The sequence below is a fragment of the Engystomops pustulosus genome, chromosome 8 (assembly GCF_040894005.1).
Source record: "Engystomops pustulosus chromosome 8, aEngPut4.maternal, whole genome shotgun sequence".
NCBI lineage: Eukaryota > Metazoa > Chordata > Amphibia > Anura > Leptodactylidae > Engystomops > Engystomops pustulosus.
The window spans coordinates 32,879,453-32,990,071 of record NC_092418.1 but is presented as its reverse complement, the minus strand read 5'-3'; the positions used below and the strand labels follow the sequence as shown (position 1 = coordinate 32,990,071).

At 42.0% G+C, this 110,619-nt stretch overlaps 1 protein-coding gene and 1 long non-coding RNA gene across 2 annotated transcripts; one reads left to right on the top strand and one right to left on the bottom strand.

Moving 5' to 3' along the window:
- Positions 1–13,787: 13,787 nt before the first annotated feature.
- On the bottom strand, positions 13,788–14,837 carry LOC140076056 (uncharacterized). The gene is made up of 3 exons (XR_011849507.1): positions 14,675–14,837; positions 14,486–14,558; positions 13,788–13,888 (listed from the first exon to the last, which is right to left on the bottom strand). It is a non-coding gene; the product is annotated as an uncharacterized lncRNA (long non-coding RNA).
- A 25,064-nt stretch (positions 14,838–39,901) lies between these two features.
- Positions 39,902–92,064, top strand: GPR139 (G protein-coupled receptor 139). Its single transcript, XM_072120606.1, has 2 exons — positions 39,902–40,378; positions 89,383–92,064. Exons 1-2 carry the CDS (start codon positions 40,267–40,269, stop codon positions 90,315–90,317), a joined length of 1,047 nt encoding a protein of 348 aa, XP_071976707.1. The 5' UTR covers positions 39,902–40,266; the 3' UTR covers positions 90,318–92,064.
- Positions 92,065–110,619: the final 18,555 nt, after the last annotated feature.

Genomic DNA, 110,619 nt, shown 5'->3' with positions numbered 1-110,619 from the left:
TCTTTAGCTACCCCTGCCCTGGTCTCCAGTGGGTCTTCCAGGATTCCTGAAGAGCTTTCTGCTCAGTGCTCCCATGCAATCTCAGTGACAGCTGTGACAGTCTTCCAGTTGAATCCTACAGTTTTCACCAATAAGTGTTGCAACTCTTGAGACTCTTCCAGCCAATCCTGGGACCCAGAGATCACATGTGCAGTCCCCAAAAATGACCTTCCAGGTTTCTACCATTTTAACGGCAAAATTAAATCATATGCATGTAGTTACTGTAAAATGGAAAATAAACCCTAATGGAGAATCTTTACACAGCGGTAAACTTAGTCCCAAGTTCTGTTTCACAGTTATTTTTCTTAAAAGACAATGGGGCACATTTACTTACTCGGAATGTCCGACGAGGATTCGGAGCTGCCACGATTCACTTGCAGCATGCACTCGATTTCTTGAATGTGTCGCTTCCCCGCTGAGGTCCGCCGCAGTTCACCTTCTTCTTCCCGGTGCATGTGAGTGCTGATCTTGCGACACAATTTGAATTTTAAATTCTGCGGTTTGTCCTAATCAGTTGGGTTGTCTGACGGCCCCACCCCCAGATTTGTGTCACATTAACCCCTTAACGACTTGGCCTTTTTTAGTTTTTTCACTTCCATTTTTCACTCCCCACCTTCAAAAATCTATAACTTTTTTATTTTTCCACATAAAGAGCTCTGTTATGGCTTATTTTCTGCGTAAAAAATTGCACTTCGTAGTGACGGGATTCAATATTCCATGGCGCGTACTGGGAAGCGGGAAAAAAATTCCAAATGCAGTCAAAATGGTGAAAAAACACATTTGCGACGTTTTCTTGTGGGCTTGGATTTAACAGCTTTCACTGTGTGCCCCAAATGACATGTCTACTTTATTATTTGGGTCGTTACGATTAAGGGGATGCCAAATTTGTGTAGGTTTTATAATGTTTTCATATATTTAAAAAAATTAAAACCTCCTGTACAAAATTTTTTTTTTTTTTTGCCATCTTCTGGCGGCAATAACTTTTTCATACTTTGGTGTATGGAGCTGTGGGTGGTGTCATTTTTTGTGACTTTTGATGGCATTTTCATTGCTATCATTTTTAGGACTGTGCGACCTTTTGATCACTTTTTATTAATTTTTTTATATTTTCCAAAATGGCAAAAAAAATTTCATTTTTGACTTTGGACGCTATTTTCCGTTACGGGGTTAAACGCAGTGAAAAACCGTTATTATATTTTGATAGATCGGACATTTTCGGACGCGGCGATACCTAATGTGTTTATGATTTTTACTGTTTATTAATATTAATATAATTTCTAGGGAAAGGGGGGTGATTTGAATTTTTAGGTTTTTTTATTATAATTTTTTTTTTTAAATTTTTTTAACTTTTATTATTTTTCAGACTCCCTAGGGTACTTTAACCCTAGGTTGTCTGATCGATCCTACCAAATACTGCCATACTGCAATATGGCAGTATATGGGGATTTTACTCCTCATTCATTACAATGTGCTGATAGCACATTGTAATGAATGGGTTAAAACGAGACAGCTTCGGGCCTTCGTGAGACCCGAAGCTGTCATGGCAACGGATCACCGCTCCCCGCGACGTCATGGGGGAGCGGCGAGCCTCCGGCAGCATTGCCGGCGGCGATCGCCGTGAAAGCGTCCACGATCGGTGCTAGCACCGATAGCGAGTGTTACCGGTAAGCCTTTGCTGCAATGCGCAGCAAAGACTTACCGGCTATGGAGAGGGCTCGGACCCGACGTGTTAAGGTGTTAAAGCCGGCGCCGATGCGCCACAATTCAATCGGGTGCGCCAAAAAACGCTGTGCAATTCAGGGCAATATTTGGGAAACCCGATGGAAATGCGCCCGACGGACCCTTATTAAATGAGCCCCAATGTTTTTGTAGATCAAACCAATTAACTTTTAGAAAACAAATAATTTCAAGTTGTACATCTCGATAGTTTTAGACGCATTTATTCTTTAAGTCTTAAAATGTTCCATTAAAGTAACAGAATGTACTTTCCACTTGAGATTGTCCTTCGCATTGATCCACATTAGGTCTCGGAGCTGTGTGCCTGTGTCTCGGTAGGTTACAGGTGCACTAATCTTCTACCCGCAGCCGAGGGGAACATTATTGTAATTGAAATCCATCTTAAATACACTGCGCTTTATTCGTCATGTCTGTTAAAGAGCACATCACAAATTATTGCTGGGAAACAATTACGCCTCAATGTGTTCTTTCACAAATCCAGTGATAATTAGGGAGCCGTAGCATGAGGTGTGACCAAGTCTTTTGTCTAGCAAAACATACTATGTCTCCTAAAACTCCTAGGTACCATGGCAACACTTACAGTATACTATGTCCGCAATCTAATTTAGTAAATATAATAGCCTGGGGCGAGTTCTACTCCCACTTCTTGTTATCCATCACAAAGATCTACGCTGTGCACCATGAGCACAGCAAAAGAACATTTAGTGGTGTTCGTAAAATCATATCCTTTATTGTGTCCGTGGAATGTGATGAGAATGATTCAATGCCGTATTATCATAAACTTCCTACTTTACTTAGTCCTAACTTCTCAACTAGTGGTATCTGTGCTGTATGGGGAACACATAATCTACAGACTATGCAACTCAACTAGTGGTATCTGTACTGTATGGGGAACACATAATCTACAGACTATGCAACTCAACTAGTGGTATCTGTACTGTATGGGGCACACATAATATACAGACTATGCAACTCAACTAGTGGTATCTGTGCTGTATGGGGGACACATAATCTACAGACTATGCAACTCAACTAGTGGTATCTGTGCTGTATCGGGAACACATAATCTACAGACTATGCAACTCAACTAGTGGTATCTGTGCTGTATGGGCACACATAATCTACAGACTATTCAACTCAACTAGTGGTATCTGTGCTGTATGGGGCACACATAATCTAGAGACTATGCAACTCAACTAGTGGTATCTGCGCTGTATGGGGAACACATAATCTACAGACTATGCAACTCAACTAGTGGTATCTGTGCTGTATCTGGAACACATAATCTACAGACTATTCAACTCAACTAGTGGTATCTGTGCTGTATGGGGCACACATAATATACAGACTATGCAACTCAACTAGTGGTATCTGTGCTGTATCGGGAACACATAATATACAGACTATGCAACTCAACTAGTGGTATCTGTGCTGTATGGGGAACACATAATCTACAGACTATGCAACTCAACTAGTGGTATCTGTGCTGTATGGGGGACACATAATCTACAGACTATGCAACTCAACTAGTGGTATCTGTGCTGTATCGGGAACACATAATATACAGACTATGCAACTCAACTAGTGGTATCTGTGCTGTATGGGGGACACATAATCTACAGACTATGCAACTCAACTAGTGGTATCTGTGCTGTATGGGGGACACATAATCTACAGACTATGCAACTCAACTAGTGGTATCTGTGCTGTATGGGGCACACATAATATACAGACTATGCAACTCAACTAGTGGTATCTGTGCTGTATGGGGGACACATAATCTACAGACTATGCAACTCAACTAGTGGTATCTGTGCTGTATCGGGAACACATAATCCACAGACTATGCAACTCAACTAGTGGTATCTGTGCTGTATGGGCACACATAATCTACAGACTATTCAACTCAACTAGTGGTATCTGTGCTGTATGGGGCACACATAATCTAGAGACTATGCAACTCAACTAGTGGTATCTGCGCTGTATGGGGAACACATAATCTACAGACTATGCAACTCAACTAGTGGTATCTGTACTGTATGGGGCACACATAATCTACAGACTATGCAACTCAACTAGTGGTATCTGTACTGTATGGGGAACACATAATCTACAGACTATGCAACTCAACTAGTAGTATCTGTGCTGTATGGGGAACACATAATCTACAGACTATGCAACTCAACTAGTGGTATCTGTACTGTATGGGGCACACATAATCTACAGACTATGCAACTCAACTAGTGGTATCTGTGCTGTATGGGGCACACATAATCTACAGACTATGCAACTCAACTAGTGGTATCTGTGCTGTATGGGGCACACATAATCTACAGACTATGCAACTCAACTAGTGGTATCTGTACTGTATGGGGAACACATAATCTACAGACTATGCAACTCAACTAGTAGTATCTGTGCTGTATCTGAAACACATAATCTACAGACTATGCAACTCAACTAGTGGTATCTGTGCTGTATGGGGGACACATAATCTACAGACTATGCAACTCAACTAGTGGTATCTGTGCTGTATGGGGCACACATAATATACAGACTATGCAACTCAACTAGTGGTATCTGTGCTGTATGGGGGACACATAATCTACAGACTATGCAACTCAACTAGTGGTATCTGTGCTGTATGGGGCACACATAATCTAGAGACTATGCAACTCAACTAGTGGTATCTGTGCTGTATGGGGCACACATAATCTACAGACTATGCAACTCAACTAGTGGTATCTGTACTGTATGGGGAACACATAATCTACAGACTATGCAACTCAACTAGTAGTATCTGTGCTGTATCTGGAACACATAATCTACAGACTATGCAACTCAACTAGTGGTATCTGTGCTGTATGGGGGACACATAATCTACAGACTATGCAACTCAACTAGTGGTATCTGTGCTGTATGGGGCACACATAATATACAGACTATGCAACTCAACTAGTGGTATCTGTGCTGTATGGGGGACACATAATCTACAGACTATGCAACTCAACTAGTGGTATCTGTGCTGTATGGGGCACACATAATCTAGAGACTATGCAACTCAACTAGTGGTATCTGTGCTGTATGGGGAACACATAATCTACAGACTGTGCAACTCAACTAGTGGTATCTGTGCTGTATGGGGGACACATAATCTACAGACTATGCAACTCAACTAGTGGTATCTGTGCTGTATGGGGGACACATAATCTACAGACTGTGCAACTCAACTAGTGGTATCTGTGCTGTATGGGGCACACATAATATACAGACTGTGCAACTCAACTAGTGGTATCTGTGCTGTATGGGGCACACATAATATACAGGCGCTGCTTCTCAACTAGTGGTATCTGTGCTGTATGGGGAACACATAGGAGCACATTTACTTACCCGGTCCATTCGCGTTCCAGTGGCGGCTTCTCGGACGAGCGTTCGGGTCTTCCGGCGATTCATGAAAGTCCTGCGCCCGATGTCCACCAGCTGTCGCGGGTGCGCCGAGGTCCGCCGATGTGTGTCGAAGTTCACTGATCTCTTCCTGGTGCATGTAAGCATGGCGCGTTTTTTTTTTAAATGCGGCGGTTTTTCTGAATCCGTCGGGTTTTCGTTCAGCCACGCCCCCTGATTTCCGTTGCGTGCATGCCTGCGCCGATGCGACACAATCCGATCGCGTGCGCCAAAATCCTGGGGCAACTCAGGGAGAATCGGTGCAACTCGGAAATATTCGGGTAACACGTTGGGAAAATGCGAATCGGGCCCTTAGTAAATGACCCCCATAATCTACAGACTATGCAACTCAACTAGTGGTATCTGTGCTGTATGGGGAACACATAATCTACAGACTATGCAACTCAACTAGTGGTATCTGTGCTGTATGGGGAACATATAATATACAGACTATGCAACTCAACTAGTGGTATCTGTACTGTATGGGGCACACATAATCTACAGACTATGCAACTCAACTAGTGGTATCTGTACTGTATGGGGCACACATAATATACAGACGCTGCTTCTTAACTAGTGGTATCTGTGCTGTATGGGGAACATATAATATACAGACGCTGCTTCTTAACTAGTGGTATCTGTGCTGTATGGGGAACACATAATCTACAGACTATGCAACTCAACTAGTGGTATCTGTGCTGTATGGGGGACACATGATATACAGACTATGCAACTCAACTAGTGGTATCTGTGCTGTATGGGGCACACATAATATACAGACTATGCAACTCAACTAGTGGTATCTGTGCTGTATGGGGGACACATAATCTACAGACTATGCAACTCAACTAGTGGTATCTGTGCTGTATGGGGCACACATAATCTAGAGACTATGCAACTCAACTAGTGGTATCTGTGCTGTATGGGGAACACATAATCTACAGACTGTGCAACTCAACTAGTGGTATCTGTGCTGTATGGGGGACACATAATCTACAGACTATGCAACTCAACTAGTGGTATCTGTGCTGTATGGGGGACACATAATCTACAGACTGTGCAACTCAACTAGTGGTATCTGTGCTGTATGGGGCACACATAATATACAGACTGTGCAACTCAACTAGTGGTATCTGTGCTGTATGGGGCACACATAATATACAGGCGCTGCTTCTCAACTAGTGGTATCTGTGCTGTATGGGGAACACATAGGAGCACATTTACTTACCCGGTCCATTCGCGTTCCAGTGGCGGCTTCTCGGACGAGCGTTCGGGTCTTCCGGCGATTCATGAAAGTCCTGCGCCCGATGTCCACCAGCTGTCGCGGCTGCGCCGAGGTCCGCCGATGTGTGTCGAAGTTCACTGATCTCTTCCTGGTGCATGTAAGCATGGCGCGTTTTTTTTTTAAATGCGGCGGTTTTTCTGAATCCGTCGGGTTTTCGTTCAGCCACGCCCCCCGATTTCCGTTGCGTGCATGCCTGCGCCGATGCGACACAATCCGATCGCGTGCGCCAAAATCCTGGGGCAACTCAGGGAGAATCGGTGCAACTCGGAAATATTCGGGTAACACGTTGGGAAAATGCGAATCGGGCCCTTAGTAAATGACCCCCATAATCTACAGACTATGCAAATCAACTAGTGGTATCTGTGCTGTATGGGGAACACATAATCTACAGACTATGCAACTCAACTAGTGGTATCTGTGCTGTATGGGGACACATAATCTACAGACTATGCAACTCAACTAGTGGTATCTGTGCTGTATGGGGAACATATAATATACAGACTATGCAACTCAACTAGTGGTATCTGTACTGTATGGGGCACACATAATATACAGACTATGCAACTCAACTAGTGGTATCTGTACTGTATGGGGAACACATAATCTACAGACTATGCAACTCAACTAGTGGTATCTGTACTGTATGGGGCACACATAATATACAGACGCTGCTTCTTAACTAGTGGTATCTGTGCTGTATGGGGAACATATAATATACAGACGCTGCTTCTTAACTAGTGGTATCTGTGCTGTATGGGGAACACATAATCTACAGACTATGCAACTCAACTAGTGGTATCTGTGCTGTATGGGGGACACATGATATACAGACTATGCAACTCAACTAGTGGTATCTGTGCTGTATGGGGCACACATAATATACAGACTATGCAACTCAACTAGTGGTATCTGTGCTGTATGGGGGACACATAATCTACAGACTATGCAACTCAACTAGTGGTATCTGTGCTGTATGGGGCACACATAATCTAGAGACTATGCAACTCAACTAGTGGTATCTGTGCTGTATGGGGAACACATAATCTACAGACTATGCAACTCAACTAGTGGTATCTGTGCTGTATGGGGGACACATAATATACAGACTATGCAACTCAACTAGTGGTATCTGTGCTGTATGGGGCACACATAATATACAGACTATGCAACTCAACTAGTGGTATCTGTGCTGTATGGGGAACACATAATCTACAGACTATGCAACTCAACTAGTGGTATCTGTGCTGTATGGGGGACACATAATATACAGACTATGCAACTCAACTAGTGGTATCTGTGCTGTATGGGGAACACATAATCTACAGACTATGCAACTCAACTAGTGGTATCTGTGCTGTATGGGGCACACATAATCTACAGACTATGCAACTCAACTAGTGGTATCTGTGCTGTATGGGGGACACATAATATACAGACTATGCAACTCAACTAGTGGTATCTGTGCTGTATGGGGAACACATAATCTACAGACTATGCAACTCAACTAGTGGTATCTGTGCTGTATGGGGGACACATAATCTACAGACTATGCAACTCAACTAGTGGTATCAGTGCTGTATGAGGAACACATAATCTACAGATGATGCTCTTTCTGATCCCCGTACTCTCTCTCAACATTATACAGGTAATAATGAGAGCTCCGTTCTACCTTCTACAGTAGATAGTTGCCCTTTGCCCATCCAAGGGACCCATTTTAGCAAATCAACATCTTCCCGGACCGCGGGACATCAGTTCAATTTTAAGTTTATTTGCTTATGGGTGAAAGCACCCATGAATGCCCCACTACTTTTTCGTTTATTTTGTATTGCACTCAATTTCTCTTTCATGTTAATTTTTGGATTTAGTATTGTGACCACTGGCACATCTGACTAATCCACAAGATGCTAATAACTTGCTGATCCATGGGGATTCAGTGATGGGACCATACAGATAATGAAAACAGAGGTCCATTGTACCCCTGTTGCACAGTTAATAATGGAGCTGCCAGTCACACATGCACATGTATTAAATTAATTGTCTATGGAACTGACAGAGATAGCCATGCATGGCGCTCGGCTATTTTAGCTGCCATCATAGAGATGAATACAGCAGCAGGACTCATATGCAACCAGTCACCCTATTGATATGGGGTAGAACGGGAGCACTGTGGCCCTCCATTTTTATGATCCATGGGGGTCACCTAACTGAAACAGCCATCCTTTACCAAGTTCCAGGCCTGCCAGGAGCTTTTGGGTACAGAAGACCACCGGAATGCGAGAGCTGGGAGCCAGAGCAAATTGAAACCTGGAAAATACATTTAGAAACTTCATGAAACTAGAAACCTTAGGTGATTCCAAATACAATAATTTTCCTTAAAAATTCTAGAAATAAATGCTATCTGAATTCTGACCCAGTAGGCGCCCAGCTTTTATTTGTTAGAGTTGACCAGACCAGCTCTATTAAGGACTACCAGTGGCTTCACAAGTTCACCAATATGATGACTTTATCCCATTCATCAAAGTTGATCTGTTTCTGGAGTCCTTTTTCAAGTAGCCCGATCAGACAATAAAGCCACAAATAAGTTAGAATAGAAACATTGATTAGAGCAAGTCAATCATACACCTTGTTAAAGCACAACAGATGGGACTAGTCTATGTACAATGTGAGAAGGTGAGATATTTCTAAGCAGAAATTCAACATTTACCGGAGCATTTCTCTATTTCTATATCAGCGCTCAATAAGTAGCGGACATAATGTTCATCGGGATGACAGAGGTGAAATAATGCTAAATCATTTGATATTTTCAAATACCAATCTCTAGGCTAAAAAGTCTTTAGAACCTAAAAATCTAATTGTGTGCGAGAGGCTGCACCGGTGGAACACAAGTTTGTTCAAAACTCAAGTTCAAAAGAACAGAGCGCAGGGTAGTCATGTCGGATGCATCAAAGATATTGTCCCATGAAAGCAATGCTTCATGAGATAAAGCCTTGGTAATATGGATTTCTATGCAGAATGGTAAGTAATATGATGTGGTCTTGATCATTGGCATACCACAGCGCATTACCTTTTCAGTCTTGTAAGCTCTTTTCCAGGGTCATGCACATCCTCTGTCGTGCTCCTTCACCTGGACTAGCTTGGCCGTAAAATACTTAAATTGCCTGTACACATCCTTACTAAATGTCTCTTACCAATCCTGTTTCATTTCTTCCCACACGTGAATGTGGCTAAGCATTAAAGTTCTAGTTGGGTAGTGTCCTGCAAAGGTCTCCTGCTTCCTAACTCCCCTGTTCTGGAGCTCTGCTTGTCCCTTGACCATAAATACAATTTTTCATGATCTGCTATTGAATTGTGAATATCCCATCTACTTAATTTGACTTACTGATTGTCCCTTGGTACTTGACCTAACTGGAAGAGTCTTCACTTGACCTGACCTCAGCTTGCTCCAGACTACTGTCAGCCTGATCCCCGGTGCTTCACCCTAGTATCCTTTGACTCTTTCAGGTCAGGTTCTATTCCATGATTATTCTAAAGGGAATCAACTTTCTGTCTCTAAGAGATTTCAGATGACAAGACAAGTTCCCAGATGATGAACCTTAAAGGGTGAAAACTGGGGTACTTTACAATTGTGTAACTGGTGGCCATATACTATTGGGCAGATTTATTACTAGACATGTTTTGTGAGTCATTTTTCCCTTATGAGAGTTTGTTGTTGGCGAGGAATCTCCACCACATTAATAAAAATGTTTCATGTCTCTAAAACAATGTGGTGAACAACACAAGCTAAGGATTGTTTCACGTTATTCCGTGATCAGACCGTGATGAGTGCTGTGCCACGGACTGATCACGGAATAATGTTAAATAGCCCTCACTCACAAAGTGAGTCAACATTCAGGCTTCCCTTGCAGTGTGCGACGCTATGATGTTTTCAAGGTAACTGCAAAATTTTGTTAAAAATTTTACACAAAATTTTACATGAGTTGATGTTGAGAAGTTTTTGGTTTCTCAGGACGCGGGTGCTGGTGAGCTTGTTATTTGAGTTGCGAAATATAAAATGTTGTTCTCCTCGAATGTAGAGCACCTAAGTGCACCACAAAATCTTCACCAATCTACATACAAAATGACATTCATTAGGAGCAGCTACACTCCAAATATTTGCATGACGACTCCCAAACGTTGCCCAAAAATGTGCCAGAAAATGTAAAACCTACAATCCACAATTGTAGTACACAACTACTAATTTACGTTCCACTCTTAGTGTAAAATGTCTTTGAAATATTGTATTTTGATACTAAGTTACTGTAGATGTATTATTCAGTGCACCCAGATCGGTTGTTGACCATGTTACACAATTTCATCATGTTTGTTATGTGTGAAATTAGCAATTAAGTCGGATGATCTAATGCAATGATTCTCTCTGACTGAATCAATGCAAACTGTGACTTAGATGGTCACTAACTATTTAACACAATTTGCATAAATCGATAATGCAATCAAATATAAGAAACTTAGTCATTTATCTTATTAGAGACAATGCTTTTTTATCCACTTATCTGGATTTTTTCCTTCCCCCAAACCCACCACACAGAAGAGTCAGATAAGAAATAATGATATGGTGCCTAAAGTAAAGCCACCCATATACGTTAGATAAAATTATCAGAACGTTCTGATTTTGATGGATTGGGCTGACCTTTTATAGGGATAGGAGCATCCAATCAGTAAGGGGGGAAATATTGGATGATATAACTGTTAGAATTCTTTTGTTTTTGGGACTAAGGTTTATGAATAAAGATTGTATTCACACATCCTATTTTTCCCCCATATTGGCTTAAAGGGAACCTATCACCACATTTTCTCATATACAGCTATGTTCCTAAAGACCCCTATTAACTAACTGATACCCTTCTTTAGTTAAAAACTTTATATTATATTCCCTGACATTAGAGAATGCTTGTCCTGCTCAGCCAGCATTTTCCCTCTACACCTCCCCATTCCTCTTCTCAGCATGTTATATGACCAGTGTGACTTCATTACAGGTCCTTTAGCCCCCTAACATTAGCAAACTGTATACCATGCATACATCTGATCACATGAAATCACAGCATGCCTGCATGGACTTCTACTTCTTCCCATCCTCCATGGATTTTTACTTCTCCCCATTCCCCATGGAAGCATGCTGTTTCATGTGATCAGATACATACATTGGTTAGACGTTGAAGATGTAACATGACCTTTGATGATATCATCCTGGTCACAAGAGCTCTCCATTCAGCAGAATATTATAGGACTCATGAATGCAATGCAAGTAACTCAAGAATATGCAGGACTTCATTGGACACAAGTAGTGTCAGGTGAGTTGCATATAAGTTTATAAAACTGTTCTTGTAACATTGCAACTATGGAAATGAACCATGTAGGGTTAAGGGCAATGCTTTTTAACCATAGTAAAGCTTCTACCTCGATTCAAATGGATCTCGATTCTTCAGAGGTAAGTAAATCAACAGTACTTCTAAGTGCTTCAAATAAACAATAAAGAGGTATTTTTGACCAAACTCCTCTATAATTTCCATTCATTCCGTTGATCATCGTACACAAAAACATGGTGGAAAGACGGTTGTGGTTTTCCCTTTCGTTGTTCTTATCTTTTAGGAAATTGTGCTGGAGAACAGATCTTATAATGCAGATTAATAAAACTAGAGATTAAAAGTATTTATTATTTATTATAAAAGTACATAAAAAAGCGATTTGTATATATAATAATTTGACATGATAGCCAGAAACATAATCGCCCAACCCTGGGGCATGTTCCAGGCTAGTTACACATATCTATTTGTATTCTTTATACATTTGACAAAAAAAATTATTCTACATTCACATTTTTACTATTAAAACATCCATTGTTTCAAAACAGATTAAAAACAAGTTTTCTTAGTTTGTCTTGTATTTTTAAAAAAAACACTGGGGGTCATTTACTAAGGGCCCGATTCGCGTTTTCCCAACGTGTTACCCGAATATTTCCGATTTGTGACGATTGTACCTGAATTGCCCCGGGATTTTGCCGCACGCGATCAGATTGTGGCGCATCGGTGCTGGCATGCACGCGGCGGAAATCGGGGGCGTGGCCAAACAAAAACCCGACGTATTCGGAAAAACCGCCGCATTTAAAAACCGAAAATGTGTCGCTTGGGAAGCGCTTACCTTCACCTGGTCAGCTCGGTGTATTCCGGCACGTTCAGATGATTTTCAGCGCAGCAGCGCCACCTGGTGGACGGCGGAGGAACAACCTTCATAAATCCCGTCCGGACCCGAATCCTGTTCGGAGAACGCGCCGCTGGATCGCGAATGGACCGGGTAAGTAAATCTGCCCCACTGTGTTTTTCTACAGGAAAAACTAACCAATCTCCCAAACTATGTATTAAAAATTCCTGCCAGTATAAATAACCAATCCTAAAAGCTGTAGCATTAACCAGTAAGGTATTGTCCTTTGACCAATCACAACAATAAATCCGTAAAGAGGTTGTAAAGACACAAATAAAGACCTTATTGGATGAAGAGGTATGTCCTCTTATGGGTCCTCTGATCGGATCATAGTTTGTTTTTTCACTGATGCTGGTGCGGAACCAGGTATTTTGCCCTCTAACTAATGGTAAACCTTTAGTTTCTTTTTAGGTACTTGAAAAATAAATAGAACAATGAAAGTATAATGGACATGAAGAAAAGCTAATGAAGGAAACAAAATGGAAGAAAAGGTATCCGAACACGGAAACGCAACAAACACATTGGGGCTAATTTACTAAGGGTCCGAATCGCGCACTTTCGTTGGGTTTTCCAATGATTTCTGATTTGCGCCAATTGCCCCGGGATTGTGGTACATGTGATCGGATTTTGGCGCATCGGTGCCGGCTTTCACGTGACAGAAATCGGGGGGCGTGGCTGTCGGACAACTTGGCGGATTCGGAAAAACCGCAGAATTAATTAAAAAAATTGTGTCACAAGATCAGCACTCATATGCACCAGGAAGAAGCAGGTGAACTCCGGCGGACCTCGGCGCAGCGGCGACACATGCAGGAACTCGGACGCACGATCTTAGTGAATCGTGCCGGACCCAAATCCTCATTAGACAACGCACCAACGCGGGAACCTGACGGGACCGGGTAATTAAATCTGCCCCATTGTGTGTGAATCTTCCCTAAAAGGGAGGCATGATAAACAGTGTTTAGGCGATTTAGGACTTTATGGACTTATGGTTTAATTTCTCAAATCTCTGGAAAAAACAAATAAAACAAAAAGCTAAAAACTCACCTTTGCGCCTGCATCGTTAGTTATTGAAGCCTTTACAGCACTTCCCCGTTTCACTGCGCATGAGCCATTAGTCCATATTCTTCACTATGTAGGAAATTATTTAGAGCAATTATGGTTTTATCAGCTTCACTCAAACAGAACATATAAAAATTATGTTTTTAAATGTGTGATGAAGTCATCATGGAAACCTTTACTATATATTTAATAAAAGCAAAAAAGGGTTAGTACTACAGCCTTCAAGTCCCATCCCGGTCAACATCTGCAAAGAGTTTGTATGTTCTCTCTGTGTTTGGGTGGGTTTCCGCTGGATCCTCCGGTTTCCTCCCACACTCGAAAACATACTGGTAGGTTGATAAGATTGTGAGCCCCATTGGGGACAGGGACGGATTTGGCAAACTCTGTGCAGCATTGTGTAATCTGGGGAATGGTTATTATCATAACTTTCCAAACCCAGAATTACATTGTGACTCTTTTACCTTTAGAATCGTTGGACCCAATTTTTCATGTCTAGCAATGGTCCAGTGTGGTCTTATACACTTATGGAGGCTTATTTTATAAGGAACATTTGATGACAGGTTCTCTCTCACTTCTGCTCAGTAGTCATCATGGCTTCTCCAACATTTTTAAACCATCAGAACAATGGAGTAATTGAAAGCATAAAACAGATACATGATACTCAACCTCAGCGATAACGCAAGTGTTTTTCTAAAGGAAGCCACTCGGCAATCATGTTCCTACAATTCCCAGACAGCGTCTGAATTCAGAACAGAAGTAATTAACACGGAAGACAGAAACAGAAAAAATCTCCAAACAAAACATCAACATGAATAATCAGACGAGCTTAAATTCATTAAAATAATGAAAGATTACCATGACAAGGTGAACTAGCATGCAGATATCTATCGCTCATGAATATTCACTTCCAGATTTGTGTTCTAAGAAGCCATCGCTGTGTCGGATTATATTCCTGCCGCTGCCTTTTTTGTATGCAGAATTAAACTAGAATACAATCTTTTTTTTTTCAAATCTTTTCAAATTCCTGTAATAAAACATTGGTTTGGAAAAGCAAGAGTTGCCGTTTTTTTACAATCCCTTTTTGTAAAAGGTGTCCTGAAAAAATGTGATTAGCAGTAATTTGTGATATGGCATGGAAACAGATATTAAACTCTACTACAGCGCCGCCACTGGCAAAATGATAACTAATGTCAATGGGATGTCCATGTATGGCATGGATATGCTGAGGCCTGCAAAGAGGACTAAACCATTCCGACCCTAAACAATTATGGAACTATCCATTGCTTAGGAGAAACACCTGACTGTCCAACTTGGGCCTGAATGGCTCTTTGGGGGTCATTTACTAAGGGCCCGATTCGCGTTTTCCCGACGTGTTACCCAAATATTTCCGATTTGCGCCGATTTCCCCTGAATTGCCCCGGGATTTTGGCGCACGTGATCTGATTGTGGCGCAACGGCGCTGGCATTCACGCAACAGAAATCGGGGGGCGTGGCCGAACGAAAACCCGAAGGATTCGGAAAAACCGCCGCATAGCTTGCACTTACCTTCAATCAACCCGAGCCGGTGAACTCCAGTGCGTTCCGATGCTTTTCAGCGCAGCAGCGCCACCTGGTGGACGGAGAGGAACTACCTTAATAAATCCCGGCCGGACCCGAATCCAGTGCAGGGAACACGCTGCTGGATCGTGAATGGACCGGGTAAGTAAATCTGCCCCTTTGTGTCCATGTGGATTGAGACATTTGCAACAAAAAGTGTTAAAAAAAAGCCAAAACTTGCACGTGCCAGGAAAGGAAAAACTGAACATCTATCACAAGTAAAAAGACAGAATCATACATAAGGTGCAGAAAAGAGCTGCCAAATGTCTCAATTATACACCAAAAGAAAAAGCACTAAGCTACATGTCCCCCTATAAGTCTTGAAGGCTTCTAGACAAGGAGCTGTCCTCTGTCTCAGGTGCTGAAAGTAATGAAATACAGAGGCAGATTTACTTACCGCGATCCAGCGGCGCGTTCTCTGCGGTGGATTCGGGTCCGGACAGGATTCACTAAGGCAGTTCCTCCGCCGTCCACCAGGTGTCGCTGCTGCGCTGAAGAGCATCGGAACGCACTGGAATTCACCGGGCCATCCTGGATGAAGGTAAGCACGTGTCGAGCGACACTTTTTTTTTGTAAATGCGGCGGTTTTTCCGAATCCGTCTGGTTTTTTTACGACCACGCCCCCTGATTTCCATCGTGTGCATGCCGACGCCGATGTGCCACAATCCGATCGCGTGCGCCGAAATCCCGGGACAATACAGGGAAAATCGGCGCAAAACTGAAAAATTTGGTTAACCCGTCACAAAAACGCGAATCAGGCCCTTAGTAAATGACCCCCACAGAAACACTTGGATTCTATTGTACTTTTTAGCCACGACAACTTCTACCCACTAAAGCAATGGTGGCGAACCTATGGCACTGGTGCCAGAGGTGGCACTCAGAGCCCTTTCTGTGGGCACCCAGGCCTTCATGCCAACAGAGAGTTTGCCAGACAGGACTCAAAGCTTCCTCCTGTGGTCCAAGACAGCCCAGGATGTGCCATGCTCAGCGCCATTTTAAAGCAATATCCTTGGCTGCCAGCACTACAGTAGGAGAAAGAAGGTGTGGATAGATATGGGTTATCGTTGGAGCTCCTGCTCTTGGTCCCCTGGAGGGCAGCTACAATCCAAATTTCTCCATCATCTTTCTATTGTATTGGTGAACTCAGGACACCAATACGATTGAAACCTGTGATACAGCATGAATCAATAAATTACTACTTAAATTGTCATGTTGGCACTTTGCGACATGTAAATGAGTATTGGTTGTAGTTTGGGCACTCTGTTTCCAAAAGGTTCGCCATCATTGCACTAAAGCAACAAAATGGATAAATATTTACAAATCTCCAGCAAGAAATATTTATGAATGGAGCTATTATATAACATATTTAATAGGACAAGTTACCGAGATAATGGAAACAACATTATGATAAAACACCTAAAGTTAACAGTATGAAATGTCAGATTCTAAACACAAAATTCTTCATTGCCTCCTATTTTATTTTTTATATAGAAAAGATAGAGTACATCAGCTACAGATATTCCTGATTTCTACAGCTAAAATCTCCCTTGCCAACCATCTCCATGGTAAAGTAAGCACCATGGCGATAGTAGCCATGCCATCGGTTTATTTGGGAGGCACTTTCCTTTAAGTAGAAATTTTGAAGGCCCCTGATGTAATGAAGGTTGTGATTTCTCCTCCATATATAGTGATCTTCAGTTAGGATAGATGAGGGAGACATTCCCTTGTCCTTTGGTGTAGCTTTCTATAATAATACTACTCTTTGATAATCACATTGGCATTTCGGATGGTGCGGCTGTGTGGTCACTACATGAGTCACGCAGTGTTTGCTTCAGAGCTCAGGTTTACGATGTCTTTCTACTCCGTATTTCAGCCCCTTTATGTATCAGAACATATGCACCCAATTACATCCATCATCTCAGACGTGTCCATGGGCACCTACTGTATTTCCCATAATGAGGCATCTACACGAATATATACGGGAGAAGGGATCAGAAGTGCAAACTGTTTCAGGAGCTCAAAGGGGCCATAAATATTCTTATAGGTGGGACATTCTGCTTGTATCTACATATATAAATGCAAAATACAAGTATGGTGAGATTGGACAAGGAATTTAATGAAAGATTTACATTGTATCTTTCCGGCTGAGCCTGATCTATAACATACTAACAGGAGATAGAACACTATGCGCAAGCTCCTCTGCTCCCCTTGCTCTATAGCATCCTGTCTGCATATGGGACACAATGTAAAATCTGATCTTCTTCTCCTGCTCTATAACATACTAACTGCAGATAGGACACCATTTACAATGTGCTTTTCTCTCGCTCTATACCATGCTGAAAATATTACATTCTATAACATTTGCATAACCCCCTCCTGCTCTAAGACATGTTATCTGCAAATAGGAGACTATGTACACTCTGTTCAGCTCCATTCTGCTCTATAACATGCAGCCTGCAAATAGCAATTTGTTAATTTCCTTCTGTTCTATAAGATGTTTCCTGCAGAAAGGACACTATTTACAATCTTCTAAGATTCTCCTGCTCTATAACATACTGTCTGCCGATATGACACAATGTAATATCAGCTCCTCCTGCACTATAATATGCTGACTACAGAAGGGGCACTATGTAGAATCTACTCAACTCCTGCTGCTCTATAACATGATGTCTGCAAATAGCAAACTAGATACAATTTGCTCAGCCCTCCTGCTCTGAAACATGCTGCCTGCACATAGGACACTATGGGGCACATTTACTAAGGGTCCATCGTACGCATTTCTGTCTCCCAAATATTTCCGATTTGCCCTGAATTGCATCGGGGTTTTTGGCGCATGCGACACAAAACGGGCGGCGTAGCCATCGGACAATCCGACTGATTCGGACAAACTGCTGAATTTACAATTCAAATTGTGTCGCAAGATCAACACTCACATACACCGGGAAGAAGAAGGTGAACTCCGGCGGACCTCGGCGGGGAAGCCACACATTCAAGGAATCAGGCGCACGCTGTAAGTGAATCGCGGCAGCTCCGACTCTTCGTTTGACATTCTGGATCGGTGGACTCAATGGGCAGGCAAGTAAATGTGCCCCAATGTATAATCTTCTCAGCTCCTTCCGCTCTATATCATGCTCTATAACATGCCTGCAGACAGAACACTATAGGGGATATGTATCTTTATTTCTCCAAATATTCACCAAAGAAAAAAAAAACTATGATACATGTCCCCCAATGTATATTCTGCTCATCTCCTTCTGCTCTATAACATGCTGCCTGCAGATAGCACACTATGTACATTTTGCTCAGCTCCTCCTGCTCTATAATATGCAGCCTGCCAATAGGACACTATGTACAATCTGCTTAGCTTCTCCTGCTCTATAACATATGGCCTGCAGATAGGACACTATGTACAATCTGCTCAGCTCCTCTTGCTCTATAACATGCTACCTGCAGATAGGACACTTTGTACAATCTGCTCAGCTCCTCCTGCTCTATAACATACTGCCTGCAGATAGGATACAATGTACAATCTGCTCAGCTCCCCCTGCTCTATAACATACTGCCTGCAGATAGGACACTATGTACAATTTGCTCAGCTCCTCCTGCTCTATAACATGCTGCCTGCAGATAGGACACATGTTTAATCTGTTCATCTGCTCCTGCTTTACAACAGATTACATTGCATCTTCATGGTGACAAGCACACCTTAAGCAAGCAATCACAAAATAAAAAAAAGAATACAGTTGAAGCCATGAGGAATAGCCATTGCAAATGTAAATATGCAGTGTATGACATAAAAAGGTGTAATTTCCTCCATTAGGAGGCATATCTGTGACGCCTATTCTCAAGTTCAAGCTGCAGCGTGTGGTATAGGTCATGAGGTGACTACAACTGGGTGCTACATCCTCCAACAAAGACTATGAGGGGGAGATTTATCAGAAGTGTCTGAGAGCAGAACTGCTCTAGTTGCCCATGGAAACCAATTAGAGCTCAGCTTTCATTTTCCCACAGCTGTTTATAGAATGTAAGCAGGGCTCTGATTGGTTTCCATGGGCAATTAAAACAGTTTTACCTCAGACACTTCTGATAAATCTTTCCCAATGACTTGGCGCATAGATTTCAAAGAACAGGACCACAGACAAGTGCGACCATCTCTCAAAGTTACAACATAAGTGTCTCAGAAGCAGTTATTTGGCTTCTATAGCACATGCCTGTAAAATACACCAAAAATGTCTACGTTGGGAATTCCCCTTTAATTTTTAACATCTTGATTGGCCACGACCTCAGTTCCCTTTCCCTCCCTCGGTTACAGATTGCTTGTACTCCGCTGATGACTTACCCTTCATCTTATATCATCATGTTTCGGAGAAGCATTGATTCTGGGCCGCAGCGCGACGCCTGCATCGTGGTATATATGCAGGAGATATACGCCACATCCAGGAACGCAGCAGTACAGTCTTGTGTTATTGAAATTGTGGTGACAATCGGCTTCTAGGAAATATGAGAGAAATCTCTGCAAAGCTGAAACCACTGAAATTGTTCTCGCAAATTGTGTTACCTCAGTCCAGATCAAAGCAATGTGAGGCGGCTGGGATATTTCTTACTTTGCTCCTTTGGTAGGAGAATAAGAAATCTGCTAAATTTATCATAGATTATCGTTACCTGTTTCTGCTGCACATACTCAATCAAACCTTTTACTATAGATCAGAGTATAAAAACTGAACTCCCCAAATCTCCATGTACAATGTTTAGACCAATTTAGTAGTTATCTGATACATCTACTATTTTCAATGACAACTAATATCCTAACTAGAGATGAGCGAACATGCTCGTCCGAGCTTGATGCTCGGTCGAGCATTAGGGTACTCGAAACTGCTCGTTGCTCGGACGAATACTTTGCCCGCTCGAGAAAATGGCAGCTCCCGCCGTTTTGCTTTTTGGCGGCCAGAAACAGAGCCAATCACAAGCCAGGAGACTCTGCACTCCACCCAGCATGACGTGGTACCCTTACACGTCGATAGCAGTGGTTGGCTGGCCAGATCAGGTGACCCTGGGATAGACTAGCCGCTGGCCGCGCTGCTCGGATCATTCTGTCTCTGGATGCCGCTAGGGAGAGAGCTGCTGCTGGTCAGGGAAAGCGTTAGGGTGTTCTATTAGCTTACTGTTAGGCAGGAGTGATTCTCAAAGAACCCAACAGCCCTTCTTAGGGCTACAATAACGTTCTACTTTTTTTATTTTAATTTGCATCTTTTACCATTTTGTGAGGAATTAGCAGGGGGACTTGCTACCGTTGTGTTTAGCTCTTAGTGGCACACATATCCATAGCAAAGGCTGAAGTGGCAAAATTCAGTAGGGGTTGGATTTCTATTAGGCAATAACTCAGTGTCATCTCATCTGGCATAGTAGTGTGCTTCCTTTGATACTTGGCTAGAAAATAGCCATAGGAGAATACAAATAGCTTCTTGAAGCCTACAGTAGCGTTCTATATATTTGATTTCTGGTTGATCTGCTGGTGGCTGTAGTTTCTGCAGTGCATGTACTTGCCAATTCTGAGCAATTTGTAGTGAGACTTGCGACCGCTGTGTTCTGCGCTTAGTGGCGCACATATCCATAGCAAAGGCTGAAGTGGGAAAATTCAGTAGGGGTTGGATTTCTATTAGGCAATAACTCAGTGTCATCTCATCTGGCATAGTAGTGTGCTTCCTTTGATACTTGGCTAGAAAATAGCCATAGGAGAATACAAATAGCTTCTTGAAGCCTACAGTAGCGTTCTATATATTTGATTTCTGGTTGATCTGCTGGTGGCTGTAGTTTCTGCAGTGCATGTACTTGCCAATTCTGAGCAATTTGTAGTGAGACTTGCGACCGCTGTGTTCTGCGCTTAGTGGCGCACATATCCATAGCAAAGGCTGAAGTGGGAAAATTCAGTAGGGGTTGGATTTCTATTAGGCAATAACTCAGTGTCATCTCATCTGGCATAGTAGTGTGCTTCCTTTGATACTTGGCTAGAAAATAGCCATAGGAGAATACAAATAGCTTCTTGAAGCCTACAGTAGCGTTCTATATATTTGATTTCTGGTTGATCTGCTGGTGGCTGTAGTTTCTGCAGTGCATGTACTTGCCAATTCTGAGCAATTTGTAGTGAGACTTGCGACCGCTGTGTTCTGCGCTTAGTGGCGCACATATCCATAGCAAAGGCTGAAGTGGCAAAATTCAGTAGGGGTTGGATTTCTATTAGGCAATAACTCAGTGTCATCTCATCTGGCATAGTAGTGTGCTTCCTTTGATACTTGGCTAGAAAATAGCCATAGGAGAATACAAATAGCTTCTTGAAGCCTACAGTAGCGTTCTATATATTTGATTTCTGGTTGATCTGCTGGTGGCTGTAGTTTCTGCAGTGCATGTACTTGCCAATTCTGAGCAATTTGTAGTGAGACTTGCGACCGCTGTGTTCTGCGCTTAGTGGCGCACATATCCATAGCAAAGGCTGAAGTGGCAAAATTCAGTAGGGGTTGGATTTCTATTAGGCAATAACTCAGTGTCATCTCATCTGGCATAGTAGTGTGCTTCCTTTGATACTTGGCTAGAAAATAGCCATAGCAATAGGATAGGATTGTTTGGTTCTAAAAACTCAAAAAAAAACAAAAAACACAAAAAAAAACAAAAAACACAAAAAAACACACAAAAAAAAAAAAAAAAAGTAAAAAAAAAAAAAAGTTATAACTCTCATTTTAAAAATGTTTAACCCCAGGGCTAGGGGTAGAGGACGAGGGCGGGGACGTGGGCGTCCAACTACTGCAGGGGTCAGAGGCCGTGGTCCTGGGCGGGGTGAGACACCACCTGCTGATGAGGGAGCAGGGGAACGCCGCAGAGCTACACTCCCTAGGTTCATGTCTGAAGTTACTGGGACTCGTGGTAGAGCACTGTTGAGGCCAGAACAGTGCGAACAGGTGATGTCGTGGATTGCTGACAATGCTTCGAGCAATTTGTCCACCACCAGTCAGTCTTCCACGCAGTCCACCCATGTCACCGAAATCCCCACTCCTCCAGCTCCTGCACCTCAGCCTCCTCCCCCCCAGTCTGCCCCCTCCCAGGAAAATTTGCCATTTGAACCGGCATACTCTGAGGAACTGTTTTCTGGACCCTTCCCACAGTCACAAACCACTTGTCCGGTTGCTGCTGAGCAATTTTCCGATGCCCAGGTTTTCCACCAGTCACAGTCTGTGGGTGATGATGACCTTCTTGACGTAGTGGAAGTGTGTAAAGAGGTGTCCGACGATGAGGAGACACGGTTGTCAGACAGTGGGGAAGTTGTTGTCAGGGCAGGAAGTCCGAGGGGGGAGCAGACTGAGGGATCGGAGGATGATGAGGTGACAGACCCAAGCTGGGTTGAGAGGCCGGGTGAACACAGTGCTTCTGAGACGGAGGAGAGTCCTCGACCTGAACAGGTTGGAAGAGGCAGTGGTGGGGCCAGACGGAGAGGCAGGGCCAGAGCTGGTGCATCAGCGCCACTGTCAACTAGTGAAGCTCCCGTGGTGAGGGCTCTTGCGGCGAGGGCTAGATCTTCAGAAGTGTGGAGGTTCTTTAAGGAAACACCGGATGACCGACGGACTGTGGTGTGCAACATTTGCCAAACCAGGCTCAGCAGGGGTTCCACCACTACTAGCTTAACTACCACCAGTATGCGCAGGCATATGAATGCTAAGCACCCCACTCAGTGGCAACAAGCCCGTTCACCTCCGGCCGTGCACACCACTGCTCCTTCCCCTGTGTCAGCTGCTAGTCAGCCCCCTGCCCAGGACCCTGGCCCAAAAACCCCATCGTCGCCTCCACGATCCTCCACAGCATCCACCAGCGTTCAGCTCTCCATACCCCAGACGCTGGAGCGGAAACGCAAATATAGTGCAACCCACCCGCACGCCCAAGCCCTTAATGTGCACATCTCCAGATTGCTTAGCCTGGAGATGCTGCCCTATAGGCTAGTAGAGACCGAGGCCTTTCGCAACCTCATGGCGGCGGCCGCCCCTCGGTATTCGGTCCCCAGCCGCCACTACTTTTCCCGATGTGCCGTCCCAGCCCTGCACCAGCACGTGTCAGACAACATCATCCGTGCCCTGACCAACGCCGTTTCTGACAAGGTCCACCTGACCACGGACACGTGGACGAGTGCTGCCGGGCAGGGCCACTATATATCGCTGACGGCACATTGGGTTAACTTGGTGGAGGCTGGGACCGAGACTGACCCTGGGGCTGCTCATATACTGCCGACGCCGAGGATTGCGGGGCCTACCTCGGTCCAGGTGTTTCAGGCCTACTATGCCTCCTCCTCCTCCCACCCCTCCTCCACCTCCTCCTCCGAACTACCATCCGTGGGCACGGCGCCATCAGTCGGTAGCTCTAGGCACAGCAGCAGTGCCGTCGCTAAGCGACAGCAGGCGGTGCTCAAACTGCTGAGCCTAGGCGACAAAAGGCACACCGCCCAAGAGCTATTACAGGGCATCACGGCGCAGACTGATCTGTGGCTGGCACCGCTGAACCTCAAGCCGGGAATGGTTGTGTGTGACAACGGCCGTAACCTGGTGGCGGCTCTGCAACTCGGCAGACTGACACATGTGCCATGCCTGGCCCATGTGTTAAATCTGATAGTGCAGCGTTTCCTCAAGACATACCCCAATCTGTCTGATTTGCTCACGAAGGTGCGCCGCATCTGTGCGCATTTCAGGAAGTCCAGCCCAGATGCTGCCACTCTCAGGGCAGCGCAGCGCCGCCTCCAACTGCCCGCTCACCGACTGTTGTGCGACGTGCCCACGAGGTGGAATTCAACACTGACCATGTTATCCAGAGTTTACCAGCAGCGCAGAGCGATTGTAGACTGCCAGATGTCAACTTCCACCAGAACTGGTAGTCAGGTCAGTCAGCTTCCTCAAGTCTACAATGAGGAGTGGACGTGGATGTCTGATATCTGTCAGGTGCTGAGTAACTTTGAGGAGTCAACACAGATGGTCAGTGGCGATGCCGCCATCATCAGCCTCACCATCCCGCTGCTTGGCCTGTTGAAAAACTCTCTGGTCAGCATGAAGTCGGAAGCTTTGCGCTCGTCACAAGAGACGGGAGAAGAATATTCCCTTGTTGATAGCCAAAGCACCCTGAGGTCTGTTTCTCAGCGCATATCGGAGGAGGTGGAGGTGGAGGAGGATGAGGAGGAAGAGGAGGAGAATGTTGGCGAGACACAAGAGGGGACCATTGTTGAGTCCTTCACTGTTCAGCGTGTATGGGCAGAAGAAGAGGAGTTGGAGGAGTTGGAGGAGGAGGAAATGGACAGTCAGGCCAGTGAGGGGAGTGAATTCTTACGCGTTGGTACTCTGGCGCATATGGCAGATTTCATGCTAGGCTGCCTATCCCGTGACCCTCGCGTTCAAAGAATTTATTCCAGCACCGATTACTGGGTGTTCACTCTCCTGGACCCACGGTACAAGCAAAATCTTGCCACTCTCATCCCTGCAGAGGAAAGGAGTGTGAGAATGCATGAATACCAGCAGGCCCTGGTGCACAAGCTGAAACAGTATTTCCCTTCTGACAGCGCTAGCGGCAGAGTGCGTAGTTCTGCGGGACAAGTAGCGAGGGAGAGTAGGCGAGCAGGCAGCTTGTCCAGCACTGGCAAGGGTACGCTTTACAAGGCTTTTGCCAGCTTTATGTCACCCCAGCAAGACACTGTCACCTGTCCCCAGTCTCGGCAGAGTAGGGCTGATCTTTACAGAAAGATGGTGAGGGAGTACGTAGCTGACCATACCATCGTCCTAAATGATCACACAGCTCCCTACAACTACTGGGTTTCAAAGCTGGACATGTGGCACGAACTGGCGCTGTACGCCTTGGAGGTTCTTGCCTGCCCTGCCGCTAGCGTCTTGTCCGAGCGGGTTTTCAGTGCAGCTGGTGGCATCATCACCGATAAGCGTACACGCCTGTCGACTGACAGCGCTGACAGGCTGACGCTTATTAAAATGAATAAAGGCTGGATTTCTCAGAATTTCCAATCTCCACCAGGTGAAGGAAGCTCAACCTGAATAATTGATCCACTCCTCCTCCTCCTCCTCATTTTCCTCCTTCTCCTCCTCTTTGTACAGTAAAGCAGAGGAAAATGGCTATTTTTTGACAGGGCCCACTGGCTCTTGCTATACTTCATGCATTTAATTTTTCTGGAGGGCCACCTACCCGGTCCTCTGTTTGAAACAATTTTTGTGAGTGCCACATACAGGCACTCAATCTATTCCATTTTTCTGGAGGGCCACCTACCCGGTCCTCTGGTTTGAACAATTTTTGGGACTGCCACATACAGGCACTCAATCTATTCCATTTTACTGGAGGGCCACCTACCTGCTCCTCTGGTTTGAAGAATTTTTGGGACTGCCACATACAGGCACTCAATCTATTCCATTTTACTGGAGGGCCACCTACCTGCTCCTCTGGTTTGAAACATTTTTGGGACTGCCACATACAGGCACTCAATCTATTCCATTTTACTGCAGGGCCACCTACCTGCTCCTCTGGTTTGAAGAATTTTTGGGACTGCCACATACAGGCACTCAATCTATTCCATTTTACTGGAGGGCCACCTACCTGCTCCTCTGGTTTGAAGAATTTTTGGGACTGCCACATACAGGCACTCAATCTATTCCATTTTACTGCAGGGCCACCTACCTGCTCCTCTGGTTTGAAAAATGTTTGGGACTGCCACATACAGGCACTATCCAAATTAAATTGTCTCCATAGCAGCCTCCACACGTTGTCTCCATTGCTACCTCCAAAAGTCGTCCATATAGCTGCCTCCATACATCGTCCCTTTATCAAACGAGGTGTGTCAGGCAGAAATTTGGGTTGTTTTCATGGATTCCACATCAAAGTTGTTAACTTTGTCGCCACCCTGCTGTGTAATCCACAAAATATACTTGCAAACTTTTACCATTTAGGGATATTATTTCAGCGCTTCTTGCGCATCTGTTTACATTCCCCTCACCCGCCATATCCTAAACTTATAAGAACGCTACTACACTTGATCTTATACAAAAGTGCTGTTTGGGGAGTAGCCTAGAGACAGGGGCTTGGATTTGCGAAAGCTCGCCTGGCAGCGGAGCGCCAGCTCCATGCGCATCATGCGCTTCTTGCGCATCTGTTTACATTCCCCTCACCCGGCATATCCTAAACTTATAAGAACGCTACTACACTTGATCTTATACAAAAGTGCTGTTTGGGGAGTAGCCTAGAGACAGGGGCTTGGATTTGCGAAAGCTCGCCTGGCAGCGGAGCGCCAGCTCCATGCGCATCATGCGCTTCTTGCGCATCTGTTTACATTCCCCTCACCCGGCATATCCTAAACTTATAAGAACGCTACTACACTTGATCTTATACAAAAGTGCTGTTTGGGGAGTAGCCTAGAGACAGGGGCTTGGATTGGCGAAAGCTCGCCTGGCAGCGGAGCGCCAGCTCCATGCGCATCATGCGCTTCTTGCGTATCTGTTTACATTCCCCTCACCCGGCATATCCTAAACTTATAAGAACGCTACTACACTTGATCTTATACAAAAGTGCTGTTTGGGGAGTAGCCTAGAGACAGGGGCTTGGATTGGCGAAAGCTCGCCTGGCAGCGGAGCGCCAGCTCCATGCCAAGATCCAACTAACATAGTTTTAACTGCAGCACCTTTAATCTACTACTAGTTCACTGCCTCCATACATGGTCCCCTTATCAAACGAGCTGTGTCAGGCAGAATTTTGGGTTGTTTTCATGGCTTCCATGTTAACTTTGTCGCCACCCTGCTGTGTAATCCACAAAATATACTGGCAAACTTTTATCATGTACCGATATTATTTGAGCACTTCTTGCTCACCTCCTTTGGTTCCTCTCTGCCACCCATTGGTTTGAAGCCTGAGTCCATTTAGGGTATGTCGCCATGACACTCTCTAGCCTGCTGCCGCTGCCTCTGCATGCCGTCCCCTATAGTGTCAGGGTCAATTATTGCATGTTTTAGATGCTATCTAGCTTCATTCTGTCACTCTGTCATGGCCATGCTGTTGCCCATAATTTTGGCATAATGGTGCGTTTAAGCAGCCTCAGAGGCATCCATGCATGCTGCCCCTGCTGTTTCCTGTCCATTTCCGTGGTGTTTCCATCCTTTTCTGAGGTTCCCAGGTGTTTGGCCAAGCTTCCCTGTGCAGAGCCTTGGTCCCCTTGAAAAATGCTCGAGTCTCCCATTGACTTCAATGGGGTTCGTTATTCGAGACGAGCACTCGAGCATCGGGAAAAGTTCGTCTCGAATAACGAGTACCCGAGCATTTTAGTGTTCGCTCATCTCTAATCCTAACATTTGGTGTGAGAATCTCTGAGACGGAACTTTGTAGTGCTATGGTTACAGGCTACAAATAAACTTTGGGGGTGTTGATCACCACATTGGGGGTCATTTCTCAGGACTTGACTCGTATGCCAGTTTTCTTGTGTACGATTATCTCCCCATTTGCGATACTAGGAAACCAAGGGAACGTGGGGTGGCGCAAGGCGCTAATGATATATCCAGCTAGCTGGAGGGATAAAGATTACACATGGACCATACAAGCCATGGCTTAACACTGAGCTGGGAATTGCGACTTATTCCCCCTCCAGCCACTTAAATAGGGAGGGGGCTGTGCCGCACCGTGGAGTCTTCCCTGCTGTCGTCTGTGCATTATCTATACATTGCACCAGTCAACAAGATACTGTATTTTTCGGACTATAAGGCGCACCGGATTATAAGGTGCACCATCAATAAATGCCTGCTAAAATGTCTAGGTTCACATATATGAGGCGCACCGGATTACAAGGCGCACCTGATTATAAGGATGAATGACCAGCAGGTGACAGACCTGTGCACAGTTCATGGCAGCTGTTGTCTGTAAGTACGGTTCATATATAAGGTGCAGTGAATTTCTGAGAAAATCAAAGGATTTTTTTGTGTGCCTTATAGTCCGAAAAATATGGTAGTTGTATTCACGTAGAAAACCACAAGCATGTGGTCAGTTCACCTTATAGCTGAAATAGTTCGGTAAAGCCATGTGAGAAGTCCTTCATACCGGTGCACGGAGGAAGTAAGGGAGGAAACTGCAACAGCCAACAGTGTAGGTATAATTCGAAAAAGGTGTTGAATCCTCTAGAACTCAAAGAATATCATAAAAACGGTTCCTCAGTAGGCCAGCGAATCATGTGAGAAGTGGTGGGATATGCCACCGTATGATAAATCCCCCCTTTGTGTCTCGGTTGAGACAAAGAAGTCCCAAAAAGTAGCGCAGATGCTGTGATTGTCTCGGGTTGTCCTTCGTCACTCACAGCCTTGGCTAGAAGCCAAATTTTTGGGGGTCTTTACCTTTGTTGTATTGTGTTGCCTTATGTATAGTTACGTGTTGGTAAGCAACGGCTAAGGGGTGACGTCTAAATGAGTGTAAGTTATACCATCGTTTAAATCCACCCAAGATTCTATCTGGTGTTTTGTACACCGGAGTTGCGCCAAATTCATCAAGAGGCAGATATCTCTTCAAGACTGGCAAAGCTCCAGTCATAATAAATCTTCCCTAGCTGAAGAAAGTGGTAGAATTTTTGGGAAAAATTTTCCAACGAAGTTGCATTATTGTTCATATTAAAAAAAATTGTAAACTGTATACACCCTTTAATTTATTTGAGGTTTTGTCTGGGTGCAAGAACTTGAAATGAAGCATAAAAATGCTAATTTTCTAGTATTATTAGAAGCCGGATGAGTGATGTCTGAGCTGTCCGCCATTACACTATGACATCAATAAAGGGTCTTTGTGCAGTTTGAGGTGCATGAGACAATAAAAGGGCCGGGGATCACATTTATTTTGTTGAATTCTATTAGAAGAGATATTGCTTCGTGCAGCCGCTTGACAGGTGGTTTATTTTAGAGCAAGAAAATGGAAAATGTCAGACGGCTTTTTACCAGGCATAATCGGCTGTGGCCAGAAACTATGATGAGTGGCTATAGTAGCGCCGTGTCTGTGATCAATACTCTCTAATGTATTAGTAGCCAAGGGGGCTGATGCTGGAAGACAAGAAAGTACTCAACTTATAAACTGTAAAACTTTCCAACAACCTGTTAATGTTGATGAAGTAGTGAGCCAAGGCATCTGCGCTTTTTAAGGCAGGTACAGGGAATGTTAAAGGGGTTGTACAGAGATTGGTTATTATCCCCAGTCCCAATTTGGAACTCTAAATGATCATTAGAAAGGAGACCCGTTGGACTAAATAGATTGAGCAAGTGTATTGTCACTCCATTCAATATTATTGGAGTATTGGAAATTGCAGAGCACAGCGCTTGGGTACTTCTGCAAGATATACCCAAGTGCTGTGTTTGGAAATTTCCAACATTATCAAAAAAGTGAACGGAGCAGCAGAATGCATCCTCGACCTACAATTCCATCAATAAATAAGAGAAGGACGCTCATCCTTGTGATTGGTTGTGATTGGTGGGGTCCTAGCAGCTGGATCTCCTATAAATCTTGTGTTTAGAGAACATTCAACCTTGGTACAACCCCTTTAACCCTGATCTAAAACTAAACTCCTAATACTTTTATTTTAAGGGATTTTCGGGAACTATGGATGACTTTATCCTTATAGCTGCAATATCAACCACGGCCACTAAACAGTGTACGGAATTTGTTTGGTGAGAGGTTGAGCTACTGTACAAATCACTTGAGTATTGAAGGTGTTAAAGTCCCATTGATTTGACATTATTGACATATTTTAAATATTAGCCATGGCACAGCCACAAGGCTTAGTTTTGTCTTTCTGCTGTGCAGGGACGGAGCCAGTACTGGGGATACCTGGGCAAGTTCCGGGGCCCAGGGCTGCTGGGGGGCCCACATAAGGCTGTACATAAGGAATCCATAGAGTTGAGGGGGGCTTTATATAAAATAACCATGAGGGGGATGTTCGGTATATTAGAATATTTTAGGGAACAGTTTTAGTTTCTGAATTTTTGCCACCACTTCTGTTCACTGCAAAGGGGCCCACTGCGGCTCTGTCGCCCAGGGGCCTACTGAAACCTGGAGCTGACACTGCTGCTGTGGGTTCAGGGAAGTTTTTGGACATATCGCAGCTAAACAAAGTGTGAACATCTACCCATATCTTCGCTTTGGTGAGCGCTTTTGAGCTTGGTATGATGCCACAGGCTACAGACTTGAGTATTTTTCCACTTTTTGTAAACTCACCCATGATTATTGTGTCCTTTATTTGTGGCAGGAATAATTCAGGCACGGGAAGATCGCCCCAATGAATGAATTGTTCCCGGGTTTCAACCAGTGCAAAACTAAGGAAAGTCCCTAAATTCATCATCTAAACATGAACTGATTCTGTCACACGTTAGAAACCACTTACCTTTCCGTATTATTCACCATTCCCCAGCATTCCTACAAAGGTCATGTCTCCTTCTCCTCCATAAAACATTATCTTTGGGATCACTGAAGTGATCTATATTTCAAATTCCCTTTTTTTTCCACCCGTTTCATGCAAGACCGGTTAGTGGCTGTGTTACACTGCGCTAGGAGCGATGATATATTACTATAATTACTGCATACATTGAAACTCAATACTCGGCCTAATTCTTTGGTGTTGCACACAGCAATGTTTCACTCAACAAATTGTAACACAGATGGAAATCAGATGAAAAGTTATTAGATTTTAGATATATCATTATTTTTTGTTTGCTCCGGCCTTATGTAGCCCCTGAGCGAAACTATTGAAATGTGGAGTATAATTCTATTAAAAATTCATGTTAAAAAGATTCGAGAATAAAATATTACTTTGCTGAACTCTTGAATATGAAGTACCGTATTTTTCGGACTATCAGGCACACAAAAAATCCTTTGATTTTCTCAGAAATCAAAGGTGCGCCTTATAGTCCAGTGCTCCTTATATATGAACCATACTTACAGACAACAGCTGCCTTGAACTGTGCACAGGTCTGCCACCTGCTGGTCATTCATCCTTATAATCAGGTGCGCCATCTAATCCACTGCGCCTTATATACAAACCAAGATGTTTTAGCAGACATTTATTGATGGTGCGCCTTATAATCTGCTGTGCCTTATATATAAACCGTAATGACAGATAACAGCTGCCTTGAACTGTGCACAGGTCTGCCACCTGCTGCTCATTCATCCTTATAATCAGGTGCGCCTTATACTCCAGCGCGCCTTATATATGAACCCAGATGTTTTATCAGGCATTTATTGATAGTGCGCCTTATAATCCGGTGCCCCTTATAGTCCGAAAAATACGGTAAAATTTAATAGAACTATATCCTTTAAAGGGGTTTTCCCCAAAATCAAAGATAGGCCTATCCACAGGATGGGGCCTAACTTGCTGATCGGTGAAAACAAGGGGTCTGATGGGGTCAAAGTTACCTCAGTCTGACCCCTCGTCGCTTCATGAGAGTAATGGAGCAGACAGCCACGCATGACCTTTCTACTCCATACACCTCAATGGAGCCGACGGAAATTGCTGATCGCCGAATTCAATAAATTGAATTTGTGGTAAAACCCCTTTAATTTCTACATCTCACTATGTGTGTATGTACTGTATCTCCTATATCCAACTGCATACAAAACCCTTGATAGCGCACTGGCCCCTGATACACATGGGATGACCTTGATGGACAATTCTGTTTTTCTAAAAAAAAAATTCTACACAATTAACACAAATGAAAAGCAATTAACACAATTTCAAACATAATTAATAGAATTTCTCTGCAGCGCCATCACAGGAGAACTGAAGCATTGCACAGTGATCATTCAAATCAATGAGCTGCCTGTAAAGTATTGGACAGGACAGGTCCTCCAGATGTGAAAGACTTTCTTTGTGATTGATTTTTCCACAGTAAAAAGTAATAAAAGTAACTATATGTGAATTATAAAATAATCATTCCTCTCGAAAGCTGCCACAATTAGGACCAGTGGCGTAAATTGAAGCTGATAAGCCCTAATGCAAAGTCGGTGGAAAGTGGCACTATATGAAGCAGTGCCATTCCCTTGGTGGTGGCAGAGCAAAAGCACTGCAACTTAGTAACAATTCATCCAGAACTGGCCACTATACAGAGAGTGGTGCTGTCTGCTTCCTGTTGGACCTCTACTAATCTTATATTGAGGACTTTTTCTATGGTTGTATGTTATTATGGTCCAGAAAACCAATCCTATCCAGTAGGCTGCAGTTGCAGATCTCAACAGGTTTAGGAGCCGGTGAATTCACAGCAGCTACTTTGTCTTTCCTCGTCAAAATGTATAATATATTCAAAAGGAGAAAGAAGTATGCTATAAGACCCAAATTCAAAGTATAAACAAATTTATTTGTACCGCGGTACACCACAACACAAAAACACATATAAAAACATTTAAAAAGTGTGAAAAACACACAAAAACAATACAGTAGGAAGACCTAGCATATGGTGATGCTGGTCCTCCCGGCAGCCACCAGCTCCCCCTACTCTCAGCGACCTCTCCCCAGCCCCAGCTTCCCCTAACCTCTCCTTGGTTTGGATCCTTCACATGACAGGTAGATACCCTTATTGACCTATCAGATAGCGATTTGGCTCTATTGTCAATTGAGTACTCCATACCTTCATATAGTTGTTTGTTTGGGTTTTGCCATCTTGGTTTTATGTATTGCCATCATTTTTCAGTTTATACTTTTATGATATACATGTAGTTAGGAGAGGTCGCTGAGAGTAGGGGGAGCAGGCTGCTGTCAGGAGGACCAGCATCACCATATGCTAGGTCTTCCTACTGTATTGTGTTTGTGTGTTTTCCACACTTTTTAAATGTTTTTATATGTGTTTTTGTGTTGTGGTGTACCATAGTACAAATAAATGTGTTTATACTTTGAATTTGGGTCTTATAGCATACTTCTTTCTCCTTTTTGAATATATTATTGGTTTGTTTGTGTATGACTTTTGACCCTGACCATATATATTTAAGGAGTGCTAGTCTCGCCCCTTTTGTTTCTCGGATTTCCTTGTCAAAATGTAGCATGGCTCTGGCCAGATCCCATATTGAACGTGGAATTTTACAAAAAATAATTTACATTAGCTGCAGCTTGTGTGTGCCTGTGTCAGGCCTGTGTCAGTCTCCTTTTCTCCACACTCATCCAGCTCCCTCCCCCATCCCTACTTCCTGTCAGGTGCATGGAGCAGGCAGAGGAGGGGGATGGTGTGGAGGAGAGGGCGATTGGGTGAGAAGACACAGACACACAAATGCTGCAGCTGTCCCTTCCCTGGGACTCACCATTCGCTGCTGGCAGGGAGCCAGGTAATGTAAAATATACCTAAATAAACTACTGAAATGATTCAGAATTCTGATTTTTTTTTTTAAATCAGCACAGTATTAGGAACCTTGGAACCTGACACCAGCTAAAAAAGACATTCCCGGTGACAGATTCGCTTTAAAGATGTTTTTGGAAGCTAAAATTATTAAAGTTCTATCAATCATTAATATTAGATTGGTGGGTGTCAGCAGGAGGAGTCAGAAGCCGAATTGGGTATTCAGGTGAGTCAGTCTACCCTGGCTAAATTAATCCTATATCCTGCAGTTCTCATGTACTATAAACTGACTTTTGAGTTTCCTTGGAAACTACAGACAACTGATTGTACCTCATTTCTATCCATTTAAATCAATATTTTGTAGATTGTGAATGGAGCGCCCAGGGTGTATTGAGGGTATAGGGTAATGTTCTTTTTTCAGTGGTGGGAGTAATCACTAATACAATGTATTTGTTGCACTGGTAAGTAGCAATGTCTACATGGCATTATTACATGCATACATTATGTAATTACTCTTATTTTAATATGGGGGAAGTGAAAATCAGTAGCACATAAGGATATGACAATTTGAGGTGGTACTTTATTTCAAAAATTTCAAGACAAAACATGCCTCAGCATCCAAAAAACGACTTAAAGTAAGCCCTAGCTTGTCCCTTGTGCAACCAAAGGTTACCCATGGCTACACAAGAAAAAAGCTGAGGCTTCAGTCGTCTCTACTTAAGAGAGGAGATTTTGGACCCTGAAACATGTTGTATTTACTGACTTATGAAAATAAAGAATCACCTGTTCCTCAAGTTCCCATATCCACGGAGTACATCTTAATTTCATGACTCTCACTATATGTAGGAGGGGTAATCAGGACTCTCACTGTGTATGACTGTGTGTGTGTTGGGGAGCTATTCAGGACTCTCAGTGCCAATCACTGCATTTGAGTGGAGCCATCAGTACTCTCACTATGTGGGTGGATTAATCAGAACTTTCACTGTCAATCAATGTGTGTTGGCGGGGTAAGAAGGACCCTCATTGTTTTCCTGTTGGAAATTTTCTAGAGGAAACTACTCTGATGCCTAATGTATCACTATAACAACCAGATTCTACTTTTGACAGCAGAGTGGGGATTCCTTTTCATAAATGATTTACCTTTGTAATAAATCTTAATAGAGATATGCTTGTCCCTACGAACTGTGCCAGTACACAACTGTCACAATCACAGAGGGTACCAGGAGGAAGAGTCTGTGGACCACTGCGGGAGATGAAGATGGTACTAGCCGACACCGGGGCAGGAGTCTAAGTGGCACCTGGTCTTCACCAGAGCCCGCCGGAAAGTGGGATGGTCTTGCTGCGGCGGGGTGCCACCAGGTCGTTCCACGGGTGCGACTAGGCCTGCGGTGGCAGCAAGGGAAACAGGGATGCAGGACAAGATGCAGGCCACAGTCTGAGCCTGGGGTGACAGCAGGAGTACAGCTTGGAAGCAGGAGCTGGCACACGACACAGGCAGACAGGCCCACTGAGAAGAGCTGGTGGCCTGGAGGAGTCTGGGAACGCTGAGAACAGAGAAGCCACCAGGAGCACCTGCTAACACTGGAGACACACAGGAGCGTCTGGAAAGGCTGGAGACACAGGACACAGGAACGTCTGGAAAGGCTGGAGACACAGGACACAGGAGTGTTTGGAAAGGCTGGAGACACAGGACACAGGAGTGTTTGGAAAGGCTGGAGACACAGGACACAGGAGTGTCTGGAAACGCTGGGAATACAGGAACGTCTGGCTCACACCTCTTCTGGAACAACTTAGGGAAGCTTGGTACGGAAACCATGGAAGTTCACTTGTTTTATTCTAGAATGTGGATGTTCCAAGAGGAAGAAGATGGACTCCGTTCTCTCCGGACGATAGAAGGTAAAAGGCGGACTTCACTTTGGCACAACCTGATTTGAAGTTAAGGCATCTATGATGCCATTTTTACTAAGTAAAAATATACTAAAATAATATAATAATGCATAAAAGACAACGCGTTTCGCATCACGATTGTTTTATTCTACAAAGTCTGTGAAGAAGGGAGTGGAAAAGAGGGAGATAGAACACAATTGACCTAAAAACTTATAGAAAATGAAAATCGTACACCGAACCTGCAGGGGGGGAAAAATGCAGGATACATGTCCATCAAAAATGTAACTTATCATATACACAGACTGTGCTACAGATGAATGCAGTCCAAAGTTCCAAAGTATAGTACAATGTAAGAAGTAGCTTTTATAGATAGCGTTTTGGGAATTTATAATTTTTTTAGTAGCTAACCAAGAAGAATGAGGCTATTAGTAAATGACTCAGACCTAGGATTGTTTTGTAGGAGCTGCCTCCGTCCCCCTTCTAATGGGGTCTTTAGCCGCAGCATTACTTGCCGACCTCTGCGGACAGCACCAAACATTTGGACTAAAAGCAGTGAAGGATTTTACCATTTTCTATCAGGACCCATAGATCATATTTATTCTCCCCCTCTCAGGGGCTCTCACAGTCAGAGAAACAAATATGGAGTCAACTCTAAATCCAAACTAAGACAAATGTTGCTTTGCGTTTCTCCGTGTATTAATGTTCTAGTAGGAATTCAAGGCTGTAAGATGGGTAAAAAATATGTGCGGCAGATAACTGCTTGGTGAAGAGCCAGGATTTTATCAGTAATGCATATTAATTTAGATATTTGTTACTGGAGCCTCAGCAGTTTGCACATCGTGTTACACAAACATGCTATCTCAGGGGTATATTACCACCAAAAACAATACGCTTGCCAACATGGCATGAGACATGGTCGTAATACATTTCTACCGCGTCTTATTAAGAGATGCCACGTTGTGAAAAATATTATGTGATATTTTCCATCCACAACATAGAAGAACTGATAGTATTAGTTCTGACAGAAAGTTGACTATACCCAAAGCTATAATGAGAATCCGAAACAGGGGGTTTCCATTTTTTATTCCCCATAAGTTTTTTTTATTTTTCCATGTACAGAGCTGTGTGAGGGCTTATTTTTTGCATAACAAAGTGTACTTCCTAGTGGTGGTATTTAAACCCTTTCCAACGTGTGATGTATTAGTACATTACACATCGGCTGCAGATGTATGGAGAGGGCTCACAGGCTAATCCCCCTCCATACAGGATGAGAATTTGCTGCATATTACAGCAAACATCCACTGGTAAAACCCATGATCGATATACTAACCCTTCGATCGTTAGAGGCGGAAAAAGGAAACGGTGCATGGGCGCTACCATTTTGGCTTAGATCAGGAAGCAGCAATCTGTTGCTATGTCAGCCTCAGTTCTTTGAAAGACACGAGGCTGTATATTTTCTGATCATTTGTTACCATGTGCCAGTGGCCCATAGTAATACGTGATCAGTAAAGTCCCCATATATAGTACCATACTGTAGTATGACAGTATATGGTAGGATCAATCAGGCAACCTAGGGTTAAAGTACCCTAATTGGTCTGAAAAAAAGTAGAAAAAAAATACATTAAAAAAATGAATTAAAAAACCTAAAAATTAAATTAACCCCCCTTAACCCCTGGTGTTGGAGAGATATGTCGGATCTGTCCTGTAGACACTGTTGCACAATCACTATTACATTCCCCCAATTGTCCATTTTTCCTTGCGTTATTCCCAGCACCATCCTTTTTCCTTGCGTTATGCCCCCCATTGTCCATTTTCCCTTCCCCCAACCGCACTTATAAGTGTGTTGTGAAAGTAGAAGTAATGCACACGATTTGTGGAGGAGGTAGTAGTGCACAATGCATGCAGAGGATGTAGTAGTGCATGCGGTGTGCAGGGGATGCAGTAGTGCACACTGTGTGTGGAGGATGCAGTAGTCCACGACGTATGCGGAGGATGTAGTCATGCATGATTTTTACCCCCAAAAAAACCCAACCAATCAGTAAAATGATACTACTAATATAAACTACAGCATGTCACGAGAAAACAATCTCAAAATCAGTTAGAAAAGGTGTTAAAAGGTTATTATGATACGAAGAGACACTGGTCAGACTTTGAAAATATGGCTGACCATTAACGTGCAAACTGGCTGCATCCTTAACCCCTTAATGCAAAAAGACGTTCCTGAACGTTTTGTAGTGGAGGGGGAAGTATGAAGCGGGCTCACGGTCTGAGCCCTCTTCATACTTACCGGGTGTTTGCTGCACAAGGAGCAAACACCCGTCATCTTTGCTAGCCCATCCTGGCTTGTATCGACGGTCTCTGTGGCGTCACTGTGGAGTGGCAAACCATTGCCATGACAGCCTCGGGTCATACAAAAACCTGAGGCTGTCATGTCTTAGGCTATCTATTATAATGTGAGATTTGCACATTGTAATAGATGATGTGCAAAATACCCATAAACGGCCATACTGTAGTATGGCAGAAAATGGTAGGATCAATCAGAAAACCTAGGGTTAAAGTACCATAAGGGGTCTGAAAAATAGTAAAAAAATAGTGAAAAATAAATAAATAAAAAATTAAACCTAAAAACACAGTTAAAATCATAAACATGTTATATAATGCTGCTTCCCAAAATGTCCGATCTATCAAAATATAATAACATTTTTTCCCGGGGTTAAACCGTGTAACGGAAAATAGCACTCAAAGTCAAAATGTTACTTTTTTGCAATTTTGCTAAACATATGAAATTCAATAAAAAGTGATCCAAAGATTGTACAGTAGCATTGAAAAAGTCATCAAAAGTTGCAAAAAATGATACCACACACAGCTCCATACACAAAAGTATGAAAAAGTTAGAAAAAGTTGCAAAAAATGATACCACACACAGCTCCATACACAAAAGTATGAAAAAGTTAGAAAAAGCCAGAAGATGGCAAAATGAAGATTTTTTTTTTGTACAGGAGGTTTTATTTTTTTTACAAGTATGAAAAAATTATAAAACCTATACCAATATGGTATCTTTGTGATCATACTGACCCATGTACACATGTGATTTGGGGCTCTCAGTGAAAGCCATAAAAGCCAAGCCCACAAAAAAATGGCTCAAATGCATTTTTTCATCATTACGTACAGTATACACACACACACACAACGCAGGGGTGTAAATAAGAAAAGTAGGGCCCCATAGCAGAGTTCTAAATGGAGCCCCCCTTCCTGCTTAAAAATATACATACTACACTCATTTATACACACACATGTATATACCTTATGCACACATACACTATGTGTACACATATAAAGCATATATACATTACATGTATGTTATAATCATATTATGGTGTACAATGTGCTGCATAATATGTATATAATGGGGACATCCCCCTTTCTTTTTTTGTCAGGTCGGATTATGGGGCCCCCTGACACTGCAGGCCTCATAGCAACCACCACTGTAGTTACGGCCCTGACACCACGTATACATAGATACATCACATACACGCATACAGTACCATATACACACACATACAGCAAATATACACATACATACAATTCCATGTACAGACATACAGCATATGAACACCCAATACCTCAGATACAGGGCCCCCTGATACTGTAGGCCCCAAAGTGGGTGCTATGGCTGCTACCCCTGTTTTTACTCCCCTGGGTACAGCATGGACCAATTTTCTCTCTTTTTTGGGGCCCAAAAGTCAAATCCCCCGCTGTAAATATGACAAAACTGCCAGACCATCAAGCGGATTCAGAAATGAATAAACTCTGATTACCTTTACAATAGACAAAAAAAAGAAACACGTAGAACAAAATTCATTTTTAATTTCAATTTGTTCAATCAATTCACTGTTTATTCCATTGTTCATTTTTATCGTAAAAAAAATTCCAGATGCTAAATTAGTAGAATTTATTGTATTTGTAAAAAAAGCAACATCTTTCATTTACCTAAAAATGACCAAGATAATAGAAACATTATTCCCACCCTCGTTCCAGTATCGATAATGTAAATCCATAATTAGAAAAATGAATTATTGATATGTAATATATTATTAAAACAAGGTTGTATTCTTTTCAAATTAATTTGATTTTTCCCGGCCGGGGGAATATTATAATAATTACAGACATAAATTTCTGGGTAGCGAGTGAGTAACAGATGAGTGGGGGATGGTGGCATGAAAATTCATTATCACCACTTGAACCTAGTTGTTGGTGCAGAGGTGGCTTCTTCCCAGCCTTTCTTCTGACAGCGCACATACACACGCAGCCTTCTCCCCCACTGATGTTCACATCCACCGCACAGAACTGCTCGCTCATCCACAATTCACAATATAAATTGGTCTTCCTAAGGACAGCTCAGCTCTTTCCTCCTGAGTGTGAAGCATGCAGCTCGCAGCGGCACCGCACTTTCTCTTAATTATTCCAGTGAGCAGCAGGTGGAGGGAGTCCTGGGATACAGGGATGCTCTGAAGGACAAAGCCTCCTGCTCTCTGAAGAGGGGGAACAGCATCTTTCTGATTCTTTCACTTATGCTCTGAAAGAACAGAATCTAAGAAACCTTAAAAAAGCAAGTAAATGGAGCACAATCACATCTACAACACCTCGCTCCTGTCTCACAAGTATGGCTGTGGATTGGGATATGTACCTGTTATTTACTACAGTCTCTTGCTTTGTCTAGGATTACCAGGTAAGGACACATTTTATATATTTAATTTTAGTTAAAAAAAAATTTCTCTACGCCGGCTCCGGTGTGTACGGATCAGAGCCATAGTAACTGAGTAACTCTTTGTGCTGTGACAGATGATATCTGCAAAGGAACATCTGCATCTACAGAAGGCATCAAAATACGCAAAAGAGGTTATTCATGACATTGTATCCTTGGAGTAGATGCATCAATATAATCAATGTAGCATTCTGTGGCATGGATGAAGATGTATCGGTGTTGATTGTATGTTCTTATCTGTGCATACCAAGGAATCTAAGCCTTAAAGGGGTTTTCTGAACATATCAAGCTGCAACCAAGTCAAAGACAAGGGAATCCCATTCCCTAGTTTTGGGGAAGATCTTGTCAATCTCCATTTTGGTAGAAAACTTAATGATTAATCCCATACATTGATGCCTGGACTAATAAACCCAACTACCAGGTCATGAAAGTTTGTCAGTAGTCAAAAACTGTGGTTCCTTCACGATCTCCAGGAACATCTACTTATACTTAGTTTGAAGTTGACTAGTATTCCTTTTCAGCTTCATGATTTTGACCATTGTACCAGGTTTTGGTAACACTATTATATCTCTTCTGCAGAAGATGTTTAGAACTTCCACCATCTCGGGTACCACATGCAGAGGGCCCGAGTGTCCCACGTGGCTACTGAGCCAGTGAATGGGTGGGGAACCCCTTCTCAAGAGCATCATCCATGATAATCTCTATTAAAATAGTTCTATTAATTAGATGTATCTCTAGCTCTAGGCTGAATTTAGAATATGTTCCTCTAATAACCTCATGTTACAGTGGGTTAAAATCATTTTTGCCACGACCATGACACAAAGATTAAAAAAAATCAAGCCCTACGCTTTACTCTGTTCAATTTTCTGCTTCCTTGCTCCGTAAGAGATTATAGAGATGAATCAAGGAAACACTTACCTTGATATGTTTTGCAAGGATCCTATAGAGAAGTCATTTAAGCAATCTCATGGTGGATCCACATCGAGCGTGTTCTTCATTGCCTTGTGCTTGCTCATGTTTTACAGTTTATTGATCAGGTCACACACAATGCCTGAAGTTTATCCGCATCTCAGTCATCTACTTAGCTATGGATTGCTTACGGATTCAGTCAGTAAACTGTAAAATCCAGAGGAAATTAGATGAATCATGTCAGGTCAATGATGTCTATCACATAAGTTGGCACCTTGGCTTCTGTTCTGTTCTCCGGTTTAGAGGTTCACCAGTCGAAAATGGTTGACCTCAGAACCAGGTCAAGTTAAGGTCATCTATGATTCACAGCTACTTTAGGGGATTTTGTACCATAACGTCTGGTCTCAAGGAACAGGACCCTTTTTCTACGGTCTTCAGGGTGTAAGACATGCTATCTTTACACAGGCCTAGTGTGATTGGGATACATGATTGACTAAAGGCAAAGGTAAAAGAGTTTTTCAACCTCTATAAGTGACATTTTCATAGTAGGAAATACTGTGTATCCTCATAGACATGCTGCTTTCAACTCTCCTAAGCATTGAGGCCAGGGTCCTTCTCCCTCAGAGATGTTGTAACCCCCAGACCCTTTATTCATGGTTTCCTTTTCTACATGGAAGATAGAACTTACCTTAGTGGTTGCAGAGGATGAAAGAAGGCCTCATAGCAAAGATCAAAATGGGCCTTTACCACAGAGATCTGATTGTACCTTCACATAATTTCCACTCTTGGGTCAAATTGCCAAACCACAAATAATAAAGATCCTCTAAAGAAAAGGTCCTCTAAAGATGAAGGTCAGATCATCAAGGACAGTACTTTCTATATCCAAGGATTGACTGTCAGTGCCATGTGAAATGCAAAAGTGTTTCAAACTAAAAACACATATAAAGATACTGCATAGAACCGGAACACCTATCCCATGACTTCTCAGCTTGGAGCAGAGATTTACGTGTCTAAAATACATGTAACACATAGGGGCTCATTTACTTACCCGGTCCAGTCACGATCCCGTGGCGCGTTGTCCGACGTGGATTCGGGTTCTGCCGGGACTCACTAAGGTTGTGCGCCCGATATCCAGTAGGTGTCGCTGCTGCGCCGAGGTCCGCCAGAGTTCACCTGCTTCTTAGTGCTTGTAGTCGCACATTTTGCAACACATTTAGTTTTTTAAAATTCCGCAGTTTTTCTGAATCCATCAGGTTGTCCGAAGGCCACGGCCCCATATTTCTGTCGCGTGAAAGTCGGCGGCAAAATCCGATCACGAGCACCAAAATCCAGGCGGAATTCGGCGCAAAATGGAAAAATTCGGGAAACCCGACGAAAGTGCAGCCGCGGAGCCCTTAGTAAATGAGCCCCAGTGTCTTTTCTCACTTAAGAACATATCAATCTCCTCAGCTTATCCTGCTCTTTAACATGCTACCTGCCTATAGGACATTATCTGCTCAGCATTTTCTGCTCTATAACATGCGGCCTGCAGATAGGACACTATTTACAATCTGCTCAGCTCCTGCTCTATAACATGCTGCCTGCAGATAGGACGCTATGTAAAATTTCTAAGCTCCTCCTGCTGTATAACATGCTGTCTGCACATAGGACACTATTTGCAATCTGCTCAGCTCCTCCTGCTCTATAACATGTTACCTGCAGATAGGACGCTAGGTACAATCAGCTCAGCTCCTCCTGCTCTATAACATACCGCCTGCAGATAGGACACTATGTACAATGTGCTCAGCTTCTCCTGCTCTATAACATGCTGCCTGCAGATAGGACATTATGTACAATCTTCTTAGCTTCTCCTGCTCTATAAGATGTTTGATGAAGATAAGACACTGTACAGTCTGCCCTGTACAGCTATTATGTGTCCTTTTTCCATGTGACAAATGAGGTCTATGGCTGACCATTGCAGCCAATCACTGGCATCAGTAGAGCGCAGAACGGGTTTTAGGTTGAAATTCTATTGTATTTCCCATAGTGCTTTCTTATTTATGGGTACGATACAATACAACTTCATTGATCCCTGGGGGAAAATTACTTTGTACACAGGGCTCAGGCTTAGCGGTAACCACAGTGAGGGGTACAGTTGCAGAGAATACGGTTACAAATGGTGCAAGCATACATACAATACATACACACATACATAGCACAGTTCAGGGTCACTGTCCAGTGGTGCCAGTGCTATGAGCTGCCACGTGTGACAAGCACCTGGGTACAGCATACAGAGTTTCTCCCAATCCCAGCACTAATACACTGGTGGCTAGAAACATAACATTAGCAGTTGCCCATAACATGGGGAATTGGGGTATGAAGATGAGGGTAGGGTGTTGCGGTTGTTTTTTTCATTGGTACCAGAACTTAGATCTCAGCCTCTGGTTCAGTTGCAGTGTCCAGCCGGTGTCGAAGGCTTGGATGCAGGTCTCATCATGGCTACCTCTTCCGGCGGTGGCGATCATCTCCTCAGGTGTAAGTGCTGAAGAGGTGCTTTAGGAGCGTTGCTACCTATGGGGTGGTCAGCATGCAGGGGTAACTTAGGCGGCAGCAAGCAGCGGGGTGTACAGAAAAAAGGCCCAAGCAGGTGGTGCACTGTGCACGAGGCCCGAGGTGTGTCCACTGTGGTCCAATCTGGATGAGCGGGCAGTGGAGGCAGTCTAGCATCACCAGAAATGGATGGAGAGGTACGGCACTTGGTACTCTGGTGGTCTCCGGGTCAGGCTGTAATCTCCAGGCTCAACACCACATGAGTGCCACTGGTGGGGCGTTGCTGGGGGGAGTCCTACACCTCAATGACCTTTTTTCTCCGGCGCATGTCGGTTGGAACATGAGTGGGGTCTGCATAAGGTGCCATAGGATCTGTCACTGTGGGTCAGCATTGCATCACATGCACTCCAGTGCCAGTCATGCCATGTGGTCACTGGGCTTCTTGGTCTCATGTTTGGTGGGTACTGCTGGCATGGTCGTTTGGCTCCTACCAGGAGAGGGGGGTTGAGCATTGGTCAGCAAACTGCCAAAAGGATATTAGTGAAAACTGGTGGAGAGAGAGAGAAGGAGAGGGGAAATAGGGAAGGAAACCCGAAGTGGGGTGCACAGGCAGCCACCTACCCTGCTACCATCTGAATATGGCGCCATGGTAGCATTGACGTTGGACATTTGAAATCCGTCCATAGCATAGAACCATATCTTGGTTCTCATCTCCCTTTTGACCTCTCCTAAAGATAACCTCTCCTAAAGATACCCTCTAATTTATGACCAAAATTCAACTTTTAGTATACAGACAGTGCAGTAAAGGTAAACTCGACATTTTGCAAGTTAACTAACCAGTTGGAGGTCACTTCAGCTCTCCTTTCAATTACTATTTTTGTGCTCTGGAGCATCTGTATGTACAGTACTGTGTTGGGTTTTTGGCTTGGACAGCACATCTTGAAACCCTATTCTGCTTTGAAATAATTGCCTGGAAGAGACTTTGGTAAAGTATAAGTATGGAATCTTGTGTGTTGTTATTGTAGTGGAGCTTTGTAGTGGAGCTTTGCTGCTCCTCACCTATTCTTACTCCTACACAGCCGCTTCTGTTTCAACTATTTTCAGGAGCTGAGAGAAAGGAACAGGAAGCAGACAGCTCCATTCTTTGCATAGTGGTTGAATTAAGTCACTGCAGCTTAGCTTCCTATTTAAAGGGAAGGGACCTGATGTGCAGTTACCTGATCTGACCAGTACTCAGAGAACAGAGCTATAAGCTACTGAGAACAGCTGAACTATGGGACTCTGGTTTTTGGACCACTACAAATTTGATAATGAGGAACAATCCTTAAGACAAGTTTGTCAAGATTTGTAACCTTTAGGTAAAAATTAAAGTCCAGTAGCACTATTTTAGAGTGGGTGAAGTAACCTTCCTTTCAATGGTCTTAGTGAAAAAAGGATTTTTTGGTATTTACATAAATGCAGATATTTCCATGCACATAGACGGATGCTTCATATGTCTAATGCCACCAAACGTCCTATCTATGTCTTCCAGAACATTAGATGCCAGAGAGTGATCAAATGTCCAGAGGAATCATTTTACACTATGAAGCAATATGTACAATGCCAAGATTACATGTGTAGAATTCTGCTGAACCGTACAAAATAAAATCCTGAGAGCTTTTTAATCTGGGGCTAAAAGTAGGACATGTAAGCGATAAAATGAGAGTGTCCAAGGGCAGGCAAACGCTGTAACGCCAGTAGTGTTATTGATACACATTCTGGATGTACACCGACATTCCCTGTAGTAGATCGAAAGGTAATACAATACAATTAACTGATTGGGATATATTACTGTACACTTGTAGAATGGGGTTTCCAAGGCAATAGCACAGGAGGCTTTATGTAGGGAAATGTTCATGTAGCTCAGTGTAATGATGACAGTTTGGAAGGTTCTCATTAGGTGCCTTCAGCATCGGGGATCTTCTTTAATGAGATATGGAGTTTAATTCTGCTCCCTGGTTGCCATTGATCAGTGATGTGGAATAAGCCTGGTGACCACAGTCTACATTCCCTCATCTCATTGGATTTGTGAAAGTGACAGAAAGTGTTCTAATATGAAGGAACATAGTTGGTAAGTGGTGAAGCCAAACCAGGACTTGGAGAGATGGGGGATGGAGAGATCTTTTTCTGCACCACGTATTTTTGAGCACAAGCTTTATATAAGGTCTTTGTCTGAAGATCAACAGTATTTTACGCTAAACAGTATCCTATACACTAGTGGTTATTTTGTGGGCAACAATGGACTTACAAGACCATAGGGGGAATGCACAATTTATGTATAAAATACTAAAAATCGTCTACAAAAAATTGAAGTGTCCCCTTTTCTTCCTCCCCATGAATCAACAACTCGTACAACCACCGTTACAGCAATAAGGTAAAGTTATCCCACCATAGTATTTTGGGTTGGTTTGCAGCACATACAGTATATTGGTTTCTCTTCCAGCTATTCTTCGTGGTGTACCTCTGCTGATGTGCTTGAGATCATTGCTCGGTTGCATGACCCAGTTCCAGAGAAGCTTTAGATGTTGGATATGGTCTCACATCTGATCCTAGAAAACTATACAGAGGGGTTTGTGAATGATTCAAAGACTGCAAAGTCATAAAGGCTGCAAAACAAGTCAGAACCATCACCCCTCCACCACCATGCTGGACACTTGGTATAAGGTGTTGGTGCTGATATACTTTGTTTGTTTTGTTCAAGACATTGGATATTATTCCAAACGTCTTGAGGTTTGTTCAGATGGAAACATAAGCCATGTCACCAGCATGTTCCTTTTAGAAAGAAGAAGTTTTCTTCTGGTAATTCTTCCACATACACCAAACTTGTTTAGTCTTTTTCTCATTGTGTCCTGTCATGAACTTGAGCATTTAACATGCTAACTGAGGCCTGTAGGTTGTGAAATGCGTGGATGTGGGTTTTGCTCTGTGGACTTTCAATCTGGATGGAATCAACTCTGGTTGTTATAATTTATTGGATCCCTGGTTGCTGGAGTCTACCTTTTTTCACATACATGTAGCTCTGTAGTATTTTGCACATATCTGCCCAAAGGGGGAATTTTCTAGGACATTCGCTGTGTTGGAAAAATGTCAACTATTTTAAAAGTTTTTGATTTGTGAATAATTGTCCTCACTGTAGAACCAAGGACTTAAAATTGCTTGGAAATTGTTTTATAACCCTTCCCAGTTTGATGGTTTGTACCAATTGATCATCTAATATTATCACTGATGCATGCTGTTTTCACATGCTAGAAGGCCGCATCCAGCAAACCACCCAAACTTCTGCTTCTTCAGAGCTGGCCCCACTTGCAGATGATTAATCTGTTGTTTGTTGTTATTCATTTAAGTCTGTATTACCCTATTTAAAGAAATTCTAAGCAACATAGTTTTTTTCTATTATTATTATTATATCCTGAGAAGTAAAATCATTTAAAAAAGATGTATTCAATTTTTTTTAACGATTAAATATAGTAAAGGCTTAAAAAGAGTCTCGTGTTGTTACTGTTGGGAAATCCATTTTTTTTTACCAAAGAGTACAATACTTATTAGATAATTAGTTGTGACTTTTGATGGCTTTGGACAAATCTATAATGTGAATAGAGACCCCATGACTCCCCTTCCCTATCTCATGACTGTGGAAGCATCTACTAGTACCAGTGCTGCTAATAACATATTATATCTATACTTCATTTTTCTGGCAATGTGATATGCATGAATGTTCTGATGTCACAACCCCAATATTCATTAGGGACACCTGAATGTGGGATAATGCTCACCAACTGTCTACTGTCACAGATATTAATAGTCTGCTCTATATTCTTTGACCTGCAAAAAGCAATCTGCCTCCAGCCCCTTGCTGTGATATGGTCATTATGGGGTGACATTTTCACATATTTACAGTATTATTGTAAATGTACCATACGTTCTAAACTTAACTCTGCTGTAGAGCATACAATTCTTACGCAGTGATGACCAATAAGTAAACATTTCAACCTGATCAAAAGTAAAGCTATCCAAAGCTTAAGTAAGGGCATTGAAGTGGCCTAGGTAGCCAACACCCCACATAGAATCAACCTCAAAATGTTAATGATTGGATCATTGGTAGTAATGGAAATATTGGTAGCAACCTTAAAGGGAACAGAAATCCTCCTCCTCCTCTGTAATTGATGGTCCTGCACACAGAGAAATCACTAACCAGATGTCCTGAAGTCTGGTGTGTGATGTAACTCATGGGAGGAGGTGTTCAGAGGCGGAGAGAACTTGACTTCAGTGTTGAACTCTCCACCTCCCTGACTTTATACAACCAAATTACATTTCACTTCAAAGCTGATTTTCTGGATGATGGAACCATGCTGGGCTATGAAAGAAACATGATCTGGAAGGTGTTCAGCTGCTAGACAACACACCGGTAGTAGTTTATTAGGCTAGTTTTGATGACAGGTTCCATTTAATGTGTCATGGTTTCCTTTTAACACTCAATTGTTGCCACTCTATTTCTGGTTTTATTGGGTTTATTAGATACCATTGTGGCTTCTTTTATTGTTGGGTACACAAGACAAGAACTCTTTGTGTGGCCCCTGTCATTGGTTCTTAACTAGGCCGGCAGGGGCTAAACATGCCGCAACCCTTTTTGTAGAGTAAAATTTGAAATTAATGTGGACCCTAGACCAAACCTGGAAAATGAAGAGATTAGACCCTAGAATAGAAACAATTCATAGACCAATTATGGAATTCTACAAAATATATACTTCAAACTATACCCCTTAAAAAACTATCTTAAATCTGACCCAGAAAACACAAACCCTAAATAGACCCCCCTGTACAATACAAACAAAGAGCTGTCTGGTGCCCTGATCAATAGTCTATTACTAGGCTACTATTACTACACAGAAGACCATCAATAAACTTAACAAAAAAGTATAGATCTCAAAACCACAACACAATTACATAATGTGAACTAAAGACCGACCCCAGACCAAACCCTAGAAATACAACATAAATACAGACCCCCAGACCTAAAGCCAAATTTAAATGGGATCCCAGACCATGCCCCGTTAATACAGACATCTGTAAGTATAGAGTTCAAACCAGGCTAGGAAAATTGATACCACGACTAGACCAACGGTGACAGATACAAATCCCCAGACTCCTTGAACTTTCCCCATTGAGACTGGGACTGTTTTCATTGAATGCTGTGGGAATTCACCAGCCCAGGAATAATTAACTTGGACCACAAGTGTAAATAAAAGATGCTCAACCCAAATTCTATGACAGAGCCCAAACCCTACCATGACCTATAGTGCCATGGTGACTACTGATGTTGCAGAAGATCCCTTGGGTCCCTTTTAACACTGGGTCCTGGGGCTGACTGTAAGCTTTTCACCACTTTAAAAATGACCCCCTCTCAATGCTGTTGTAGAGACATTGAATAAAAAGAATCTAAGCTAATGGATTCTACACTTATTTGAACATGGAGGGCATAGCTCTCTTTCAATAGTTAAGGTTCTCCTCCTTACCAGGCCAATCATAATAGTCTATTAACACTAACCTGTTCCCAGGAATGTCATGCCAGCAGCGTGTGGTGAGTCCCGGGGGGGGGGGGGGGGGGAGGCGGAAGAGGGGGTAAAACAGCAGCAGCCTATGTCAGTCTTCTCTCCTCCACACTTATCGCTTACCACTCCATAGCTTCTAGTACACTTAGGACAGGGGGATGGTGTTGAGGAGAGGAAGAATGCCTGAGAAGATACAGGCACACACAGGCTGCAGCTGCCCCTCCCCGGGACTCAGCACATGCTGCTGGGAGGGAGCCAGCTAACATGAATTATATAAACTTCTGAAATGATCCAGAATGATGCTGACAAAGGCTTTTTTAAAATCAGCATAGCCTAGGCTATTAGAACCTGTCACCAGCTAAAAATGACATTACTGGTGACAGGTTCGCTCCACGGCAGATTTAATAATACCACAAGACCAAACTTAAAATGCACCAGAATGGACCCAATGACAGATCTACTGTATTACCGTAATTGGGTCACTTTGTGGGGTATCAAAACTAAAAGGGGCTTCCACCCCCCCTGTCATTGGCTGACTGATGACTTATCCATCAGTATGTGATAAGTAAGGGTCTCAAAGATGGACCCCCACAAATGGACACTGAATGAATCGGAAGTAGAAGGCCTTCCTCCACTGCATAGTCCACATAGTACTTACTTCTATTCACTTGCAAAAAAAATGTCACAAAAAAAGGGATAACAGCAAGTAAAGAGTTAGATAAAAATTTGGATAAAAATAGTGTGAATGTTCCCCAACATAGACATAAGTTTGTCCCGGTATATATAGTGTAGCACTGTTGTATTACATTATGTTTTTTTTTTTTTTTCATTTTTGTGCTTCATTCTGAACCTAAAGATCAATAGTTTCCATGGAGCTTGTAGTCTTAATTGTACATATAATAGTCCCATCTCCAGATGTTTGTGATGTCATCACACCATATTAACACCATTCATGGGAATAACCAGCAAGAAGAGTATTTCTCTGCCGTACATAAAGCAAACATAATTAAAAAGAATACAAATGTACATAATTGATGCAATTACATTTCCCACAATGTACATAATGCATTCGGTATTCCCCAGGCACAACATATAGCGAAACCCAACACATTAATCACAATGTCTATGCTATATCTTCTATTCACTGACTCTATACACAACAACTTGTTTTATCAGCAAAAGGGCAATCACATACTACAAACATATACAGTGCTATAGCTAGAGACTCAAAACTGAAAAAACTATCAGAGAAATACTATAGAAATCCGGGTCATGCTATTCGCTGACCCAGGCACCCATGGAACAATAACATGTATGGGCCCTGGCTCTACTAGGATACCTCCAAATGCATGATCACATATATCACCAAAATACTTCACGCTACAAAACAGAAGGTATCAACATACCATGTACTAAAGGCTTTTATTGGTAATATTTCTTATGGTCTAGAGTAGTGAAGGAATTTTTGAGACATATCCTTGTGGTGTAGGGAAGTGAAGGGAGTCACGTCCTTGTGGTCTAGGATAGTGAAGGGAATCACATCCTTGTTGTCTATGATAGTGAAGAGAGTCATATCCTTGCGGTCTAGAGTACTGAAGGGAATCACATCCCTGTGGTCTAGGATAGTGAAGGGAGTCACCTCCTTGTGGTCTATGGTAGAAGAGGGATTTTTGAGTCAAATCCTTGTGGTCTAGGATAGTGAACAAAGTCATGTACTTGTGGTCTAGGGTAGTGAAGGGAGTCATATCTTTGTGGTCTACCGTAGTGAAAGGAGTCACATCCTTGTGGTCTCGAGTACTAAAGGGAGTCATATCCTTGTGGTTTAGGGTAGTGAATGGAATCACATACTTGTGGTCTAGGGCAGTGAAGGGAGTCACATCCTTGTGGTCTAGGGTAGTGATTGGTGTCACATCCTTGTGGTCTAGGGTACTGAAGGGAGTCAGATCCTTGTGGTCTAGGGTAGTGAAGGGAGTCACATCCTTGTGGTTTAGGGTAGTGATTGGTGTCACATCCTTGTGGTCTAGAGTACTGATTGGTGTCACATACTTGTTGTCTAGAGTACTGAAGGGAGTCACATCCTTGTGGTCTAGGGTAGTGATTGGTGTCACATCCTTGTGGTCTAGGGTACTGAAGGGAGTCACATCCTTGTGGCCTAGGGTACCGAAGGGAGTCACTTCCTTGTGGTTTAGGGTAGTGATTGGTGTCACATAATTGTTGTCTAGAGTACTGAAGGGAGTCACATCCTTGTGGTCTAGGGTAGTGATTGGTGTCACATCCTTGTGGTCTAGAGTACTGAAGGGAGTCATATCCTTGTGGTTTAGGGTAGTGAATGGAATCACATACTTGTGGTCTAGGGCAGTGAAGGGAGTCACATCCTTCTGGTCTAGGGCAGTGATTGGTGTCACATCCTTGTGGTCTACGGTACTGAAGGGAGTCACATCCTTGTGGTCTAGGGTAGTGATTGGTGTCACATTCTTGTGGTCTAGGGTACTGAAGGGAGTCACATCCTTGTGGTCTAGGGCAGTGATTTTCAACCTGTGTGCCACGACACATGGTTGAGTGTGCCACGGGGAAAGTTCCCCGAACCATGGTGCCCCTGTGTAGTGCTGCCACAGCGCCCCCCGTGTTTCTGCCCCATACTTACCTACAAGCCCCGCGTCGGCGATCCGCCCATCTTCTGTAGCTCCTGCACCGCGCGGCCCATGTCACGTGACTGACGCGACCTGACGTCAGGTCGCGTAAGTCACGTGACCAGAGACGCGCTGTGCAGGAGCTACAGAAGGTGGGCTGATCACCGTTAGGAGTGAAGGTACGCGGAAGAAGACATCAAGGGTAAGTATATAAGGTTATTATTTGTATAGGGAAGGCAGCTAGGGTCTTTTTTTTATTAGTAAAGGGAGGCTGGGGCTTTTTATTAGTTAAGGGGGGCCTGGCGGGCCTTTTAATTAGTAAAGGGGGGCTCTAGGGGCTTTTAATTAGTAAAGGGGGGCCTCTATGGCCTTTTAACTAGTAAAGGGAGGCCGCTAGGGCCTTTTAATTAGTAAAGGGAGGCCGCTAGGGCCTTTTAATTAGTAAAGGGAGGCCTCTAGGGCCTTTTAATTAGTAAAGGGGGGCCTCTAGGGCCTTTTAATTAGTAAAGGGGGGTCTCTAGGGTCTTTTAATTAGTAAAGGGAGGCCGCTAGGGTCTTTAAATTAGTAAAGGGAGGCCGCTAGGGGCTCTTAATTAGTAAAGGGAGGCCGCTAGGGGCTCTTAATTAGTAAAGGGGGGCCTCTAGGGCCTTTTAATTAGTAAAGGGAGGCCGCTAGGGTCTTTTAATTAGTAAAGGGAGGCCCCTAGGGTCTTTTAATTAGTAAAGGGAGGCCGCTAGGGTCTTTTAATTAGTAAAGGGAGGCCGCTAGGGCCTTTTAATTAGTAAAGGGGCGCTCTAGGGCCTTTTAATTAGTAAAGGGAGGCCGCTAGGGGCTCTTAATTAGTAAAGGGAGGCCGCTAGGGGCTCTTAATTAGTAAAGGGAGGCCGCTAGGGCCTTTTAATTAGTAAAGGGAGGCCGCTAGGGGCTCTTAATTAGTAAAGGGAGGCCGCTAGGGTCTTTTAATTAGTAAAGGGAGGCCGCTAGGGGCTCTTAATTAGTAAAGGGAGGCCGCTAGAGGCTCTTAATTAGTAAAGGGAGGCCGCTAGGGTCTTTTAATTAGTAAAGGGATGGCGCTAGAGGTTTTTATTAGTAAAGGGAGGCCGTTAGAGGTTTTTATTAGTAAAGGGAGGGCGCTAGGGGTTTTTTATTAGTAAAGGGAGGGCGCTAGGGGTTTTTTATTAGTAAAGGGAGGCCGCTAGGGGTTTTTTTTTTAGTAAAGGGAGGCCGCTAGGGGTTTTTTATTAGTAAAGGGAGGGCGCTAGGGGTTTTTTATTAGTAAAGGGAGGCCGCTAGGGGTTTTTTTATTAGTAAAGGGAGGCCTTTTATGACTGTTTTAGTGTCATTTTGTGCTATTTTGGTTGGTGGTGTGCCCCAGGATTTTCTAAGTATAAAAAGTGTGCCGCGGCTCAAAAAAGGTTGAAAGTCACATCCTTGTGGTCTAGGGTAAAAAAAGGAGTCATATCCTTGTGCTCTAGGGTAGTGAAGGGAGTCACATAATTGGTTGTCTAGGGTAGTGGGGAGATAAGGTGCAATATTCCTGGTTTCCTAACTTTTTTCTGTCTGCAGTCACCATTGAATTTTTGTTGCTTTGTTGAAAATAAATGCAGATGTGTGTTTTCCGTAACAGCAGCTGTGTTGTACATGTTTAATCAATGATGATCAGAATTTTTCAGTAAAATGCTAAACACGACACTATAAAAATGCACAGTAAGATCCCAGCTCGAGTGATTGTCAGTCATGGGTGCTGTGTACCTGATTGATTGGTAGAACATCAATGTTATTTCTAACCTATTTTTAATATACTGTAAGTAAAAGTTGAGCAATGGCATATATTACATTGTAAAGAACTAAAAGGTCCATTTCCTTTCAAATGTGTCTCATTGCCACAGATCCTGTCCCCTTTAAAATGAAAGTTCAATGGAGCTTTTTGACTTTTTGACCACTGTAGCCAGTGAATAGTAAGATGACCCAGTCTGCTTGGCAAATTACTTTATTACAAGGATCCACAGTAAGATGCTCTTGGAATAAGTGATCAATCCTGTCCGTAAGTATGGTTCATATATAAGGCGCATTGGACTATAAGGCGCACCTGATTATAAGGATGAATGACCAGCAGGTGGCAGACCTGTGCACAGTTAAAGGCAGTTGTTTTTTGTAAGTATGGTTCATATATAAGGCGCATTGGACTATAAGGCGCACTTTAGATTTCTGATAAAATCAAAGGATTTTTTTGTGCGCCTTATAGTCCGAAAAATATGGTAGACATGTTTGTCAAACTCCGGACAACCCCCATTCATTTAAATTAACCCTACACAGGATTATGAAATAACAGCCTCATTGCTTTTATTGCGGCACATCTAGATAAGAATGCTAATTATAAATATAAGCTGGGTATGACTATGTATAGTCATTGGTCTTATTACTAGATATGACTTGTCTTTGTCACATTTATGAGTTCCTCGTAAGAAATACAAAATTGTTGATGCTCCTCCTCTATGACTACATACCCAACTCCAATATATATGACCAACCTTCTGGATGAATACTACAGTTCCTCATCTCAATGAACAGAGTCTTCTCCTCCCGACATTGGAGTCTAGAGGATTCTGTAGTAACTGATTTAGGACCTTGCTGTCTGTAACCCTATTCAAAGGATACTCAAGGCCCAGACTCCATTTTAGAAGTGAATGGAGCTCTAGGCCCACATGCACATTGGCTTGTATTAATGGATCAACTCTCTGTCTCTGTTTTTCCTCCACTGTTTGTCCCATAGAAGGTTCTTCTATGAACAGATGAATAATGATAGCTGAACAATTATTTGGTACGTCCACAGGAATTGCCATAGATAAATTGCAATTCCATGTCTTTGCATCAGTTGAGGAAAGGTTTAGGCTTTGGAGATTTTATAGCAACTTATGACTAGTGAAATGTTGCTATGGGGCCTTATACATGATGGTAGCATAGGATGGAAGGAAGGTAGGGTATAAAACACTTAAGGAAATTTGGTTTGTACTTCCTGACACTTGAAGAGATATATTTCTTAAAATTTTGATAAAGGCCCATTATTAACACTTATAGCAATATATAAGCATGAAGAAGTGGCCGTCTTTGGGTGACTCATTCTACGCTAGAAACCGTGTTGTGATAGAAGAAAGTAAATTACCGAATGACTGAAATATCCAAAGGTCAGAGACATTTTCGAAGAGTTACCGAGTAGAAGAACAAAGTCTTTTGTACTTTGATCCTCTGGATACAAACATCACTTACTATTAAATCTTATAAATATCAGCTTATCCTGAGCGGAGTTTTCCCGAATCACAGCGCACATCTGACAGAGCCATCTGATCCTAAATATCAGGTTTCATTTCAATCTCTGTTTGAGGAAATGTAATAATTAGGCAGAAAATACTCCTGGGGGGGGGGGTTATTTATCATTGGTTTTCCTGGTTTTTTTTGGCGTAAAAAAGTCTGAAAGTAGTCACATTGAGGATTTTTGAGACTTTTACATACACCTCTTCATTAATCTGGCTTAAACATAGAACTACTGCTAGTGCAATGCCGTGCAAAGCCACATGCAGGACTTGAGAGTTCTGCAAAAAGTCTCATAAAAAGTCTCATAGTCACTTCAGTCCTCTGCTGGTCTATGAGCTGATACTTTTTATGCATTTTGAGACTTTTTGAAAAAAAAATCCAAAACAGAAAATAGACCATAAGAACATTTATAAAAGCCACTTTAATGAATCTGATGGGCTGCGGAACTCCAAAAATAGACATAGAACTGTCCCAAGGAGATGCCTAATGATAAATAACCCCCCTAGAATCTATGCTACCAGACCTCTGCTAGTGATCAACTCATGCCAACCTAGAACTGCAGGTTTTACTACCTATACATGAACATCATGAATAATGCCACTAAGCATCGATAAGTGTTGGCAGGGCTTGCACCAGCCGGTATACCTGGGGCCCAGAGCTGCTGGGGGGGGGGCCCACATTCTGAATCCATAGGAGCTTTATAGAAAATAACCATGATGGGGATGTTTGAGATGATAAGCTAGGGAATATTTTAGGGAACAGGAGACTGTTTTAGCTTCACCACTACTGCCCACAGACTTTGCCTGGATATGCAGCTCATTCCAATTGTGGTCAAGAAGCCTGTAGAAACGGCAGTATCAAAAACTTCAAACGACAAGTTGCTGTTTCTGTGAAATAGGCAAGTCCTTTTATCTTGACTGATAACATTAGGATAGCAGATAAAAGAGTAAGTCCTTTAAGGGATTTTCTCACAGGATCGGGCCTAACTTGCTGATTGGTGATGAAATGCATGTTGATATAATAGATAATATAATCTATACATAGATAGATAGAAAATCTTTTTGTTAACTCATTCTATAATTTTAACACATGTTAAGACATTCTATAATTTAGTGATTTACATACATATTCAACTTAAGAAAAAAACTTACGTTCTGCGGGGATGGCCTTTACTCAACCCTCCCCCCCCCCCCTACTCTTCGTTCTTCAAAGAATGCCATTGGTTCCTCTATGTTTACACGCCCATGTCTCATTCATGGCAGTTGGCTAATCATGATTGGCAGATCACAGATCCTGGATTTGCACAGGTCATTCATTACTAATAACCTCATAGCTGTATCGGAGCTATTGGCACAATGGGTTTGAGACGCCCCCTATCAGACCAGATCCACAATCCAGGCCATGGAACGTCTGGACAATATTGTCCATGTCTCATTACATGCTTCAGGCATTTTCACAATGATTTACTTTAAATCATCACTGCCAACATTTTACAGCATCATCTGAGACATTCAGAGTTTCATTTTAAGCAATATACCAATTTCATATCTCTTTCCCGTTATCAGCAGCCACGGGGTGAAAGTTACAGCGCTTTCACTGACAGTAAAGGAAACTTAACAGCGAAACTCTGATAAGTTTCTTTCCAGCTGATAAGACATATTGAAGTTTTTCATTGCATTTTTTTTTTCTTTTTTTTTATAGTTTTTGAAAGCATTGCTGAAGGTAAAGTATCTTACATTGGATACACACTGTACAGACTATGCAACAAGTGCAGTAAATCAAACAAATACAATCATGTAATGTAATCACCACATAATCAGAGACCTCATCATTGGGCCGCTCTAATATTACAGGCACGTATCTACCTCAGAGACATTTACTATATTTGTAGACCATGGAAATACAGAAGTAACTACTATCACTAGATTATTATAATGCTACATATGGAACATAATGGGGCAGATTTACTTACCCAATCCTGTCGTGATCCCGCGGAGCATTGTCCGACAAGGATTCGCATCTCCCGCCATTCACTGAGGTCGTGCGCCCCAGTTCCTGCATCTGACGCTTCTGCGCCGAGGTCCGCCGGAGTTCACCTGCTTCTTCCCAGTGCTGGTAAGTGTGTGTCTTGCGACACATTTCTAAATCTTAAATCCAGCGCGTTGTCCGAATCCATTGGGTTGTCCAACGGCCCACCCCCCGATTTCTGTTGCATGCAAGCCAGCGCCAATGCGCCAAAATCCAATCAAATGCGCCAAAATCCCGGGGCAATTCGGCGCAAAACGGATACTGTCAGGAAAGTATTGATATTTCCATTTGGTGGGCTACATGTGGGTCCCCTAGGCCTCCTGGGTTTGCCCTACCTCAAGCTATGCTCTTTCACAGATTTTGCATTTAGAAAGATCCACGGGTTACAATAATTTAACTAGGAGAAGCTGGGACTTAAGCATGCCACCCCCACCCCTTAAAAAATATATACATATTCCTACATATACATGTTTATACTATCACATATATACACACAGAACGCACCTCTCATAGTGTATGTATGTAACTGTAACGTTAAACCTGTCTCCATGTGTAACAACTGGCTGAACCCCATGTACAAAACTATTCCCCCCAGGGAATCAGTAAAGTACTATTGTATCATGTTGTATATATTCACACATACATACAATTATACATATTTATAAGCACATACTTATACACTTTTATATACATACATACATTCATACATACAGCATGTACACATAAATACACTCTCATACAATATATACACACCTTTTACACATAGCATATACACACTATACACACATACAGCATAAACACACATACATACAGTATATACATACAGTACAAATATATACACATACAAATATACACACCATCGACAAACTACATATACAGCATATACACACATACAGTAGATAAACTTCATGTATACCAGATATACACACAGCATATACATAGAATATAAACAGCATATACACACATATAACATATACACACAAATACAGCATATACACGCACATACATGTATACACAGGTCCTCAATAAACAATATACACACTAGTGATGCATCTTGCTACTTAGCCCCAAACACCTCACTAACTGTAAGATTATGGTATAGGTCCCCACCTTACATAATACACTGCAGTGCATTCCTGTCCTTACTATTCAGGCTTCTGGCACACGTCGTACTATTACTATTCTCCTTTGAGATTGGAGTTTTCTCAGTGCACTCCAGCCAGACACACATAGTAAAATTATTATTAACATATTCCTACTGATAAAATATTCAGATTCCCCAGCTACACTCCTTACCCAATGACATTCATTCTTGATAAAAAAAATAATTGACTAAGCAGACAGCTAACTGTATTATACTGCTAATATACTGTGATTTTCAAATATAAGGGATCCTGCCAGCTTAAATTCTCCTCCAAACTGGAGGCAGTACTTAGATAACGCCAGCACATGGCTACCACTTCCCAAAAAGTTCTTACATTCCGAATGTGATTTACTTTTTTGCAGTCACAAGATGAGTAAGAAGAGTAACTAAGAAAAAGAAAGACAGAAAGATTATAGTAAATTTGGTAACTTAACAAAGTATTTTATTTATATCAATTCTTCAGTACGATATTATACTTATAAAAGTGGCAAAAATCTCTTCTGGATTTTATTGTCTTTTACTGAACTTCTCCCAATCTCCCTCCCTACTTCATAGACTAGGCCATCCCATACTGGCTCTCTTCTTTATAGTCTGGAGTCCAATCCTTTCCATCCTTTTCTCCCCATTCCATCGCCCCTCTTCATAGACTGCGCTCTTCCCCATTCCATCACCCATCTCGATAGACTGTAGACTTGGCTCTTCCCCATTCTATCGCCCCTCTTCATCAACTGAACTCCTCCCCATTCTCCCTCCTCTCTTCATAGACTGGGCTACTCCTCATTCCATGACCCCTCTTTATAGTATGGGCTCTTCCACATTCCATCAATGCTCTTTATCAACTAAGTTCCTCCCCATTTTCCCTCCTCTCTTCATAGACTGGCATCCTGTTAATTCAATCAACCCTCTCCATAGACTCAGCTACTCCCCATTCCATCACTACCCTTAATAGTATGGGCTCTTCCTCATCCCATCACCCCTCTTCATAGGCTTGGCTCCTCCCCATTCCATCACCCCTCTTTATAGTATGGGCTCCTCCCCATTCCATCGCCCTTCTTTATAGTTTGGGCCCCTCCCCATTCTGCCTCCCCTCTTCATAGACTTGGCTCCTCCACATTCCATCCCCTCTCTTCATAGACTGGGCTCCTATCCATTTTCCTTCCCCTCTCCATAGACATCAACATTTGCTAAGCAGATTTATGCAAGGGAAGTAGAATACAGATAAGCAAGAAAAAAGCATTTTACTATGATAAGGATTTATGAAAATACATTAAAACCAAATATTGGCTCAACATCTACTCTAAAACGTATTAGGAGTGTGTGCTGGAAGGCGAAATAATAAAATATCCTAACCATATCTGCTGTAAGTAGGATAATTACAGAGCCTCAGCATCAAGTAACATGGTAATACTAGTAGTATGAAATTGCTACAGGTCCTTCCCTTCAAGCATCTCATTAGTAGGAGCCGCTTATAATTAACCAATTACTCCAAGATCATTGATGACTGCTAATAGCCTTGGGGAAATCACACTATGGCCTCAGGGTTTACCAGGAGAGAGGAGGAAAATTTCTTGATGGGAGTTTTATATTGGTAATAAGATCTAAAAGTGGATTTAGGTCTCAAAATTGTGATACATTTGATACATTTTGATACATTTTCATAGAGTTTGTTACTCAGTATTCACATGGTTCATTTTACAGTTCTACAAAAAAAATTGAGAATGATAGACAGTAAAGCAGTATTAGAGATTTTTTTTTTGTTTCAACAGTTTATCGCCTTTTTGGGGTTTTCCTTTTTTGTTTTTTGTTCCTCTCATTCCCAAAGCAAAAACTTCTTTATTTATCCATCAACAAAGATGTTTATAGGCTTGTTATCTGCAGGACAAATTGTACAAAACTACTGATCCCCAGTAATCGGACCCCCACCAGATAACAATCAGAGTTGGTACAACCCCTGTAAGTCAGCTTTTCGACTTTTTCTGAATAGCAGGACAAAAGGGGTGCGCAGAAAAAAGACTGTGCGCCAATTATCATGCAAATCCAATTATTCTTTATTATTAGAATCAAATCAATTCTAGCAGATGACTCAACAGTACAAGGAGTTGTACAATAATGTATAGGGATTAGGGAAGCATAAGAGGTCCTTTCACTAACAATAATGTTATGTTATGAGTATGATGAGTACATGTGAATCAGGGATGCTCCTCTGACCTTAGTCATCTCTTGTATGTGACACATAAAGTACATTTCTGGTAGATGTCAGCCATGTAGTAAGGAGAAATGGGTCAGGGGATGTTATAGTAAACTATGTGATAGGACTCCCGGCTATCTAACCAGGACAAGGACCCATCGGTCATAACAAGTAGTGAATAAACATGTGAAATGCCTGATTGAAAACTACTACACATAAGCCCCATTAAGCCTAACATTAAGTAACAATATATAACAATGTACTAGTGAGACTCCCACCGATCACGAGCACGGATCCCCTGCACGAGTACAAGGGTCCCTTCAGGGTCATTTCCAGGTTTCAGTGGGCCCCTGGGTGACAGAGCCTCAGTGGGCCCCTTTACAATGAACTCATATGGCGGCATTAAAAGTTCAGAAACTTAAACAGTCTCCTGTTCCCTAAAATATCCCTTAGTTTATTATACCAAGCAGCCCCCTCATGGTTATTTTGTATACAGCCCCTCATGGTTATTTTGTATACAGCCCCTCATGGTTATTTTGTATACAGCCCCCCATGATTATTTTGTATACAGCCCCCATGGCTATTTTGTATAAAGCCCCCCATGGCTATTTTGTGTACAATGGATTCATTTGAAACAACTCCCCCTTACCCTTATAGATTCATTATGTACAGCCTTATGTGGGGCCCCCAGCAGCTCTTGGGCCCTGGGACCCTATCATGGGAGTCAGGTTAAGCACATATCATTCCACTTTGTATCCTTCCTCTGTCCTCTCTTGCTTTATTCAATTAGTGACATGGGACCCCCATTTTCCTGTTCGGTGTAGTATCTGGTTAGTATGTCAGTAGTATCAAAATAGAAAGTGGATTCAGGCTGCCTCTATTGTATGGAAACCCTTGTCAGTAATCAGGTACAATTACACCTGTGGTGTGAAAAAGGAGATATGTCAATGATAAACTAGTTTCAACACTGACCAAGAGGTGCCTCTACACAGTAGCCGCGTGCCTTTAGTTTCTAATAGAGAAGCCAGGCCTGACATCTACACAGGTTTCTTTGCATAAATGTCTCAAAGTGTATATTATCCCAAGGACCATGTATACAGATCTCACTTGCAATGTTAAATGATCCTTGCAATGTTAAAAGTCTATTGAAGAACTCTGCTGGAAACAGAACATAATGGCGTAAACTGTTCTGCTGTTTGCTGGTACAGACTCTACATATACATTAGGGAGACACAACTTTTGATACGGGATCAGCCAGCATCTGTGTTTTGTGACCCTTCATACCGTTGTTACGAGACGGAGATGGAATCTCATTTCATAAAGTGGTTTCATCTCACATAAAACACTGGTTTTCTTAAACATGCAGCGTCGGATCTTGGAGAAGCTTTACAGTCAAATATATATTGACTCATGTTAGGATCAATAGGATGACGAATCCTACAGCAAAACCTTCTGTTCACATTATAAACTGTCTTTCTCTTCTTGTCTTCTCTCAAACTTATCTTCTCATCTTCTCTCATAATGGGGGACATTTACATACCCGTCCCTGGCGTGATCTCCGATCCGGAATGTCCGATGATAATGAACTCTGACGCGATTCACTTAAATCGTGCGCCTGATATCCTGCATGTGTCGCTTCCCTGCTCAGGTCCGACAGAGTTTACCTTCTTCTTCCTGGTGCATGTAAGTGCATGGCTTGTAACACAATTTTAAAGTTCAATCCTGCACTGAGTCCAAATCCGTCAGATCGTCCGACGGCACGGCGCCACTGCGCCTAAATCCACTCGCGTGCGACACAATCCCCTTTTAAATACCTGTTCCAGCCACGAGAAACCCGTAAACGTCGGAATATCCGACGAAAGTGCGTCACCGGACCCTTCAGTTTCCTCCTTTTTTTCACTCTTTCCTTACTTTACTTCCTCTTTCTCACTATGTCCTTAATATACTTTTTCTCTTCTTTCGCACTGTGTCCCTCCTCTTCTTCCTCTCTTGCACTGCGTCACTTCTTACATTTTTTCTCTTCTCTTTACTTGATAAATCCTATGATGACCAGCTGAAGAAAAAAAATAGATGGAGCTTTTTCCAGACTTGACGCCCTAATTTCTGGAATCTTGAGCTAAAGGAATGGTGTGGAAAAAAAGGCTGGGTGAGAAAGAACAAGTTCTGAGCCCCAAACAACTACCTGCAAACAACTATTGCTCCCCATTATATCATACAAATCATACAATGCAAAGGCTCAGCTTTGCTAAACGTAAGTGGGTTTTCAAAGGGAAGTAGGGAGTGATACTTTGCCATACACCTTAGTTGGCTTTGAGAAGAAAGAACCCAATACATTGCATTTCAACCTTATTTCCCCTGACAGATAGTTATCTGGTCCTTTCATAATTGACAGGATTGGACAACTCCCCAATCAGTTTACATTGATTGATTGATTGGCTGTGGAGCAGTGACCTTCAAATACCAGGACCTTGAGCTGAGGACTTTAGATGTGAGGTCATGGACATTCAGTTCCATCTCAGTCATATGGATGTGCCGCTTGTCAGTAGGGTCTGAAGACATATGGATATAATATGCTCCACTGCAAATCACCATACAAATCAGGAGAACAGGACCAAACATTGCTTGCTCCAAATAGGAAAGATGAAGATCCATATAGACACCATCAAGCATTTGTCTCCAAGTACATTTGTCTCCTGGATGGAACAAATCTGTCTATGTACCTCAATGTTGGCTGATTGGTAGAAGAACATGAGGTTTCTTCTCAAATCTCTATAGAATTATGCCTGAAATGTATATGTCTCTGATTAACTTTGATTGTTATATACTAAATTAGCAATAATGGAGCCACCAAAAAGCATGGGTTACTCATAAGGAGTTCCTAGGGCCTCGAAACCCAGACTAGTCCGCTTGAGATCTTCCAGCATCAAGGTCAATATGACAAGTTGACTACATTAATAGGGCAATCTGTCCGGTTGCTCTAAACCAAAGACTTAATTCACAACCAATTTTCCCTGGCACAGTGGCCTCTATATATATCATAACTGTAGACAACCCCCACCCATATTTAGTACAAAAATCTGAAGATCCCACCTGAAGGGAGTTGAAATGACCCAAGACACTGAACCTGCAGACCCGTGACACAGAATGCCAAGCTGTGAAGCATATACTGTAAAGAAAACCTCTCTCCGACCGGATGGGCAGAGATTATAAGAGCCGCATTTTATCAGAGGTCGTTCTTGAGACCTTTTGACTAAACATCATGCATTTATATAGAAAGTATAGAGCATTTAGGAAATACTTTTTTAAAAAGAGAGAGTTTTTCTCTGATGACCTTGCCTAGGTATTATACTTATATTATATATTATACTTTAATGCAGGGTCGGCTCCAGGTTTCAGTAGGCCCCTGGGCGACAGAGCCTTAGTGGGCCCCTATGACACTGGCAGTGTCAGCTATCTGCAGCTTCATAGGCTCTGGATCTGAATTCATGAAGAGAATATCAGAGTAACAATGCAGACTGACACTTTTTAGATGATTTTCAAATCTGATATAAACTAGAAAAGGGAGCGACAATATGAGTCAGGGGACTCCCAACCCCAGCTCCTTGGGATTTTCCTATATTCATGGTAAACACTTTTAAGGTAGATGCAGTTCACAAAGGTGGGATATTCTCTTATTATTCTTTTATAAAAAATACTAAAGATGAGAATACAGGCAGTTCCTGGGTTATGCATAAGATAGGCTCTGTAGGTTTGTTCTTAAGTTGAGTATGTATACAAGTTGGAACTGTAGATTTTATCATTGTAACCCCAACCAAATTTCTTTGGTCTCTGTGACAATTGGATTTTAAAAATGTTGGATTGTAATAAGAACCAGGATTAACAATAAATCTTAACTACAGACACATTTAATAATGGTTATAGCTGTTTATTGTAGCCTCGGACTAAAATACAGTCAATTACCAACATCCAGAGGTCCGTTTGTAACTAGGGGTTGTCTGTAAGTCGTGAGCTCTTAAGTAGGGGACCGTCTGTATCCCATTAAAGGGGTTTGCCCAAGAAAACAAGTCCTCAAATTTGAATCCCCTACTAATGTTTACACAAGATAATTTTTAACCCCTTACTTTACCATTTTGCTCAATTTTGAACATTGCAGTGTGCAGAAAAGAGAAGCTATTCATGAGAAGAATTATAGTCGCAAAATTGTATACACCAGGACTGATAGATAGGTTGGAATCATAACTGTGAAATGCTGTATTTTTGTTAATAACAGAGAATTACAGAATGTGTTATTTTGTTATCTTGAGTATATTTAAGAATCTTGTCTTCATGGGAAGACCCCTTTAAGTCTGGCTACGTATGTATATTTTTCAAGAAATATGTTTATTTTCATATTTCTCCCTTATTATCAACTACCTGTTGCAATGTGTTTGTAGCGCCTAGTAAACTACATTAACGGAATAAATCTGCTCAGAGACGTGACCATCTGTAAATCTGCATAATGAATGCATATGTGAAAACTTCAAACAGATGCTTCCATATGGTCCCGGGCACCGTGATGATGTAAGGAGTTAATTACACAATGTTAAAATTGGAAATGAACCAGCAATTTTCGTTATTTTGGCAACATTTAGATCCCAGGACTCAGAGCCAGACATCAAATAGCGATTGTACTACAGGTAGGACGTCTTATTAAGCAGATTTGCAAACTTGGCAGCAATACATGTATCATTGAAAAGGTGAAGCTCTGAGATAGGATACGGTTCTATATAAAGTACAGCATACAGACAGGTCAATATATAGTTTAGCACAATGAACATGAAGACAATTGAATCTATAATCAAAGTATCATACACTTTAATGGGATTGGTCACTTTTCAGTAAATCTGATCCATTAGACATGTCTCTGTATGTTCCTGTATATTTGCCTCCTTTGAGAGCTTAAACCCTTCCACGTTCTCACCATGCTGCCCTCTGACACTCCCTATGGAGCCTCTTGTATCTATTGTGTGTAATATGGCAACTTTGCCCAGTGATCCATACATTTTTCTTCAACTATCTTAAAGGGGTTTTCCAGCGAATCAAGTTAGGCCCTATCCACAGGATAGCGCCTAACTTGCTGATTGGTGGGGTATCAGTGATGAGAACCTCACAGATCACAAAAACGAGTGGTCCGATGAGGTCCCAGTTACCTCAGTCGGACCCTTCGTAGCTCCAGGGGAGTAATGGAGCAGACGGCTCCATTCTGTGGATAGGCCCTAACTTTGATTCGTTTGAAAACCCCTTTAAGGTAATTGGCCATGGGCACTGACTACTGGAAAAAACCCTTAGTTACTACTAGAATCCCAAAGGGAGGTTAGTGTGCAACCAGTCATTGGCCACTACCATCTATTTCTTGTGGGTCGTTAAAAGGTCTAATGGTGGCTTTATACTAGCAGTAGCTGAAGGCCATCGGTTCGACCCAACAGAGAATCCAGACAGTAATCTGATGGTGACATATAAGTTAGAAGAAAGGATAAAGCTCATTGAAATTAGCCACAACAAATATTGCTTTATTACTGATATAGGCCAAACAAATATTGGGTAAACATCCAATAAACATTCGATGATCGGTCCAATTTTTCTATTTCCTCTGACCATGGTCTCAGTCACCATTACCAATGATGTGTTATTTCACAACTTTCCAAAGCCATTCAGTTTGGATGTGTGCATGTTCCATCTAGATCAGGGGTGGCCGACTTTAGTTCCACAGGGTAACAAGTTGAGGCCAAAATCTTCCTGCAAGGCAGTGGCAGTAAAGGTGACCATAAGTAAGTAGGAGAGACACCATGAAGCTGTGAGTACTTGTCAGATGTAGCCTCAGGCACATATGCTGGTTGTATCAGGACCCAAAGCAGAGTGACACGCAAATCCTTAGAACATTTACTGTGACACAGGGAGCAGAAGAAGAGTGTTGAGAGGCGTTTTTTTTTATTATTATTTTAATTTGTCTGGTGTTGGATCTGAATCATCTATAACTGCTTCAACTGATTTGGGGTGTGGGGACCTGCATAATTAATTTTTTTCTAATCTGGGGTAATAATGATTATATTTATCTGTCTGGGGTCTCTTTTTTCCTTCTTTATTATTTTCTGCTTCTTGGTCTGCATTATTATTGTCTGGTCTGGGAGTTTACATTAATATTTATTGTCTGGCCTGGGAGTTTACATTAATATTTATTGTCTGGTCTTGGGGTGTACATTACTATTAACTGTCTAGTCTGGGGTCTACATTATTATTGTTTGGTCTGGGGCATAGGTTATTGTTATTTATTTGGTCTGGGGCCTGTTTTATTTATTGTCTTGTCTAAAGGTATTATTATTTATTGGCTGATATGAAGTCTGTATTATTATTTCTTTCTCTCTCTCTTCTCTATGCGATATTATTAATTATATAGTATTGGTCTGTATTATTATTCATTATTGGCGGGGGGTCTGTATTGGTTTGATTTCAGAATTTTTTTGTGTTTATGGGATGATATTTTCTGCTATAATGTGGTATTTATCAGGTTGTATTTTGGGTTGTATGTGGTACTTGCTTCTATTGTAGTTGTGATATATTAGTGTGTCCCCTTGGCTGTTAGGCCAAAAAAGATTGTACTCCCCTGATCTAAATGGAATATTGTGGGTCGCCCTCCCCTGTTGAGAACTAGGCCATCCCTGCCGTCTGAGTAGCTATGGCCCCATTCGGATGAGTTTCAATAGTTTTGCTCTGTCTATATTGTTATACTCACAGTAGAACATATATTACATGTATCTTTTATCCTACACACCAGTGTTGTCAGAAAGACATGATAAAGGGGGTCATCACTTATGAAATGAGCCATATTAATGTCAAATCAGTTTGTAGGGAAAGATACATCATACTACATTTAAGTCTGCTGTCTCTATGAGGATGTGCCATAAATAGACTAATAAAATGAAACTGCTAAGGTTTCATATCCCTCCATAGGACCTAGTTATCTGGCTCCCGTTCTGTAATGTACAATTTATGGTTTCCAGATTCTAACAAAGACATCATTCCGCTCTGCCTGAGTTATATATTTGCCCTTGAAAAGGTCATTCATCTGTCTTTATTACAAGCAGTAGTCTAAAAATCTTTTTAAGCCTCGTGAATCTTAACTTGATCTTAATCTGAAAAAGACTTGATCTTGCTTTACCGCCTAGAAATAAATCATAGCGGGACTGGAAGATAAAACAGGTTTATTAGATATGTAAAAACTTGGGAAAATTACTGGGAAGTTGCTCAGTACTAGGAGTCTTTATGGGATCATATATTTTACATTAGCATATTTTTATATTTACATTAGAATCATTGCCCTGTTTCAGGATGGAGTCATGACTGCTAGAATAGAACATTTATGAACGATTCCCCATGGATTCCAGATTCCCTGACTAGGACCTTTGAAAATCCAGTGTTTACGATGGCAAGAACCGATTGTGGCTTTCTTGTCTTAAACTCTGAAAAAAATTTTACTTTCAGACAAGCATATAAAAAGTAATTCTTTAGATTTCCTGTTTACTGCACTGGTTTCTGATTTGTGGGTTCTTGAATACATCAATAGCCTACATTTATCTGATAGACAATACTGGTTGAGTCATGAAATAGAGATACGTAATTCAGGTATCTATTTGGGGCTTCTAAGTATTTATGAATGTTGCATTATGGTATAAAAAGCAAAAATGAAAAGAGCCGTTTATAGGCCGGTGTACATATAAGGGTATAGGGGATGCAAAACATCTGCCACCAAAAGGCCTCCACCAAAAGTTCTTATTCCATTAAGCGACATACACACCTACCATGTGCAAAAACAGGTGACAAACTAGGTAGAGTTTGCGCCACGTTTTGGCTGGTTGGTGATGGGAGCGGTGAGTGCTCTTCACCCCTCCCACGTCCATAGGAAGCTGTGCGACCGCATGGACAATCAGGGCCGGAATATAACCTGCTGTATCTATTGCGGTATGGCCACCCGGCTTGGTCATGGTGCAGTGCAAAATAGACCTCAATGGAGGCTGTAAAGTAGCTACCATTTTTGTGACCTACTTATTTGCAGGGGTGTGTATGAGGCCAACCATTATAATCTATTGGAAGCATATTTTAAAGGAATGCAAGGGTCTTTAAAAATTAGGGACACAGGCTTAGATATATGTTCAGTCTACCCCCCTCCACCGTATTTGTTACAGATAACATTTCTAAAACACAACTTTTCCAATATGGCAGCTTAGATGCAACAGCTCAGCTCAATGCATAGTAAATACCTCTATAATATGGATTAGATCCACTTGTACCCAGTGAGAAGTCTTTGCGGCACAGTTACAGTGGGTATGGAAAGTATTCAGACTATTTTAAATTTTGTACTCTTTGTTTTTCTTGTAGCCAGGGATATAAAGAAAAAATTCTTGCTCATTAATGTACACTCTGCATCCCATTTAGACAGGAAAAAAAATTGAAATGTAGATATTTTTGTAAGAAAAACAGAAATATCACATGGTCATAAGTATTCAGCCCCTTTGCTCAGTGTTGAGTAGAAGCAGCTTTGGAGCTAGTATGGCCAGGAGTCTTGGGAAGATGCAACAAGTTTTTCACACCTGGATTTGGGGATTCTCTGCCTCTTCCTTGCAGATTCTCCTTAGTTTCCTCAGTTGGATGGTCAACATTGGTGGAAAACGTTTTCAATTCTCTCCAGAGATGCTCCATTGGGTTTAGATCAGGGTTTTGGCTGGGCCCGGTCAGTAATGGTCACAGAGTTGTACTGAAGCCTCTGCTATATTTATTTTAGCTGTGTGCTTAGGGCCATTGTTTTGTTGGAATGTGAACCTTCAGTCCAGTCTGAGGTGCAAAGCACTGGAAGAGGCTTTTTTATCCAGGATGTACTTGGCCGCATTCATCTTTCCTTTAATTCCCACCAGTCCTCATGTCCCTGCAGCTGAAAACATCCCTTTTACATGATGCTGTCTGATATTTCACTGTTGGGATTGTATTTGGCAGGTGATGAGCAGTGTCTGGTTTTCTCCACACATACTACTTAGACCAAAACATTCAATCTTCATCAGACCAGAGAATCTTATTTTTAATAGTCATGGAGTCCTTCATGTGTTTTCTTGAACATACAGGCTTTTATATGTCTTGCACTAAGGATAGGCTTCCGTCGGCACTATCTGCCATAAAGCCCTGACTGGTGGAGGCTGTGGTGATAGTTGACTTTGTGGAAATTTCTCACATCTCCCTACTGCATCTCTGGAGCTCAGCCACTGTGATCTTGGGATTCTTCTCCCACAATTGCTTATTTTGGCTGGATGGCCAGGTTGAGGAAGAGTTGTGGCAATCCTAAACTTCTTTCATTTAAGAATTAGGGAGACCACTGTGCTCTTAGGAACCATGCGTGCTGCAGAAATTCTTTTGTAACCTTGGCTAGATCTGTGCCTTTCAACAATTCTGTCTCTAAACTCCTTTGGCAGTTCCTTAGACATCATGATCCTCATGTGCTCTGACATACACTGTGTGGTGTGAGGTATTGTATAGGCAGGTGTCCAACTTTCTTAATTGAGACCAACCAGTTTACTTAAACACAGGTGGACTCCAGTGAAGTAGTAGAACAATCTCACAGAGGGTCTTTCACAATGTCACAGGGATTGCGCTGGGGTTTGTGTCACACGCGATCGGATTGTGTCGCAATCACGGCAGCTTTCACGCAACACAAATCGGTGGGGCGGACCGTCGGATTCGGACAAATGTGCCCCATCATTGTGAGTTATCCTGACTTTTGGGATGCTGTTACCTATACTTACCTTACCTATATGCACCTACAAACACCAAACTAAGCCATTTTTAGCCAAAAGTATACAAAAATCTTTATTTCATTTCATTAAAAAATTACATATTCCACAAAGGAAAAAAGGGGGGGTTGGGGGATACAAGCGGATAGTGAGGATGTCACACAGGGACACTTAAAAACATGGGCATCTGGGAGAGTAGTGAATGTTAGAACATCATGTCACATGGGTAAAAAATTATCGTATAGTTCATACACAAATATATGACAACAGCCATGCACGAGATACTGATAAATATTCAGACTGATAATACAGCTTTTTAAATACATAAAGTGCTCAGTGCATGTGCAAATAATACATTGTAAGCATACCCATGTTTAAATTATGCCTCCCGTCTGCTATGGATGGATTACCTTACCTATACTGTGGGATACATCAGAGGTATATGCCTGGGAACACCTCCAAAGTACACTGCAAATAAACAATGGATGGACCCTAAGGGTTCGTGTTCCATTTGTTAATTTTGGCAATATTCATACATTAATAGTCGTGTAAGAAACTCCTCTCTTGGTTTTGCAGAACCTGATATGACAAGTTCTTTAACCCTAGAAAGATCTGCTTCTTGAAAAATTGTATGTTGTCCTTTTTGCTTTCCGATCCTTAGCGAAAATTTCAACCTCAATTCCAGTGATAAAACAATACATTAGGAAAGTTGGAAGGTACATGCTTCATTCATAGTTCAATAAGTCTCTGTGATGGAATTTGCTCTGTAATGATTCTTTATTGCAGTTCGGCTCCTCTAAATAGCGCATGACAGCCCATTTTATCTGCTTATATAGACTGGGTGACCTTCCCTGTGTCCTCCTCATTTCACTATCGCTGCATATTTATGCGCTTGCAGGATGCATTAACCGCAGTTCCTGAAAGTAATGGACAAAGATAGAGGCTGCCGGGTTCTATACTGCTGAAACATTGCATTATGTCCACAAATATTGATTGTGCCTATAAAAGCATACAAACACCCATCTATATGAATAACTCCGATGTTTATTGCGTAAGTCATGTCTACTTCTTGAATGGGGTAGGCTATCGAAGTGAATAGTTGAAAGGTCGAGCCAGGCTAAACATATAAACTGCGTCTCAATCTCATGATCATTTAGCAAGAGTCAGAAGTAGTCATCAGTGGGGTCTGGGATAATTGCTTAATATGTATAATTATGATATATTAAACCTATAGAGGGTGAAAGCATAAATACTATCATAAGGTACCATCCAGAAGCTTAGGGCTGTATTTATGAATACAAGCTTAAAGGGGGGTTCCCATTCAAACAAATAAATGTTATTGCTTGAATATTGAAAAGTTAGACAATTTTCCAATGTCAGTATCAGTGGTAGTGGATCCTCTGGACCACCATGGACGATGACGTAAGCCGATACCTGGGACCGTGGGTTGGACTTGCTGTGGCGTGGTACCACCAGGTCACTCCACAGGCATGGCTTTGTCTGCGGTGGTGGCCAAGGCGTAGTACAGAATTGTAAGGCAAGATCGTTGTCTGGGACGGGCAGCACAGGAGCGAGGTCAGGAACGGAATTGAGGTCATAACAGGAAATCAGGGTAATTGCACAGGGCATCAGGAACAAGCTTTCTCTAAGGCTATGAGGCACAAGGATCCAGCAGGGGACACAGGAAGGGGCTGGAATTTATCAGGGCAGACGGCAGGCCAGCACCAATTATCAGCGAACTTGCCCTTTAAACTTTACAGAGCCGGCTCGTGCACTAGGAGACAGGAGCATGCACACCGGAGCGCAGGCATCACAGAAACTGCCACTGGAGCCGGGAAAGGTGAGTCCCTCGCTGGGGCACACAGAGGTACACGGGTGCGCCTTCGAGCCAGGATATCAAATATACTTTCTGTATCAATTTCTAGATCTCTGCTTGCTGTCTTTCTAAAGGAAGCTTCATTGTTTATATCCAGGGAACAGAATTCTGACCATGGTCACACAGGTACTAGGGTCTTTATGACATTCAGCTCTGAATACTCTGTGTGATACTAACGAGCCTTGCACCTGTGTGACCATGGTCAGATTTCTGTCTACTGGAAGCAAAAATATATGAAAACACCCACCACTTGGCTTAGCAACGCCCCCTGCTCCTCTACAGCCAATTCCGCGTGTGGGGAGTTATTCACATGGAGAAGCTATTTCCCAAGGCTGGGGGAAAACTGCTCCTTTCCAGCCACTCCCAGGGGACGAGTGCCTAGTCACACAGCAGATGCTAATGAAAGGTACAATATAACATATCTTTTTTTTCTGTAAAACCAATTTTTCATTAAAAAAACACTTTGGCAGTGTACGTACTATGCTCTGTGGGGACTGGGGGAGTGCTAAAAATGGGTCTCCTGGTGACAGGTTCCCCTTAAACTGACTGTTACATCATATGAATGTAATCACTAAGCTAACGTGCCTTCTACAAGTAATGAATGTATAGGTTTTTCCCAAGCAAAGTTTCAAGTTCTCAGTCCAAAGTAAAGATATAGATCTTAATAAGATCTGTACGATGTTCAGTCAAACGATTCGGATAAGTTTACATTTAGAAAGGGATCAGGTGAATCAGATCCTCTGGAGTTTATTTCACTCGCTGTGAAGCTGTTAATGGCAATAAGAAAATAACATCCATCTTCCACTCCAAGAATCAAAGCGAAATATCACTCAGCTTTTATGGAAGCAAAAAAAAAAACATATTGGTAGAAATCAGGAATGTACCGGTAGATGAGAGTCCGTTTACTGGAAATGCCATATAAATGATGTCTGCTTTACACTGAAAAGTTCAGCAGATATCAAAAAAGTTATCAGAGGAAACTTTTCAATACCATAAATTTATATAAATCTGGAAGATTAATCTACGTAGGTGAATATATGAAATCCAAATAAAGACAATAGGGGAATTGGGTTCAGAGAGCAGAATTGTTCCTGTTGCCCATGTCAACCAATCAGAGCTCAGCTTTCATTTTACCACAGCTGTGTATAAAATTAAAGCTAAGCTCTGATTGGTTTCCATGGGCACCTAGAATAGTTTTACCTCAGACACTTCTGATAAATCTCCAATAATGGAAAAAATAATTCACTTTAAAGGAAATCAACCACTGAAAAAAAACAAAAAAGGCTAGAAATACTCACCTCCGCTCCCCTTCATCTTCATCGCAGTGCTTGTCCTCGCTAATCTTGAGACACACCGGGATCTCCTAGAAAGAGTGACGTAATTTAAAGCTGATGGGCCCCAGTGCAAAGTCTGTGCCAGGCCCCCTGACTATAATGTATGGTTGATAGCACTAGTCTTCTCAGATGGGAAAGTGACACCTTATGGGCCCCCTAAGCCTCCTGGGCCCGGTTGCAATCGCAACCCCTCAAGTTACGCCCCTTCCTAGAAAACAAACTTATAATTAGCAGCATGAAGAGTGGCGACATGACATCCGCCTCTCGTGTGACGTCCCCTCGCTCTCCCAGCAGGGGTGTGGATAATTAGCAGCCAGGAGAACCGAACATCTTGTCCCCGCACTCTGTGCTGTTAATTATAAGTTTCTTTTCTACGTAATCCCGGTGTGTCAAGGTTAGCGGAGACAAGCGCTGGAATGAAGATGAAGAGGAGCGGAGGTGAGTATTTCTAGCCTATTTTTTTGTATTTTCAGTGGTTTTTATTCCTTCTTCTGGACCAATACTGTAGAATTGGAGGTTGGATTTGAAGCAGGACCAACCTATGTAATACTACGATGAATGTAATAAAAAGCCTTTTAACTGAGGGTGTATGTGGGTCATAGGTCGTCTCCTTTCTACTTCTCCTTCGCAATAATTTAAAGAGGACCTGTCACTCTAAAAAATGCACTAGGAACTGCTAACTAAAGTAAGCAGCTCCTAGCGCTACCTCAGATGTAGCAGTTTTATAGGAAACCCTCCGATACAGCTAGCATACAATGCAGCACCATAGCCTTGGAATGCCGGACCAAGCTCACAGTGGTCCGATGTATTCATGAGGGGCCACCCCTCCCACACTACAAGCCGGTGGTGACTGCCAGGCTTCATGCGGTAGACACCGCCTCCTAATCCCGCCCCCTCATGTATACGCCGGACCGCTCTGAGCTTGGTCCGGCGTTCCTATTTTACGGCGCTGCAGTGTCTGCTAGCTTTATTGGAGGTTTCGATAGAGCTAGCAGTTTATCACTGCTAATAATTGGGTAGCGCTAGGAGCTGCTTACTTTAGTAAGCAGATCCTAATGTGATTTTTTAGGGTGACAGGTCCTCTTTAAAGTTATTCTCCCAGAGATTCATAGAGTCCAGAAGGCCCTGATACAGAAGGTTATGGCCACTTCTAACAACATGGAACTCCATGTATTGCTTTACTATTGACAGAATACGTTATAGAAAATCCTTGCCATGCAGGAAAAGCAATTACTTATAGCCAGCGGAGTCATACAGGTGATGATGTATATTTATTTCTACAAGCACCAGGGGGGTAACATGAACCCAGAGTCACTTCTCCACATTCCCTGCATTTACATTACACTCCAGAGAAGATGCGCCTAGATCTTCTACTGTATATCTCGTGGCTTACAATTTCCAGTATATCCTGTAAATTTCAGCTCCAACAACCATAAATTATTGGGAGTAAGAAGGTCAATCCACTTTCTAGAAATGCTCCCAGTCATTTTCTCCAAGTCTTAGTTTAATTACCCTCCTGAGATTGTAAAAGTTTACAGGAGCCTCTCACAATAAATGACAGGGCTACAGATGCTTTTATATTTTCATCTTGTCACCTATGACAGGTTGGCCAGAAATTGACTATCCAATGATTCCTTGAGTATCGGAAAAAATGTCTTAAGGGATAAAACTGTCAGCCGTATTTTGCTGTTGTGAGACTTGGAGGGTTAAGCAATAAGTTATCCACTATAAATGCACTATGGAGCTCAACCTCATGGAACACCATGGAGAAGGGTTGTGATCGGAAGCAGGCTTGTTAGAAGGGCTGCCTTCTGATGTTTCCTGCAGCCCCCTTATATACCTCCTTTCCTGTACCCCCATTATATATGGCCTCCATTCCTGTAGCCCCCTTATATATGGCCTCCATTCCTGTAGCCCCCTTATATATGGCCTCCATTCTTGTAGCCCCCTTATATACCTCCTTTCCTGTAGCCCCCTTATATATGGCCTCCATTCCTGTAGCCCCCTTATATATGGCCTCCATTCTTGTAGCCCCCTTATATACCTCCTTTCCTGTAGCCCCCTTATATATGGCCTCCATTCCTGTAGCCCCCTTATATAATACCTCCTTTCCTGTAGCCCCCTTATATATGACCTCCTATCCTGCAGCCCCCTTATATAATACCTCCTTTCCTGCCCCCCTTATATATGGCCTCCATTCCTGCAGCCCCTTATATAATGCCTCCTTTCCTGTAGCCCCCTTATATAATACCTCCTTTCCTGTAGCCCCCTTATATAATACCTCCTATCCTGCAGTCCCCTTATGTAATACCAACTATCCTGCAGCCCCCTTATATAAAACCTCCTTTCCTGTAGCCCCCTTATATATGGCCTCCATTCCTGCAACCCCTTATATAATGCCCCCTATCCTGCAGCCCGCTTATATAATACCTCCTATTCTGAAGCCCCTTACATAATACCAACAATACTGCAGTCCCCTTATATAATACCTCCTATCCTGCAGCCCCCTTATATAATACCTCCTTTCCTGTAGCCCCCTTATATATGACCTCCTATCCTGAAGCCCCCTTATATAATACATCCTTTCCTGTAGCCCCCTTATATATGGCCTCCATTCCTGTAGCCCCCTTATATAATACCTCCTTTCCTGTAGCCCCCTTATATATGACCTCCTATCCTGAAGCCCCCTTATATAATACATCCTTTCCTGTAGCCCCCTTATATGTGGCCTCCATTCCTGTAGCCCCCTTATATAATACCTCCTTCCCTGCAGCCCCCTTATATAATACCTCTTTCCCTGCAGCCCCCTTATAAAATACCTCCTTCCCTGCAGCCCCCTTATCTAATGCCCCCTTTTCTGTACCCCTATAATACCCCTTTATGAGTGCCACCATTGCATCCATAGGAGAGAAGAGGACTGCCTGTTGCTGCCTGGGAACAGGGAAAGTTCAGTATCAGAATTGTTTTTCCAATTTATTTAAATGGTTCCAACCAATTTAGTTGTGGCCTAAAATCAGGTGACAGCCCGGTCCTAGGCTGTGGCCAGGACGCTGGGGACCCCTGTCCTAAAAGATATAAAAAGGCTAAAGCATAAAAAACAAACTGTGTTAAAAATTCTCTTTAGCTGAACGCGATTACCAACTTGAGATGAGATAATAATGTCAGAACAGAAATATAACGTGTTTATTTGATGCGGACTGTACTATAAAGTGTATAATAAAATCACAGAGAGGTAAAGCCGGAGCTATAATATACGTAGGACGTGGATTATGGCTTCTAAATTGGTCAAACACAATACACAAAATGTGCAGCAACAGTAGGAAAAAAAACATGAATCTTAAAAATTGTGCGGGATAACAAGAGAACCCAAAACATGACATTTATTTTATAGACTGGTTTTATCGCAAAATAGCACAATGACATATAATGATGTTATTCATCTTATTTTTAGTCATTTATTTTTATAATTATGAGAGATTTATTTTTCTACGATTTTACTCCTTAAATCAGATGCACTGGGGAAATATTGGGGCTTTATATTATCTCCAGTGCTGTAGGCGGCTGGAGGTAGTCTAAGACACACCTCTTGTCTCGCCATTGGTTGAATGGCAGCCTCAGACACAGTAGCTAATCTGTAGTTCTGTAGTCACAGATCTTTGCAATAAAGAAGGCAAACTTAAAAACTGTCAAGGTGTAAAATCTATGAAAAAAATTTAATTAATTAGATTAAAATGTTGCACGGGGATAGGACATTGTGCACAAACTGATCAGTTCCCTATGCTCTATAATATGCTGCCTGCATATAGGGCACTACATAAAATCTGTTCAGCTCCCCCTGCTCTATAACAGGCTGCCTGTAGATACCACTCCATGTACAATTGTGTTGCATGCTTTTCAGGAATCTGGCGCAGTAATAGAATAATAAAATTAAATCCCAAAAATAAACGTGTGTCCCCCAAAACCAAACTGAGATTACAACAATCAACAACTGCCTGTGTTGAGGATCACTTAAAACATCTATATTTTATTAAGGTATTTTTTTAAAATAATTTAGGCGCCCCATTTGTATAGGACTGGCCATTCTTGCATGAAAATAAATTTAGAATCTGTATTCAGTAGATAGCCCACCGCAGATTCTACAAAATAGATGTTACATATGCATTCAGAGGCCAGCTATGTGCAGTTTTCACAAGAAGGGTACTGCACCTAAGACCACTAAAGTGCAAAATCATGAACCATGGGGCAGATTTACTTACCTGGTCCAGTAGCGATCCAGCGCCGCGTTCTCCGACGCTGATTCGGGTTCTGCTGGGATTCACTAATGTCGTGCGCCCGATATCCACTAGGTGACACTGCTACGCTGAAGCCATAATTCACCTTCTTCGTCTCGGTGTATGTGAAGTGCTATTTTTGCGACCCAATTTTTTTTTTAATTCCACGGTCTTTCCGAATCCGTCGAGTTTTTCCGACGGCCACGGCCCCCTATTTCTGTCGCGTTATTCGGTGCAATTCGGTGCAAATCGGAAAAATTCGGGAAACCCGGCTGAAAACCACGATTCGGTCCCTTAGTAAATGTGCCCCATTATGTCCATATAAACAGGTTGTATGTCAAACCACAACTCCAGCTGTTATATTTAATATTTTATTAGAATCTACATTACGTTGGTTAGGACATAATCTACACCTAACGCGTTTCCCTGTTGCGATTATAGGCGACAGTTCATCAGAGGTGTTTAAAACATAGTAGGAGTCAAGCGTAATAGTCAGAGCTTATTGTGAGTAATCACACCTAGCTTCACCTCTCTGACTGATGTACAACATCTAACTGCGCTAAATGAGTTAGTAACCCCGTATATTAGTGTGTAACTCATTCAGGAATACTTCCCAATGGCTGGGGCTCAGAGCATCTGGCTTATACGGTTCAATGCTGTATTAGCCCTCTATGAGACCATAGGCTATAACCAGTTACGACGGCTATCTGAGTCCACTATTATCAACACTGTCCATACTCATCCTACAGTGTCTCCGTTTATTGTTAGCCAATTACTATTTAACCACACATTTCTACACTGCTATCTCATTCTTCACTGTTCTAAGCCAGTATCTGTCAACATATTTAATGTGTGCTAAGTAACTCCCTATTACACACTCAACTAACTCGTATCGGCAAAATGCCGGCTCTTGTATGGTCGTGTGTCCTACGTGCACAACAAGGCTATTTAAAACCTAAACTCCGCCCATCGTGGAGAGGTGTGACCAATGGGGTATCGCTTCAGAGACCAATATCTCTCCCACCAATCAAATGCAGAGCAGGGCGTTACCGCAAACGGTGCGCCCAGTACATCGGATCAAGGAAGCCGTGTCAACAGCTCCACCCATCTGTTTACATGCACTACCCTCACCCATTCATTAACCTAGAGCGGATATATAACAAAAGAATGAGAAATCAAATTGCGGTATGGCTGGTAAGTATACTAATACATTTTAGTGAAAACACAAGAGGTGGCTAGATATTATGAACAGGAGGATTACTCCAAGGAGGAGGAAACTGTCGCACATGGCCAACGCAAGTCTAGCATCCACAGGATATAGTCCAGATAACCTAATAACAATCATACAGGAGAGTGCACATTGGAGACAACTATATAAAGGGAAAAGACAGATAACACTTCACACTGGTGAACTAGCCTGAAAGGCTCATTGTCATGCCCCTGGTTCTCTCTGCTATAAGGGAGAAATCTCCAAATCACAGAAGATCTATCCAATATCAGGCAAAGAGTGGCGTAACTAGGAGAGACAGGGCCCCCTAGCAGGCTACTGCATGGGGCCCCCCTTCCCACTTAAAAAATATACATATGAGTATACTCACACATATAAATACACTCATGTGCATATACACATACATACAGTGCCATATGCAACATACTCACAGTGTATACAGACACCATATATACATCACAGATACTGCATATATACATCACAGTATATGTTACATACATATAATGTTGGACATGTGCAGTACAATATAGATATAATGTTACACATCCTCCATTCTTTATTGTGCCTCGTCGGATGACAAGGCCCCCTGACACTGTGGGCCCCATAGCTATGCTATGCTATGGCTGCTACCGCTGTAGTTACCCCCCTGGGCAAAGAGACAGTCAGAGCCCTATTATAGGTATCCGGACAGTCAAAGCCCTATCATAAGTATTCTGTAGTTATCAGAAATATTATTTCTCAGAAGAGAAAACCCAGATGATGCATTTAGGTACCAATAGTTGTCCAGAAAAAAAGCTAAATGAAGCAGTTCATTTAGACCATCCGGTTGTAGGTTCTCAACGAGAATATGCATCTCGATTCTCGTTGCATCATTTTACGTGTGAAATCACCTCCTCTTGGGGAGGGTTCAACTATTTCTATGATCTGAAACTGTAGAACCCTATGATCCCCGGCATGGTGTTCCCATACATGCCTGGAGATAGCAGTGTCTTCTCTGTTTTTGGTGTTATTAATCTATTAACTTAACCAACTTCTAAATTCCTGGATCGTCTGGCCGACATGTTGCATGCCACAGGCACACGGCATTAGATAAATGACTCCAGTTGTCTTACAATTGGCAAACTGTCTTATCCAAAAGACTCTTCCTGTTTTTGAACTCTGGAAGGATTTACCTAACAAAACGTATTTACAGGTTTTGCAGCCCCTGCATCTAAATGTCCCTTTCGGTTTTGCTGGGAGCCAGGTTCCTCTTCCTGTTAGGGGTTTTAAATGGCTATGGACAACAAGGTCTTTGATGTTACGACCTCTTTTAAAAGTGATCAATGGAAAGTCATCAATCATCTCAGCGATGTCCATGTCCATTTTAAGAATCTCCCGGTTGTCCTTGAGAATTTTCCGTATCTCCCAGTGACTATTATCAAATGTCCCAATGAAGCGTAATTTTTGATCATAATTAGTTCTTACTCTGGGAATCAATAAATCATTTCTTTGGGGCTCATTTACTTTCCCAGTCCAGTAGCGATCCAGCGGCGCGTTCTCCAACGAGGATTCGGGTTCTGCCGGGATTCACTAAGGTCCGAGTTCACCTTCTTCTCCTCGGTGCATGTAAGGGCTGATCTTGCGACACAAATTATTTTTTTAATTCCATGTTTTTCTGAATCCCTTGGGTCGCCCGACAGCCATGCCCCCCCCCCTTTTCGCGTGAAAGCCGGGGCCGATGCGCCAAATCCGATCATGTGCGCCAAAATCCTGGGGCAATTCAGGGCAAATCAGAAATCCTTGGGAAACCCGACGAAAGTGCGCAATTCGGACCCTTAGTAAATGAGCCCCTTTGTCTGGTGAGCGCATGATGGTGTGCTTCTTTTAGGATACGAGACAGGTATCCCCTGTCTCTAAATCTTCTTTGCAGGTCCTTAGCAGCTGACAAATAGTCCCCATTTGAGGAGCAATTGTGACGCAAAAAAAGACCCAATTGATTGACATTCAGCCTTGATACGTAGTCCATAAATGACTCCTTTGTCCCATTCCATAGAATGAGGACATCGTCAATGAACCTCAACCACAACAATATGGCCGAGGTCCATTGTTCCAGGTCCTCCTGGGAAACAACCTTCTTTTGCGGTCCAATTCTGCAATGGAATGCCCTTTTATGTGCAGAAATATGTGTTCTTCTTTAATAAATGTGCAGGCAGTTTCTTTCTAAAGCACAGTCAGACAGAAAACTGGTGCAAACACTTCAATAAATATGATAAATATGGGCCAATGTGTAATCTGCTCAGTCTCTCCTGCTATATAACTTACATACAAATAAGAGGCTGTACACCAACTACTTAGCTCCCTGTGCTCTAAAACATCTGTTTGCAAATAGCAAACATGTACAATCTCCACAACCCCTACTGCATTAAAACATGCTACCTGCAAATAGGAAACCATGTACAATATTCCCAGCTTCTCCTGCTCTATAACATGCTGCGTCCAATCTGCACAGCTGCTCTTGTTTTATAACATGCCGTCTGCAGATAGGGCACTATGTTCAATCTGCTCAACTCCTTCTGTTCTATAACATGCTGCCAGCAGATAGGACACTATGTACAATCTGCACAGCTGCTCCTGCTCTATAACATGCAGATAGGATACCTTCTTATCATCATAGCTCCCCCTACTCTATAACCTGCCGACATGTAGATGATCATGGGACCCTACTAACTGCTTTGTTCTCCTTGCTGTATTACATGCTGCATGCAGATGGGACACTGCACTCACCACAACCTCTACTGCTCTATAACATGCTGCAGCAGACTGCATTTGCATTAAAAGAGCATATAATTACACAAGAAACCTTCTGTTTTACTGCCATTACTGTGGGTGTTTTTCCACTGTGTGCTTGGTACTGTATCAGGTAACACCTTTGTGAGAAATAACATGGCACTGGCATTTTTATATAACATCCTGAGCCCCATCTGTCCTCCAACGCCACATTCTGACACTGGTTATTGCTTTCCCTGGTCATCCTCCATATGTCATCCTACAAGGAGAGCAATAGGGATCACGTCTATCAGTGAATCATCACAAAGACTCTTAATCAACAGCAAGAATCCACCTTCACCGAGCACAACGTGTGATTAATGCCAGCGGAGTGCAACGTGCTGTTATGACACAATATGTCAAACGTGAAAGTGATCTTACTATTTAGCAGAAAGCCCCCGCACTGGAGTAAATGCAAGCAGCAGGCTCTTTTGGCTCCACATATACATTCAATTATTCCCTATGTTTTGTTCCTTAATGCAAGTTACAAACAGAGTATTTGTTTAACGCTCTGTGACACTTATTAGTCTCCTGGGGGGCAAAATTTGGCCCGTTGTGCACAAAGGTCTTACGAGGGGTGAACTACAATTTATTTCAGTAGGATTCCTTTTATTTCATGCCTTCGCTTCGGCTTCGCGCAATGATTTGGGTTTTTAGTCTTTGTTTTTTTTTTTGCTCTCCTGCAAAACGTTAGTAGATCGACCCCTGAGTCAACTGAGTCATTCTTGACCACGTTCCCTCCCGCCGATTCCTTTAAGCGCGGAGAATGTCTGGCTGCTACAAGCTTGTGCCTACAATCCTAAATGGACCATTTAAGTCATTTCGTAGAGAAATGGCAGCTCTCCGCCAGAATACTGAAAATGTCCAAAAGGCATTAGAGAACCTCTACTAGCGTAAAAGTGACATGAACTAGTGCACTTCAATTCATTCCCCCCCAGCTAGGGCAATAAAAAGGGCACTGCCGAGTACTTCTTACAAGTTATTTGAAAAGTGTATAGAAAGGAAACAAAAATCATTTCTTTAAAGGAAACATGGATCCTAGTGTTTTCATCTGTTACATGTTGGTTAAATTACATTGTAGTAAAAAAAGTTGCAATCTTATTCTATCTACTACATTAGGACACATATTATAGACAGTTTTGGGAAGCCATAATGAGTACTGCCCACAGAGGATCCAGCCCATCTATATATAAGAGCTAGTTCACATAATCGTCTTCAGTTATTTCCTTCAGTAGTGGTAAGCCCAAACCAGAAGTGAAGGACCAGACAGAACAGATACAAGTCTTTCCATTATACCTTACCTCTGTTTAGTCGATGGAAGGACGTGCACCTGTTCTGTGTAGTTGCCTCCCGTCGTTTTTGGCTCATAACTTGTGATGAGAAGACCCGTTAAGATTGGCCAGATCCAAATTTTAAAAAATCTGTTTGGGTCCCTAACCCTAACCGGCGATCACGGGTGTTAAATGTTGAAATGCCTTTGACTTTTAAATTACTCTCTCTGTTGTTCGGATGATGTCATTGGTGAGCGACGATCCTGCCCAAAATGGCAGTACGGTGCTCCGCATCCATGCCGGTGCGGGCACGTGGACACAGCAATTTAAATGCCACTATATTGCCAGTCCGATATGCAAGGGGGAAGGGGTAGGTTGAGCCGAACCCAGTCCTGAACCCCAAAATCTAATGAAGGTCAGGGTTGGGTCCAAGGGATACGCACCCGCATGGTTTGGTGAAGGAAGGACAGACACTAACAGTGAGCCCTAAAGCTAGACCCACCTAGCTGTCCCTACCTACTTGCCTATCCTACCCTAAATGGTTGGTGTCAATTGGTCAACATTCCCTTTCTGTGGCAAAGTGAAAACAGAGTGACAAAAAAATAGGATAAACACAGTAGAATGGTCATGCAAATTTAGGTCAAAACCAAGAGGACAATGCAGCACAGAATCAAGAAACAATCAAATTGATAGGAAGACAAGCAAGGGTCAAAAGATAAAAGTACACCGAAGGCTAGAAAATGCAGGAAAGAAGACTTATGGCAAACACTGGAAAGTGGGCATACAATCCTTTTATGAGATCACAGAATCCTGGTCCAAAGGGTGAATGGGAGAGTTTTCTGACATCCAGACAAACCCAACAAGCAGGGGAGGATGTGATTGGTGGACAGAATTGAAACAAAAAACAAAAAAGTCAGCAGCGCATTTTCTAATTTACGGGCAGAGGATGGCGCTGCAGCACAGATGTTATACCATCATTACGTGTTAGAAGAGTGTCTTGTCAACGTCTTAGAGTTCAGTAAATAATGATAATATCTGATTATTTTATAGGCTAGTTATATTTATGACAGATTTGCAGTTGAGTAGCAGGAATTGCAAATTTTCAATAAATGTGTCAGCAAATTATTCATTGGCTTGTAAAGATGATTATCTCTGTATAGCGAACAAAGGAAAACATAAAATTTGAAGTATATTGTGGAAATGCTATTAAAGACCTGTTTATGATTATAGTTAATTTTATATACATATTAACCAAATTTTACAACTAACACAAGCCACAGTTTCAAAATGTTGACCATTAAGCTTTACACTTTTTACACTGTTCCCTGTCTCAATTTCATACCGGCTTTATATTGTTTCCCTCAAGCTCTTCTATTAACTGATAAGATAACTAATACATACAGATGGCTCTTTGAAAATGTAGATTTTCTGCATTTTTTTTTATTTCTGCTTTGTTTAATATTAAGGCAAACCTAGTTACACTGCAGACAACATCAAGCCAAATGTTGATATTTAAGTGCTGATTGTAGTGATAAGACTCAACTATTCCTAAATTATCTTGTTCTTACAGTGTCTTACACCAAACCACCCCACCCCCACTTTAATCACAATGGTTAGGGAGCTCTAGTTGGGCCAGTTAATGTGTGGGTCCAAACACGGCCTGGAGCAGGAGCTCCAAAGAAGATCCAGCCATGACTGTTATGGCACACACATGGTACATGCCAGAGAACTTGTGCACCACATATGATAAGGTGGCAGGCCAGATTGGGCATGAAGACCATGGGGGTCATTTACTAAGGGCCCGATTCGTGTTTTCCCGACGTGTTACTCGAATATTTCCGATTTGCAACGATTTTCCCTGAATTGCCCCGGGATTTTGGCGCACGCGATCGAATTGTGGCGCATCGGCGCCGGCATGCACACGACGGAAATCGGGGGGCATGGCCGAACGAAAACCCGACAGATTTGGAAAAAACCGCTGCATTTAAAACAAAAAATGTGTTGCGAAAATTACACTTACCTTCACCAGGTATTGGCCGGTGAATTTCAGGGCATTCCAGTGCGCCTCCGGGGAACTTCAGCGCAGCAGCGCCACCTGGTGGACGGCAGAGGAACTGCCTTATTGAATCCCGGCCGGACCCAAATCCACCGCAGAGAACGCGCCGCTGGATCGCGAACGGACCGGGTAAGTAAATCTGCCCCCTTGTGTTTCACATGAGTACTATATGAATAAAAGTTGAATGAATAACAGTTTCTTGATACCTTTACATCTCTTTTATTTGGCCAACCATTGACCAGCGCTATAGTTTCCCCTTTGCCTACTTCTCTTGCACTTGTCCTAGAAGGGATATTTATTTCTCCAAGTTGAGTTAAAACCAGAGGTGAGTAATGGCAGCGGAGTTAATACAGGAACAGACTTGGAAAGGAAGACTGGATCTTGTTCAAAAGAGGCATTAGATTTAAAAGGCTGAACAGAAGCCGATATACGTAAAGACAGCAATACACTTAACTTGTCAGCTGGGCATCGCTGACATTTTAATTTGGTAAGGTTTGCTGCGAGGCTTATACTCAGGGTCAACTACTTTAAGGAAATACTGCACAGCGATCAATAAATCATGATGAGCTTCAATAATTATTCTTCACATGGTATTTGCTTCATTTTTTTTTGTATTGTATGACTTTAATATTTCAAATTCCAAGGGCAATAAGTGGAGATGGGCGAAATAGAAGAAATTTCCCAGAAAAATCCATCATGAGAATGGAACTAGTTACCCTGAGGACATCTCAAGAACTTATATTACCAGAGCATTGTATTATTCTTACTCTATCACTGATATTACTATGTGTGTGTGGCCAAAGCTAATAGAAAGGCTATCTGTTCTGGAGTGTTGCCCAATCAATCAAAGGGGCCAGCGCCAGCACTGGGCTTACCTGGTCAAGTGCTGAGGCCCAGAGCTGCTGGAGGGGCCTACATACGGCTGTACACAAGGAATTTATAGGGGTGTGGGAGGCTGTATCGAATGAATCCATAGGGGGTGAGGAGGGCTTTATATAAAATTACCTTGAGGGGGCTGTATATATAATTACCATGGCTATTTGGAATAATACATTAGGGAATATTTTAGGGAATAGGAGACTGTTTTAGTTTCTGAACTTTTAATGCCGCCATGTGAGATTACTGCAAAGGGGCCCACTGAGGCTCTGCCGCCCAGGGGTCTACTGAACCCTGGAGTCTTCCCTGAAAGGGATCTTTGGGTACTAGGATTTGGTACCACAGAAATTTCTACAACTCCTATAGTACTAAAATATAATTAATATATTTAGTAATGTGTAAAGCGAAGTCTTCAATCTTTTAACCTGCCCTTCCAGGACAAATTCACTTTACATATCAAGAAAGTGGCGCAGAACTTTTAATAGATGTATATCGGTAAATTACCTAATATCCCCCACACACACACACGCACACACACTTACACAAACATTACAAAAAAATTAGGTAAAGTGTCAAGCCCTTTTAAACAAATGACACCATTTTGTATAGTAAAAAAAATTAGTGTCCACTAAACCTAGAAGACTACTTTTAAGAAATTAAGCAATCATCTCAAATAGGTTTTAGTTGATATACTATAATACCTGGTAGGCCCCTCATGATACAACCAGCTACTGGCAGATTTGGTATCTATGGAGCTCCATGCAACATAATTTCCAGGAAGCCCCCTAATGAACAGCTCCATACTGCTCTGCCATAGAATCCACTGCATAGGCCTCCTGTGAGGGCTAACTGATCGCTGGGGCCTAAGACATTGCTTATTGTTTATGGGAAAATCTGCAGATCCATTGACACAATGGGAAGCTCAGTTGATTTACTGTACATGGTGCAAGAAAAATTGCCATATGTTGGACTATATTTTTAATTTTCTCTTCTTGGCAGACAAGAGAAGATCCGGGTGTGGTTGTTTGATCCAAAAGCCTATACACTATATTGTGTTCTGCATACTCAGAGAAACTCTTCTAGAGTTGCCACTTTTGTAGAACATGGACATGGTTACTTGAGTGTAGGCTTCTTACCAGCTTGACCAAGTTTGTCCTTTCTCCATGGACTTTCAAGACCATTTTTACATCCTACTAGAGCCAATCCCGACCCAGAAGGCACGGTGGATGCCAGGGCCCATTGATGCGAACCCCATTTCCCAACATCTACTCAAGCCTCAACTTACAGGTTTTAGCATGATCACAACCAAGGAAGGTTAAGAATAGGTCATAATTGAATTTCTTTCGAAATGTTCACTTTCATCAAGCAGGTGCCTACAGTTGGACCCACCAAGTGTAAACCAAAAATATGTATCCCATACATGAATGCTTTTTACTGAAATGTAATATCTGGCTGTGTTGTTTTTATGGAAAGCAGTATACATCACACTGTTGGTCAGTAATTAAAACCATTAATAGAATCTAACGAATATACGACTTAAGAAGCTCAACTAATGAGATGTTTATAAATGTTATTAGTATTTGCCATCCTGGATTAATGAGTCAGAAGAGAAGCAGCGAGTGGTTCATCCATAACAAGCAAAAAACAAGCAAATCATTAAGGGAAATTTAAAAAAAAAACACCAATTACATCGGATACTTATGTGCTTTGGAAATATTTATGTCATATTTTCAATATCTGAAATATTTCTGTAACCTACTGTGTATCCGTACATTACCAATAAGGAGATAGTAAAAGTCTACAGGGACTGCTTATTCGCTATATAATAGATACATAAACCACAGTGTCGAAAACTAATTAAGAAGATTTATAAAAATCAGTGGTGTGGAAGTGTTTCCCATATTAATCGAGATGCTTTGTGAATTCCCACTTGCATTATGAAAGCTTTTTTTTCAAGTACCAAAGAAAAAGGTTAAGTCATCCATGGTTCAGTGATCCCACTGAGTGCTTAGATATAGAATTTCTTAAAAGCTGCAGTTACTAGGGCCCACAAAAGGCGCTGGTACCACTACAACGTGGGGGGTTTGTGAAAAGGTGTTTTCCAAAAATCCTGGAAAACCCATTGGGGTGCCAAACAAATAAAAGATGTTCTGCTCCAGGATCTTGCTTTGTGCCAGTCTTTTGGTCTCCACTGGACACTCTTTGGCCAATCAGTGGCCTCCTTCGACCATATGAAGTCACTTCCTTGTGACACCCCTGGTCCAAGGTAGTCTATGGTTGGGTCATGTGACCCTCAGCACTTTCAGTTGAGCTGTGAGTACCAAAGCCTGGGAGACCATCAGGAACTGGAGAGTTGGAGCAGGGTAAGTACAGTTTCTTTTGTTTGGCAACACTGGCTTAGCCACCGTTGTATTTTCCAGGATTGCAGATTTTAAGAGATTAAATGTCTTGGATCAAATGTGTATTGCATTTAAATGAACTTATGACCTACTAAAGATTGACCTCTGCTCGTCCAATAGAAATCAAAATAGTTGACAGCCTAGGATATGACTGCATCGAAACAAGGATCCAACAATAATTGCAGATTCTAATACTTTCATGTAGCACACATTAAAATCCAAGATTTTATGTTCACGTGGTTGGTAAACTGAAAAATTTTGATTAATGGAAAATATAAAAAATATTAAAAAAGTGATGTTTGAAAATACTGAAGCTACAGATCTTAAAGGGGTTATCCGGGTGTTAAAAAATACTTAGGGCCGTATACAGGGGCCAGAAGCTCCCATCTGACACCATCTCCCAGCGCTTACAACGCTGAGAGATAGGGATGGATGGGAGGAGCCGACCACATCCCGGACCGGAAGCTCCCTGTGTGCGGCTTCTGTGCCCCTGTAAACAAACAGGGGCATGGATCAAACGGACCGCGGCGCGGGACATCAGCGGTGCCAGAGGAGATAAGTACATGTTTATTGTGTTTAACGAACCCACCCCAGCCCGGCCCTCAGTAGTTTTTAACAGCCTGATAACCCCTTTAATCCTATAGGATGAGAATGACAAAACCTTGGCAATAACCTAAAAAAAAGTCATATTCTCCCATTTTGTCTCCACAGCAAACATACTGACTGTGATCATCCTGTCTCAGCTTGTGGCCAGAAGACAGAAGTCCTCTTACAACTATCTCTTGGCCTTGGCCGCCGCAGACATCATGGTTCTATTCTTCATTGTGTTTGTGGACTTTCTTTTAGAGGACTTCATCCTCAACAAGCAGATGCCTCAAATACTGAACAAGGTGATAGAAGTCCTGGAGTTTTCTTCCATACACACGTCCATTTGGATTACAGTTCCATTAACCATCGATAGATATATAGCCGTTTGCCACCCCTTGAAATATCATACTGTTTCGTTCCCTGCTCGTACAAGGAAAGTCATTGTAAGTGTATACATCACTTGCTTTTTGACTAGCATCCCATACTATTGGTGGCCCAACATATGGACGGAGGATTACACAAGCACATCTCTACATCATATCCTTATCTGGATACATTGCTTTACCGTCTACTTGGTTCCGTGTTCTATTTTCTTTGTTCTAAATTCTATCATTGTCTACAAGCTCCGTAGGAAAAGCAATTTCCGACTTCGAGGATACTCCACCGGCAAAACCACTGCAATTTTGTTTACAATAACTTCAATTTTTGCCATCCTTTGGGCACCAAGAATAATTATGATACTTTACCACCTCTATGTATCTCCTATAGACAATAGTTGGCTGGTACATATAGTAACAGACATTGCCAATATGTTAGCCCTCCTAAACACTGCAATTAATTTCTTCCTCTATTGCTTTATAAGTAAAAGATTTCGCACAATGGCCGCCGGGACACTCAAGGCATTTTTCAAGTGCCAGAAGCAACCAGTTCAGTTTTATACAAATTATAACTTCTCCATAACCAGTAGTCCTTGGATTTCTCCTGCCAATTCTCACTGTATTAAAATGTTCGTCTATCAGTACGACAAGAATGGTAAACCGGTGAAAATCTCGCCATGATGCCGCGGTGTAATTGGTGGTTTGAGAATACAGCAGATTGAAAAAGCTTGTTACCATTGATTTTTTGCACTCAAGTGTGCAGGCGCTTTCCAAAGGCCATATCATTTGACGTCACCGGTGACGGAGAGCACAGGAGTGACGGTTGAAGTGATCTTGAGTTCTGAGATGAGGCTGAGGGCCGAATAAATGTTGAAGCCTGGTATTACTCCAGTACATAATGTGACCGGAGTTTGACGGCTTAACTTTTCTCGCTATATTACTTAGATATATTCAATTTTCGGGCAGTAGCGCAATACGACTTTTTTTTTTCGAGACATCTCGTAAAGACACTTTATGGTGCTCAGTTTTACCAATAAATTTAGAATTAACAACTTATGTCATTTCTACTATCTCACCAGGTGAATATTTGAGATTTGACATATTAGTTTGCTATGTGATCTTGCATTTTCCAAGATGTTATACTAATATAGCAACTAGTCCGAGTGTTTGTGTAGAATAATTAACGTTTTTCGTAACTCGCTTTTCGCAGCTTTTTGATGATATGTCAGATGTAACAGTGTATATTGTGAATGCCTTGACCTGCTACTTCTGCTGTATATCTAATGTAAGCTCTGTGTGCGTACGACCTGCAGAAATATTCCGCGGTGCAATCATCTGTACATTTTATCGACTTGAATTATTCATGAAGGTATTATTTAAAATGTAGGGGGGGAAGGACATTTACTTTGGTGCAATCCATTAATGTTGCGGCACTTTTCATTACTTCCTCTGGTGCATACACAGGACTATTTCGACTGGTGGTTACATTTGCCTTAGTAAGGTCAAAATCAATCTCTTTCTCTTTAACAGTGATTGCAAAAATACAAGCACAAAGAGCAAAAACAACAGTCTCCACTGAGAACAATCTGCAATATCCTATCCTAGGTGAACGTCTACAATGCCTTTGCTTTTGCTATCCTTACTATTTTTAAGTGGAAGCATAGGGGGTCGACTTTCATTTTAACCCTTCAGGTGGCCCAGCCACCATAGATTTGTACGGTTCCATTTGTTTGAGAAATTCTTTTGACTTCTTATTTCTGTACATGGACATTTTCCTTTACAGTGTGGAATGTGCATACTGTATAGTAATTTTATCTTGAGTATAGACAAATTGCGGACCAGTGTTGCCCCACCAGGGTTTTGTGCAACCAGTGTTGGACTAGGGTTCCTTGGGCCCATCAGATTAAAAATAATTCTTTTGAGTGCCCTATCCCCATAAATTCCTAGTAAATAGACCCTTAGTTGGGTTGTCTTGTCCTGGTTCTCTGGGGTCTAGTATGGGCTGTGAGCATGGGCCCTCCAGTTGATCTTCTGATGATCTGGTGGGACAGTTCAACACTGTGTGGAACCTTGGTGGAAACTGGTTGCAAGAGCTGTCAATTCTACTCAAAGGATTAGGGTACTAATAGGGGTTCCCAAGGACTGTATTAACGTTTGGGGTATCCCAATAGTACAAAGGTTGGGAATTACTGCTTTATCTTATAGCTATATTTTTTGGCCTTATTTTATGTTATAGGCCTTACTTTATGTGCAATTGATGGGTCTTACCATGTAGGCCTTACACTACTCTACTGGCATACTCTGCCTCATTTTACATTTTTTATGATTGAATTGAACTCTTTTCGCCTCTATGTCTAGGACTATGCTTAACACATAATTTTACATATATATCAAAGCTTTGGGAATGGTTTTAGGACAACACCATAAAACTGGCACAGATATATATATATATATATATATATATATATATATATATATATATATATATACATATATATATATATATATATATATATATTTATAGCTTTCAGTTACAGTATGTATATATTTTGGCCCACTTGAAAAAGCAAAGAGATGTTGTATTTGCTAATAGTTATTCATATCTGCTCCATATTATATGTGCTGTAAACCAAAATAGTGAAAAATGCACTTTGAAAACTATAGCTACAAGATCCACTAATACTGTATTCATTGTGGGTGTCAAACAATTTAACAATAACTTAAAGTGACTGTCCAGTCATAAACATAAATGTGAAACATTAAGAGATATCTATAGGTGATGCTTTCTTGCTATTGCATATTTTCCTTAGCTGCTACTTAGCTCTGTTCAGTAGGTCTGATCTGCAATTCATGACTACAGCTTGGTTACAGTGCCTACAGGGAGTGTGATGTAGTCTAGGTCACGCCCTAGGACACGCCCCCTGTCTCAAAATTAGTTTTCTGCCTTCCCACTCTCAGTTCTGTCTCCCCTGATTGGCTGATGCGTGTTAACAAGTTCCATTACAAGGTTGTGACTACTAATACAGCAAGGGCAAAAGAATAATAAATTACCATACATTGATTGCCACCTATTACATGAAGAAGGGAGAGTCACTGTGAAGGAAACCTACCATCAGAAATGTACTTATTAAGGTAGATCTGATGGTAGGTTCCTATTAACCTACTAAACTCTAATCAATATTAAGTTAACCCTATAACGCTTCCTATACTAAGCTAAACTATATGTAGATAATATGTAAATTTTTAGAGAGGCTACTGGGGCGTTGAGTAGTTTCACCGGTTAGCACCCCAGTAGCCTCTGCAATCCCTTCCTTCCTGGGCGTCCTCGGCGCACTCCTCCTACTGCTCCAGTTGTTAAGCACTCAATTGGAGCACTGTGCATGCGCAGTAGCTCCAGCATTAGTGCCAATGCACATATATATAGCAGTGTTCCGATCGGGACTGATGCCGGAGCTACTGCGCATTAGTAGGAGTGCATCAGGGGGGAGCAGGTGGAAGGGATCGCAGAGGAGACTAGGGCGTGGAGTGACCTTTGCACCCACTCCCAGGAGAAGCTACTTCACATCCCTCTATCTCCTTTACAACATTTTCATATTACCTAAATAAAGTTTTGCATAGTATAGTAAAGAAAACATTATAGGGCTAGCTAAAGATAGGTTAGGGTTTACTAGATTAATAGGAACCTACCTTCAGATCTACCTTAATTGGTAGATTTCTGATGGTATGTTTCCTTTAACATCTAACATTTCAACACATTTGCAAAAATCAGTAGTAATTGCCTGTGAGTGGTCATTATGTGACTTGCATCTTCATCTTCTGACCGTTTTCTCTTTTCCTGCATATGTAAAGTAGCTTCTGGTTTATAGCTGCTGAGAGGAGACATAGCTGCTGTGACTCACTGCTCCCCCACCAGACTGCATAGAACATCTATGTGATCATTGCTTCTGTCCTTCTTTCTAGAAAGACGGAATTCAGTGAGTGAAAAGCAGATTAGGAGGGAATGTAAGTAGAGAAAGAATCATTTTCCTTTGATATGAATTATTAATAAGTTTTCTGATTTGCAAAGTTTGTTGAAAAGTTAGTGACCATTTAGTAATTTCCCATCAACTTCACCCAATAGCGGCAGTCATGTTGTAGATGGTATGTACTTATATCACCAAAGCATGTACTAACCCTGCCTAAACAATGGCTGCTACCAATGAGCATAGGTTCAATGAAAGCAAACTCTACTTACTGTTGCTTTCTTACGGTGGCGTTGGAATCCTGGCAATAATACATTGTGCAAAACTATACACACCCAAAATGTCACCTATAGCTCTTCATCAATGTATAATGTCACCTTCAGCAGCGAACAATTGTATGTAAAATTTTCTTTCCTGAGTATGAGTGGCGGACTACCAAGACCCATGTTAATTTCTTGTTTACCGATGGGATATAAGCTATTAGACGACATGTTTTATGGGCAATGTTATCTAGATGTAAATACTTATTACCTTGGGTGCAATGTATCTGCACTGCTGCCGACTTTTGTAAACCCTATAACCTAGTACTTATAAATGATGTATCTATACTTTTATTTGATGCTGTATAAAATAGGAATGTAATAAATTCATATATGATGTGCAATTTTACCGAGACGGAATGCAATCTTATAAAAACCTTCTTAAGTCTCTTTTGTTCTTCTTACAGATTTCATAGATAACATTTTTTGTATTGAAGATATTTAAGTGTTTTCAACTGATTTTTTTTTCTCCAATAATTCTAGCTTGAAGACCTTCTCCTTAGAGACACTTTGATTAATTTCAGGGAATTTAGGGCTTAAGTATGTTGGCTGTTTTCACTTGTGTGAGCTTAGTAGAATGTCTGGAATTACAATTAAAATCTACTTTTCTAATAGACATGGAGTAATGGCTGTCTTATTATAATCCTCTGGTGGTACAGCATAAAAATTCATAAAGTGGTTTATTTGTAAATCTTTACAAGAGAGTCGCCTGCTTTGGAGGGTACAGAATGAAACGGAATTACAAGAGAAAAATCTATGAGAATGGTGTAATACTTCCTGTCTCCTGTAGAAATGCTCTTGGTAAATTTAACAGTTACTAAGAGATTCTCCCAGATATGATCATGGGCATCCCAGGATGAAAAATTTTAAGAATGAAAGTTTAAATGATTTTTACCAAAGTGTCATGTGTCATGTGTCAAAGTGTCATGTCATGATGCATTTTTTTTGTTGCTCACCCAGTTTTTTTCATTTTTCTGTTCTGAGGCTACTTGTCAGAAATCTCCCTCAGCAAAGACTAACCTTGGAGACTAACCACTTTCTATCTTCCTGTTAACTACAACCTGCCCATAGTTCCCATGACACCTTATGTTCTCTCATGAAGCAGGATATCAGCAAATCCAAAGAGATTGCAATGAGTAAGTCTATTGAACAATCCATAGTGGTTACATACAGGATTATACAGTAACCTTCCTGGTATATTTCTTCACATGGAGAAGCATGAAGCATGGGATAAATAGTACAAACAAGCAGTGAAATAAATATAGGGGGGGATTTATCAGGACTTGAAGGACAATTTCCTGGTGTACAAGCCCTGAAGTAACTGCAATGCCTGGCAACCGGCACCAACTTCCGAAAAGACCTGGATGCTGGAGTCTCCTGATGTATCTGGGAGGCATTGGAGGGGAAGGGTTTACTCATATGATGGTGGACAAAACACCAAGGACTGGTAAATTCCCCCCTAAGAAGCATATAGTTTAAGAGGTAAGAGGCAAAACTGAGGAGAACAGCAGGAACTGCTGGACATAAGTAGTTAACATAATATAACAAGTTGTTCTACATGAGAAAAGCCGGTTCACGGCAAATGTTGTAAAATGAGGTCAAAAAGCGGTAAGGACAGACCTTGGGAATAAAATTTGAGGGATATCTTAGATGCTACCCTTGAATATTGCAAATATAACAACACAACATCAGCATGTGTGTAGGAGGGATCGGTCCTGCTTTTAATCTAACCAACTGCTATGAGGAGGTAAGTTCTAGTCTGGACTTGGCTGTGGTGCGTGAACAGAGATGTGCTTCCAATTTTATTCGTTGTGCTGAACTCAACCCTGGAGGCCATCAAAGCCAGCAGGTTGGTCATTGGTCCAAAATGTCTGGCGATACAGGTTATCAAAAAGTTAAGCTGGAAAACTCCTTTAATAAACATATACTGAATGCACTAACATATTTACTATAAGGTACAAGAGAATCCTCAGGAGGTAAGAACATAGAAGCCTTAGATATCAAGCCCTTGTTCCCTACAGCAGTCAATTCATTTTCCTTCTTATTTTCATTAACTGTAACTTATTTTTTTTAACATATAAATTCTCCAAGGCAATTTTCATACATGACGTCCAAAGTCTATTATAGACATGGTATATGCATGTACACATCCTGGTGCTCGGGGACGTTGCAATATGTTCAGCAATTTAATTACATTAATACAAAGAAGAAATAAATCACTCAAGGAGTCGCAGTTCAACTGCAGCGTTTTGTAACATTTTCATTCCCTCCCTCTAGGGACACTCCGTGACTACGTTCCCGAATCTTCACTGTCATCCTGTTTCTGAAAAGCAGTTATTCAATGTATGTCTTATTCTAGGGTAAGTATCCTCAAGTGATGGTGACATCTTTGTATTCCGGTACCAAGCATGTAATTTTATTATTTCTGTTTTTGTGGAGATTGGGGCATATTTACTTACCCGGTCCATTCGCGATCCAGCGGCGCTTTCTCTGCGGTGGATTCGGGGCCGGCCGGGATTCATTAAGGCAGTTCCTCCGATGTCCACCAGGTGTCGCTGCTACGCTGACACATCGGAACGCACTGGAGTTCACAGAGCCATCGTGGGTGAAGGTAAGCGCGTGTCCCGCAACACTTTTTTTTTTCTCAATGCGGTAGTTTCTCCGAATCCGTCGGGTTATTGTTCGGCCACGCCCCCCCATTTCCGTCGTGTGCATGCCAGTGACATCACTGTGTGTATTATCCCTGTACTGTGACATCACTGTGTGTATTATCCCTGTACTGTGACATCACTGTGTGTATTATCCCTGTACTGTGACAACACTGTGTGTATTATCCCTGTACTGCGATCTCACTGTGTGTATTATCCCTGTACTGTGACATCACTGTGTGTATTATCCCTGTACTGTGATATCACTGTGTGTATTATCCCTGTACTGTGATATCACTGTGTGTATTATCCCTGTACTGTGACATCACTGTGTATATTATCCCTGTACTGTGACATCACTGTGTGTATTATCCCTGTACTGTGATATCACTGTGTATCTCTGTGTACTGTGACATCCTGTGTGTATTATCCCTGTACTGTGACCTCATTGTGTGTATTATCCCTGTACTGTGACATCACTGTCTGTATTATCTCTGTACTGTGACATCACTGTGTGTATTATCCCTGTACTGTGACATTACTGTGTGTATTATCCATGTACTGTGACATCACTGTGTGTATTATCCCTGTACTGTGACATCACTGTGTGTATTATCCCTGTACTGTGACAACACTGTGTGTATTATCCCTGTACTGCGATCTCACTGTGTGTATTATCCCTGTACTGCGATCTCACTGTGTGTATTATCCCTGTACTGTGACATCACTGTGTATCTCTGTGTACTGTGACATCCTGTGTGTATTATCCCTGTACTGTGACCTCATTGTGAGTATTATCCCTGTACTGTGACATCACTGTCTGTATTATCTCTGTACTGTGACATCACTGTGTGTATTATCCCTGTACTGTGACATTACTGTGTGTATTATCCATGTACTGTGACATCACTGTGTGTATTATCCATGTACTGTGACATCACTGTCTGTATTATCTCTGTACTGTGACATCACTGTGTGTATTATATCTGTACTGTGACATCACTGTCTGTATTATCTTTGTACTTTGACATCACTGTCTGTATTATCCCTGTACTGTGACATCACTGTGTGTATTATCCCTGTACTGTGACATCACTGTGTGTATTATCCCTGTACTGTGACACCACTGTGTGTATTATACTTGTACTGTGACATCACTGTGTGTATTATCCCTGTACTGTGACATCACTGTGTGTATTCTTCCTGTACTGTGACATCACTGTGTGCATTATATCTGTACTGTGACATCACTGTGTGTATTTTCCCTGTACTGTGACATCACTGTGTGTATTATCCATGTACTGTGACATCACTGTGTGCATTATATTTGTACTGTGACACCACTGTGTGTATTATCATTGTACTGGGACATCACTGACATCACATTATCTGTGTTCTTGGTAGAACATAAAACATTTTTCATATTTTCTACTTATTGAATGAGCAGCACGTTCCGCTGATAACTGGGTTATCTCTCACATATCATTTCAATCTGCACATCATCATTTCACAATTCTGAGAAGATAATAATTTGCAGTTTATCCGAATTGGGAAGATCTCTTACGAGAAATGTGTCGCTATTTCAGTAGAGCAGCATGACCGCACTATTACTGCTCAGAGACTCCTGAGGCGGCCACGTGCGATGGTGCGTCTGAGGGACTGTCACTGAGAGATAATTGGCCACAGTCTCTAAAGAGTTGCGCTTCCTATATTCTGTTCTCTGGTTGTATGAATAGATGGAGGAGGCCATTTACAAAGTGCCCTTTTATATCCATTTATGTCAGTCATTACCTCAGGTGTCCTGGGGAGTACAGGACTTACCTTTATGGAGTAAATTGTGACTTTGTAGGGTTGTTATAGCATGTACTATGTGTATCGGTGTAAGTAGAGGGGATTATGATGGCATTTGCTTAGTTTTCCTAAGGATACCTCATCAATATGAGACTAGTGGGCGTCTAATACCTACCTCTCCCACCGATAGAAAGTGAATGAAACACATAGGAGACAGCACCCTCTTCTGTAAATAAGAGGTGATCAGCGGTGATCCGCTATAACCTTGTCTAACCACTACCCTGAGAACGGCGCTCTCTAATTCCTGCTCTAAACAGTTGAACAGTGAGAATCCCAGCTGTCACATTACAACCAATTTCATGTGTATGTTATGTTACAAAGATTGGTCATCAATTGTTTTAGCCTGAAGGACCCCTTTAAAGGGCGTTTTGGCATGCGGAATATTTATGACATATGTACAGTAGATGATACAAAGCATGTGCTGCGCATGCGCTGGCACTCTACATTCAACTCTATGGGAGCAAACATAATAGCTAAGACTAGAAGTACCCTCTCTGTCCATCCCAACTGCAAGAAGAAAGTCAGTAAACCTCGGTTCCTGAGATTTGGGGCAGGTCTACTGCTTGGCTGAATTCAGACCATGCTGCGCATGCACAAGCACCCTCCATTCAACTCTATGGGGCACATTTACTAAGGGTCCGCACTGCGCATTTTTGTCGGGTTTCCCGACTATTTCCAATTTACGCCGCATTTAAGTGTTTTTTTTGGCACACGCGATGAGCTTTTGGCTCGATCGCGCCAACTTGCATGCGACACAAATCGGGGGGCGTGGCCGACGGACAACCCGACTGATTCAGACTAAGCGCGGGATTACAATTCAAATTGTGTTGCAAGACAATGCACTCACATACACCGGGAAGAAGAAGGTGAACTCCGGCGGACCTCAGCGTGGAAGCAACACATGCAGGAAAATGGACGCACGATCTTGAAGAATTGCGCCGGACTTCATCCTCGTCGGAGAACGCACCTCGGGGATCGCGACAGGACCGGGTAAGTAAAGCTGGCCCTATGAGGGCAAACCCAATAGCCAAGACTATAAGTTTGTCTCTCCCTCTCTGTCCATTCTGGCTGCGAGAAGGGAGTTACTAGACCTCAGTAATGAGATTTGGTGCGGGTCCCAGAGATAAGGACCCGCACTGTGGATATGTCATAAATAGTCTAAATGGAGAAAACCCTTTAAATCTTGTTCCAAAAGGATTTGTATATCACCCGTACTTTATATCTGGAAACTACTCTTATACAGCAACATATGCTGTCACCCTGGCAACACAAAGTATAAATCTTTCCACCTAAACCCATCTACCTCCACATCATTGTCACAAGAACCATGGGGGAGATTTATCTCATGTGAACTTTCACATTGTTCATGTTTCTGCACAGCACCGACCCGCTCCTCTGACGGCTGCAATTGCTAGAAACGGTGTTTAGCCAAAGAAACCCTGAGTAGAGGATAATAGCCAGGGGTTTAACTACAGTGGTAGCAGCCATGGCAGCTGCTATGGGGCTCGCAGTGTCACGGGGCCCGATATCCAACCTGACATTAAAGAAAGGATAAGGTGCATCATTTTATACATATTGGGGCAGATTTACTTACCCGGTCCATTCGCGATCCAGCGGCAAGTTCTCCGGTCCAGCTGGGATTCACTAAGGTAGTTCCTCCGACGTCCACCAGGTGGCGCTGCTGCGCTGAAGTCCGCCGAGGCCCGCCGGAACGCACTGAAGTTTACCGGCTTATTCCTGGTGAAGGTAAGCGCGAGTCCCGCAACACTTTTTTTTTTTTTAATGGGGCGGTTTTTCCGAATCCATCGGGTTTTCATTCGGCCACGCCCCCCCCCTCATTTCCGTCGCATGCCTGCCAGTGCCGATGCACCACAATCCGATCGCATGCGCCAAAATCCTGGGGCAATACAGGGAAAATTGGTGCAAATCAGAAATATTCGGGTAACACGTCGGGGAACCCCGAATTGGTCCCTTAGTAAATGACCCCCATTATGCTACACATTGTACAGAATAATATGTATATAACATATATGTGATGTGTTTATGCTGTATATGTGTACATGTGTGTGAGAGTATATAAATGTGTGTGTATAAAGAACTGTATGTTTATGTATATATGTATATAAATGTCTGTGTATACATGAGTGTAGTATGCATATGGGAAGGGGACCCCATTCAGAAGTTTGCTATGGGGCCCTGTCTCTCCTAGTTACGCCCCTGATGTTAGCATGCTTTCGTGGACCCCGGAGCAGTGAGAATGTCTGGAGATCATGTCAGGGAAATGTGCATTATGACATCCCCTATTTATATGCTCTTTTAGGTTAGGACTACATGGCCATAATGTTTCAGTACATGAGTACAGTTGTGGAAAAATGTAACTACTCTTTGAATTTTATAATTTTATGTATGATAAGTTCAGAACATAAGAAAAAAAAGTTACTAGTAGCAGTAGAACTTAAAAAAAATGTATTTATATTCCAGCATTGTAGCTGGGGGCGTGTCCTCACACTGCTGAGCTCTCTGCACAGAAGCTCAGGACGAGCTCCATGCAGAGATCAAAGAGCACAGCAGTGTAAGGACACACCTCTAGCAGCAATGCTGGAATATAAATCCTTTTTTTTCACATTTTTAGCACGTTAGCAGTTCATAGAAGGTTGATCCCATCGGACTGGGACCATTTCACTAAAAACAAATAATATATAAAAAAATATAATAAGTCTCAGCCAATACAATACATTTCTTCAACCATTGGGTAAAAGCTCTGTTGTATTAAGAAGACAGTGAAATATATGGGAATATAATAAAAGAGGCTGCTAGATTTCCATGTTATATATCTTCCCGCTCTGTTCCTGACCTCATCTGACCCTATAATACAATCTACTGGAATTCACTGTAACATAGAAAGGGTCCTTCTCTCCAAATCAGAAGATATTAGGCCATGAGACATTAGGTCTGTCCTCCGTCCAGGCTTCTGGATGAAATATATTTTCTCTGATACTATCACATAAATACATAAGCAGAGTTTTCTATTCAGAAGTAAATAACAGATTACTCCATCCATAGTCAGAAGACAACTATAAAAAAGTGGATTTATGAGGAGAAACTCTACAGGATCTCATTTCTATATTACACGGAGCCTACCGGGAAGACGAGAGGTGAGCAATCTGCAACCCTCCATCTGTTCTACAATAAATCAATCATATTCTTTCTGCTGTTTGGTGTATTCTTATTATACAATCATATCTTGGCAGAGTCAGAATGTGCTAAGGGTCCTACAAGACAAGTATAAGATGACACGTGTAGCTATTTAACCCCATACAAGCCTAAAAGGCCCCTTATGCCTATGCCTAGTAAGGGTCAGAGGTTCAGAATTGAGGATACAAACTGCGTTGGTGGGTTCTACCAATCAGTAATAGGCAGAAGCAGAAACAAGAACTGAAAAACCTATCTTTTTTTTCTGGATTTTTTTACTATATCCATGGTGCCTGCTAAGAGCTTAGCATCAAATGTAGTAATGGGTGGTGCGAGGATACGTTTGGTCTCAGTGATCACATCTACAGATAGGGTTAACTGCTGAAGGCCCTCATGATCACAGAAATAAGGGACTACAAGTTCCTACAGGTGCCAAATGTGGATAGGATCAGTGGCGTAACTAGAAGCTGATGGGCCCCAGTGCAAAGTCTGTGCCGGGCCCCCCCGACTATAATGTAGGGTTTATACTAATAGTCTTCTCATATGGGAAAGTGACACCATAATGGCCCCCTAAACCTCTTGGGCCCTGGTGCGACCGCAACCTCTGCACCCCCTCAAGTTACGCCCCTGGATAGGATGGTGATGTTTGCTCTTGCTCAGTGGATCCAGTGTATAAATCCCGTAGAAGTGATTTGAGAGTTATGGTAAAACTCGATTTCCTTTTTTTTAAAAAAAACTATATTATAAGATGCATAGAGGCCAAGCATGCACATCAATGCTCCATAATTCTGGGGTACTCACAGAGCCCCTTCAGTAGTGAATTATAATGTAGGCTGTTTGGATTATAGCCTGGGGCCCAAGCCTTCTAGGGGGCCCATGGCCACCCAGACCACTCACAAAGTTCTATCCTGAGAAAGACCTATGTAATGGTCCACTGGACGGGTCCCTTACGAACCTTTACACTTCAAATAATCTTTAGTTATGTAGGTCACCTACAGATATCCTATATTGTAAGTGATTCTATAGAAAGTTGCCTTAATGATATATTTATTTCTTCTTATGATATATTAGAGCCGCTTCAGCAGTGAATAAGAATATAGGCTGTTTGGATTGTACCCGGTGGCCCATGCCTTACAAAGGGGGCCCATGGCCACCAAGACCACTCACAGAGTTGTATACTTAGATGGACCTATGTAATGGCCCAATGGATGGGTCCCTTATGAAACTTTACACTTCAGGTCATCTTTAGTTATCTAGGTATGAATAGGTAGTAATAACATCTGCCTGGAAAGGGAGGGTTTACTTGTTAACCAATAAGAAGTTGTATTTGATTTGATTATTCCGGTTCTGCCTCGAGGTTCCTTATTGGTGGATGCCTGGAGCCACATATACTACCTCTTGCTTCACCGAAATGGAGAGTTGCAAATCATGAATTCAGTCGTAGTGTGAAAACTAGTCTATGCAAATAATAAATTTGGTGCACGCAGGGTCTATATCAAAGTGACTCTCCGCGGTCCTATATCCATTTGGCACAATGGAAAGTCACAAAACAGTATTTATAACACAACTGTGCCAAAACAATACCAAACATAGACAAAAAGATAAAAAAAATCTTTTTAGTGGTTGTGTTGTAGATGTTAGTATGTCACAATTCTGTATTGAATAGGTTTAATAAGAAATTGGGATCCTTAAAGGGGCTGTCCAGAAATGAATATTGATGACTTATCCGGAGGGAAGGCCATCAATATCTGATCAATGGAGGCATCATCTTCATCGATCATACACTTACATACAATGGTACGTCCCGCTGTCATTTCTAAGAGGTTATATATGTCTTGTATTTTCGTGTGCTCCGCTTTTCTTTCCTCAGTATATACAACAGCTGCTCGCAAAGCTTTGTGGGGAATGACATTACTAGTCGCACCACGAGGCTTTGCAATCAATACCGAATTCATGCTCCTTCGCTTGTTATACTGCGCCTAAATAAATGGCTTGCAGACAGGCCGTGCGGAGGCTGCATCAGAGAAAAAGCCTGGACTGCAGAGTTTTATCGTAACGCGTTATTAGGAACGGTCTGGGTACAGGGAGAGACACAGGAGGGAACTAGCAGATGCCTCTATTAAAAAGATTCATCACCCCATCTGGTTTAGGGGCCTTTTTGGTGTATTCCAGCCCACATGATCATTTTTATGGTTTCCAAAATACCTTTGTTTTTAGCTGTGGATACAAAGTGTCTTTTTATATGGAGACAATATTGAACCATGCATCTTTTATAACCAGTTTATGTCTATTGTTTAAGACTCTGAATATTAGATGCTGCAGTAAATAGAAATCCAGTTATGAGGAGCTTCATGTTTTCAGGTGGATTTTATTCAGTCCTGCGGTGACTATACAGGACAGTGTATTATTAGAGAAGCAATCCCCTATGTCCCAATCCCCCCAATAAATATAATAAAGCCAGTATTATCCGACTCCATAATACAGTACTTCCCAGGCCCGGCGTTACGCCATGGCAAAGTGGGCAAATGTCCAGGGGCCCCGACCTCGAGGGCCCCTGGGTATCTGCAGGCCCCTGCCATTGGCTGTAATAATACTCAGTGTGACTGTAACTGGCTGCTCGAGTACTATCACTCCAGGCTGAAGACAGTGGGGGAGATTGATTCATCTGTCCACGCCAGAATTATGTTGTAGTTTGAACTAAAAAACTGTCTGCACCACATTTATAAAGGGTTTTAGACAGTTTTCTGGCTAGCTCGACAAAGGGGGCGTGATTTAAGAAAAGGGGGTGTGGTCTCGTGTGGCCAATAAGGTTTGTGCGCCAGAAATACAGCTGACCTGACAAAATTCTGTCCTAGTTTTCTAGCTTTAAGTAAACCAACTAATAGGAGGTGCAGAGTAGGACTAGAGAGTCTTATACTAGGACAGATTTATCATCCAGCATTAGACACGTGTATGAATCCTGTGCAGAATAAGACTGTCTAGTCCAACTCTGCACTGTCTAATGAAGGGGGGGCAGTGTATATACTGAAGGGGGGCATTATATAAATTCATAAAGGGGGCAGTATATAAAACTAATGAGGGGGCAGAGTGTCTTTAAGTATATTTAATTCATGAGGGTGCTCAGTGTCTATAATTCGTTAGGATGCATGCCTTGGGTACCGTGTAACAAATCTTCTTTCTTATAGCCAAACCAGTTAAAGTTGGATGTGTTGTTGGTACAGTATTCAAACATTTGGAGCCCCATGTTTAAATGTTGCCCGAAGCCCCACTTTGCCTTTTTTCACTTTTTTTTTTTTTCTATTTCCTACTCCCCTTAGGGTACTTTATCCCTAAGTTGCTTGACCACTCCTACCATATACTGCAGTACTACTGTATTGCAGTACAGGTGGTCCCCTACTTAAGAACACCTGACTTACAGACAACCCCTAGTTACAAACTGACCTCTGGATGTCGGCAATTTACTGTACTTAAGCTTTAGGCTACAATAAACAGCTGTAACAGTTATCACAAGTATCTGCAATGAAGCTTTATTGTTAATCCTGGTTCTTATGACAAACCAACATTTTTAAAATCCAAATGTTATAGAGAAAAAAAATTGTTTGTGGTTACAATTATAAAATATACAGTTCCGACTTACAAATAAATTCAACGTAAGAACAAACCTCTAGAACCTATCTTGTACGTAACCCTGCCTGTATATGTAGAATATGCTAAGGATCTACATCAGTGTGCATCTGAATGACAGGGCCTGAAGTCTTTTAAGAGGGGAGTGATGAACCAATCCAAGATGGCGGTGCATGCCTACGATACCAATACCCTAATAGTAATCTAATACTAACAATCTGGGTGACCAAAGACTGCACACATCTGTTAGAAGTGATATCTACCTTATATGCATATTCAGCAAAACAGTAACTACACATAGGTAGAAAAAGAGATACGCCAGCGCACCCCACCTCGGGCTTCCACCAGGTGTTTGTAGATTGCTTGACTTCCAGGTGCACGGACCGAATCCAACCTCAGCCGACAGGTGCCATATGCAAGAAACAAAAATCTGTGGACCGGCACTCACGGAAAAGTCCCATGAGGAAGCTCAGTGCACATATCCAACACAAAGAGACATGGGTTAACGTGTTTCGACGCTTAGAGTCTTTGTCATAACTTCTATTATTCAAGCTGAGCTTCCTCGTGGGACTTTTCCGTGAGTGCCGGTCCGCAATTTTTTGTTTCTCATGTATGAGTATTCTTCCATCTTCCTTATATTATAATTCGATGACATGGAACCAGTTCAAGCTTTGACAAACTATACAACAGGTAAATGATATCTCCATCCAACAGACTTTTTGGAAAACAAACGCCCCGCAAATGAAGTCTTCACACTCCAAACTATATAAAGATTTTAGTAGGATATGAAAGAATGTATTATTCACAATGCAGTCTAGAGAGATATCTTGAGGATTTATGGCACTAATCTTCGGAAAACATGCAGCTGGTGGCTGGGCACTTGCCCACACAAACCGCAGGCGGCCATAACAAAACCCTGTGCACAGAAGGCTAATACGTGATGTTTCCTTAACCATTCCTTTTTACAGGGTCTCTAATGATGAACATCAATCGTAACACACTGGTCTCCGCGGTACATAAGCAACAATTACAAATCCTGGGCTATTACTTATAGCCAGAGACCATTGGAAATGCTGGACCAGTACAGGGAGCGCCAAATCTTATCATACACACGGTCGCCTTGTTGGCGCTCGTCCACACAGACTTAAAACCAGCTTTTTAGCTTTTATGTGTAGCATATGGCTTAGGCCCCCACGGAGGAATCAAATACATTGAAGTTGTCATGGTAATTATGTCACTAGAATAACACAAGGAAAGGCAATGGAGTCCAGAGTCGTTAGGAATTTAAAGGAAAAGTACCTTTTTTTCTTTAGTGTCATGCTGTGACCTTTCCACTACGAGATAAGTTGACAAGTGAATCCATGGAAACTGTAAATCTTGAGAAATAAGAGATCAGGAATATGTCACCTTAATGTAGGCAACAGGGGTGACTATAAGCCAAGGGTAGTCCTCCAAGGTTTGAGCTGTCACCAAGACATGTTTTATTCATGGAACTTTATGACCTGGAAATCCATTTTTCATTTTTTTTCTTTGTGGGAAATATAAAAAGTGATTTGTATATAAAAGAAGAGCGTCCCAAGACGGTAAGTGAGACATATACACTTCCCAACCTCAGACTCCTGGGGGATCAACCTCATCCTTTGAAATTTTATCAACTCCATGCAGTCTATGGATTCATATATAGATAAAATATAAGTAAGAAAGAAAGAAAGGAAGCAGTTCGATTGAAAAACAAGTTGGTATCGTTTATTGCCTACTAGGTAACACCTACTAAGTCCATCTCCGTGAGATCTTGCTCAAGCTTGATGGTTACAAAGATGGGAGAAATAGATAGATAGATAGATAGATAGATAGATAGATAGATAGATAGATAGATAGATAGATAGATAGATAGGACAAAGAGAAAATTCCCAGTTCTGTTTCTCACTGATTTCTTGCATGCAGGGCAAGTTTCATCTACAGTATCTCAATGGGATTTACATTTGACCTCTGACTTCTGACTCCTCGAACTCTTTCGAAGCTACTCCTTTGTGGATTTGCTGTCCAGTTCAGGTCATTTTCAAGTTGTAAGGTGAAAGCGTCAATCGCCTGACAGGTGGCCTTACATTATATTCTTTTGTAAAATGGAGAATTCATAGCAGATTATATGATGGCAGCTACTCCAGCCATCATACAGTACAATAGTCCCATATCATGACTATGCATTGAGGGTTATATATCACCACAATCTTTGTGACAGTTCTATCTGTCTATTGAGCTTTGATGCCCATCAGATTTATTAAATTGGTTTGGCCCTTTAATAAAGGATCTTATGCTCTACTTTCTGTCTGGGATTTAAAAAAAAAAAAAAAAGTGGCAAAAAAGTCATAAAATACATATATCCGCTCTGCACTAAGAATTGCGACAAATCACAGCTGGTACACCTGCTTTTAGGCATACAAACTCTGATAAATGTGACCTCATGTGACTTTTCATGCAACTTTTAAAAAAAGTCTTGAATGTGGCTTTGCATGGCATTGCGTTAGCAGGCATTCTATGTTTACACCAGATTAACCAAAAAAAGCAGTGAGTGAGTGTAAAACACCGTTCACACAATGGATTTGCCATATGCAAAATATGTGATAAAATCCTGTTGATATTACAGGCGGTCCCCTACTTAAGAACACTCGACTTACATACGACCCCTAGTTACAAACGGACCTCTGGATATTGGTAATTTATTGTGCTTTAGTCCTAGGCTACAATGATCAGCTGTAACAGTTATCACAGGTGTCTGTAATGAAGCTTTAGTGTTAATATTGATTCTTATATAAAGTTCAGACTTACATACAAATTCAACTTAAGAACAAACCTACAGACCCCATCTTGTAGGTAAACCCGGGAACTGCCTGTATTTAATACATTTCTCCTATTTTTCCAAATATCCAGGTTGTAGATGTTCTATTCTTGGCTTTCTGGATAGTTTATGTTTCCTCCTAGCACAACTTTCCTCTACATCTGATTTATGAATTCTTCATTGTAGAATAAAGGCAAGAAAGCAACAGCTACCTGTAGGTTCTGTAATGAAATTCTGCTTCTTAGATACATATCTTCCAGGAAGCAGCGTCTCACACTCTGTTCTTGGACTGAACTTTCTTGGACAGTCTGACCTGGTCAAGTTGGCATTTTCCGGAAATCTCCTCTTGAAGATCATGATCCAGGACAAGAACTGAAATCCAATTAAATTTTTGTATCCCTTTGCAGATGTAACAATAACCATAGCTCTGCTGGACTTTAAAAAAACTGCATCTGGACCATTTAGTTCAGCTGCATTCTATATAGCCTCCAAAGCATGAGGTTCATTCATTTCATGAACACTGGGGCACATTTACTAAGGGTCCGAATCACGTTTTTCCGCCGGGTTTTCAGATTTTCCGAATTTTATCGTTTTGCGCCGAATTGCCCAAGGTTTTTGGCGCACATGATCGGATTATGTCGCATCAGTGCCGGGTTTCATGCGACTAAAAAAAACGGGGGGGGGGCCCTTGGAAAACCCAACCGATTCGGAAAAATCGCGCTATTTTAAAAAAAGTGTCACTTGACACACACTTACATGCACCAGGAGTAGGATGGTGAACTCCGGCGGACCTCGGCGCAGCACCGACACCTGGTGGACACCGGGCGCGCGACCTTAGTGAGTCACCGGAAGACCCAAATCCTCGTCGGAGAACGTGCTGCTGGATCGCGACAGGACCGGGTGGGTAAGTAAATGAGCCCCACTGAGGCTAAGCTCTGCTGCTGTAATATACAGTGCAATATATTGTAGGGATAAAGAGGAAGAGACGGCCACCGCGTCAATAGGGTAATACAGTTAAAAATGTATATATAGGTGGTGTGCTGGTGCTGGCACCTTGTTTTTTTTCGCTTAATAGGGTCCCCTTTGCTGCTGCACCTCTGCAAAATCAATTCCAAGGGTATCCTCAGGAACGTCGGGAAATTGGTTCTTTTGCTTGGATGTTGCTTTAAATTAGGTGTTGTGCGCGCTGCATAAGGATCCTCATTTTTGTCTTTTTATTTATACCATTAATAATAAAAATAAAAAAGAGTACATAAAACAAAGCAAAGCAAGGCAGTGTTCAGAGTAGTGCAGGACAGAATACAAACAAAGTACAAGATCACAGTCTGCCGCCCATCTTATGCCATACTTTACAAGCAGAGATTGGAGGTTACAGGCACAGATGTCACGGATACATATATGAAAGAAAGAAAACAAAAAGAATGAATGAAAGAAATTAAATGAAATTTAAAAAAAAAGATAGTTATTAGAAAAATGGATATGAGATACAAATAGGATGCAGAGATTTTAGATTGATGGATGTGAGAGGAGTAGAGAGATAAATAGAAAAATGAAATTAGTAAGATGGATATAGATATGAGATAGATAGATAGATAGATAGATAGGAGATAGATAGATAGATAGATAGATAGATAGATAGATAGATAGATAGATAGATGGATGGATATGAGATAGATAGATAGATAGATAGATATAGATAGATAGATAGATACATAGATAGATATAGATAGATAGATAGATAGATAGATAGATAGATAGATAGATAGATAGATGTAAATCATTATCACTCATAAAAGCCAGATATTCATGTGAAGATATTACAATGTATAACCCTTTGTACCACTATGCCAAAAAACGAGCAAAACCAATTATTTTCCCAGACCAACACCGGAGACTAAGTTCTGTGACATAACTCTGTGAAAGTTGCTATTATGGTTGCATCCATTTACATACTAATCACTCACTACAAAATGAAAACGCTCCCTCATACATATTTATAGGGCAAAAACACATCACCATATGTTAAATTGCTTTTTACTCTTTATAAAGATTGATGATGATTTTCCGCATTTGACTCTTATTGAGTAACTGCAGCCTTTGTTATCCACATAAGACATTGAAAAGATGATTCCGGGCCTGACATGGTGTATGGAGCGGATGATGAGAGTCTTCTGCGCCCCAGATGCTTGTTTATGCTGGAAATCTGCAACAAAAATCTGTGTCATGAACACAAATCTCACAGAGCCAAGTGCATTCTTATTACACGGTAATGTGCATCTTGTATGGCCCGTACCAATCAGGAAGAGGCGTGCCGGTATGGGTCCAACCAATCGGATTAAAGCTTCTCTTTACTAATCTGCACTTCTATGGCAACAACTCCAATTTTTAGTTTCCGTACATAAAAACCAAAGCGGAGATTGATCAACGCTTTCCATGCCAGCTTCTGGTGTAGAAGTGTTGGTATAATCGTGAATTGCACAATGCAAGTATTTGCTATTATTATAGCGACTATGCCACCTGCGACAAGGGGGGGGGGGGGCGTGCCCGCTA

Excerpts from the sequence above, each read along its gene's own strand:
- GPR139 (XM_072120606.1), top strand. The coding sequence starts at position 40,267 with ATGGAGCACAATCACATCTACAACACCTCGCTCCTGTCTCACAAGTAT. Across the intron at positions 40,379-89,382 it reads GCTTTGTCTAGGATTACCAG|CAAACATACTGACTGTGATC; the intron begins GTAAGGACACAT and ends TTGTCTCCACAG.